At 48.0% G+C, this 127,028-nt stretch overlaps 4 protein-coding genes, 2 long non-coding RNA genes, 2 other non-coding genes and 1 pseudogene across 10 annotated transcripts; 3 read left to right on the top strand and 6 right to left on the bottom strand.

Moving 5' to 3' along the window:
- Positions 1–14,634: 14,634 nt before the first annotated feature.
- Positions 14,635–44,632, bottom strand: LOC120366756 (uncharacterized). Its single transcript, XR_005581322.2, has 3 exons — positions 44,590–44,632; positions 28,444–28,869; positions 14,635–15,243 (listed from the first exon to the last, which is right to left on the bottom strand). It is a non-coding gene; the product is annotated as an uncharacterized LOC120366756 (long non-coding RNA).
- On the top strand, positions 16,915–17,487 carry LOC141581715 (uncharacterized). The gene is made up of 2 exons (XR_012514471.1): positions 16,915–17,022; positions 17,257–17,487. It is a non-coding gene; the product is annotated as an uncharacterized LOC141581715 (long non-coding RNA).
- ATP5MC1 (ATP synthase membrane subunit c locus 1) lies at positions 28,928–32,215 on the top strand. Of its 2 annotated transcripts, none has more exons than XM_010341860.3 (5): positions 28,928–29,033; positions 29,599–29,646; positions 30,570–30,647; positions 31,503–31,681; positions 31,999–32,215. In XM_010341860.3, the coding sequence occupies exons 2-5, from the start codon at positions 29,608–29,610 to the stop codon at positions 32,111–32,113; spliced, it is 411 nt and encodes a 136-aa protein (XP_010340162.1). In that variant the 5' UTR covers positions 28,928–29,033; positions 29,599–29,607; the 3' UTR covers positions 32,114–32,215. The 2 variants fall into 2 exon arrangements, with proteins under 2 accessions (XP_010340162.1, XP_010340161.1); XM_010341859.3 differs by having other exon boundaries at positions 28,979–29,103.
- On the top strand, positions 44,053–65,947 carry UBE2Z (ubiquitin conjugating enzyme E2 Z). Its single transcript, XM_039475776.2, has 7 exons — positions 44,053–44,472; positions 46,462–46,534; positions 48,419–48,606; positions 51,597–51,708; positions 56,497–56,609; positions 58,835–58,925; positions 63,885–65,947. The coding sequence occupies exons 1-7, from the start codon at positions 44,156–44,158 to the stop codon at positions 64,053–64,055; spliced, it is 1,065 nt and encodes a 354-aa protein (XP_039331710.1). The 5' UTR covers positions 44,053–44,155; the 3' UTR covers positions 64,056–65,947.
- A 1,152-nt stretch (positions 65,948–67,099) lies between these two features.
- SNF8 (SNF8 subunit of ESCRT-II) lies at positions 67,100–85,304 on the bottom strand. The gene is made up of 8 exons (XM_003931237.4): positions 85,146–85,304; positions 84,711–84,761; positions 79,424–79,562; positions 75,461–75,565; positions 74,626–74,698; positions 70,716–70,857; positions 68,876–68,950; positions 67,100–67,481 (listed from the first exon to the last, which is right to left on the bottom strand). Exons 1-8 carry the CDS (start codon positions 85,299–85,301, stop codon positions 67,344–67,346), a joined length of 879 nt encoding a protein of 292 aa, XP_003931286.1. The 5' UTR covers positions 85,302–85,304; the 3' UTR covers positions 67,100–67,343.
- A 5,444-nt stretch (positions 85,305–90,748) lies between these two features.
- On the bottom strand, positions 90,749–91,222 carry LOC101042801 (putative uncharacterized protein C6orf52 pseudogene; annotated as a pseudogene). The gene has a single exon (XR_012514470.1). The product of XR_012514470.1 is annotated as a putative uncharacterized protein C6orf52 pseudogene (transcript).
- Positions 91,223–94,299: 3,077 nt separating this feature from the next.
- LOC120367077 (U1 spliceosomal RNA) lies at positions 94,300–94,457 on the bottom strand. The gene has a single exon (XR_005581569.1). It is a non-coding gene; the product is annotated as a U1 spliceosomal RNA (small nuclear RNA).
- A 6,377-nt stretch (positions 94,458–100,834) lies between these two features.
- Positions 100,835–100,938, bottom strand: LOC120367058 (small nucleolar RNA U13). The gene has a single exon (XR_005581558.1). It is a non-coding gene; the product is annotated as a small nucleolar RNA U13 (small nucleolar RNA).
- A 3,024-nt stretch (positions 100,939–103,962) lies between these two features.
- GIP (gastric inhibitory polypeptide) lies at positions 103,963–113,390 on the bottom strand. Its single transcript, XM_039476671.1, has 6 exons — positions 113,308–113,390; positions 110,785–110,891; positions 107,962–108,132; positions 106,599–106,691; positions 105,782–105,883; positions 103,963–104,130 (listed from the first exon to the last, which is right to left on the bottom strand). The coding sequence occupies exons 2-6, from the start codon at positions 110,868–110,870 to the stop codon at positions 104,121–104,123; spliced, it is 462 nt and encodes a 153-aa protein (XP_039332605.1). The 5' UTR covers positions 110,871–110,891; positions 113,308–113,390; the 3' UTR covers positions 103,963–104,120.
- Between the last annotated feature and the right edge of the window lie 13,638 nt (positions 113,391–127,028).

Here is a 127,028-nt window from a genome sequence, read left to right as displayed (position 1 = left end):
TCCATTTCCAACCTGGGCTGGTTCACCCCTCCTTAGGCAATCTGGTGGTCCCCTACTCCCAGGAGGTCACCATATTGATGCTGAACTTAGCGTGGACACCCGATCGGCATAGCTCACTACAGCCCAGAACTCCTGGGCTCAACTGATCGTCCCACCTCAGCCTCCCCAGTAGCTGGAACTACAGACATGCGCCACCGAGCCCAGCCCATGCATTTTTTTCCTAAAAGGAGCAATGTGGATTGGATTTTGGCACCCTTTGTGAACTAAGTTGAATGCCCTCTCTCCAAGTTTGCCTATAAGAAAGCAATAATTCCATTTTCTCTCTCCTCAGGGACTGAACAAATTGAAATGACTCCCAGGTAGTACAACTGCTCACTATAGAGACTTTTTTTTTTTTTTTTTAAAGATGGGGTTTCACCATATTGGCCAGGCTGGTCTGGAACTCCTGACCTCGGGTAATCCACCCACCTCGACACCCCAAAGTGCTAGGATTACAGGCGTGAGCCACTGCGCCCGGCCTCACTATAGACACTTCTACAAAAACTTCTGAATGATGTGAAACACAATGTCATGAATAAGGGTTGAGCCAACTATAGCTTGTGTTCCTACTGGGCTTTCCCTAATGTGGTTGGGAGTTATGCCCTAGACTATATATTGTCATAGTCACAGCTCCTTGCTTTGATTTCATCCTTGATAAAATGAAGATGAAACTTATACTACTTCTCCAAGCCTTTTGCCACCTTAAGAATGAGATGTGACATTAACACTAACCCTAGAATAGAAATATAATAGAGAGATGGCAATAAAAGAGTTTTTCTGGCACATACCCTCCCTGCAGAATTTCTGTTGCTCCCCAGATAGTTCCAGTGAAGAATCGCAGTTTCATTTATTTTGTACTAGTCAGCTTTTAATTAAGCACATGAATGGAGAAGAGCAGTGGTGCACATAATCCAAATCAGTGAATACCATTTTCTGGTGAATTACCCACCCCTTTGCCCCTGCTACCCCGAGGGTTACCATGATTATCAATAGCAGCAGGAGCCCTTCCACAGTGCTTGGTTAAAAAAAAAAAAAAAAAAGTTTAGGTGTTAATGACCCTTTTTGCTGGGTGTAAAACAAAGCGTCTTTAACCACTGTTCATTATCCCCAGCTGCTCTTACCAAGGCTTTGAAGGGGGAAATTATGCTCCAAGCAGCCACTAGTAGTAAACAATAGTTCTTGTATAACCACTGCCCACCCTGGCCTTCCTCCATCCCCCTTGCACCCACACATTATAAAGCTGTAAAATACCTGCAAAAAATAGGAAGTTATGGGAGCGAATAGTATATATCTGAATTGGATTTTTGAATCTTTGTACTCATTATGACAACAGGCTTTCCTTCCTAATTTGTTTTCTCTTGGTCTAATAGTAAAATGTTTCGCGTTACCTTAGCATGCTTACTGGATGGGCAGTAAAGAGAGAAAAAAGTCACCCTGACACACGTAGTGTGGAGAAAAAAGTCACCCTGACACACGTAGTGTGAAAGAAGCTAACTTAAAATCAAAAGGAGGCCAGGCATGGTGGCTCATGCCTGTAATCCCAGCATTTGAGAGGCTGAAGCGGGTGTATCACTAGGCCAGGAGTTCAAGACCAGCCTGGCCAAGATGGTGAAACCCCATCTCTGCTAAAAATACAAAAAATGAGCCGGTGTGGTGGTGGGCACCTGAATTCCCAGCTACTCAGGAGGCCAAGGCAGAGAATTGCTTGAACCCGGCATGAGGAGGTTGCAGTGAGCAGAGATCGTGGCACTGCACTCCAGCCTGGGCGACAGTGAGACTCCCTCTCAAAAATATAAATAAATAAATAAATAAGTAAGTAAAGATCAAAAAGGGGAGAGTTGACAAGATATTTGGTAAACTTAGGCCCTTAACACCTATAGCATCAGCCCTTTCCCTGGTCTTGCTAAAAATGGGGATAAAATATGTCTGCCTTGATGTTCAAATATAATTCTCCTATGATACGGTTTTCTGTGGTGGCAGTGTCTTACACTGAGCTAAGCATACTCTAACCTAGTCTCCTAGCAACAAATGTGGATGAAATATGGATGCAGTCCATTACCGAGGAGAAAAGCAAAATGGACTCTACATAGAGACGAGACCCAAAGAGATACTCACCTGATTGCCCTGAGTTAACCTACCATAGGCCATATAAGCTCCGGGTAGTTACACTGGCCTCAGTCCTCTCCTTAGTTAATCTCATACAAATAAAAAGTCTTTAGGGCCAGGCTCGGTGGCTCACATCTGTAATCCCATCACTTTGGGAGGCCAAGGTGGGCCGATCACCTGAGGTCAGGAGCTCAAGACCAGCCTGGCCAACATGGTGAAACCCCATCTCTACTAAAAATACAAAAGTTAGCTGGGTATGGTAGGGCATGCCTGTAATCCCAGCTACTTGGGAGGCTGAGGTTGCAGTCAGCCAAATTGTGCCACTGCACTCCAGTCTGGGCAATAGAGTGAGACTCTGTCTCAAAAAAAAAAAAAAGCCTTTAGGCCAGTGCAATGGCTCACACCTGTAATACCCTGTGCTGATATTGTTTGAAGCCAGGAGCTGGAGACCAGCAGCCTGGTCAGCATAGCAAGACCTTGTTTCTAAAAAAAAAAAAAAAAAAGAAAAGAAAAAAAGCTACTATCTGGAGATAGCATCAGATTAAAATTTTTTTTTTTTTTTTTTTTTTTTTTTTTTTTTTTTTTTTTGAGATGGAGTTTCGCTCTTGTTACCCAGGCTGGAGTACAATGGCGCGATCTCGGCTCACCGCAACCTCCGCCTCCTGGGTTCAGGCAATTCTCCTGCCTCAGCCTCCTGAGTAGCTGGGATTACAGGCATGCGCCACCATGCCCAGCTAATTTTTTGTATTTTTAGTAGAGACGGGGTTTCGCCATGTTGACCAGGATGGTCTCGATCTCTCGACCTCGTGATCCACCCGCCTCGGCCTCCCAAAGTGCTGGGATTATAGGCTTGAGCCACCGTGCCCGGCTAAATAATTTTTTAAAGCTAGGTATGGAGGCATGCCCCTGTAACCCCAGCTACAGGGGAGGCTTAGGCAAGAGGATCCCTTGAGCCCAGGAGGTTGAGGCTGCAGTGAGCCATGATTACACCACTGAACTCCAGCTTGGGCCACAGAGTGGAGGAGACCCTAGCTATTAAAAAAAATTGATAGAATATCTTTACATTCTTATACTGCTTTATAGTTTAGAATGCATTTCATATATTCCCTGTGTACCTCTCATAATCCTCCAAGACAAGGCAGCTGTTAACTCATTTTTATGAATGAATAAGTCGAAACATGCAGAAATAACTTGCTAAAAGTAGAAACAACCCAAATTTCTATCAGCTAATGAATGGATAAGTACAATATGGTATATCCATACGATGGAATATTATTCGTCAATAAATAAGAAGTAGTAATATATGTTGCAACATGGATGAGCCTTGAAATCATGCCAAGTGAATAAAACCAGTCACAAAAGACCACATTATTGTATGATTCCAGGTATATGAAATGTCCAGAATAGGTAAATTTGTAGTAACAAAATAGATTGATTTCCTAGGGCTGGGGGTTGGAGGGAAATGAAGAGTGACTGCTAATAGGTATGGAGTTTCTTTTGGGAGAATAAAGAAAATGTTCTAAACTTGTGGAGATGGTTGCACAACCAAATACACCAAAAACCATCGAATTATATACTTTCTCTTTTTTTGGAGGCGAAGTCTCACTGTCACCCAGGCTGGAGTGCTGTGGTGTGATCTGGGCTCACTGCAACCTCCACCTCCTGGGTTCAAGCGATTCTTCTGCCTCAGTCTCCCGAGTAGCTGGGATTACAGGTGTGTGCCACCACACCCAGTTAGTTTTTTTATTTTTAGTAGAAACCGGCTTCACCACATTGGCCAGGCTGATCTCCTGACCTCAAGTGATCTGCCGGCCTTGGCCTCCAAAAGTGCTGGGATTACAGGTAAGACCCACCACACCTGGTCGAGTTACATACTTTAAATGGATGCATTTTATGCATTGTGAATTCAATCTCAAATTATCTTTTGAGACATGAAGGATGTCTCAAATACAAACACAGAGCAAGTTAAACACTTGAACTTCGATAGATTATGCTGACCTCAGTACAACCACTGCCACAGCTGTGCTATGTTCTCCCCCTGCCGTGGACTGGAGGCAGCAGCTTCAATGTGATAGAATTAAGATTAACGGGGTCAAGAGAATTAGTGATAGCCCACCATTTGGCCAACAGCATTAGTGGTCTCTGGTAATATCTATTCTTTGGAGATGGATGTACCCAATAAAGTTGGGGGACAGAGTCACTGGCCCACAAATCCCAGGTAATCACATTAAGAGAGCCAGCCTGCTCTGCCTAATGTTATTACTTTCTCCCTGTGAAAAGGAGGAATATAACACTCCAGGGGACTACATTCATTGTTTACTCAGTCAATCAACATTTATTGAGCACCCACAGTGTGCAGAGCTAGTATCAGATCAGGATTTAAAAAGTAGAAGACAAGTTCTTCCCCTGAGGGATCTGCAAGATTAATGGAGACTCTCTCTGCCCTCAGGGAGCTCTGAAACTGCTGGGGGAGAAAGTCTTGGGTTCCAGGGCTCTCCCCATCAGATGGGGAAAGGGGAAAACCACCCAGAAAAGCAATTTAAAGGTACTTCCAGCACCACACTCTGACTAGCTGAGCTAACCAGCAACCCTAAAGACACTTACAAAGATAAGGAAAGTCATCCTGCAAATTAAGGACTTGGCGGCTGTGGGACCTCAGTGTTAATTAAAAGTGTTTTGAAAGCCCAAGTTAAGGATGTTGCAGAAGTGTGCTTTGGAAGAGGCAGAGGGCCAGAGATGGCAGACAGACATGGGGAATGTATTCTGAGGTTCTCTGCAAAGACAGAAGGAGAGGCAGGCCCGCAATGCAAAGGACTTTTAAGCAAAAAAAAAAAAAAAAAAAAACTAGAACATAAAAGAAATCAGTTTCTATCCTGAAAGAGACCACAACCTAGTTGAGCCACATTAACAAGCTTATTTGCGCTAACAAGGGGTAGGGTAAGGCTGGGGAAGGATTGTGTTATAAGGATATAGGAGTAGCTCAGAATCCCAGGAGGCAAGGCTCCCAGCACTGCGCTTGGCCGTATTTCTTAAACCACATGTGACTCTATAATTATTTCAAAAGCTTAATTTTGTTTTTTAAAGGAACAGCTTCTTGGGAGGCAGAGGCAGACAGATCACAAGGTCAGGAGATTGAGACCATCCTGGCTAACACAGTGAAACCTCATCTCTACTAAAAATACAAAAAATTAGCCAGATGTGGTGGTGCACACCTGTAGTCCCAGCTACTCCAGAGGCGGAGGCAGGAGAATTGCTGGAACCTGGGAGGCAGAAGTTGCAGTGAGCTGAGATCATGCCATTGCACTTCAGCCTGGGCAACAGCGAGACTCCATATCAAAAAAAAAAAAAAAAAAAAAAGAACAACAACAACAACCAAAAAAACACCAGCATCAAAGAGCATGTTGAGATGAGGGAATTGCAACCATGTGTGAGGTGAGGGTATAGTGTTCTAGTGGGGCAGAGTGGGAGACAAGGCTCTATCCCGAGTCTGTAGGGGACAGTCCACTCTTTCAGTAGCTGTTGGTATTCCTTGACTTGTGGCATCACTTCAAAACCTGCTTCCATGGCCACAGTGCCTCCTCCCTGTGTGTGCCCTGTGTGCCCTCTTATAAGGACATATGTCATTGGATTTAGGGCCCAGCTGGCTAATCCAGGATAAGTCTTTCCTTCAAGATCCTTAACTTAATCACATTTTAGCATATAAGGCAATACTGGTTCGCTAATACAAAGGGTATGATAAGTCTGTGCAACCTGGCAAGACCCCTATCTACAAAAAATAAAAAGCCAGGTTTGGTGGCATGTGTGGACATCTCTTTTTGGGTGGGAGGGCACCATTCAGAAAGGTAGGGGCAGACCACTACAACCCACTATAGAAAGGTAGGGGAAGACAGATCACTAATAGGGTTCTGGCCCAGGCAACCAAGGCAGAACACACAGAAGAAACAGCAGGCTCCGGAGAGGGAAGTTCAAGTTTTAACTGAATTTGAGGGTCTGGTGGGGATACTCAGTAGGCAATGGGATAAATGCTTCAGCAAAGAGCTGGGTTGGAGCTGCAGGTTATTCCTGACATGAATGACAAAGCTGAAGCCAAGGGAAAGATAGGGCAGGCTGAGGACAGACCCTGAATAACAGTAACTTCAGGACTCAGGCAGGGTCCCAGAAGCCATCCAGGAAGGGAAGAAAAATCAGGAGAAAATTGGCAGCCTGAAAGCCAAGAAAGAAAATCGTTTCAGAAAATGAGTTCAACAGTGTCAGATACTAGTAGCGTAGGACTGGGAAGAAACCTTTGACTTTAGGAACTAAATTAATGTTGACAGGCAGATTAGCTTTTTTCTCTCTTTAAAAAAATTATTCTCATTAAAGAACATTTGAAAAGCATAAAGTACAAATTTTAAGTATACTTAAACCAACCAAACACAATTATTAGCATTTCCATCCACTTTTAAAAGCACTGTTTTGAGTCAGAATCTTGCTCTGTCACCCAGACTAGCGTGCAGTGACCCGCTATTTCACTGTAGCCTTTGCCTCCTGGGCTCAAGCAGTCCTCAGCACCTCAGCCTCCAAGTAGCTGGGACTGTAGGCATATACCACCGCGTCCCACTATATCCATTGGTTTCTATGTATAGATAAGCTTGTGAGTCTTGGTTTGTTTTCTTTTTCAGACAATGTCTCACTCTGTCTCACCCAGTCAGGAGTGGTGTGATCATAGCTCACTGCAGCCCCAATCTCCTGGGTTCAAGGAGTCCTCCTGCCTCAGCCTCCTGAGTAGCTGGGACTACAGGTACACACCACCATACCTGGCTAATTTTTTTAAACAATTTTTTTTGTAAAGACAGGGTCTCAATATGTGGCCCAATCTGGGCTCGAACTGGCCTCAAGTGATCCTCCTGCCTCAGCTTTTTCATAGTGCTGGAATTGCAGGTATAAGCCATCATGCCTGGCCTAGGTGAGCTTTCTTTTTCTGTTTTTTTTTTTTGTTTTTTTTTGTTTTTTTTTTTTAAACACTAACAGAACTAGGTGAGGCTTCAAGTAAATTAAAGACTATGTGTGCATGTGTGCGTGCATGCCCATGAATGCCTGGCTTGATCTCCAACACAGGCATCCTTATTTATTTACTCCCTGAGCTGGAGACTGACTTGTGGCCCCTGGGAGAGTATGTGGGAGTGTGGAGAGTGACCTCCGGACCTGGGCGCCTTCCGGCCCCTCCTCCCATGGAAGCTGCAGCCCCAGTTTGGCCTGTGCAAACACCAGGCACTTTTTGCTCGCTGGGTCAATATTTCACATCCGTTGTCAGGGTCTAATCCATCTTCAACATCTGTTCCCTGGGATGTTGTTCTCTGCCCTGCCACCTATGACCCCTCATGGTCTTTGTCCCCAGAAGTGGATCTCTACAAGCTCCCCAGGGCTTTCTCCAGCTTGAGGCTGCAGGTGCTTCTCTTTTTTTCCTCTTTAAACCCTCTCACCTTTGCCTGAGGCAATAATCTCCCTCAAATTACAGGGAGAAGCCCCCTCTGTCTGGAAGCCTTCCCTGGCTCCACAACACAGAGGGACCCAGTAGCTGCTGTTGTATAGAATTCAGCAAACCTTGCCTCCCAGTGGGCCCAGAACATGTTCTGACCCTGTGTCCTGCTTGCCACCTCGTGTTTCCTGATTGCTAGTTCCTGCTGTCAGCCTGCTGAAGCCCTGGAGACACACATTTATTTCAACAACATCTCAAAATAGACTGGGAAGACAAAATGAGCGCCGTGGCTCACACCTGTAATCCAGCACTTTGGGAGGCTGAAGCAGGCAGATTGCCTGACCTCAGCAGTTCAAGACCAGCCTGGGCAACACGGTGAAACCCCGTCTCTATTAAAATACAAAAAATTAGCTGGGCATGGTAACACGCACCTGTAGTCTCAGCTACTCAGGAGGCTGAGGCAGGAGAATTGCTTGAACCAGAAGGCGGAGGTTGCAGTGAGGCAAGATCACGCCACTGCACTCCAGCCTGGGCAACAGAGCAAGACCCCATCTCCAAAAAAACCCCAAAATGTACTACAAATGGTAAATAGAAATTGTTTTCAAGATTGGTGCTTTTGCACCATTGGCTAGATGAGGCAACCAAGTGCATTTCTTTTGATGCATGCCCATCTTGTTCCTCTGATCAGCTCCCAAGAACAGGGGACAGGCCCGGCATGGTGGCTCCCGCCTGTAATCCCAGCACTTTGGGAGGCAGAAGCAGGCACATCACCTGAGGTCAGGGGTTCAAGACCAGCCTGGCCAACATGGTGAAATCTCTTCTCTACTAAAAATACAAAAATTAGCCAGGCATGGTGGCTGGCACCTGTAATCCCAGCTGCTTGGGAAGCGGAGGCACGAGAATCACTTGAACCCAGGAAGTGGAGGTTGCAGTGAACCGAGATTACACCACTGCACTCCAGCCTGGGTGACAGAGCAAGACTCATCTTAAAAACAAAAAAACAGGCCGGGCGCGGTGGCTCAAGCTTGTAATCCCAGCACTTTGGGAGGCCGAGGCGGGTGGATCACGAGGTCGAGAGATCGAGACCATCCTGGTCAACATGGTGAAACCCCGTCTCTACTAAAAATACAAAAAATTAGCTGGGCATGGTGGTGCGTGCCTGTAATCCCAGCTACTCAGGAGGCTGAGGCAGGAGAATTGCCTGAACCCAGGAGGCGGAGGTTGCAGTGAGCCGAGATCGCGCCATTGCGCTCCAGCCTGGGTAACAAGAGCGAAACTCCGTCTCAAAAAAAAAAAAAAAAAAAAAAACCAGGGACAGATTCTGTTCTCTATTCATCCCCTCAGTAAAAATCTCTGGACCCAGGTTCCTCATCATCATTCAAACCCAACATATATTTGGCATTAACTATAAGCAGATGCTGTTATTAAACCCATTATAGATGAGGGCACCAAGGCTTATCAAGGATAAAGACTTGAAGGCCGCACAGCTGCAGGAGGCCAGGCTGGACCAGGGTTTATGTTGTTAACACTAAATTGTTTAGAGAAATAGCAAACCCAGCTGTGGGGGAATGGGAGTGGTGGGTGTGGAGCCTGAGGCTAACTTCCTCCCACCCAGCCATTCTGTCCTTTCTGCAATAAAGTTCATAGTCCAGGAAATTCCTTGCAAGTGACAATGACTCTTAAACTTTCCTGAAGATAAGAATTACTGGGCCAGAGCCTCCCTCACTACTTGCCATCCCTTCAGCTGATGCTCAGTAACTCTTTCTTTGCCAGTAGCCTGCCTGCCCTTCCAGTTTACCAGAGAGGCCCTAGCGACAACCAGGCCCACCTGCCATCACCCGGAACCCATCCCTGCTGCCTCATCCAACCTCACCCCTCCCTTTCTTCTTTCACTCTGGGAGTTTTTTGTAGTTCATCTGCTCAGCCAAAGGGAAGCAACTGCTAAGGTTAAGCTGAGATTTGGGTTGGGCCAGGGGCCACCTTTAAAATAAAAATTTACTCAGGTCCAGGAAACAGCTACAAACGATCTTGGAAATGCAGGCACTCCATCTCCTGGTTACACACCCCAGGCAATGGCCAGCGCAGCATCTGAAGGGGCCTTGTTTATCAACTGTCATGGATTCAGGAACCAAACAGACCTGCCTGCTACCAGGGTGTCTCCTGCAGCCACTGCCTCCAGAAATGACCACCCCTGAGACGAAAGCTTCTCTTGGGAAGAAACTGAGGAGGAGGTTTTACAATTTGCTCAGGGCTTCCCACTCTTTGTTGCTGGGAAATTCTTCCTGTAGCCAGCTTCAGACCCTCTCAACACATACTGAACAACAGGATTATTTTTGTTGTGTTCGCATCTGCCGTATGTAATCTTTTTTTTTATTTTTTTTTTTTTATTTATTTTTTTTTTTTGAGACGGAGTTTCGCCCTTGTTACCCAGGCTGGAGTGCAATCTCGGCTCACCGCAACCTCCGCCTCCTGGGCTCAGGCAATTCTCCTGCCTCAGCCTCCTGAGTAGCTGGGATTACAGGCACGTGCCACCATGCCCAGCTAATTTTTTGCACTTTTAGTAGAGACGGGGTTTCACCATGTTGACCAGGATGGTCTCGATCTCTCGACCTCGTGATCCACCCGCCTCGGCCTCCCAAAGTGCTGGGATTACAGGCTTGAGCCACCGCGCCCGGCATCTTTTATTTTTTTCTGAGTTACTTTGTTTTCTTTTTTCTGCTGACTACCTACTCATCTGTTATAACTTTTTTATTGTGTAAGAACACAACATGAGATCTACCTTCTTAACAAAATTTTAAGTGTAACATCTCCTTTTAATTTGGATAAAATAGTAGGCATTGGGCTGGGCACAGTGGCTCATGCCTGTAATCCCAGCACTTTGGAAGGCCAAGACCCAAGGATCACCTGAGGTCAAGAGTTTGAGACCAGCCTGGCCAACCTGGTGAAATCCCATCTCTACTAAAAATACAAAATTAACTGGGTGTGGTGGTGCTTGCCTATAATTCCAGCTACTCGGGAGGCTGAGGCAGGAGAATCACTGGAACCCAGGAGGCCGAGGTTACAGTGAGCCGAGATGGTGCCATTGTACTCCAGCCTGGGTGACAAGAGCAAAACTCCATTTCAAAAAAAAAAAAAAAGTGGATATTGAGTGCTTATATGTTAAGCACTTTGTATTTGATCATTTTAACCCCCACAACAAAACATTAATCGTTAATATATGATAAATAACAATTAAAGGTATTAATAAACCCATTTCACAGGTAGGACATGGAGAGAGGATGAGTGAATAATGCATGGTCATACAGTTACAGAGTTGGGATTTTTTTTTTTTTTTTTTTTTTTTTTTTTTCCAAAACAGGGTCCTGCTTTGTCTCCCAAGCTGGAGTGTAGTGGCATGATCACAGCTCACTGCAGCTTCTACTTTCTGGGCTAAAGCCATCTTCTCACCTCAGCCTCCTGAGTAGGTGGGACTACAAGTGTGCACCACCATAGCCAGAGAATTTTTGTGGGGGTGTTTGTTTGTCTGTTTGTTTTGAGACAGAGTTGGGGTTTCATGTTTTGGCCAGGCTGGTCTCAAACTCCTAACCTCACGTCATCCACCCACCTCAACTGCCTAAAGTGCTGGGATTACAGGCATGAGCCATCAGGCACCACCAGAATTTCTGTATTTTTTGTAAAGACAGGGTTTCACCATGTTGCCCAGGCTGTTCTCAAACTCCAGGGCTCAAGCAATCTGCTGGCCTCAGCCTCCCAAAGTGCTGGGATTACAGGCGTGAACTACCATGCCCTGCCTACAGAGTTAGGATTTAAATTCAGGCAGTCCAACTTCAGAGCTCTTGCACTTCTTTAGAGACACTCTGTGTCTTGTTCCAGTTCTCCTTTCTCCAAATGGGATTATTCTATCTCCGTAAACCTGTCATTTCCCTTTGAGTCAGGAAACCTAGGACTGATGCCAAAGACCCTGAATAGATTTATAGTAGGGACCAGAGCCATGGAACATTCCCTTTCCATCATTTAATTCAATCTCTGATGAAGTCTATACCAGTAATTCCCCTGGACAGACATCTTGCTCATATCATTCTCAACAAGGTAGCTTCTAACCCTATCTGGAGGACTGGATAGCCATTCTGGCAGACCAGTGGCCCTAGTCACAAAGGAAAAAGAAACTGCTGTTTGCAAGCAGCTGTATTTGCTAAGACACAGTGACAGCCTGTAATCCCAGCACTTTGGGAGGCCAAGGTGGGCAGATCACTTAAGGTCAGGAGTTCAAGGCCAGCCTAGCCAACATGGTGAAACCCCAGCTCTACTAAAAACACAAAAATTATCTGGGAGTGGTGGCAGGTGCTTATAATCCCAGCTACTCAGGAAGCTGAGGCAGAATTGCTTGAACCTGGGAGGCTGAGGTTGCAGTGAGCCGAGATCATGATACTGCACTCCAGCCTGGGCAATAGAGTGAGACCTCATTTCTTAAAAAAAAAGAAAAAATAGCCGGGCGTGGTGGCTCAAGCCTGTAATCCCAGCACTTTGGGAGGCCGAGGCGGGTGGATCACAAGGTCGAGAGATCGAGACCATCCTGGTCAACATGGTGAAACCCCGTCTCTACTAGAAATACAAAAAAAACTAGCTGGGCATGGTGGCACGTGCCTGTAATCCCAGCTACTCAGGAGGCTGAGGCAGGAGAATTGCCTGAGCCCAGGAGGCGGAGGTTGCGGTGAGCCGAGGTCGCGCCATTGCACTCCAGCCTGGGTAACAAGAGCGAAACTCCGTCTCAAAAAAAAAAAAAAAAAGAAAGAAAAAGAAAAAATAGACACTGACAAAATGCCTTTTAAGGAAATGATATTTGGGGAGATAATGCTGTCAGTAGTTTTGATAGGAACTCGGCACTGAGTTCCTACTGAGGAAGGGCAGAGAACATCTGTAGACTTCTGTGGCTGGGTTCTCCTCCACGTTCCACCTCTTTCACATGCCTCACACACCCCTGCATCCCTCCTGCCCATCCTCTATTCCACTTGCCCTGTAATTTTTAACCTGAGGTTTTTTGTTTTTTGGGCGGTTTTTTTTTGAGACAGAGATTCACTCTTGTTGCCCAGGCTGGAGTGCAATGGCACAATCTCGGCTCACTGCAACCTCTGCCTCCTGGGTTCAAGCAGTTCTCCTGCCTCAGCCTCCTGAGCAGCTGGGATTAGAGGCATGCACCACCATGCCTGACTGAATGTGTATTTTTAGCTGAGACAAGGTTTCTCCATGTTGATCAGGCTGGTCTCAAACACCTGACCTCAGGTGATCCGCCCACCTCAGCCTCCCAAAGTGTTGGGATTAGAGGTGTGAGCCAGTGCACCTGGCCAACCCTGAGTTTTGACAACCCCAAACCTTGTCCCTTCATAGAGTAGACAGGCAGGTAGGTCATTGCAGTAAAGAACCCAGACTCTGGAACTAGACCATGTGGTGGCAACTTTAGACAAGTCACTCAACTGCTCTTGGCCTTGATTTCCCCATTTGTAAAATGGCATTGACAATTATAGGCTCTGCTTTAGCTAGATGAGTTAAAATGGGTAGAGCATTTAGAACAGCACCTGACACACACTGATTGTAAGCGCTCAATAAGTGTTTTGCCCTGCCACTTGATTAATGGCTTTGTGAAATGGGCAGGTCACTCTGAAAGAGGGCATGATTATGATGTAGTGATTAAGCGCACTATGTTTGACATCAGATGCCCCTGAATCTTTTTTGTTTTTTTTTTCTGGAGACAGGGTCTCATTCTGTCATCCAGGCTGGAGTACAGTGGTGCAATCTCAGCTCACTGCAGCCTCAATCTCCCAGGCTCAAATGATCCTCCCATGTCAGCCTTCTGAGTAGCCAGGACTACAGGCATTCCTGCATGCCATTTGGTTCTGTTCTCGTCTCCTGTCCCTTCCACCCACAAGCCGGCAGTCCCAGGAGACAGAGCCTCTTTCTTTTCTTTTCTTTTTTTCTTTTTTTTTTTTGAGACAGAGTTTCGCTCTTGTTACCCAGGCTGGAGTGCAATGGCGCGATCTCGGCTCACCGCAACCTCCGCCTCCTGGGTTCAGGCAATTCTCCTGCCTCAGCCTCCTGAGTAACTGGGATTACAGGCACGTACCACCGTGCCCAGCTAATTTTTTGTATTTTTAGTAGAGACGGGGTTTCACTATGTTGACCGGGATGGTCTCGATCTCTCGACCTCGTGATCCACCCGCCTCGGCCTCCCAAAGTGCTGGGATTACAGGCTTGAGCCACCGTGCCCGGCCTCAGAGCCTCTTTCTATTCAATATCTCCCCCTTGTAGGAATGTAAGTAAACAAAACACCCCTCTCCACCACCCCTCTCCCATCTTACCTTAAGATTAGGGAAGACTGTGGTTGAGGGCAGCCTGTATTCCTGAACGTTATCTCTGTGGGCTTGGCTCCAGAGCCCTCAGCAGGAAGAGGGAGTGGACCTGCCACCTGAGACTCTGGGCTTATAATGAGCAGCGTCCTGAGCCCTCTGCTGGGGAGTCTTGGGCTCCATTCTGCTTGCTCCTTGCAGGGCCTTTTCAGGAAGTCAAGGGCCCTTGACACTTTAAGGAGTGCCCACATCATGTCAAAAATATTAAAATGCACTCACACCCCACATGAAATGTAGGCTCTTTTTGGTTGTTGTTGTTTTTGTTTGTTTCCGAGACATAGTTTCATTCTTGTTGCCCACGCTGGAGTGCAATGGCGCAATCTCGGCTCACCGCAGCCTCCGCCTCCCTCCCAGGTTCAAGTGATTCTCCTGCCTCAGCCTTCCTCCGGAGTAGCTGGGATTACAGGCATGCACCACCACGCCTGGCTAATTTTTGTATTTTTAGTAGAGACAGGGTTTCACCATATTGGTCAGGCTGGTCTCAAACTCCCAACCTCAGGTGATGCGACCGCCTCAGCCTCCCAAAGTGCTAGGATTACAGGCGTGAGCCACCGCACCCAGCCTGAAATGTAGTTTATACATAAACTATATATACAAACTGAATTGAGTTGCAATTGATTGGTTGAGATTTTGTTTTGTAGTCATTTATTTCAATATTTATCCAATGCCATTTTGCAACTATCATATTTATTTTGGAAACAACAACCCTTTTTTTAAAGTTTCAATCATAGGCCCTAGCCCCTAAGCCATTGTGTCTAAGGGACAGGCCAGCAGTGCCTCCAGTGCCTAGGTTGACTTAGTTAGAGTCCCTGGTCCCAGAGCTTGTCAACTCCAGAGCCCATGTGGACCATGCTCACCCTATCCATTCATCCACCATCCATCCATTTGTTTGTTCATTTGTTCATCCGTCCATCCATCCATCCCTCCATCCACCCACGCACCCACCCATATCTATCTGAGCTGCCTATGGTAGGAAAAAAGCAACTTGGCCAGAGGGCTAGGGAAGACAAGCATGGTGTGAGACTGCCCTCTAGAGATTGCTCCAGGAAAGTGCAGGTGGGGAGCTCCCTCTTTCAGGCTAAGATCCCCCCACCACTCGCTCACTCACTCATATTTATTGAGCGAGTACCTACCAGTATCCAGCATCACGTACTTTTGTGCTCTGATAACAAAGGGCAAATACAAAGAGGCATAGAGCATGTCTCTGTTCTCCAGGAGGTCACCATGTTATAGCAGCGACTGCAAACATAAGTGATTACTGTTCTGTGCACTGACTACTGGAGTGGATGTGCACCAAGTTCTATGGGAGCACTGAGGACAAGGAAATAAGTCTGGGGCAATAGCAGAAGTCATCATAGGGAAGGTGACATTCAAGATGGGCCTTGAAGGATGTGTAGGAGTTCACTATGCAGTGCTGGGAAGGAAAGGCATCTGGGACAGAAGAAATGGCAGTGTAAAAATGCGGGCTTGTTGGGGGCCACTGAGAGGTGTGGCAAAGCTGGAGCATGCATAGGACTGAACAGTCAAGACTCAGCTGGAGAGGCAGGCAGGGCCAGATAGGGAGGAAACTCCCACTCAAAAGACAGGAGGTGAGTCAAGTGTGGTGCTCACCTATAGTCCCAGCTACTCGGGAGGCTGAGATGGAAGGATTGGTTGAGCCCAGAAGTTAGAGGCTGCAGTGAGCTATGATCACACCTGTGAATAGCCACTGAACTCCAACCTAAGCAACATAGTGAGACGCCCTCTCTTAACAAAAAAAAAAAAAAAAAGAGCCGGGCGCGGTGGCTCAAGCCTGTAATCCCAGCACTTTGGGAGGCTGAGGCGGGTGGATCACGAGGTCAAGAGATCGAGACCATCCTGGTCAACATGGTGAAACCCCGTCTCTACTAAAAATACAAAAAAAAAAAATTAGCTGGACATGGCGGCGCGTGCCTGTAATCCCAGCTACTCAGGAGGCTGAGGCAGGAGAATTGCCTGAACCCAGGAGGTGAAGGTTGCAGTGAGCCAAGATCGCGCCATTGCACTCCAGCCTGGGTAACAAGAGCGAAACTCCGTCTCAAAAAAAAAAAAAAAAAAAAAAAAAAAAAACAGAAAACAGGCCATGCACAGTGACTCATGCCTGTAATCCCAGCACTTTGGGAAGCTAAGGCAGGAGGATCACTTGAGGCTAGCAACTCCAGACCAGCCTGGGCAACATAACAACATGTATTTTTTTTTATCTTTGCAAAAAAATACAAACATTAGTAGAGCACGGTGGCACAAGCCTGTAGTCCCAGCTACTTGGGAGGCTGAGGTGTGAAGACCACTTGAACCAAGGACATCAAGGCTGCAGTGAGCCATGATCACACCACTGCACTCCAGCCTGGGTGAGAGAGAGAGAGACCCCATCTCAAAAATAAAACAAAGCCGGGTGCACAGTGGCTCACACCTATAATCCCAGTACTTTGGGAGGCCAAGACAGGAGGATGACTCGAGCCCAGGAGTTTGAGGCTGCAGTAAACTATGATTGTGTCATTACACTCCAGCCTGGGCAACAGAGAGAGACCCTGTCTTTAAAAAACAAAAACAAAAACAAAAGTAATGGAAGGCTCATCCTTAAGCTTTAGTAGGATACATGGTGGCCCAGCCAGAGACTGGATTTAACAGCCTTCCTTGCAGCTAGATGTGGCCCTGGGACTAAGTTCTGGCCAATGGGAGGCAAGCAGTAAGGACGTGTGCAACTTCTAGACCCCAAGCTTAGAGGAAGAAAGTTGCTTGCTCTTCACTTTTCTCCTTCTTGCTGATTGAGAAATGGTAACACCGGGAGCAGCTACCTTAGCCGCAGAGTTGAGGATAGCAGTCACTCTGAAAGCCCCAGGCTGCTCACCTCTTACTGCATGAAAAACAAATGATCGCTTTCACTTTCGGGAAGCGTCGGGCTTAGGTGAAGGCACGCAGTTGCCTTTTGTAAATTAAAATGATAATTGGGCCAAAACGTACAGCCTTACCTGAAAGGCAGCGCAGTCGGGACATTGGTAGGTCGGGGACAGCTTTGGAAACCCTTAGGTTTACAAGCATGCGCGGACGTGAGTGCTCATTAGGTCGCGGGGTGGCCAGGTGCAGCCCAGGACCCTGAACCCGGGCGCGCGTGGGCCGTGCACCCGGGGACTCTGGCGAAGCGTGTTTGGCCGTCGGTGTCATGTGGCCAACTTGAGTCTAGTCGCTCTTCGTGCCTTAGCACCTCGAGAACCGTCAGTTTGCACCAGATGGAAGCTGAACTGAACTCATTACGATGGATGATGGAAACAGACTCGAGAAATCAAAAGTGGTAGTGGGTGAAGTCTATTCGGCGTCCTGCAGTGGATTTATCTTAGTTGGGGAAACGGATGTTTCGAATGACGTTGTGGAAGTTATCAGGATGCCCATTTTCAATATAGGCCTGAATTGTTTAACGTTAATTTTTAAGGTGGTCCTTAAATAAAATGCATAATTTTTTTAAAAAAATGATCTTCTTTCGGATCTATCTTACCTAAGCCACTGGATTCTGGCACCTCTTTGTTATAGCAGGTTACCATGTACCTTTAATTAAAGCAGAATGTTTTTCTAAAATAATCCTTCCCTGTTAGAAAAGTGGGCAAAAGGCATGAGGTGATGGTTTACTCACACACAAAAAAGGCTACAAATGGCCTTTACTTATGTGAAAATATACTCAACTTCACTTAGAAGAGAATTGCAAATTGGTCAGGGGCAGTGGCTCATGCCTGTAATCCCAGCACTTTGGAGGCTGAGGTGGGCGGATCACCTGAGGTTGGGGGTTCAAGACCAGCCTGACCAACATGGAGAATCCCCATCTCTACTAAAAATACAAAAAAATTAGCCGGGCATGGTGGTGCATGCCTGTAATCCCAGCTACTCAGGAGGCTGAGGCAGAATTGCTTGACCCCGAGAGATGGAGTTTGCAGTGAGCCAAGGTCACACCATTGCACTCCAGCCTGGGCAATAAAAGCGAAACTCCGTCTCAAAAAAAAAAAACAGAAGAAAGAAAGAAAAAAGAAATGCAAATTACAACCACACTATGAGACTACTTCTCATTAATCAGATTGGCAGAAATTCAAAGGCTCGAACACACAGGCTGGGCAAGGCTGTGTGGGAAATAGGTATTCTCGGCTGGCTGGTGGGAGTGCAAAATGGACCAGGTACAGTGGATCATGCCTGTAGTCCCAACGCTTTGGGAGGCCAAAGTGGGAGGATCTCTTGAGGCCAGGAGTTCCAGGCTGCAGTGAGCTATGAATGCACCACTGCACTCTAGCCTGGGCAATAAAGTAAGACCCCAACTCTAAAAAAAATAAAACACAGAAGAAAAGAAACGTATCAAAATTGGCACTATCTTCCCCCAAGAGGGCAAAAGCTTGTCCCCTTACTCCATGAGAGGAGCAATTCATGTTCTGGAGCTCCCCATGGGCTCAGGCTGCATGTGATCACCAAATGAGATCAGATCCTTGCATCCCTTTCCCTGCTTCCCTTATGTCCTGTTCCAGAGAACAGTCTGTCCATCAGTCACTTGCACAAGCATCCCTGACTCAGGCTGTGCTCTAGAGAACCCAACCTAAGACACATGACCCTTACTAAACCAGTCAACGGCAAGAAAATGGAATGGCTGGCACTAACTCAGGCTCTGTCCCTGTGTGAGTAGCCAGCACACAGAATATCGCAGAGGAGGAACACCAGGCCCAAACTGGTGAATGATTAAGAAGTAAGAAGAGGCTGGGTGTGGTGGCTCACACCTGTAATCCCAGCACTTTGAGAGAACAAGGCAGGTGAATCACGAGGTCAGGAGTTCAAGACCAGCCTGGCCAATATGGTGAAACCCCGTCTCTACTAAAAATACAAAAAATAGCCAAGCGTGGTGGCATGTGCCTGTAATTCCAGCTATTCAAGAGGCTGAGGCAGAAGAATTGCTTGAATCCAGGAGGCAAAGGTTGCAGTGAGCCAAGAGGGTACCACTCCAGCTTAGGCAACAAAGCGAGATTCCATCTCAAAAAAAAAAGAAAAGAGAAAAGAAGAAGTAAGAAGAAAACATGGTTCTTGGTAAGGCAATCAAACTAACAGAGGTTCTCTAGCAAGTCACACTGTTGGGGAAAAAAAAGAAGTAACCCTTGACCAGGCACAGTGGCTCACACCTGTAATCCCAGTACTTTGGGAGGCTGAGGTGGGTGGATCACCTGAGGTCAGGAGTTCAAGACCAGCCTGGCCAACATGAGGAAACCCAGTCTGTACTAAAAATACAAAAACTAGCTGGGTGTGGTGGTGAGCGCCTATAATCTCAGCTACTTGGGAGACTGAGGCAGAAGAATTGCTTGAACCCAGGAGGTGGAGGTTACAGTGAGCTGAGATCGTGCCATTGCACTGCAGCCTGGGCAACACAAGCAAGATTTTGTCTCAAAAAAAAAAAAGAAAAGAAAAGAAAAGAAATCTGTAAGATCTTTTCTTTGTTTTTGTTTTCAGACAGGATCTCACTCCGACAGGGTCTCGCTCAGTTGCCCAGGCTGGAGTGCAGTGGCACAATAAGAGCTCACTGCAGCCTTGATCTCCTGGGCTCAAGCAATCCTCCCACCTCAGCCTCCCGAGGCCCAGCTATTTTTTTTTTTTATTTAAGTAGCAATGAGGTCTTGCTGTGTTTCCCAGACTGATCTCAAAATCCTGAGCTAAAGTGATCCTCCAGCTTTGACCTCCCAAAGTGATGGAATTACAGGCATGAACTACCACATCTGGCCAGATCTCAGCTGTTAGAATAAGAGTATTGATTCGTTAATTCAATAATTTACTAAGCAAGCACCTACTCCATGCCAGGTACTATCCTAAACACAGTGAACAAAACAGGCAAAGATCCCTGCCCTCAAGGATCTTAAATTATAGAAATAATTAAGAAAGCCGGGCCGGGCGTGGTGGCTCAAGCCTGTAATCCCAGCACTTTGGGAGGCTGAGGCGGGTGGATCACGAGGTCAAGAGATCGAGACCATCCTGGTCAACATGGTGAAACCCTGTCTCTACTAAAAATACAAAAATTAGCTGGGCATGGTGGCGCGTGCCTGTAATCCCAGCTACTCAGGAGGCTGAGGCAGGAGAATTGCCTGAACCCAGGAGGCGGAGGTTGCGGTGAGCCGAGATGGCGCCATTGCACTCCAGCCTGGGTAACAAGAGCGAAACTCCGTCTCAAAAAAAAAAAAAAAAAGAAAGAAAGCCGGGCGCGGTGGCTCAAGCCTGTAATCCCAGCACTTTGGGAGGCCGAGGCGGGTGGATCACGAGGTCGAGAGATCGAGACCATCCTGGTCAACATGGTGAAACCCCGTCTCTACTAAAGGTGCAAAAAATTAGCTGGGCATGGTGGCGCGTGCCTGTAATCCCAGCTACTTAGGAGGCTGAGGCAGGAGAATTGCCTGAACCCAGGAGGCAGAGGTTGCGGTGAGCCGAGATCGCGCCATTGCACTCCAGCCTGGGTAACAAGAGCGAAACTCCGTCTCAAAAAAAAAAAAAAAAAAAAGAAAGAATTAAGATGAAAAATATAATAGTAAACATAACAAATAATGATATTTGTTGGTTACCATTACAATAGAATGGTATGTTAGGAGGTGCTACGTACTCTGGAGGAAATAATAGAGCAGGGTAAGAAGTGCAGGGAAGCCGGGCGCAGTGGCTCAAGCCTGTAATCCCAGCACTTTGGGAGGCCGAGGCGGGTGGATCACGAGGTCAAGCGATCGAGACCATCCTGGTCAACATGGTGAAACCCCGTCTCTACTAAAAATACAAAAAATTAGCTGGGCATGGTGGTGCGTGCCTGTAATCCCAGCTACTCGGGAGGCTGAGGCAGGAGAATTGCCTGAACCCAGGAGGCGGAGGTTGCGGTGAGCCGAGACCGTGCCATTGCACTCCAGCCTGGGTAACAAGAGTGAAACTCTGTCTCAGGAAAAAAAAAAAAAAAAGAAGTGCAGGGAGACTTGGAAAAGGGGTGATTGCAATCTTAAATAGGGAGGTCAGGCAGGTCTCACCGAAAAGGCAAGATTTGAGCAAGACATGAAAGAAACCAGGGAGTGAGCACGTGGAAAATAGAGGGGCAGAGGAAGAACCTGCCTGGCGTTCAAGTCACAGCCAAAAGGCGAGGGGGGCTGCAGCAGAGGACCCTGGGGGAGAATTGAAGGAGAGGAGGTCAGGGGGGTCATGGGGCCACCGAGGGCTGTCAGGTTTAAGAACTTTGACTTTGACTCAGAGAAATATGAGAAGACTGCAGGATTTTGAGCAGAGTGACACAGTGTGCTTATATCTTAAAACGATCTCTTTGGCTGCTGGGTTGAGGGGAGATGAAAGCAGGGCAGGTATGAAGAGGTCTCTGCAGTAATCCCAGTGAGAAAATGAAGGGGGCCCTGGAGGTGTAGAGAGGCGGTCAGATGGCGGATGTAGCCTGAAGGCCGAACCAGCATGGTTTCCTGAGATTGAATGTTTGGTGGAAGAGAAGTGACCTGTTAGAAAAGAAAAACCCAGCTAGGCATGGTGGCTCATGCCTGTAATACCAGCATTTTGGGAGGCCGAAGCGGGCGGATCACCTGAGGTCAGGATTTTGAGACCAGCCTGAAGAAACCCTGTCTCTACTAAAAAATACAAAATTAGCTGGGCATGGTAGTAAGTGCCTGTAATCCTAGCTACTCGAGAGGCTGAGGCAGGAGAATCGCGTGAACCCTGGAGGCGTAGGTTGCGGTCAGCCGAGATAGTGCTATTGCACTCCAACCTGGGCAACAAGAGTGAAACTTCGTCTCAAAAAAAAAAAAACAACAAAAAAGAAAAACCCAAACCTCAGGTCTCTCCAAAGTTCTCCCATTGAGCTCCCTCTGCTGGATAAATGTGAAATTGCTTCCCCTTTTAAAAATCGTCTACCGGTAGTTACGGAATGCAACAAGTATATAAGGCTGACCTTCCAAAATGCATTAGAGGCCGGGTGTGGTACTTTGGGAAGCTGAGGCGGGCAAATCACTTGAGGTTGGGAGTTCAAAACCAGTCTGATCAACATGGTGAAGCCCCTTCTCTACTAAAAATATAAAACTCAGCCAGGTGTGGCGGTGCATACCTGTAATCCCAGCTACTCGGGAGGCTGAGGCCGGAGAATTACTTCAACCCAGGAGGCGCAGGTTGCAGTGTGCTGAGGGCGAGACACTCCTATCTCAAAACAAACAACAAACAAAAATGAATTAGAGGAGAAAGGCTCCCATGGGCCACCTCCATCCCCATTATTCACCATCCATACTCTGAGGCTAAGGCCCTTAACTAAGGAGGACTAGGGATGGATGAAAGGACCCCCCTGAGCTGGCCTCTGCCCTCCTGCCTGTAATCCCAGCACTTTGGGAGGCCAAGGGGCTAGTGGATTGCTAGAGGCCAGGAGTTTGAGACCAACATGGCAAACCCCCCACACCAAAGAAAGAAAGAACCCCCCTAAAGAAGTCTTGCTCTGAATCCTTACCAGGCCTGGAAATTCTCAAAGAAGACAAGCTTCCCGGTTTGAGATTTTTAGCAGTGACTCCCTCCCAAATGAAATACTCAAGACATCAGATTTTTTAGGAATTGTAGGACCAGGAAAAAACAATATATAGTGCAGGCCAACCGAGGCATGATAGTTTTTTTTTAAAGATGGAGTTTCACTCTTGCTGACTAGGCTGGAGTGCAACGTCGCGATCTCGACTCCATTTCAAAATAAAAGCCTCTACTACTTAACTTTTTGTTTTGTTTTTGCGACAGAGTCTAGCACTGTCACCAGGGCTGGTGTGCAGTGGTGCAATCTCATCTTGCTGCAACCTCCGCCTTCCAGGTTCAAGTGGTTCTCCTGCCTCAGCCTCCCAAGTACCTAGCATTACAGGCACCAGCCACCATGCCCAGATAATTTTTTTAATTTTTAGTAGAGACAGGGTTTTACTATGTTGGCCAGGCTGGGCTCAAACTCCTGACCTCATGATCTCCCTGCCTCGGCCTCCCAAAGCGTTGGGATTACAGGTGTGAGCCACTGTGCCCAGCTACATTGCTGTAATCCAGCACTTTGGGAGGTCAAGGCGGGTGGATCACAAGGTCAGGAGTTCAAGACTGACATCAGGTGATCTGCCTGCCTTGTGAGATGGAGTCTCTCTCTGTCACCCAGGCTGGAGTGCAGTGACGTAGTCTCGGCTCACTGCAACCTCTGCCTCCCGGGTTCAAGCAATTCTCCTGCCTCGGACTCCCAAGTACTGGGATTACAAGCGCCTGCCACCATGCCTGGCTAATTTTTTGTATTTTTGGTAGAGACAGGGTTTCACCACATTGGCCAGGTTGATCTCAAACTCCTGACCTTGTGATCCAAGGGGATTACACGAGTGAGTCACCATGCTGGGCCTAATTTTGTATTTTTAGTAGAGATGGGATTTCACCATGTTGGCCAGGATGGTCTCAAACTCCTGACCTCAGGTGATCCACCCACCTCGGCCTCCCAAAGTTCTGGGAACTACAGGCATGAGCCACTGTGCCCGGCCCCATTTGACTTTTTTTTTGGAGACCAAAAAAAAAAAAAAAAAAAAAAGATAACTATGTTATCCAGGCTTCAGTGCAATGGCAAGATCATAGTTCGCTGCACCCTTACACTCTTGGGCTCAAGCAATCCTCCCACCTCAGCCTACCAAGTAGCTGGCACCACAGGCATGTACCACCACGCCCAACTAATTTTTTCTTTATTTTGTAGAGATGGGGTCTCACTATGCTACCCAGGCTGGTCTCAAACTCCCAGCCTCAAGCAATCCTCCCACCTAGGCCTCCCAAAATGCTGGGACTACAGGTGTGAGCCATTGTGCTGGCCTGACATTTTTGTTTGTTTGTTTGTTTTTGTTTTATAGAGATGGGCCATACTGGCCAAGCTGGTCTCGAACTCCTGACCTCATGATCCATCTGACTTGGCCTCCCAAAGTGCTGGGATTGCAGGCATAATTCACCCTGCTCAGTCATAAATATATCGTTTTTAATGTTTTGATTGCCTATATAATTACGTTGTGGTCAGAGAATGTGGTCTGTGTGATATTGATCATTTGGTATTTACTGAAGCTTGTTTTGTGGCTAAGTGGTCAATTTTGATAAGTGTCCCGTGTGTGCTTGAAAAGAATACATACTTTCTAATTGTTGGGTGCATGGTTCTAAGTAAGTTCAATAGATATAGGTAGTTAATTAATTATATTGTTCAAATCTTCTACGTCTGGCCAAGTGCAGTGTCCACACCTGTAATCCCAGTGCCTCGGGAGACTGAGGCAGGAGGATTGCTCAAGGCCAAGCAAGACCACCCTGCGCAACACAGGGAGAGTCTGTCTCTACAAAAAAATCAAAAATTCGGGCTGATCATGTTGATTCATGCCTGTAACCCCTGCACTTTGGGAAGCCAAGGTGGGTGGATCTCCTGAGGTCAAGAGTTGGAGACCCAGCCTGGCAAACATGGTAAAACCCTGTCTCTACTGAAAAAAAAAAATACAAAAATTAGCCAGTCGTGGTGGTGCACACTTGTAGTTACAGCTACTCAGGGGGCTAAGGCAGGAGGATTGAGGCAGAGGTTAGAGTGAGCCAAGATCACACCACTGCACTCTAGCCTGAGTAATACAGTAAGACTCCATCTCAGCTGGGCACGGTGGCTCACGCCTATAATCCAAGCACTTTGGAAGCCAAGGCAGGCGGATCACCTGAGATCGGGAGTTCAAGACCAGCCTGACCAACATGGTGAAACCCCATCTTTAAAAAAAAAAAAAAAAAAAAAAAAGACTCCATCTCAAAACAAAAAAAAAAAGTTGGGGCCAGGTACGGTGGCCCACTCCCATAATCCCAGATTGAGAGGCTGAGGCAGGCAGATCACTTGAGGTAAAGAGTTTGAGAGAAGCCTAGCCAACATGGTGAAACCGCATCTCTATTAAAAATAGGAAAATTAGTTCGGTGTCCTGTTGCATGCCTGTAGACCCAGCTACTCAGGAGGCTGAGGCATGAGAATCACTTGAACCCAGGAGGTAGAGGTTGCAGTGAGCTGAGATCACGCCACTGCACTCCAGCCTGGGTGACCAAGCAAGACTCTGTCTTTTAATTAATTAATTAATTAATTAGTCTGGCAGGCCGGGTGCAGTGGCTCACGCTTGTAATCCAAGGCCGGGGCAGGAGGATCATCTGAGGTCAGGCGTTCAAGAGCAGCCTGGGCAACACAGTGAAACCTAATCTCTACTAAAAATACAAAAATCAGCCGGGTGTGGTGGGATTTGCCTATAATCCCAGCTACTCTGCAGGCTGAGGCAGGAGAACTGCTTGAACCCTCGAGGCCTCAGGTTGCAGCGAGCAGAGGTCATGCCATTGCACTCCAGCTGGGCAACAGGAGCTAAACTCCACCTCAAAAAGAAAAAAAAAATTAGTCTGGCATGGTGGCACATACCTGTAGTCCCCGCTACTTGGGAGGCAGAGGTGGTAGGATTACTTGAGCCCTAGAAGATTGAGGCTATAGTGAGCTATGATGGCACCACTGCACCACGGCACTCCAGCCTGGAAGTGAGACTGAGACCCTGTCTCAAAAAAAAAAAAAAAAAAAAAAGGCCAGGCACAGTGGCTCACGCTTGTAATCCCAGCACTTTGGGAGGCCAAGGCGGGCGGATCACGAGATCAGAAGTTCGAGCCCAGCCTGACCGACGTGGTGAAACCCCGTCTCTATTAAAAAATACAAAAATTAGCCAGGTGTGGTGGTACATGCCTGTAATCCCAGCTACTCGGGAGGCTGAGGAGGGAGAATTGCTTGAACTGGGAGACTGAGGCTGCAGTGAGCTGAGATCGTGCCACTGCACTCCAGCCTGGGCAACAGACAACAGAGCAGAACTCCATCTCAAAAAAAAATTAAAAAGGCTGGGTGCAGTGGCTGACGCCTGTAATCCCAGCACTTTGGGAGGCCGAGGCGGGTGGATCACGAGGTCAAGAGATCGAGACCATCCTGGTCAACATGGTGAAACCCCGTCTCTACTAAAAATACAAAAAAAATTAGCTGGGCATGTTGGCACGTGCCTGTAATCCCAGCTACTCAGGAGGCTGAGGCAGGAGAATTGCCTGAACCCAGGAGGCGGAGGTTGCGGTGAGCTGAGATCGCGCCATTGCACTCCAGCCTGGGTAACAAGAGCGAAACTCTGTCAAAAAAAAAAAAAAAGAGAGATCGAGACCATCCTGGTCAACATGGTGAAACCCCGACTCTACTAAAAATACAAAAATTGGAGAATTGCCTGAACCCAGGAGGCGGAGGTTGTGGTGAGCCAAGATCGTGCCATTGCACTCCAGCCTGGGTAACAAGAGTGAAACTCCGTCTCAAAAAAAAAAAAAAAGAAAAGAAAAAAGAAAATAATATAATAATAATAATCATAGCCAGGCGCCATGGCTCACGCCTGTAATCTCAACACTTTGGAAGTCCAGCGTGGGTGCATCACAAGGTCAGGAGTTCAAGATAAGCCTGGCCAATATGGTGAAACCCCAAGTCTACTAAAAATACAAAAATTAGCTAGTGTGGTGGTGGGCACCTGTAGTCCCAGCTACTCAGGAGGCTGAGGCAGGAGAATCGCTTGAACCCGGAAGGCAGAGGTTGAGCTGAGCCAACATCGCGTCACTGCACTCCAGCCTGGGCAACAAAGCAAGAAAAATAAATAAAAATATATAAAATAAAATTTAAAAATATAAAAAATATATATAATAAAAATCATAAATAATAAAATATTCTTCAGGGACACGATTTTATTTCATGCTTTATTTCTGCTTATATCATCAAGTAAAAAGATCATAACTTGTTTCACCTTTTACTGTTGGTGGAACATTTATTCGTTTCCAATTTTGACAAATTCTGCAAATACACATCTTTTTAAAAGAATCTTTGCTTTTTTTTTTTTTTTTCCGTTTTATTTTTCTTGTTTTGAGATGGAGTCTTGTTCTGTCACCCAGGCTGGAGTACAGTGGCACAATCTGGGCTCACTGCAACCTCCATCTCCCAGGTTCAAGCAATTCTCCTGCCTCAGACTCCAGAGTAGCTGGGATTACAGGCATGTGCCATCATGCCCAGCTAATTTTTTGTATTTTTGGTAGAGACAGGGGTTTCGCCATGTTGGCCAGGCTGGTCTCGAACTCCTCACCTTGTGATCCACCCACCTTGGCCACTCAAATGCTGGAATTACAGGTGTGAGCCGCCGCCCTCAGCCCGAATCTTTGCATTTCTGATTCTTCAAAATAAATTCCTAGAAGTGATATTACTGGGTGAAAGTGGATGGAGAGCTTAAAGGCTCTCAATTACTCAAGAATTACTGGGTCAAAGAGGATGGCCCATTCACAGCCGTTTAATAAAAATAAATATTGCCAAACTGCTTTCAAGGAAGGTTTTCTAATTCATCCTCTCACCAGCAATATAGGAGAGCATGCAGCTCACATTCATAAAAAGAACTCTGCTCTTTTGAGCAGTAGGAGGTGGTGTGTTTAAATTTCTATTTCTTTGATTAGGAAGGCTGACTGACATTCGTTTCTGCAATTCGTATTTCTTCCTTAGTGAATTGCCTGTTCCTATCCTTTGCTCGTTTTTCTATAGGGATATTTCATCCTTTCAGTGCTGTTTTTACAAAATAAACAATTACCCCGTCTTCACCCCCTCCCCCCCAGGCGAAGTCTTGCTCTGTCGCCCAGGCTGGAGGGCAGTGGCGCGACAACCTCCGCCTCCCGGGTTCAGGTGATTCTCCTGCCTCTGCCTCCCGAATAGTTGGGATTACAGGCATGAGCCACCATGGCCGGCTAATTTTTCTATTCTTAGCAGAGACGGGGTTTCACCATGTTGGCCAGGCTGGTCTTGAACTCGTAATCTACCTGCCTCGGCCTCCCAAAATGCTGGGATTACAGGCATAAGCCACCGCGTCTGGCCCAACAAATTTTTAAAAAAGCCATCTGCCCCTCGTTTAAATATATATATATAATTTAAGTTTGTTTTTTTTTTTTTGAGACAGAGTCTCGCTCTGTCGCCAGGTGCCAGGCTGGAGTGCAGTGGCGTGATCTCGGCTCACTGCAACCTCCACCTCCCGGGTTCAAGCACTTCTCCTGCCTCAGCCTCCCAAGCAGCTGGGACCAGAGGTGCGCGCCACCACGCCCAGCTAATTTTTGTATATTTTAGTAGAGACGGGGTTTCACCATGTTGGCCAGGATGGTCTCGATCTCTTGACCTCGTGATCTGCCCACCTCGGCCTCCCAAAGTGTTGGGATTACAGGCAGGAGCCACCGAGCCCTGACAAAATTTAAAAATTTTTTTTAAAAATGAAAAGAAAGTCCATAAGCCCCTACTTTAAAATATATTTAAAATTTTTTTTTATTTTAAACAAATAAAAAAGTCCATGACTGCTGGACACTGGCAGAGGCCCACAAAAGCGCGCTCACCGCCTGGGGACTTTCCACTCGGCCTTTATATTCCATGGCGAAAGCGGAGTTTCGCAAACCGCCACAGTGGGAATTACTGCAAAGGCTTCGGCTCTCTCGGCCTCGAATGTCTCGCGGGAATGTCCTTGGTGGGGACCCGCTGGTACAACTACAAATCCCAATATGCAACGCGCCCCGTGGCCCGGGCGCCCGAATGAAGGCTCAGGGCCAAAGTCATGTGTCTGGCTGCGTCACACGTCGCGTCATCTCTCCCACGCCCTTTTCTTCAGTTTCCACCTTGGTCGCCATCTTGTGCGCGAGGTTATGGAACCTCTGAGTCCCGGCAACTCTATGGTCGAGCGTTTCAGGGATGGACCAATCGTAATCCAGATCTCGTAGGAAAGCCCCGCCTCTATCCGCATGGAGGCGGGAATTGCCACGAAGCTCCTGTGGAGAGAGAGGAAGAAGCTGCGGAAAGCCAATATGAGTGGAGGAATTGATGACGCAAACCAATGAGGATGCGGGGATATTACGGCCAATGAGAATGAAGGAAGCCCAGGACACGTGGGTGGGGGAAGCTGAGCGCTGAGACCTAGGGCTAAAGCTGGGAGGTGAGTCTGTCACCTTGAGCCGGGCGAGCGCTGTGGGCCGAGCAGGGGCTGCAGGGCAGTGGGAGTGCAGGTGACTTGGGGCCGGGAGTCAGCGATCGGCAGGGTTGTGGGCTGGGCAATGTGGAGGTGTATTTCCCCCCTGTGCTGGGAGAGGCGATGGCAGTCTATACATGGCCTTATCAATTAATATTAGTTACCAACGGTAATGAACGATTAACTGCCTCGGCTGGGGCAGGTCGAGGACAGCTGTGTAAGATGGGCAGGACCTTGCGCGACACATGCCCAGTGTCCACCTCCAGTCTTCCCGGGAGACCATTCCCTTTCGCAACATTTCCCTCCTGGGGCTTGGGCCTCTTTCCTTACTTCCGATCTCCAGGACTTTTCCTTGAAAACCCGCTGTTCTGTCCCTCTGACCTCTGATGCCCTCTTCAGCTGGGGCATGGTGCAAGGAAGAGCGTGGTCTAGGGAGGACGGGCGGGGGTGAAGAGGACGACCAAAGGTCGTCACTGTAAGCCAAAAACCAGGCCGTCAATGGGATTATTATTACTTTTTCCCCCCTCTGCAGACTGAAAAAATGCAGACCACCAGGGCATTACTCATTTCTCCGGCTCTGGTAAGCTGCCGCGCCGCCGTGCTCTGTAGTACCAGGTGTGAGGTGTGGGCGCCATCCGCAGTTCTTAATGAATGAACCGAGAGGAGCTTGGCGTCCTGATGTTATAGGCTGGTTGAAGAGGCTGTAGAATATGACGACGGTAACCCGTTTACCTGGGCCTGTGAACCAAGCTATCTTGGCTTTGGAATGTGGTCAGAGATCCTGGATTTGATCTTTATCCCCAGTCTGGATTGACCATAGAGACAGCCCACTAAAACAGTGGTTATCAACGGTGGCTGCGCGTCAGAATTATTCAGGGAGCTTTTAAAAATCTAGACTGCATCTTAGACCATTTACATCAGACTTTGGGAACTGGGGTGCAACCCAGACATCTGTATTTTTTAGACTTCTTCAGATGATTCTGTTGTGCAGCCAAGTTTGAGAACCACCGAACTAAAAATTATTTCAAAAAAGCCATGTTACAGATGGCTCTCCTTGGATGGCTATTCCATTCGGTTTCCAGGGCTGAGTGGCCCACCCCATTTAGGGTGTGTAGGAGTGAGTGTATTTTAGCAGAATAAAATTTCCCCCATCTGATTACTTGGTGATCTGGGTATAAACCCTTCCTGTATCTGCTTTGGTATTAGTGTGGGTACTTGTTCCATTCTGGGAAACCAGTTAAGGCTGTGCCCAAAGAAAGTGAACTTTGGTATGGTTTTGAATGGTGAAGGCTGCCACTGCTGACTACATCAGGCTGTCAAGGGAGCTGTCTCTGGGGCAGGCCTATCCAATAGAAACAGGGATAAATTGACTTCTACATTGAACTTACTCTGTTTATAAAATCTGTAGTTTTTTTTTTTTTTTTTTTTTTTTTTTTACAGCTCAGCAATTAGGACTTTTTTTCCTTGACTGATTTGGTAGGATGTGGCTTTCTGATTTTACAGATCCGCTGTTGTACCAGGGGTCTAATCAGGCCTGTGTCTGCCTCCTTCTTGAATGGCCCAGAGAATTCATCTAAACAGGTAAAGAAGGAATGACCCTCTTAGGAATGTTCCCAAGGCCCAGTGTGGTGGCTTACACCTGTAATCACAGCTCTTTGAGAGCCTGGGGCAAGAGGATCACTTGCGCCCAGGAGTTCGAGACCAGCCTAGGCAACACAGTAAGACCCCATATCTACAAAAAAAAATTTTTTAATTAACCAAGCATGTGGCATGTGCCTGTAGTCCCAGCTACTCAGGGGCTGAGATGAAAGGATTACTTAATCCCAGAGGTCGAGACTGCAGTGAGCTGTGACTGTATCACTGCACTCCAGGCTGGGTGACAGAGCAAGACCCTGACTCAAAAAAACCCATTAATTAATTTATTTAATTTTTTTTTTTTTAAGACGGAGTTTCACCATGTTGGTCAGGCTGGTCTTGAACTCCCGACCTCAGGTGGTCCGCCCGCCTTGGCCTCCAAAGTGCTTGGATTACAGGCGTGAGCCACCATGCCCGGCCAATTTATTAATTTTTTTTTTAAATCAAGGAATGTCGCCAGACAGGGGTCCTTCAGGTTAAGTTGCTTTTAGACCAAAGTGGGAGGAGAGTTGGAGAATCTGTGTGCTTTAATAGTTCTAAGTCCCCCAAGGTAAGCCTTATAGGTTAGAAACTTCTAAAAGTGAAGTCTGTCTAACTCATGAAATTTTTCTAGTCCTGTCTGACAACAGACCCTAAGACTAGTTCCCAGCATACTCTGCAATCAGAGTATTCTGCATTTACCAGGCAGTTTGCCAACAGTTTCAGAGCTCAGGTGGGTGGGGTGAGGGAGGTGGAGTCAGCCACCTTTCCTTATGCCACGCTATCTTTATGCTATCTCTTCTGCCTTGCTTCTCTTTCTAGCCTTCCTACAGCAGCTCCCCACTCCAGGTGGCCCGACGGGAGTTCCAGACCAGTGTTGTCTCCCGGGACATTGACACAGCAGCCAAGTTTATTGGTGCTGGGGCAGCCACAGTTGGTGTGGCTGGTTCAGGGGCTGGCATTGGAACGGTGTTTGGCAGCTTGATCATTGGCTATGCCAGGTAAGTTTGGGCGGCCTTAGAGCATCTCCCACTGTAAATTCCACCCTGTCTGGGGAAGCCTCAGCTGGAGGAGCTCCCTTCAGGAGCCTTAAGGTTGACTTCATCTACATCATAGTTTCTCCAGAGAACACATGTGTCCAGCCTGGCTCACTTAAACTTACCAGCTTGGTCCCCTCTGCTTGTCCATCCAAATCCCCAGGATATGTGCAGGGTAGGCCCTCTCAGCTGTAGCACTCCCATTCACCTCATCCTCCTGTGTCCTCCCCTGCCCTCACCCTGCCTCTCCCTGAACTGGCAATGATCTCTGTCCCTGGCAGGAACCCGTCTCTCAAGCAGCAGCTCTTCTCCTACGCCATTCTGGGCTTTGCCCTGTCTGAGGCCATGGGGCTCTTCTGTTTGATGGTCGCCTTCCTCATCCTCTTCGCCATGTGAGGCTCTGTGGGGTCCCCTGCCTGTCCCTGCTGCAGCGACTCCATACCATTCCTGGTGCTGGGGTGTGCTAAGCTTTACCATTAAACAGAATGTTTCTCTAAACCCATGGCTGTGCCTCTGTCCTTTGACCTTTAGGAGGGCCTTTGTAGAAGGGTGAGGAGAGGGAATTTGGTCAGCCACTGGTGATTGGGACCCCTCAGGGCTGAGAAGTAGCACTCCCATGATTATAAGAATATGGGGAATCCCAGCCCTTTGGGAGGCTGAGGCGGGTGGATCGCGAGGTCGAGAGATCGAGACCATCCTGGTCAACATGGTGAAACCCCGTCTCTACTAAAAAAAATACAAAAAACTAGCTGGGCATGGTGGCACATGCCTGTAATCCCGGCTACTCAGGAGGCTGAGGCAGGAGAATTGCCTGAACCCAGGAGGTGGAGGTTGCGGTGAGCCGAGATCGCGCCATTGCACTCCAGCCTGGGTAACAAGACTGAAACTCCATCTCAAAAAAAAAAAAAAAAAAGAATATGGGGGCCAGGCGTGGTGGCTCACGCCTATAATCCCAGCACTTTGGGAGGCCGAGGTGGGTGGATCATGAGGTTAAGAGATCGAGACCATCCTAGTCAACAAGGTGAAACCCCATCTCTACTAAAAATACAAAAATTAGCTGGGCATGGTGGCACGCGCCTGTAGTCCCAGCTACTCGGGAGGCTGAGGTAGGAGAATTGCTTGAACTCAGGAGGCGGAGGTTGCGATGAGCCGAGATCGCGCCGTTGCACTCCAGCCTGGGTAACGAGCGAAACTCCCAGGACGGGTTTGCCTGAGTAATGAGATTTTTGGTTTTTTCTCTTCAAATTTAGTACAGTTGACCCTCTGTATCCGTAGATTCCATATTTGTGGATTCAACCAACAGTAGACAGAAAATATTCAGGAAAAAAAAGTGAATGGTTGTATGTGTACTGGACATGTATAGCCTTTTTTTTTCTTTTCATTATTCCCCAAACAATACATTTTAACAATTATTTATATAGCATTTACCTTGTATTAGGTATTATAAGTAATCTAGAGATGACTTAAAGTATATGAGAGGATGTGCATAGGTTATATGCAAAATATCATACCATTTTATATAAGGAACTTGAGCATCTGTGGATTTTGGTATCCACTGGGGTCCTGGAGCCAATTTGCAACAGATACCAAAGAACAACTGTATATTAATAGGTTACACTTTTGAAGGGCTTAATTTGCACCAAGGATTTTACAATGTTATCTCAACCACCCTGAGTTATAAGCACAACTTTAAGCCTGTTTTGCAAATGACAGACCCAGGGTTTGGGGAAGCAAAATAACTTACCCGGTATCACAGAGCTGGTAAGTGGCAGACTGGGGACTTTCCCCCCCAGGCCAGCTTAAACCTTACCTGCAGTGCTGTCCCATCTGTTTTTTTCTTTTTTCTTTTTTATCCCATCTAATTTCATTCTGGTCACACAACAATTCAGGTGGCGCAGAAAGTCACAAAGAACTTGTACAGCAGGTTAAAGGGTTAAAGGTAGAGGTAGGTTTCTATTTGCCTGTGTTTAGCCCCAGTTATATGGGTTTCATTTTCACTATCAATTAGCTTTTCTCAGAGATAAATGTCCTTAAATAAAGCAGATAAAGTACACAATTCTGGTTCTTGGAGAAGTAATAATCTTAGTTTTGCTAGGGATAAGAGTATTTGGGGGCATGTGCCGACTAATGAATTCCTTGGAGAACTTTGTGCAGCATCTTCCTTGGGTTCTCAAAGTCTGTGCCCACCAGTCTTGCCCCTCTTGGCTAAAGTGGGACTGATAACCCATGTAAAACATAGTTAAGTTGACATATCAACAGTTGCTCTTCTCTAAGCCCTTGCAGGAGCTAGCCATGGACAGAGAAATCATGCAGGGATGCTGGGAACGTGGTCTGTCTCAAATTGGATGGCTTCATGGCCGGGCGCGGTGGCTCAAGCCTGTAATCCCAGCACTTTGGGAGGCCGAGGCGGGTGGATCACGAGGTCGAGAGATCGAGACCAACCATGGTCAACATGGTGAAACCCCGTCTCTACTAAAAATACAAAAAATTAGCTGGGCATGGTGGCGCGTGCCTATAATCCCAGCTACTCAGGAGGCTGAGGCAGGAGAATTGCCTGAACCCAGGAGGCGGAGGTTGCGGTGAGCCGAGATCGCGCCATTGCACTCCAGCCTGGGTAACAAGAGCGAAACTCCGTCTCAAAAAAAAAAAAAAAAAAAAAGAATTGTTTCAAATTGGATGGCTTCAAAAGGAGTACTAACTTAAAAGTGGGATCCATCCTGTGAAAACCTCATACCTCAACCGTAAAATGTGAAATAGTGAAACCAAGAACATATCTGGTTGGTGTTTTTTAATGAAAGGGTTAAAACATACAGAAAATTTGGATTCTATTTACATGCAATTTAAAGACAGCCATATAGGTATTTAACCATCTTCCTAGGGACCTTAGGGGAAGCAAAGAAATCTAATTCTAACATCCTTGCTCTGAAGGAGTTTGAGGCACCAACAGAGTAGAAATAAGTACACCATGCCCTATATCATTGTATATGTGTGTACATGAGCTCTGTGCTATAGAAGTTCCAAGAGGAAAAAGGAGGCTGGTGTGAGCTCTAAGAATGTGGGCTAACATTTGAGCACCTGTGTGTCACACACAGTGCTAAGCACTTCCCATGATTAACTTCCAACATCCCTACAGAATAAGTCAGTTTACAGGTAAGTAAGCAAATGAAGAGGCTCAGAGAGAGGAGGCATTATTCTGCCTAAAGTTAAAACAGCTGGTTAGTAAAGCTGGGCTTCAAAGTCCAGAACCTGTGTTCTTAGCTTTATGCTGACTGATATCAGGTTTGCACAAGCGCGGTGACTTGCCCAAGGTCACAGAGGACGTCAGTGACACCAATCCCAGTCTGTCTGACATTTATACAATCATGGCCTTTCTACCCCAGGATTTCTTAACCTTGGCATATTTGGGGCCAGATAATTCACTGTTGTGGAGGGGCTTCCTTGCGTAGTGAATGTTTATAATCCCTAACCTCAACCTTTTCAATGCCAGTAGCAACTGACATCCCCACCTAAGTCGTGACAGCAAATTGCCAAATGTCAAGAATATTGACAAATGCCCCCTGGCTGCGGGGCAAAATCATGCCCAGTTGAGAGCTACTGGTCTACCGCAATCTGCTGCTTGTCCTCAGCCTTCTCACCTTAAGTAATTCCCTCAAGGTTGCCCACAGCAAGGCAGTGACAGAACCTGAAAAGCAGTGCCAAGGAATCTCACAGCCAAAGAGGAAATGGAGCTGAGGTTGAACTGGTGACTGATGTATCGCCAAGGGAGCAATGGATTAACTGGTCATGCTGTTAAACAAACAGAACGGCACACTCCCTGGGGATGCCATGCTGGCTTCCTACCAGGTCACTGCCCTCCAATAGTAATCAAGAAGCAAGCCCCCAAGGAATGTGTTTGCCCTATCTTTCCTGTGAAATTCCAGGAATCTAGTTTTTGCCAAGAGGCTGGTAAGAATTTCCTGCTCTTTGGTCTCGGCTACAGAGGCAAGATGACAAAGGGAATGTCATTGTTTGGCAAGCCTTGCAATAAGACTCACTGCCACTGTGGCTCTAAGGCAGGCGTCCCCAAACTACAGCCCACGGGCCGCATGCGGCCCCCTGAGGCCATTTATCCGGCCCCCCGCTGCACTTCAGGAAGGTGCACCTCTTTCATTGGTGGTCAGTGAGAGGAGCACAGTATGTGGTGGCCCTCCAACGGTCTGAGGCACAGTGAACTGGCCCTCTGTGTAAAAAGTCTGGGGATGCCTGCTCTAAGGCCTACCACCTTCAGAAGTCGACCTGTGGCAAATGTGGCTACCCTACCAAGCACAGGAGAAAGTATAACCAGAGTGCCAAGGCTCAAAGATGAAATGCCAATGGAACTGGTGGAATAAAGCACCTAAAAGTTGCATACGGCAGATTCAAGCATGGATTCTGTGAACCTAAACCCTAAGGGTATCTGTTGCAGCACCCAGGTCATCTTAAGAATTTCAACCATTAGCCTGGCGCGTGGCTCACGCCTGTAATCCCAACACTTTGGGAGGCTTAGGTGGGCAGATCACCTGAGGTCACAAGTTCGAGACCAGCCTGGCCAACATGGAGAAACCCCATCTCTTTTTAAAAATGAGTAAAATTTTTAAAAAATATTTTAAAAAAGAATTTCAACCATTAGTCACACAATAATGTTCTGGGATTTTTTGTTTTTTGATTTTTTTTTTTTTTTTGAGATGGAGTCTTGCTCTTTTGCCAGGCTGGAGTGCAGTGGCACGATCTTGGCTCACTGCAACCTCCATCTCCCGGATTCAAGCTATTCCCCTGCCTCAGCCTCCTGAGTAGCTGGGACTACAGGCGCGTGCCACCACACCCGGCTGATTTTTTGTATTTTAGTAGAGATGGGGTTTCACCATGGCCAGTATGGTCTCGATCTCCTGACATCATGATCTGCCCACTTCGGCCTCCCAAAGTGCTGGGATTACAGGCATGAGCCACTGCGCCCAGCCTGTTTTTTTTTTTATTATTATTATTATCTTTTGAGATAGAATCTCATTCTGTCAGTGAGTTCAGTGGAACAAAGCGATTCTCCTGCCTCAGCTTCCCGAGTTGCTAGGACTACAGGTGCCTACCACCACCCCCAGCCAATTTTTGTATGTTTAGTAGAGACAGGGTTTCACCATGTTGGCCGGGCTGGTCTCAAACTCCTGACCCTATGATCCCCCCCGCCTTGGCCTCCCAAAGTGCTGGGATTACAGGAGTGAGCCACTGCACCTGGCCTCTGTTTTTTAAAAAAATAATAATAATTTAAAAATAATTTCCTCTGGGCACGGTGGCTCAAGCCTGTAATCCCAGCACTTTGGGAGGCTGAGGCAGGTGGATCACGAGGTCAAGAGATCGAGACCATCCCGGTCAACATGGTGAAACCCCATCTCTACTAAAAATACAAAAAATTAGCTGGGCGTGGTGGCGCGTGCCTTTAATCCCAGCTACTCAGGAGGCTGAGGCAGGAGAATTGCCTGAACCCAGGAGGCGGAGGTTTTGGTGAGCCGAGATCGCGCCATTGCATTCCAGCCTGGGTAACAAGAGCGAAACTCCGTCTCAAAAAAAAAAAAAAAGCCGGGCGCGGTGGCTCAAGCCTGTAATCCCAGCACTTTGGGAGGCCAAGGCGGGTGGATCACGAGGTCGAGAGATCGAGACCATCTGGTGAACATGGTGAAACCCCGTCTCTACTAAAAATACAAAAAATTAGCTGGGCATGGTGGCACGTGCCTGTAATCCCAGCTACTCAGGAGGCTGAGGCAGGAGAATCGCCTGAACCCAGGAGGCGGAGGTTGCAGTGAGCCGAGATCGCGCCATTGCACTCCAGCCTGGGTAACAAGAGCGAAACTACGTCTCAAAAAAAAAAAAGAAAGAAAAGAAAAAGAAAAAAAAAAAAATTAGCCAGGCATGATGGTGGGCACCTGTAATCCCAGCTACTCGGGAGGTTGAAGCAAGAGAATCATTTGAATCTGGGATGCGAAGTTTGCAAAAAAAAAAAAAAAAAAAAAAAAAAAAAGATGTTATTAAGAAGAAGTTTCAAAACATCCAGTCCAAGTTCTGATTTTTCTCTTTAGCATAAGGTTTATGACCTGGTGGGAATTCTTTTTCATTTATTCCTGGCATTTAGCCAAGAAAAAAAGGCTAGGCCCTGGAGGTCTGCCCCAGAGGACCACAGAACCCAGGATTTTAGGGAAGAGAAGAACAAGGATCTTCTCAGAAGGTTGAGGCACAGCAGTGACTTGAACCCTAGGACATTTGCCAACACCTGTCAGGTGGAGGTCACTTGCCTAGGTGCCATGAGCAAGGTGCTACCAAACCTTCCTTGTTGCAGCAAGAGATAGCCCAGTGCAGGGTAGAGAGAGGCTTTGATCTAGGTCCCTGAAGGAGGCCCGCTCAACTACTTCTGAGGGCATGGGAGGGGCTCCAAGGACACGCATATTTGCCCTCTGCCTAAGCTGCCAGGGGAAAAGCAGCTAAGCGTTGGCCTTGAAAAGGTGAGCAGCACCAGCTTATGTTCTGCTGCCTCTGTCTGGCCCTTCCTCTCTCCCCCAGCTTAGCGGCCTCCCAGAGGTAGTTAACTGGTCCTTTAAGCAGCTGCCATCCCCTGCAGCCTTTCAGGTCCTGACTTGCAGGTTCTCTGTGCAAGCTTGGCTCAGCCTTTTTGGAAATATAATAGGTATAGTACTGTTAAAATGAGGGCACTGGGGGGAAAATGAAGAAAAAAATAGGCAAAGCAGAGGAGTAGGAGGAGGTAAATGCTAAAGATCTATGGCTGGCCGGGCGCGGTGGCTCAAGCCTGTAATCCCAGCACTTTGGGAGGCCGAGGCGCGTGGATCACAAGGTCAAGAGATCGAGACCATACTGGTCAACAAGGTGAAACCCCGTCTCTACCAAAAATACCAAAAAATTAGCTGGGCATGGTGGCACGTGCCTGTAATCCCAGCTACTCAGGAGGCTGAGGCAGGAGAATTGCCTGAACCCAGGACACAGAGGTTGCGGTGAGCCGAGATCGCGCCATTGCACTCCAGCCTGGGTAACAAGAGTGAAACTCCGTCTCAAAAAAAAAAAAAAAAAAAAAAAAAAAAAAAAAAAAAATCTATGGCTGCCAAGCATGGTGGCTCACGCATGTAATCCCAACACTTTGGGAGGCTGAGGCGGGACAGTCATTTGAGGCCGGGAGTTCAAGACCAGACTGGGTAACAAAGTGAAACTTTTTTCTTATTTTTTGAGACTCAGTCTCACTGTGTCTCCCAGGCTGAAGTGCAATGGCAGGATCTCTGCTCACTGCAACCTCTGCCTCCCAGGTTCAAGCAATTCTCCTGCCTCAGCCTCCCAAGTAGCTGGGACTACAGGCACATGCCACCACACCTGACTAATTTTTGTATTTTTAGTAGAGACACGGTTTCACCATGTTGGCCAGGCTGATCTCAAACTCCTGACCTCAAGTGATCTGCCCACCTTGACCTCCCAAAGTGCTGGGATGTCAAGCATAAGCCACCATGCCTGGCCTCTATACATATTTGTAGATAAATATATGGCCAGGGGAAGGGCAGCTGGCTACCATGTTCTGTTCGCCACTTAGGCAACACCCACTGAATGTCAGGTCCAAGTGATAGAAAGACAGGTGCCCCTATGCTTCTTGCCCAGAAGGAGGAGGTCATGTCTAGTGGCCAGAGGGATGGGTAAAAAACCATTAAAATAAAAACTAGTGTGTGCTGTAATAAAGGTATGATAATCAGCCATGATTAAAAATGAGGAGGGAGTAATTAAAAATGACTAATTAACAATAATTATATGACTGGAAGTATTAAGGTTTAGCAGAGAAAGTAATATTCCAGCCAGCCTTGAAGGAGTAACATAATAAGAGTTAATAATCATTGAACATTTCCAGTGACCAGGCATTGCGTACATTCATTATCACATGATCTCTTAGTAGCTACTATTATTTTCAGTTTTGCTGCTTTAAAGAGGTTCATAGAGGTTAAACAACTAGGATTTCCCATGGTACTGTAGAGATAAAGAGTATTCAAAGCAGAGAAAATGGGCAAAAGCCTAGAGGGGAAAAGGTATACTGGCAGGTGAGGTGGCAATTATTTGTACAGTCCTTGCCATTTTACAAAAGCTTCTGGAACTTTGTCACACTTAATCCTCAGGGAAACCTTGAGAGGTAGGAATTTTCACTATTCTATATTGCAAAATATGGGCTGCAAAAATAGGCTTCAAAGAAGGTAAAAGATGCAGATTAAAAACCTGAACCTCCATCTGAATCAAAGCTAAGAGTTTTCTGTTCATTGCCCCATCACTACCAGACCTTGTACTTGAAAATAATGGTCCAGTGGTGAGATACACTGAGGAACCCCTCACCCAGTGGGCTATCTCTGGGCCTCTGCATTCTGTAGCTATGGAGGAGCTATGGAAAAGTTTTTTTATTTTTGAGACAGAGTTTTGCTCTTGTTACCCAGGCTGGAGTACAATGGCGCAATCTCGGCTCACTGCAACCTCCGCCTCCTGGGTTCAGGCAATTCTCCTGCCTCAGCCTACTGAATAGCTGGGATTATAGGCACGCGCCACCATGCCCAGCTAATTTTTTGTATTTTTAGTAGAGACGGGGTTTCACCATGTTGACCAGGATGGTCTTGATCTCTTGACCTCGTGGTCCACCCACCTTGGCCTCCCAAAGTGCTGGGATTACAGGCTTGAGCCACCACGCCCGGCCAAAGTTTTTTCTTTGTATGAGGTTACCCATCAAACTGACCTTTGACCACCTTACTGAATAAATAATACTCATGCAAAATTCTGGAATCCCTTTTTTTTTTTTGAAATGGAGTCTCACTTTGTCACCCAGCCTGGACTGCAATGGCTCGATCCTTGCAACCTCCACCTCCCAGGCTCAAGCAATGCTCCTGCCTCAGCCTCACGAGTAGCTGGGATTACAGGTGCTCACCACCATGCCCGGCTAGTTTTTGGGTTTTGTTTATTTATTTATTTTTGAGACAGAGTCTTGCTCTGTTGCCCAGGCTGGAGTGCAGTAGCACTGTTTCGGCTCACTACAACCTCCACCTCCCGGGTTCAAGTGATTCTCCTGCCTCAGACTCCTGAGTAATTGGGATTACAGGTGCCTGCCACCATGCCCGGCTAATTTTTGTATTTTTAGTAGAGACAGGGTTTCACTATGTTGGTCAGACTGGTCTCCAACACCTGACCTTGTGATCCACCCACCTCAGTCTCTCAAAATGCTGGGATACAGGCATGAGCCACCACACCCAGCCTGGAATCCTTTTACAATGAATAAAACATAAAGTTTTAGAATAGGCAACAGATGTACAGCACAACATTCAAAATGTACAGGAAGGTATAGTTCCCTTGGCCAGCCCTGTCAGCAACCAGACCATTCAGAGGCAACCACTGTTAATGGTTTTTTGCGTATTCTTTTTTTTGAGATGGGAGTCTTGCCTCCCGGGTTCAAGCAAGTCTCCTGCCTCAGCCTCCTGAGTAATTGGGATTACAGGTGCCTGCCACCATGACCAGCTAATTTTTGTATTTTTAGTAGAGACGAGGTTTCATCATGTTGGCTAGGCTGGTCTTGAACTCCTAACCTCAGGTAATCCACCCATCTCAGCCTCCCAGAGTGCTGGGATTACAGGCATGAGCCATCGCGCCAGTTCTTGTATGTCCTTTTATAGATGTTCTGGCATCTTTATTATGCTGATAAAACACTATACCAACAAAACACAAAATCTGCATAAAATTCTGTATTGATTCTTTTTTTTTCTTCTTTTTTTTTTTGAGACGGAGTTTCGCTGTTGTCACCCAGGCTGGAGTGCAATGGCGCGATCTCGGCTCACCGCAACCTCCGCCTCCTGGGTTCAGGCAATTCTCCTGCCTCAGCCTCTGGAGTAGCTGGGATTACAGTCACATGCCACCATGCCCAGCTAATTTTTTGTATTTTTAGTAGAGACGGGGTTTCACCGTGTTGACCAGGATGGTCTCAATCTCTTAACCTTGTGATCCACCCGCCTCGGCCTCCCAAAGTGCTGGGATTACAGGCGTGAGCCACACGCCCGGCTCTTTTTTTTTTTTTTTTTTTTTTTTTTTTTGAGACGGAGTTTCGCTCTTGTTACCCAGGCTGGAGTGCAATGGCGCGATCTCGGCTCACCGCAACCTCCGCCTCCTGGGTTCAGGCAATTCTCCTGCCTCAGCCTCCTGAGTAGCTGGGATTACAGGCGTGCGCCACCATGCCCAGCTAATTTTTTGTATTTTTAGTAGAGACGGGGTTTCACCATGTTGGCCTGGATGATCTCGATCTCTTGACCTCGTGATCCACCCACCTCGGCCTCCCAAAGTGCTGGGATTACAGGCTTGAGCCACCGCGCCCGGCCTTTTTTTTTTTTATATAGTCGAGGTTTCACCATGTTGGTTAGGCTGGTCTTGAACTCCACCTGCCTTGGCCTCCAAAGTGCTTGGATTACAGGCGTGAGCCACCACGCCCGGCCATATTGATGCATTTTACTTCATGCTGTGCCTAAGCTGTGCCAAGCCCTGTGTTGGATTCACAGAAAATACATGGTCTAGAGCAAGGGTGTGCACAGTGTGTGCACATGTGTATTAAGCGCGTGTGAGGGTGGCTCACGCCTGTCATCCCAGTGGAGGCTAAGGCGGGTGGATCACCTAAGATCAGGAGTTGGAGACCTGCCTAGTCAACATGGTGAAACTCCGTCTCTATTAAAAATACAAAAATCGCGCCGGGCGCGGTGGCTCAAGCCTGTAATCCCAGCACTTTGGGAGGCCGAGGCGGGTGGATCACGAGGTCGAGAGTTCGAGACCATCCTGGTCGACATGGTGAAACCCCGTCTCTACTAAAAATACAAAAAATCAGCTGGGCATGGTGGCGTGTGCCTGTAATCCCAGCTACTCAGGAGGCTGAGGCAGGAGAATTGCCTGAACCCAGGAGGCAGAGGTTGCGGTGAGCCGAGATCGCGCCATTGCACTCCAGCCTGCAGCCTGGGTAACGAGAGCGAAACTCCGCCTCAAAAAAAAAAAAAATACAAAAATCAGCTGGGCATGGTGGCCCACGCCTGTACTCACAACTACTCAGTAGGCTGAAGCACGAGAATCACTTGAACCTGGGAGGCAGGGTTGCAATGAGCCGAGATCGGGCCACTGCACTCTAGTTTGGGTGACAGAGCAAGAATCCCTCTCAAAGGAAAAAAAAAAGAGAGACAGAGAGAGAGAGGATATAGGCAACAGGTATCAAGGGTTGATACCTTGATACTACAGCAGCTTGGGTGACAGAGTAAGACTCCCTCTAAAAAAAAAAAAAAAAAAAAAAAAAAAGTTCTAAAAGCCAGACTATTTTTTTTTTTTTTTTTTTTGAGATGGAGTCTTGTTCTGCCGCCCAGACTGGAGTGCAGTGGCACGATCTCGGCTTCTGCAACCTCCGCCTCGGGAGTTCAAGCAATTCTCTTGTCTCAGCGTCCTAAGTAGCTGGGACTACAGGCGCCCGCCACCACGCCTGGCTGATTTTTTTATTTTTAGTAGTGAGGGGGTTTGGTCAGGCTGGTCTCGAACTCCTGACCTCGTGATCCGCCTGCCTTGGCCTCCCATAGTGCTGGGATTACAGGCGTGAGCTACCACACCTGGCCAGTTATTTTTCACTTTAAACATCTCAGGAAAGACCTAAAGTATCCTCAGGGTTTACACTCACAGCCCCTTGATTCCTGTACATTCCCAGATTTGTGGGAGGGAAAAGTACTAAGTGGAGTCAGGAGGCCTGATTTTTCTTCCTTTCACCAAGTTTCTCTAGTTCAGTTTCATGATCCCTATGGCAACGACTAGCAACATTGTCTGGCATTCAGTAGGTAGCTTTTCATTCGCAGGTTGAGTCCTTTCTGGTCCTGTTGCAAGCAGGGGGTGATCCTGCCCTGGCTGGATAAGGATGCAGGGAAGATCAATCGCAGAGCCTTTTTAAGAAAAGCAAGTCAGTCAACTCCTCTACTGAGCTTCCCACGAGGAAGCCGGATCCCCTCCTAACCATGGACACGTCTGAGGGTCGCCGCTGTTAACCGGGAATGATATGGCCCTTCCTCTCCCACTTCCCTCTTTCTTCTCCTCTTTCAACACTTGAAAATAAACTATTTCATGGAATTGGGCTCTCCGATCCTCCCGCACAGCGCAGGACCCACGCGGAAACAGAACCGTCGCGGCTTGCTAGTTCCCACCCCTCCCGTCTTGGAGGACCGTAGGTGGACGCTCTTGCAGAGCGCCTCTCGCTGGTTGGGGCGGGGATGGGCGGAGCCAGCGCCTTCTGGGCTGTGGAAGCGGAGGGTGGGGACACTCTGGCCCGGCTCTCGGTGGTGCGGGAGCGGGCGGGAGCAGCGGCCGCTCTGGTCGGCGGACGTGCTGCCGAGTAGTCCCGGAAGCGAAGCAGCGATGGCGGAGAGTCCGACTGAGGAGGCGGCGACGGCGGGCGCCGGGGCGGCGGGCCCCGGGGCGAGCGGCGTTGCTGGTGTTGTTGGCGTTAGCGGCAGCGGTGGCGGGTTCGGGCCGCCTTTCCTGCCGGATGTATGGGCGGCGGCGGCGGCAGCGGGCGGGGCTGGGGGCCCGGGGAGCGGCCTGGCTCCGCTGCCCGGGCTCCCGCCCTCGGCCGCTGCCCACGGGGCCGCGCTGCTTAGCCACTGGGACCCCACGCTCAGCTCCGATTGGGACGGCGAGCGCACCGCGCCGCAGTGTCTACTCCGGATCAAGCGGTGAGCCGGGGTTTTTCCTCCCCCAGCCCCGAGCTCCGGGGCTCGACCTTCCCCGCCCCCACCCTCTTCCACTACAACTCACCCCCCTCCCGCTGCGCTGCCCTCGCGGCGGCCCACCTCTACGGCTCAAATCTTGCCAGCTCCGGGTGTCGGGATCCAAGCCCCTTCTCCCCCCACCCCTAGCCCCACTAGCACCAACCCCCGCCTCATGTGCCCAGATCCGACCCCGCCCCTCGACAACCTCCCGTGAGCCCTCCGTCTCCATTCCGGCCACCCTCCCCCACACCTCCCACCTCCCGGTCGAAACCTGACCCTGTCGCGCTTCAGTAACACCCCCTCCCGCCTTCGGCGCCGCCCCTATTTCCCCTTCCCCACCCAACCTTGCTAGATGCTGCCCGCAGGCCCCACCCATCGGTCCCCCTTCTCTTCTCCCCTGGAGCCCGGTTCCTAACACCGACACACTCAGCTTGCCTTGCCTGCCTCTGACTCGAGCCAGCCAGCCTTTTTATCCTCCCTTTTCCTCAGATTCCCTCCACATAGTCCTTTGGCCAGGTCTAGATTGTTTCCCTCACCCGAATCTTTCCTTGAACCCCTTTTCCAGTATCCCAAAGCTGTCCACTTTTACACCTCTTCCAGAAACACAAGCTACCTCACCCACTTCCCCAGTGCCACTCTGGATTGTAATATCCCACTCAGGACCTTCTTTCTTGTATTTTCCCTTCCTCCCTCGCCCGGGTCATCTGTTTTACTTTTACTGAAGCAAATGTACTCAATTCAAATATAGGAACAAAGGCCTAAGTCCTTTCTGTGCTTATTTCTTGGGTGACTGATCTTAGATCTTATCATTTAGTAGATAATGTTTTGCAAAAGCACATAGAATAGTACCTATCGCATAAGAAAAGGGCAGTGCTCTTTAGCTGCTTTTAATCTTGAAACCTGTTCCCTGATTAGCAGACTTCTCTCCATGCCCCCATCACAAGCATCTTCATTTAGTTCTTATCCCTCATGTTCCACGTACCTTCAGATGTCTCTCTACTTTTCAAGGTTGTAATAAAAATTAATACAATGTGTGTAAAGTACCTGGCACAGTGCCTGACACAGGAGGTCAACTCTGGAGGGATTGCCATCTCTCACTGAAACTCTGCATTCAACTCTTCCTCTTTCAACAGTCTCAGTCATCCAGTTCTGACATACCTTTTGAGTTTGGCCAATACTTCTTTTCTCTGCTCTGTCCCCTATTTGCCCTCTTTATGTCCCTACCCACCCTAGCAAGTCCCTAGACTTTTCCCCACCTAGAATGTTCTTAGCCCCTTGCTCTCAACTGATCCATTCCAGTTGGTGAGATATGACTCAGAAGTCCTCTCATCTCCTATAGAAATCCACGTGTCATCTTCCATATGGGATATTCTCCGCATTTCCGAGGGTCCCTCTCCAACCTGAAGAGATCTCTGCCCTTAGTCCCCCGGGCAAGAAGACCACCATGATAGTCTTACTCCCTGTTGGCTGGCTTGCTTCATACAATCCCCTTACCAACAAGGGTCCACTGTATAGTTGATAGAATTAATTTTTTAGTGGAGTTGACTATGCCTTTCCAGTTACTAAAAAGTCTTCATTTAGCATTCAGCCGTAGTACCTGGGAATCATGGAGGTGGGGAGTGAATGAACTGCCATGTGGGAGGAAGTGAGAGTAAGTGGAAAGTGGCTTTTCTAGGGTGACATTTGATGCCATTGGGAGCTCTTTTTTTCCCCCTCTCCCTCCCCTCCCCCTGAGGAAACAATGCCCTTTTGATAATAATTTGCTCTCTGCCTGCCTGACAAGTACTCAGCTGGGATTTCTCAGCCAACAAGACAGTACAAACACTTGTGGTACCAAGCACCACTTTCTCAAACCTTGGCCTCATTGAGGTGATAACAACTGTCCTGCTCAAGGGATTCCCCCTTCCCCCCTCTTCCTCACTCCTTCCCCCACCTCCTCTTGGTGTTATACAGGGATATCATGTCCATTTATAAGGAGCCTCCTCCAGGAATGTTCGTTGTTCCTGATACTGTTGACATGACTAAGGTATGTAATTTGATGGGGGCTTGGGGGTTTTTGGGAAATTGGGGGCCATAAAGGTGGAAGAGCCTAAAAGAGATTATTCAGCTCACCTCTCTGATTACACAGATGAAGAAATCAAGACCCCAGGACAGTAAGTGGCTTGTCCAAGGTCACATAGTGAGGTGGAGCGGTGCTTTGAAGAGGTGTCTGTTATTAGCGTACCCTGTAGGAACTGATTGGCTTGGAAAATCCCAAAGTGCTCCTGTTTGGATAATAAATTATACAGTTACCCTGTCCATTGTACTACCTATCGCCTCCCCCATCCCATTACTCTTGACCTAAACTGTGGTCCTATAAATCAGATGTAGGAAAGCATGGGGATAGGGCAAGCTTGACTGAAGTGTTTGTGGTTAAAGGACTTTGTTCAAATCCTGTCCTTATTAGTTGTGCTTAAATATCCCTTCCACCCCAAAAACTATACTTTTCTTGTCTTCCACACAAGGAGGAAGCTTAGTACATAATGTCACATTTCTCTGGCATAGATACCTAGGCTTTTCTGTCACTGAGTGCTCTAAGCACAGAAATGCAGTTGCAATTAAACTGATGTTATTAAGAAATCGGATTTCTTAAACCTAATGTTGCTTAAGTGAAACACATAGTTTTCTTACAGTTAATTTCTTACAGTAAAAATTCAGATTTTGTATTGTTGGTGTATTTTTGTTGTTGTTTGGAATAGATTTCCTTTCATATTTATTTTTTTCTTTTTATATGGTTGGAAATGTTTTTCCTAAGACATCAGTCTATTTACCAGTGTTAATAGCATAGGACCTGAGGTTCGAGGGTTGTGCCATGTTGAGACCAGTTGAGTTTACTCTTCCAAATGACCAAGAGCCAGAATATGACCTAGGGTCTTGCCAGGAGGGGAAGGTGGGAACTATAGACTTAGGCATTAGATCGCCATGTCCTTTTCCTCTTGCTGTTCAAATTCTTAGCAGACCTAAATGCTTAGGAGCTTTTGAGTCAGTTCAGGTTTTTTTCTCCCTTCAGAAAGGGAAATCCTGTTCAAGAAATACGGCTTGTGGGGGAAGAGAATTTAGTGTTGTTTTCAGGGTTGCTGATTTTTTTTTTTTTTTTTTTTTTTTTAAGCCAACAGTATTGGGGAAAGTTCTGGGATGGTCTGATGGTTCTGAGTGGACCTTGAGTCTTCCACATTTTCAGTCATGATGTGCTTCCTGAGCCACATCCTCCACAATAGGTTCGATCCTCTGCAGAGGAAGCCAGCAAATATCCTAGGCATCTATCACAACCCCTAACTCGGCTCTGTTACAGGCTCTGGGGCTGTGGCTTCCAATCCCTTTCCTCATTTCCTTTCATCATACTTTCCCTGCATGTCACATAAATGTAGGGTGGGGTTGCATCATATGCATGTTTGGCTTGGGCAAATCCAAACACATATATTCAGCCAAAATCTGTGTTGATTTCTTAAAATTAAAAATGCTAGGATTATATTTTATAGCTGTTTATTATATTTTTGCACAGTGGTATTTTATCTATTATATGTAACACTGATCTGGGAGGTCTGCAGCAAAAAAAAAAAAAAACATGCTTTAAGAGAGTTTTAGGGGCTATTCAGGGGTGATTTTGACTAGTTTCAGTTTTCACCTTGGGCTCTAACTTTGGAAGTAACCTGTGAGTAAGATATCATTCCACTCTAATGAGATTTCTTAAAATTCCAAACCTACGTATTAGTACAAGTGAGTACAGGATGTTCATTCTGCATGGTGAGGATATAGAACGTGTACCAGATTATGGGCCCTGCTTCTGGTGTGGGTAGCAGGTGGAGGGTAGCCAGGAGGGGTTGGGGTGGGTCGTCACCTCACAATTTTGAGATGGGGTTTTATTTTGCAGATTCATGCATTGATCACAGGCCCATTTGACACTCCTTATGAAGGGGGTTTCTTCCTGTTCGTGTTTCGGTGTCCGCCCGACTATCCCATCCACCCACCTCGGGTCAAACTGATGACAACGGGCAATAACACAGTGAGGTTTAACCCCAACTTCTACCGCAATGGGAAAGTCTGCTTGAGTATTCTAGGGTAAGAGGAGATTTTTAAGTAGTCTAGTCGCTTGTTAGCAGAAAATTTACTCTAGGCAAGCCTTTATAAACCAGAGTTCCTCATCTGAACCACAGAACACAGAAAGTGATTGAGTGACTCTTCTAAAATCTCCCCAGGAATGTATGTGACAGTATCATTGTAGATGCAGAGGGGAGAAGTTCATTTATTACAGAGGAAACCTTTGTGAAGTGGTTCTCAGAGTGTGGCCCTGAGTGTCTGGGAACTTGTAGCTGAGCACTTTCTGGGGCCCTACCTTAGACCTACATCAGAAACTCTGGGTTTGGGGCCAGAAATCTGTTTTGTTTTGTTTTGTTTGAGACAGGGTCTCGCTCTGTTGCCAGGCTGGAGTGCAATGGCATGATTTTGGCTCACTGCAACCTCCACCTCCCAGGTTCAAGCGATTCTCCTGCCTCAGCCTCTCCAGTAGCTGGGACTACAGGTGCGCACCACCACACCCAGCTAATTTTTGTATTTTTAGTAGAGACGGTTTTACCATGTTGGCTAAGATGATCTCAATCTCTTGACCTTGTGATCCACCCGCCTTGGACTCCCAAAGTGCTGCGATTACAGGCATGAGCCACCACGCCTCATCCAGAAATCTGTTTTTTACAAGCTCTCCAGATAATTTTGGTGCATTCTGCAGTTTGAGAACCACTCTCTTGGGGTGCTGAGGCCTTGTTTTCTCTCCTGAACAGGTTGAGGAAGGCCACAGGTCTGTGCCATTCACGATTTTGGGTGTCTTGAGTCTCGCAAGAAGTTGCTTTGAAGGTGGTGGTGGTGATGATTATGGTTTTGTTTATTGTTTTTTGACAGAGGCAGGTGTCTCACTGTGTTGCCCAGGCTGGTCTTGAATTCTTGGCCTCAAACAGTCTTCCTGTTGTGGCTCCAAAGCACTGGGGTTACAGGCATGAGCCTCCATGCCTGGCCTGATTATAATATTTTAACAATGATAAATGTCTGAGATTAGAAATCACATCAGATACGAAATTAGTTTCTAGTGCATCTTCTTTCTGGATGCTCCTGACTCTAGTTCCCATTTTAGTTGCCTTTGGGGGCTGAAAACTCAGTGTGGACATGTCTTCTAGCATATTTTAGACTGGTCTTTTTATTGTGGTCTGAACTTCTTTGGGGCAGAAAAGATTTGCAGGTTGAAGCTAAGAAAGTACCCCCAAACTGATGATTCTGTTTTCCTGCTGTCCAACATGTTTCCAGGTTTATGTGAGGGAATAGTAGCTGAAAATAAGCTAGAGACATGATTCATTTTTCTAGAACTTACTCAGACCCAGGGATATGTTCTGCTGTGATTTTGGCTGTGAATAAGTCCTTTAAAGGATGTCCTTAAAGAAGTATTTCATCTCATTAGGGTACTTAATTATTTGTCTTTGCTGATAGGCTGAAACCCATGAAGGTAAAGAAATTTAGTCATTGCTTCTGTGTGAAATTTGTTCATCAAAGTGAGTAGGTTCTCCCTCATTGGGTCAGTATAAAACTCTTTTGAGCTACCAATCACAGGAACAGAGAAATAAGACAGTGGGGTAAAAGTAGTAGAAATGTGTTGAGTAGAAAAGGAGAAGTTACCCTGAAATTCAAAATTTGCCATAAACAATCACAGAGTAGAAAATTCTTGGCTGGGTACGGTAGCTCACACCTGTAATCCCAGCACTTTGGGAGGCCGAGGTGGGTGGATCACTTGAGGTTAGGAGTTTGAGACCAGCCCGATGTGGGAAAACCCCGTCTCTACTAAAAATACAAAAATTAGCTGGGCATGGTAGCGTGTGCCTGGAGTCCCAGCTACTTGGAAGGCTGAGACACGAGAATCGCTTGAATCTGGGAGGCGGAGGTTGCAGTGAGCCAGGATCACGCCACTGCACGCCAGCCTGGGTGACAGAGAGAAACTCTTCTCTCAAAAAAAAAAAAAAAAAATTTTTCAGGTGTTAGTTGACTGTATTTGCTTTATCAGCCTCATTTTTTTCCCTCTCTACCTAAAAAATAACATTGGGCTGACTCACTGGCAAAATGAATTTGATGAGAGTTGACTCTTGTAAAGAGGTTCAGAGAGCAGTAGGTCTCTTGTTCCTGGGGGAGCAAAGCTGAAAAAAGAGCAGATTGAGAAGCACTTGAGAGCAGCCCCCAGTGAAGTTACTATTAGACATTACTCACTTAGGCTTTCCTTAAGTACCGCGGGGAAAGGGAAGTGGGCGGTCAACTCGAACAAGCCAGTCCTGGCTCAGGTTGTGTTTGGCTTCTAGCTCCGGTGCCATCTCTTCAATTAATTGAGCTAAAAATAAATGTATTAACATCTAAGCTGCCCCCTCCCACTAATATTTAGTTAGGTTTATGAAAGAGAGGAGCAATTTTGGTATTTTGATGTTTTCTATAACATTATTTTCAGATCTTCTACTGTCTGGAAGCACCCCTTATTCTCTTCCTGTCCTTTGGCAGAGTTGTGGAGTCTTAAAAGAATTTGACACTCCTTGGGGGTTTGATACAGAACTAGATCTCTGATCATCAGCCCCACCACATGGCCTCTAACCAGATGGCTTCAGTCACCCATGTGCCTCTATGCTCAACTTCTCTCTCCCCTAACTCCATCGCCACCCATAATGAGCTCTTTGAGATCCACAGAGGTTAACATTTGTACAACTTTTGGAGCTAATTACTTACCTAATTTCTTTTGTTTTGATTGTTGTAACTCTTTGTAGTACAAAGAAAGTCCCTTCAAAGTTACATAGCTTACTTTTACATGTTCTTTTGCTCCCCTCCCTTGATATGAGGATTAGGCAATTGACTGATTTCTGGTGAAATCAGAACATGAGCATGAGACAGAGGCTGGGAAATTCCAGAGTATTAATAGTGAAAGAGAAACTTACGGTGAATCACTTATGGCGGTGATGCCGGGCCCCAGGGTACTTATTCCCTCCCTGATCTTTCTGCCTTACCATCCTCCCTTCCTTCTGATGTGTTTACAGTACATGGACTGGACCTGCCTGGAGCCCGGCCCAGAGCATCTCCTCCGTGCTCATCTCTATCCAGTCCCTGATGACTGAGAACCCCTATCACAATGAGCCCGGCTTTGAACAGGTAAGGCTGGGTGGGCCTGGCTCTGGGGTATAGAATAGTGTTTTAAGAGATCTGCATAGGAGTCTTTTTTCTTTTTTTTTTTTGGCCTAGCACAGCCCCATGTACTGCAGTTGTTGCTATAGGAAAAAAAGGGAACTGACTTGTGTTTGTTTCTTTTTTTTTTTTTGAGACGGAGTTTCGCTCTTCTTACCCAGGCTGGAGTGCAATGGCGCGATCTCGGCTCACCGCAACCTCTGCCTCCTGAGTTCAGGCAATTCTCCTGCCTCAGCCTCCTGAGTAATTGGGATTACAGGCACGCGCCACCATGCCCAGCTAATTTTTTGTATTTTTTTAGTAGAGACGGGGTTTCACCATGTTGACCAGGATGGTCTCGATCTCTTGACCTTGTGATCCACCTGCCTCGGCCTCCCTAAGTGCTGAGATTACAGGCTTGAGCCACCGCGCCCAGCCTGTTTGTTTGTTTTTTAAGAGACAGTCTTGCTCTGTCACCCAGGCTAGAGTACAGTGGTGTAATCTCAGTTTACTACAACCTCTGCCTCCGAGGTTCAAGTGGTTTCTTGTGCATCAGCCTCCCAAGTATCTGGGAGTACAGTCACATACCATGATGCGTAGCTAATTTTTGTATTTTTAGTAGAGATGGGATTTCACCATGTTGACCAGGCTTGTCTTGAACTTCTGGCCTCAAGCAGTCTGCCCGTCTCAGCCTCCCAAAGTGTTGGGATTACTGGCATGAGTCACCATGACCAGCCTTGTGATTTTTTTTTTTTTTTTTTTTAAAGATGGGGTTTCACCATATGGGTCAGGCTGGTCTCGAACTCCTGACCTCAGGTGATCCACCCACCTCAGCCTCCCAAAGTGCTGGGATTATAGGTGTGAGCCACCGCGCCCGGCTGTGTTTTTATTTTTTACTTCCACAATGACTTAGAATTGTTTTTATTTTTTATTTATTTATTTATTTATTTTGAGACAGTCTCGCTCAGTCGTCAGTCGCCAGTCGCCAGGCTGGAGTGCAGTGGCACAATCTTGGCTCACTGCAACCTACACCCCCCGGTTTCAAGTAGTTCTCTTGCCTCAGCCTCCTGAGTAGCTGGAACTACAGATGCACACCACCAAGCCCAGCTAATTTTTGTATTTTTTTAGTAGAGACGGGGTTTCACCATGTTGACCAGGATGGTCTCAATCTCTTGAACTTGTGATCCTCCCGCCTCAGCCTCCCAAAGTGCTGTAACTTCAGGCGTGAGCCACCATACCTGGCCTATTTTATTTATTTTTGAGGTAGGAGTCTCACTCTGTTGCCCAGGCTGGAGTACAGTGGCGCTATCTCGGCTCACTGCAGCCTCCACCTCCTGGGTTCAAGCAGTTATCTGCCTCACCATGCCCAGCTAGTTTTTTTTGTTTTTTTTTTTTTTTTTTTTTTTTTAGACGGAGTTTCGCTCTTATTACCCAGGCTGGAGTGCAATGGTGCGATCTTGGCTCACTGCAACCTCCGCCTCCCGGGTTCAGGCAATTGGCTCCCGCCTCAACCTCTTGAGTAGCTGGGATTACAGGCACGCACCACCATGCCCAGCTAATTTTTTGTATTTTTAGTAGAGACAGGGTTTCACCATATTGACCAGGATGGTCTCGATCTCTTGACCTCGTGATCCACCCGCCTCGGCCTCCCAAAGTGCTGGGATTATAGGCTTGAGCCACTGCACCTGACCTTTTTTAGTATTTTTTAGTAGAGACGGGGTTTTACCGTCTTGGCCAGGCTGGGCTTGAACTCCCGACCTCATGATCCACTCACCTCAGCCTCCCAAAGTGCTGGGATTACAGGTGTGAGCCACCGCGCCCAGCCCTCTTTTTTTGTTTTGAAATGGAGATTTACTCTTGTTGCCATGCTGGAGTACAATGGTATGATCTCGGCTTACTGCAACCTCCGTCTCCTCAGTTCAAGCGATTCTCCTGCCTCAGCCTCCCAAGTAGCTGGGATTACCAGAGGCCAAGGCTCTAATTGACTGGGGTTGGTGGTAAGAGGAGAGGAACACAAGAAGAATTAAAGGAGAGGAGGCTGTAGTCCCCTTCCATTCACACCATAGTGAGACCCTGTTTATACTGGCTTTCTAAACCAAAGTCAAAGTTTTATCTTCTGAAAATTTTAGCTTTTGCTTCTGATAGATGTATTTCTAATTTTACTATTTCTTTGAGACAAAGTGTTGCTCTGCCACCTAGGCTGGAGTACAGTGGCGCAGCCATAGTTCACTGAAGCCTTGAACTCCTGGGCTCTAGCCATCCTCTCTCCTCAGCCTCCTCAGTAGCTGGGACGACAGGTGTACACCACCAACGCCCAGCTAATTTTTGTATTTTTTGTAGAGACAGGATCTCACCATGTTGCCAAGGCTGATCCCAAACTCTTGAACTCAAGCAATCCCCTGCACCAGTTTCCCAAGGTGTCAGGAGTATAGGCATAAGCCATCAGGCCCAGCCCTTCTTCTGATTTATAGTAATTGGTTCAATGCTGGTGGGATCCAAGAGACATATAATAGGTAAAGGAGTTAACCAGGAAGCCTCCTTTACTTGTTGATGCCTAAAGGTTTTCTTTTTTATTTTGAGACGGAGTTTCGCTCTTGTTACCCAGGCTGGAGTGCAATGGCACGATCTCGGCTCACCGCAGCCTCCGCCTCCTGAGTTCAGGCAATTCTCCTGCCTCAGCCTCCTGAGTAGCTGGGATTATAGGCACGCGCCACCATGCCCAGCTAATTTTTTGTATTTTTTTTTTAGTAGAGACGGGGTTTCACCGTGTTGACCAGGATGGTCTCGATCTCTTGACCTCGTGATCCACCCGCCTCGGCCTCCCAAAGTGCTGGGATTACAGGCTTGAGCCACCGCGCCCGGCCAACCTAAAGGTTTTCTATACTGAGACTCTTAACTTCACTTATACTTCTTTTTTTTTTTTGGAGATGATGGAGTTTCACTCTTGTTACCCAGGCTGGAGTACAATGGCGCGATCTTGGCTCACTGCATCCTCTGCCTCCTGGGTTCAGGCAATTCTCCTGCCTCAGCCTCCTGAGTAGCTGGGATTACAGGCACGAGCAACCATGCCCAGCTAATTTTTTTTTTTTTTTTTGAGACGGAGTTTTATTCTTGTTACCCAGGCTGGAGTACAATGGCGCAATCTCGGCTCACTGCAACCTCCGCCTCCTGGGTTCAGGCAATTCTCCTGCCTCAGCCTCCTGAGTAGCTGGGATTATAGGCACGTGCCACCATGCCCAGCTAATTTTTTGTATTTTTAGTAGAAACGGAGTTTCACTGTGTTGACCAGGATGGTCTCGATTTCTTGACCTCGTGATCCACCCGCCTCGGCCTCCCAAAGTGCTGGGATTACAGGCTTGAGCCACTGCGCCCGGCCCATTTATACCTTTTTGTCCCACTATCATTCTTTCTTTTTTTTCTCCCCCTAAAGAGACGGTGCTTCCCAGCCTGGGCAATGTAATGAGACCTTGTCTCTACCAAAAAATCAAAAACTAGCTGGACATTGTGACATGCGCCTGGAGTCCCAGCTACTCAAGAGACTGAGGCAGGAGCATTGCTTGATCCCAGGAATTTGAAGCAGCAGTAACCTATGCTTGTGTTACCACTCTCCAGCCTGGATGACAAAGCAAGAGCCCACCTCTTAAAAGAAAAATTTTTTAAATAAAAAGCCAGGCACAGTGGCTCATGCCTATAATCCCAGCACTCTGCAAGGCTGAGGCAGGCGGATTACCTGAGGTCAGGAGTTTACAACCAACCTGGCTAACACGGTAAAACCACGTCTCTACTAAAAAATATAAAAATTAGCGAGGTGTGGTGGTAGGCGCCTGTAATCTTAGCTATTCAGGAGGCTGAGATAGGAGAATTGCTTGAACCCTGGAGGCAGAGGTTGCAGTGAGCCAAGATTGCACTATTGCACTCCAGCAAGGGCGACGAGTAAAACTCAAACAAAAAACAAAAAGTTGAGGTCGGGCGCTGTGGCTCATGCCTGTAACCTCAGTACTTTGGGAAGCTGAGGTAGGCAGATCGTGAGGTCAGAGGATCGATACCAGCCTGGTCAATATGTTGAAACCCCATCTGTATTAAAAATATAAAAATGAGGCAGGCATGGTGGTGCGAGCCTGTAATCCCAGCTGCTTGAGAGACTGAGGCAGAAAAATTGCTTGAACCCGGGAGGCGGAGGTTGCAGTGAGCCGAGATCATGCCATAACACTCTAGCCTAGGTGGCAGAGCAAGACTCCATCTCAAAAAAAAAAAAAAAAGCTGGGGCCTGCTATCATGACTGAAGCCTTGAGAGAGAGAGAGAGAGAGAGAGAGAAAGAAAGAGACAGAGAGAGAGACCCAGATCTTACTTCATTGTCTAAGCTGGACCCAAACTTCTGGGCTCAAGTGATCCTCACAGCTTGGCTACCTGAGTAACTGGGACTATTGCTGCATATCACCAGGATTAGCAACCCTACCATCATTCTTATGTTTGGTTATTTCTCACATAATCTTTACCTGATAGGGGCCTTTCACTTCACATTCAGGAAAATATGATGGATCTAGTTTGCTGGTTATGGGCCAAATGACCTGATGGTACATTTGGAGGGTGATAGGGGTGAATGGTCTCAAAAATAAAAGGTGTAGTTGCTGTTCATGGATCTGCCATACAGTGAGAAAGGTGTCTTCTTAGTTTGTGTGACTGGCTCACATACCCCATACTAATCTTGAAGTCTCTTCCCATTGCGTTTCTTTTTCCTTAAATTTTGGAGTATTCTGGCATCTGTTATATTACAGGAGAGACATCCAGGAGACAGCAAAAACTATAATGAATGTATCCGGCACGAGACCATCAGAGTTGCAGTCTGTGACATGATGGAAGGAAAGTGTCCCTGTCCGGAACCCCTACGGTATGTGTCAAGAGGGCTTAAGTAGTTTTCATTCCTTTTGAGCATTTGGGTATTTGGCACTTCTGAGGACCTTTAGGGGAGAGCCCAGTGTTGCCAGAGGGAGGAAGAGAAGGAAAATGTGGTTCCTGCTTTTAAAGAACAGGTGACTGAAGATTACCCAAGAGGAAGTTCAGAGAGCTGCTTTGTTGTTGGCGAATGTCACACCTTTGGGAGAGGCACTCCACATCCTCAGAGAGCTCCCAGTTTGATGAAGGCTTAGACGTAATATTTTACAGCCAAATGTGTAGAGCACTTCATAATAAACTCCTTTCTTAGTGCTGAAGTTTATTTTTAAGTTCCAAAACTGGATGAACAATGTCAGGGTTAGTTAAAACTTCCAGGAGAGTGGCCGGGCGCGGTGGCTCAAGCCTGTAATCCCAGCACTTTGGGAGGCCGAGGCGGGTGGTTCACGAGGTCGAGAGATCGAGACCATCCTGGTCAACATGGTGAAACCCCGTCTCTACTAAAAATACAAAAAACTAGCAGGGCGTGGTGGCGCGTGCCTGTAATCCCAGCTACTTAGGAGGCTGAGGCAGGAGAATTGCCTGAACCCAGGAGGCGGAGGTTGCGGTGAGCCGAGATCGCGCCATTGCACTCCAGCCTGGGTAACAAGAGCGAAACTCCGTCTCAAAAAAAAAAACTTCCAGGAGAATTTTGAGTAAGGTTTGGGATTAGGGATGGCCTATTGAAAACAATTGAGGTGGAGCAAGTCATGAGTTGAAGTTGGGATTCAAATGGTGAGTATTGGCCAGATGGCAGCTCGTGTCCTATAATCCTAGCACTTTGGGAAGCTGAGATGGAAGGATCACTTAAGCCCAGGAGTTTGAAACCAGCCTGGGCAATATAGGGAGACCCCATCTCTACAAAAATTTTTAAATTAGCCAGGTGTGGTGGCACGCTCCTGCAGTCGCAACCTCTCAGGAGGCTGAGGTGGGAGGATTGCTTGAGCCTAAGAGGTTTGAGGCTGCAGTGAGGTATGATCACACCACTGCACTCCAGCCTGGGTAACTGAGCAAGACCCTGCCTCAAAAGAAAAACAGATAGTGAGTATTACAGTCACTCTCATAATTCCGAAGGTGTAGGGGAAGTCAACCACGGGCAGTTAGGTGTTCCTTTTTCCATTTAAAGATTTTTGTAGAGGCCAGGAATGGTGGCTCACGCCTGTAATCCCAACACTTTTGGAGGCCGAGGAGGGCAGATCACAAGGTTAGAAGTTTGAGACCAGCCTGGCCAACATAGTGAAACCCCGTCTCTGCTAAAAATACAAAAATTAGGCTGGGCATGATGGCTCATGCCTGTAATCCCAACACTTTGGGAGGCCGAGGCAGGCGGATCATGAGGTCAGGAGTTTGAGACCAGCCTGGCCAACATGGTAAAACCCTGTCTCTACTAAAAATACAAAAATTACTTGGGCGTGATGGTGCACACCTATAATCCTAGCTACTACTCAGAAGGCTGAGGCAGGAGAATTGTTTGAACACAGGAGAATTGTTTGAACCCAGGAGGCGGAGGTTGCGGTGAGCTGAAATGGCACCATTGCATTCCAACCTGGGCGACAGAGTGAGACTATGTCTCAGAAGGAAAAAAAAATACAAAAATTAGCTAGGCATGGTGCTGTGTGCCCGTAACCCCAGCTATTCAGGAGGCTGAGGCATGAGAATCGCTTGAACCCGGGAGGCAGAGGTAGCAGAGAGCCAGGATCCTGCCACTGCTCTCCAGCCTGGGTGACAGAGTGAGACTCCATCTCAAAAAAAAAAGATCTTTGTAGAAAACCTAATCTGGAATTGGGAATGCTAGGTGTTTAACTTGACATTAAGGCTAGGTGAGAAGGCCAGGCATGGTGGCTCACACCTGTAATCACAGCACTTTGGGAGGCCGAGGCAGGCGGATCACTTGAGGTCAAGAGTTTGTGACCAGCCTGGCCAACGTGGTAAAACCACATCTCTATTAAAAACACAAAAATTAGCCAGGCGTGGTGGAACACACCTGTAATCGCAGCTACTCTGGAGGCTGAGGAAGGAGAATTGTTTGAACGCAGGAGGCAGAGGTTGCAGTGAGCTGAGATAATACCTCTGTACTTCAGCCTGGGGGACAGAGCGAGACTCCCATCTCAAAAAAAAAAGGTTAAGGAAGGGGTGACCTGTACCTCTAGGTTTCTGACTTACACTTTTCTGCTTGTTTTCCAGAGGAGTGATGGAAAAGTCTTTTCTGGAGTACTATGACTTCTATGAGGTGGCCTGCAAAGATCGCCTGCACCTTCAAGGCCAAACTATGCAGGTAATGCATACAGCTCCTGCCGGTAATTCCAGAAGCCCTACAGCTAGCTGGCCATGTAAAATCCTACCATAAGTGAGGCATGTACAGCTCTCATAGAATGTCACAGCTAAAAGCAACCTGTGTCATTTGAGGGACTAGAGCCAGAGAGGAGATTGATTTGCATAAAGTCATAGGGAACTCTTTCCTTTTCTCTTCTTGGTCAGTAGGTTTTTGGTTTTTTTTTTTTTTTTGGTTTTTTTTGTTTGTTTGTTTTTGTTTTTGTTTGAGACAGAGTTTCACTCTTGTTACCCAGGCTGGAGTGCAATGGCGTGATCCTCGGCTCACCGCAACCTCCGCCTCCTGGGTTCAGGCAATTCTCCTGCCTCAGCCTCCTGAGTAGCTGGGATTACAGGCACACGCCACCATGCCCAGCTAATTTTTTTGTATTTTTAGTAGAGACGGGGTTTCACCATGTTGACCAGGATGGTCTCGATCTCTTAACCTCATGATCCACCCGCCTCGGCCTCCCAAAGTGCTGGGATTACAGGCTTGAGTCACCACGCCCGGCCCGGTTTTTGTTTTTATTTATTTATTTATTTATTTATTTATTATTGAGACAGAGTTTCGTTCTTGTTACCCAGGCTGGAGTGCAATGGCGCGATCTCGGCTCACTGCAACCTCCACCTCCTGGGTTCAGGCAATTCTCCTGCCTCAGCCTCCTGAGTAGCTGGGATTACAGGCACACGCCACCATGCCCAGCTGATTTTTTGTATTTTTATTAGAGACGGGGTTTCACTATGTCGACCAGGATGGACTCGAACTCTCGACCTCGTGATCCACCCGCCTCGGCCTCCCAAAGTGCTGGGATTACAGGCTTGAGCCACCGCACCCGGCGTTTATTTATTTTTTAAGAGGCAGGGTATCACCATGTTGGTTAGGCTGGTCTCGAACTCCTGACCTCAGGTGATCCACCTGCCTCTGCCTGCCAAAGTGCTGGGATTACGGGTGTGAGCCACCATGCCCGACCTGTTTTTGGTTTTTTGGTTTTTTGGGTTTTTTTTTTAAGACGGGGTTTCACCATGTTGGTCAGGCTGGTCTTGAATTCCTACCTCAGGTGATCCACCCGCCTTGGCCTCCAAAGTGCTTGGATTACAGGCGTGAGCCACCACACCCGGCCTTTTTCTTTTTTTTTTAAGACAGGGTCTCACTCTGTCTGTCAGTCAGGCTGGTGTGCAGTAGCTCAGTCACAGTTCACTGCAGCCCCAAACTCCCAGGCTCAAGCAGCTCTCCCACCTTAGCCTCCCAAGCTAGGACTTACAGGTGTATACCACCACAGTTAGTATTTTTGTTTATTTGTTTTTGAGATGGAGTCTCACTCTGTCATCCAGGCTAGAGTGCAGTGGCACAATCGTTGCAACCTCTGCCTCCCAGGTTCAAGCAGTTCTCCTGCCTTAGCCTCCTGAGTAGCTGGGATTACAGGTGTGTGACACCATGTCCGGTTATTTTATGTATTTTTAGTAGAGATGGGGATTTCACCATGTTGGTCAGGCTGTTCTCAAACTCCTGACCTCATGGTTTGCCTGCGTCAGCCTCCTAAAGTGCTGGAATTTTACAGGTGTGAACTACCACGCCCAGCCCTTTTGTTTGTTTTTTTTTAGACAGAGTCTTGCTGTCTTGGCCAGACTGGAGAACAGTGGTGCGATCTCAGCTCACTGCAACTTCAGCCTGCCAAGTGGTTGGGATTACAGGCACACACACAACTAATTTTTTGTATTTTTATTACAGATGGGGTTTTACCATATTGGCCAGGCTGGTCTCAAACTCCTCACCTCAAGTGATCCACCCGCCTCAGCTTCCCGAAGTGCTGAGATTACAGGCATGAGCCACTGTGCCTGGCCTTGTTTTGTTTTGTTGTAGAGATAGGGTCCCACTCATTGCCCAGGCAACTCCTGGGATCAGGTGATCTTCCTCCCTTGGCCTCCAAACTGGGAGGCTGAGATTACAGGCATGAGCCACTGCACCCAGCCAATAGTGTTCAAGCTTAAGTGTGTTCAGTCCTTCCAGAAACTTAGGGATTATAAGAATCCTATTGGAATTCTGTTCCTGTCCCTGAGGGGTGCTCACAGAAACTGTAGCTTAGAGAAACAACATATGTGCAGTGTCACATGTTGAATGATTCCTATTCTAAGATGATAACCATTGTTCATTTGTTCATTTTTTGCCTCTATTGGGAAAAGCATGCTTTTCCTTCCAATAACAATGCAGAATTTAGGTTTGTTTTAAGAAAAGAGGTTCTCATTGACCCAAATTGTAGCTAGACAGCCAGGTGCAGTGGCTCATGCCTATAATCCCAGCACTTTAGGAGGCAGAGGTGGGCAGATCACTTGAGGCCAGGAGTTCAAGACAAGCCTGGCCAACATGGCAAAACCCTGTCTCTACTAAAAATACAAAAATTAGCCAGGCATGGTGGCTCATGCCTGTAATCCCAGCTACCTAGGAAGTTGAGGCATGAAAAACACTTGAACCTAGGAGCAAGAGGTTGCAATAAACTGAAATTGAACTATACATTCCAACCTGGGCAACAGAGCAAGATTCGATCTCAAAAAAAAAAAAAAAAAAATTTTAGATAGACTAATGTAAACCACTAATTGATAAATTGATAATTGGTAAGAGGATGAGAATTCTGGAGAATCAGTTCTTGTGTGTTTGGATCATCTTACTAGTGGTCTTTCGTAGAAATGAGTGACTTGGGCCAGGTGCGGTGGCTTACGCTTATAATCCCAGCACTTTGGGAGGCAGAGGCAGGTGGATCATGAGGTCAGGAGATTGACACCATTCTGGCCAACATGATGAAACTCTGTCTCTACTAAAAATACAAAAAAATTAGCTGGGCATGGTGGCATGTGCCTATAATTGCAGCTTCTTGGGAGGCTGAGGCAGGAGAATTGCTTGAACCAGGGAGTCAGAGGTTGCAGTGAGCCAAGATGGCGCCACTGCACTCTAGCCGGCAACAGAGCAAGACTCCATCTCAAAAAAAACCAAAAGGTGGGGAGAAATGGGTGACTCGTGGGGGCTACATGCAGTGGCTCATGCTTGTAATCCCAGCACTTTGAGAGGCCAAGGCAGGAGGATCACTTGAGGTCAGGTGTTCAAGACTAGCCTGGCCAACATGGTAAAGTCCTGCCTCTACTAAAAATACAAAAGTTAGCCGGCCGTGGTGGCACATTCCTATAGTCCCAGCTATTTGGGAGGCTGAGGCAGGAGAATCGCTTGAACCCTGGAGAGGCAGAGGTTGCAATGAGCCAAGATCATGTCGCTGCACACCAGCCTGGGCAACAGAGCCAGACTGCACCTCAAGAAAAGAAATGGGTGACTTGGATAATTGACTTAAGTTTTTTAAGGCTCTCTCCAGCTCTCGTACTATGTCTATTCACCCATCCAACACCAATAGCAGTGGGAGGAGATGACGTCATTTCCTCCAGTGCTACGTAGTAGTTTCCCCTTCCTTCCTTCAAGGACTTTCTACCCACCTGTCTAATTTAAGCACAAAGAGCAAGGCTTGCTCAGGGCTAAGTTGTCTCCTAAACCCTTTCTGAGAGTATGTAGATAACATATGTCCTACTTTGTTCCCCATCAGGAATTCTCCTCTTGGTATCCAACAGCATTAGCAGTATCAGTCCGAAAAGGAAAAACAAGTGGTGATGAGGGATGGGAAGGAAGGCAGCATCTGGGCAGGAGGAGAATGAGAGGCAATGGAACCATGAGTGAAAGATTCGTAGAATTGACAGCTCTATAGTAAGTGTGGAGTTGTCTTGAGGGAGTATAACTCTCGTGAATGAGAAGTGCAGGCTTTAGTCCCAGTGACTGTGACTAGCACCCACTGGCGTCCCACATAGGATAAGGGTAATGTGTGGGCAGAAGTGTGGAAGGAGTTTTTGTGAGAGAAGCAAACAGAATGTGAGAGGGAAAGTTGTGTGCCTTTTGGGGACTGTCACACTACTTTGCGGCCTAAGTCCCTGTATAGTATTTTAAACTCTTTTTTTAATACCATCCACTCAACTAGTTGTTTTTGAGCCTTTGGGGACAATTAAACCTTTCTATAAAATGTTTAGGGATCTTTGATCTAGAACGACAAGGACTAAGATCAAGGCTTGGTGGCCCTGGAGCAATGCCCAGAAACCTGAACAGGAATGTAGTGACGAGTCCCGGGGGAGGAGTACAGGTGCTTATCTGAAAGTCAGAACTCGAGTTCCAGACCTGCCTGTGACCTTAGAAAAGCACATTGCCATTTTTGAGTACAGAGAATGAAGGACAACTTTTCCTTCTGTGGGTTTTATGAGGTTAATGAAAAATACAGGCATGCTTAATAATTACAGTTCTGATCTTGAATTTCTCTTCTCTGTCTCACCCTTACTGTCCTTCTTCCGGATATTGGCTTGCTTTTGAGAAATACATACAACATTTTCACTCTAGCTCAAGCTAGACTTACTTGGGGTGGTAAGGGTGTCATTTATTTTATTTTGTATGTTTATTTTGAGATGGAGTTTTGCTCTTGTTGTCCAGGCTAGAGTGCAATGGTGCAGTCTTGGCTCACTGCAACTTCCACCTCCGGGATTCAGGCGATTCTCCTGCCTCAGCCTTCCAAGTAGCTGAGATTACAGACATGTGCCACCATGCCCGGCTAATATTTGTATTTTTAGTAGAGACAGGGTTTCTCCATGTTGGCTAGGCTGGTTTTGAACTCCCGACCTCAGGTGATCTGTCCGCCTCAGGCTCCCAAAGTGCTGGGATTACAGGTGTGAGCCACCACGCCTGCCCCAGGTATCGTATTTTTAAGCAAAGGTTATTTTGCCTGCTGTTCAGGACTGGCTGTGCTGTTGGGCCTTCCTGCTCCCGTGGCTCAAAAGTTGAGCTTGCATTTTACATGCATTTTACCCAGACTCGAATCTTCCATCCCCCTTGTCTCCTTTCCCCCTACAGGACCCTTTTGGAGAGAAGCGGGGCCACTTTGACTACCAGTCCCTCTTGATGCGCCTGGGACTGATTCGTCAGAAAGTGCTAGAAAGGCTCCATAATGAGAATGCAGAAATGGACTCTGATAGCAGCTCATCTGGGACAGAGACAGACCTTCATGGGAGCCTGAGGGTTTAGACCCTGCTCCCCTCTTCCCTTTCCCCTACTCGAGAGTCCCAGCAGAATCCCTTCCCCCAACCCCAGGGATGGAGAGGCACCGTGTATCTCCCTCCAGACTCGAAGTCATCCTGCAAGATGGCAAGAACCAAGCAAGCTCGGATCCCAGGGTGTGGGAGTGGGGGCCTGTTCCCGGTCTGACCTCCTTGGCACTGGAGCATCTGGGGCTGTGTTCATCCGTTCATCCCATATCGGGGGCCAAGGTACCTTTACAGGAGCACCTCGTGGAAGGGCCTCTGGCAAAAATGAAACAGCCAACACACCTCTCCACAGGACCAGCTCCTTAGGGATAGGTGGAAGATGGAAACTGCAATTCCAAGAGGGAGTGTGCCCAAATGATTTATGGGGATACCTGGAAGGGAACTTGGGGTGAGGGACTGTCTGTGACACTTAAGCAGTCTGGGTGGTTGTCTGTCTGTCTGTCTGCAGTCTTGAAGCAGGGCTTCCCAATGCCCTTTTCCTCCTTGCCTCCCTTCCCCCATTAGTTCCCACAGGCCAGCATAATTTTGTTTTTCCTAATTTATAGTCACTGTTCTAGACAGACCAAAGAGAAGGAACAGTGGTGGAGTCTAGGCTGCTGATCAGTAAGCTTTACCTAGCACCTGAGCACCTTTCTCCCCTGCCCCCTTTCCTCACCCTTTCTAGATGTAAGACAAAAGGTAAATGTGGGCCTGAACCAAGGTCTTGGTAAAGCCTGCACAGGCACCGTAAGAAGCTGAAAATACTGTTTGTTCCCACAATCACTGATTTGAAAAAAGTTCCCGGCACAGGCAGCTGCTGTGTATATGGGATTAGAGTCACTACATAGAATAGTCTCTTACAGATTTTCATAAATACTAGTCACAATGAGGGTATTTCTCTTGGGGATGGAGTACAGGGAGAGACTGATGCTAGTCCTTATTTTGTTGGGCTGTCCTTGTGTATTTTCACCCCAGCCTGTAGTTGTCCTCCTCACTTCAACCCCAGGGATTTGTGGGGAGCAAGGGTAGCCAATGCAGAGGGAATTGGGGCTGGACTCCGGAGGCCCCTCCCGTCTTTCTCCTTCACCACCCCCACCCTGATCCCCCAGCTGCTCTTGTCACTGGCTCTGATGGGTGTTTGCCTGGCTGTGTTGCTTCTCTATCTGTATTTAGCTGCAGTGATCCTTTAGCTGGTTGGCTCAGAAAAAATGTGCTTTAGGTGCCCTGTAATCCTGGGCATCAAGGGAATCATCCTTCCCCGTTTTGATATGTTCTCCCCATACTTCCAGATTTATTGTTACGGATCCCAGTGGGGTATTGGCAATTGTTACGATGCAGGGCCTCAGTCAGGGTCCAGCCATGCGTAAGGGAGAGGATCGTATGTACCTGCCCTGCCCGCTGCTATGAAGTCTCTGCCTTGTGGATCATGGGACTCCTCTTGGAGGATCTGGGTTGGGCAGAAAGGAAAATGTCCTACTTGGGAGGGCAGGAAGAAAAGGAACTGGACAGGGAGTGGTGGGCTTGGGGAACGGAAGTTTACCTTGGATACCCTTGAAGAGGCTGGATCTCTCACATGAAGATTCAGAAGGGACCCTGCTTCCAAATTCCCTCTTCCATTCCTTGAGTGATTCCAGGGCTTAGAAGAATGCCCTTGGTCTGTGGGTCCAGTGTTGTCTGTCATCCATTTAAGTGTTCCCACTTTCAAGTGACAATCCTCTCCTTGGCCCTGCCATAGGGCAGAGCATGTCTGGCATAGCAGCCTGACTTTTATGCCCTAATCTTGAGTTGAGGAAATATATGCACAGGAGTCAAAGAGATGTCTTTATATCTGACTGTACATAAATGAAGTTTTTTTTTTTTCTTTTTGGTGCAATAAAATTTGTTTTGGCAGAAGAGGAAGTGCCTGTGGGTGTGGGTGGGTTTGTGTAAAGGAGAAATGGGATCATCTTGTCAACCACACCTCACCTAGGTCTGGAACTGTTAGGGAGAAGGAAAGTGCTGTGAATTGTCTGAGGCCAAAGACTTGCATAACATGATGGGAGGCCAGGGCTGGGTGGGGAGAGCAGGACAAATTTTCTCATTGGAGATGGGGTCCACTTTTTAAGGCTCTAGCAGTCAGTGACATCTTAAGTTTCAGTAGCTTCCAAAGAACTATTGCGGAGCTTGGGAGAGGGAGCATGTCCTACAGGGACAGGCAGAGGTAGAGCTGGGTCCAGACTATGTATCCTGCTAAAGAAAGGGTCTCAGTATGGAGAAACCACTGGGTTTTCAGAGTTCCAGTACTGAACTAGCACTTAGGGTCTTAGCCTTTAGACCATAAGGGGTTTAGAAGCCTTAAACTACTCTGGCCTCTTCCCTCATCAACACTTCCACTTGCTATAGGAGATTTTCTTGCTTTCTGGTACAGAGGCTTTTCCTCTTGGCTGACCATGTGTATACAAAGAAATGTCTCTGCACAGTCTGTGCTGCCATTCTGTACTGTGCAGTGATACATGAAGGCATGGGCTTGGGTTAATAGGCCTAGGCTCCAGCTTTGGGTCAGCTGAAGCTGGCAGCACCTAGCAAATTACTTTGATTCAATCACCTGTGACGTTGAAGGCTGCCTACTTGGTAAAACTGAAGTGAGCTGTATATAAAATGGCACAGGGTAGGCATTCAATAAATGACTCCCTTTCCCATCACTGAGGCTAGAACAGGTAATCAGTATAAGAAGGTGAGAAGGCTAGTAGGGAATTTGAGGAAATAGAACATTCCTTAACTATTGTTTGATTCCCCTCAGATTCCATTATTTTCTTTCCTCCAAATTAGCCACAATTGAACATTGACTTGTTTCCTTCACACTCACGCACACCTGAGTGTCATAACCTAGAGCTTCTACAGAGGAAGCCAGAAGAGACTGAAAGAGTGAATATTACTTACTGGTCCATTAGGACCAGCTAGTTTAATGAGATAAGGAATATTTTATTTAAAAGTTTTAAATTAGCAGAGGCTGTAATTTATGTCTCGCAGCTACGACTAGAAAGGCCAAGAAACGCAACTTGCTGATGACTCGCACAAATCATTTTATATGTGCTTGCTGTTCTCTGTTAATCAGATTATCCTTACTGGATGATCGAGGTTTTTCCAATAAAGATGCAATGTGAAGGCACTTTTCAAAAATAAAAGAATGGGGGAAGAAAGAAAAACTTGGAACTTTTTCTATTTTTTTATAAACAAAACTGCCCAGGTTTATTCGCCAGTAGGCCCTCCTTCCTTCTCCCGGCCTGTTGCTGGGTGCCCTTCCACACAGTCAGGGAAGGGCTTCTCTGGCCTCCTCAGCTGTAATCTCCTGGGAATAGAGGTCAGTGAAGAGAGCTGGCAGCCAGTAGTGGGCCTCCCCTGGTGCCTGCAAGTCCAGCCACGCCAGCCCTTCCTTCAGCAGGTGTTCCTGGAGGGGAAAAGGAAGAACAGTTTGACAACAGGGAGGTCCCATAGATGAAGGGTAAGTAAGCAACCCCCAAACCTATTTTGGCTTCAGTGAGGTTTTCAAACTAAATCTACCAAGTGCCTTCAAACATTTACACAACCAACTAAATGAGCTGTTTGGCCCTGTCCTTTGCCTGAATGTGAAAAACGCTACGAAGTCATCTAACCTGTGCTGCTGAGGAAGAGGGGTAAAGCCTAGCATAGTGGGATATAGTGGAAAGAACGCATGGCTACAGAAATATTTGCTGTATGGCCTTGAGCAAATCACTGCCTCCATTTTCCCAGAAACAATACCTCTCAGTTTAGCTACCTCTCAGTTAACTTATACTGTGTAGCAGACATGATTGTGCAAGAATAGACTCAGTTTCTAGACCTGGAAATGTACTCAAAATGGGTTGGTTCTGTCCAATACAGGTAGGTAGATAATTACATTATCCCCATTTTACAGATGAAAGGTTTAGACCAGGCGTCCCCAAACTACAGCCCACGGGCCACATGGGGCCCCCTGAGGCCATTTATCTGACCCCCGCCGCACTTCAGGAAGGGGCACCTCTTTCATTGGTGGTCAGTGAGAGGAGCACAGTATGTGGCGGCCCTCCAACGGACTGAGGGACAGTGAACTGGCCCCCTGTGTAAAAAGTTTAGGGACGCCTGGTTTAGACAGTGGAATTGCTTGGATAAGGAAAAAGGGTAGGGCCGGGAGTGGTGGCTCACGTCTGTAATCCTAGCACTTTGGGAGGCCAAGGTGGGTGGATCACCTGAGGTCAGGAGTTCAAGACCAGCCTGGCCATAATGTGAAACCCCATCTTTAAAAAAAAAAAGGAAAAAGGGTACTGAAGCCGGAGTTCTTACATTATTACATTATGTTACTCCCTCTTCACATCATTCATTCTTCAGTACCATGAAATTTGTATATATAAAGCTATAGAGTATATTCTGTGCAATATAATGCTAAGTGGATAATTAATTAAAATAAGTAATAATTCCCATCACTGTATTAACAGTGTTACTTCCAGTACAAACTACATTAATCTGACCAGTAACTCCAGGCTCAGCATGTTCAGGAGAGAAAGTGGGTGTTGGTTCCCCAATTAGCAGGGGCAGCCTGGCATTGTGTGCACGCCAGAGTTAGGAACCTGCCTTTCTGAGTTCTACCTTCTTGGTGCCATCTTCAGAAAAGTGCTGGGCTTCCTTTTAGCATGGCAGCAGTAGCCTTCAAGGCAGAAGGCCAGCAAAGCAAGGCTGAAGCTCCTGCCTTAGTGAAACCCACATCCTCCTAACTGGGGCCTGCCTCTGTGGAACCCACATCCTCCCAACTTGGGCCTGTCTTTTCTGGGCGATTCCAAAGTCGCATACCAGCACTTGCCGCGCTCGCTCGGTCTCCCATTTAAGACTGGCTTTGATCTCACTGACAGTCACGTAGCCATTTTTCTGAAGAAAGGAGGAATGGGGATTCATCATCAGTTAAGAGTGCACCTTCCCTTAGAACCCAGCATCTGCCCAGGAACAATAGACTTATCCAGACAGGAGGAAAAGCTGTCAAGCCCAAGAGAACACATAAAATGTTTAAAGATTCCAGCGAAGAGAGAGGTGACTTTCAGCATGACAGAGGTAGGTTGGTGGGTTCAATCTTAAAAGTGGGGTCCTGGCCGGGCATGGTGGCTCATGCCTGTAATCCCAACACTTTGGGAGGCCGAGGTGGGTGGATCACCTGAGGTCAGGAGTTCGAGACCAGCCCGGCCAACATGGTGAAACCCCATCTCTACTAAAAATGCAAAGCCTGTAATCACAGCTCCCCAGGAGGCTGAGGCAAGAGAATCGCTGGAACATGGGAGGCAGAGGCTGCAGTGACCCGGAGATGACGCCGCCGCACTCCACCCTGGGCAACAGAGCGAGACTCCATCTCAAAAAAAAAAAGTAGAATTTTAGACTTCTGCAAAGAACTCTAGAGGGGCCGGGCGCGGTGGCTCAAGCCTGTAATCCCAGCACTTTGGGAGGCCGAGGCAGGTGGATCACGAGGTCGAGAGATCGAGACCATCCTGGTCAACATGGTGAAACCCCGTCTCTACTAAAAATACAAAAAATTAGCTGGGCATGGTGGCACATGCCTGTAATCCCAGCTACTCAGGAGGCTGAGGCAGGAGAATTGCCTGAACCCAGGAAGCGGAGGTTGCAGTGAGCCGAGACCGCGCCATTGCACTCCAGCCTGGGTAACAAGAGCGAAACTCCGTCTCCAAAAAAAAAAAAACAAAAAAACCCCAAAAAACTCTAGAGCATGACAAGGGAAGATTCTGAACAATTAGCTGATAGGAAGAAATGGTGATAGTCATAAACTGCTAATAATCTCCATTATTTGAATATTCAGCCCTTGCCCTGCCTTATTCTACCCAACCCCCAATACAGACAGAAAAGCCCCTTCCTTATTTAGTTTTGTTTTATATTAAGAAAACTGGGCAGGGTGCAGTGGCTCATGCCTGTAATCCCAGCACTTTGGGAGGCTGAAGCAGGTGGATCACCTGAGGTCAGGAGTCCAAGACCAGCCTGACCAACACGGAAAAGCCCTGTCTCTACTAAAAACACAAAATTAGCTGGGTGTGTGGCCTGCTCCTATAATCCTAGCTACTCAGGAGGCCAAGGCAGGAGAATCACTTGACCCTGGGAGGCAGAAGTTGCAAGTGAGCCGAGATTGCACCATTGCACTCCAGCCTGGGCAACAAAAGTGAAACTCAGTCTCAAAAAAATAAATAAATAAATCTGAGTATGTCTACCCTAAATACCTGATGGGAAAGACAGCATATGCTTAAGGCATGCTGACAGATGGGGGCATGTCAAACAAGATTTTTTTAAATCTGTTTTTGAAGAATCCATAAAGTAGTTTCAGAAGACATTCAAGTCTGGCTACCCAAACAAATCTAGTTAGTTGTCTGCATGTCTGTCTGCCTGACTAGACTATAAGCTCCTTGAGGGCAGGAATGTTATCATACCCATCTTTATATGCCCCACAGCTTGGCCCAGTGCTTTGCACTGTAGCTGCTCAATAAATGTCTGCTGAACAAGCACAGGCCTGAGTAGTTCATCCATTAGATAGCCTCAGCAAAAGACCTGCATTAACAGGGAGCAGGAGCTCAGAACTGCTCCAGACTCGAATCCCAGACAGTCCCTTGCACACACACATACTCAGAAGGTGCACCAGTACCTCTGCCAGCTGCAGCACCACGGTGTGATCCATATTAAGCTCAGCTGGAACAGACTGAATGAGGTAAGTGCCGCCCACAGGGATGATGCAGAAGCCAGTCCCAAGTGCCTTTAGTTTCTTGATGGCCCTGATCAGGTCGTCTCTGAGGTGAGGAAGAGTTGCTTAAAGACCCTTGACAGATCAGGTCTAATCACACAGTTTCAGCTCTGCCCTGGGCAGGATACTGACAGAAGATTTAAAAGACTGCACAACTAGGCCGGGCCCGGTGGCTCAAGCCTGTAATCCCAGCACTTTGGGAGGCCGAGGCGGGTAGATCACGAGGTCGAGAGATCGAGACCATCCTGGTCAACATGGTGAAACCCCGTCTCTACTAAAAATACAAAAAACTAGCTGGGCATGGTGGTGCGTGCCTGTAATCCCAGCTACTCGGGAGGCTGAGGCAGGAGAATTGTCTGAACCCAGGAAGCGGAGGTTGCAGTGAGCCGAGATCGTGCCATTGCACTCCAGCCTGGGTAACAAGAGCAAAACTCTGTCTCAAAGAAAAAAAAGACTGCACAACTGACATACTGTGGTTCACACCCATAATCCCAACACTTTGGGATGCCCACGGGAGAGGACTGCTTGAGCCCAGGGGTTAGACACCAGCCTGGGCAACACAGCAAGACCTTGTTTTTACTAAAAATAATTAAAAAAAAAAAAAACTATCAGGGCATGGTGGCAATCGGCTATAGTCCTTGGGAGGCTGAGGTGGGAGGATCACTTGAGCTCAGGAGTTCAAGGCTGCAGTGAGCTATGATTGTGCACCACTGTATTCCAGCCCGGGTGACAGAGCAAGACCCTGCCTCTAAAATAATGAAAGGCTGCACCACACTCAACTCAGTAAAAAGACAGGGTCAAGGAGCAATAGGTGATGCTTGGACAATCAAGGGAGATATACAGGAGTCAGGCTCTCCACTCAGCAAACCACTCACTCCAACACCCAGACAGAGATCAAAGACACACCTGCAGAAGCCCATCAGGAAATGTGAATGAGTGAGCCAAAGAGGCAACGGGGTAGTGTGACCTGTGGCAAACTACAGAATGCTTATCTTTTTAAAAGGGGATAAAGCAGCTGATTATCACCATCTGGAAATTCAGGCCCAACACTGCCAAGTTTTCTGATTCTAACTGAAATCAGAGAAAAAACCCACAAAACAGTGTGTAGATCACATATCCAGCCCACACACAGAGTTTAAAACCTCTGCCAAAGCTCAAAAATGTATCACCCAAACAACAAGGAAAAGGGCACTTTTAGGTAGATTGGAATGCATTCTCCAGCCTCCAAAAACAGCAAACTGAAATGCTTCAAATGCTCACCCTCTTCATGAGAATAATTTGCGATGAGTATGGCTAGTAATCTTTTGTTATCACTTTTCTTTTCTTTTTTTTAAGAGATGAGGTCTTGGCTGGGCGAGGTGGCTCACACCTGTAATCCTAGCACTTTGGGAGGCCAAGAGTTCGAGACCAGTCTGGCCAACATGGTGAAACCCCATCTCTACTAAAAATAAAAGAACTAGCAGGGCATGGTGGCAGGTACTTGTAATTCCAGCTACTCGGGAGGCTGAGGCAAGAGAGTCACTTGAACCCAGGAGACGGAGGTTGCAGTGAGCCAAAATCATGCCACTGCACTCCAGCTTGGGCGACAAAGCAAGACTCGGTCTCAAACAAACAAACAAAAAGAAGTAGAGATCTTGCTCTGTGTCTCAGGCTGGAGTGCAGTGGTGCAATCATAGTTCACCGCAGCCTACAACTATGAGTGCATGCCTCAACACCCAACTAATTTTATTTTTTGTAGAGACAAGATCTCACTACATTGCCCAGGCTGGTCCTGTCCTCAAGAGATAGTCCCACCTCAGCCTCCCAAAGGGCTGGAATTACAGGTGTAAGCTGCTGTGCCCAGCTTCATTATTTCTCTTTGAATATTCTAGTCTTTACGATCTCATAGTAGGCTGACTCCTTGGAAGTTACATCAAAAACAGCTTTTTATCTTTTCTCAAACTGGACTGACACACAGAGGTTGGAGAACTAGATCCATTTATATTCCATCATCTCACCACCACCTCCTTCCCCAACCTTTCCAGGCACCTACTGTAGTCTCCTTGGCCTCAAGTCTCAAGACTACATGCAGCCATAGCCAGGCATGATGACTCACAACTGTAATCCCAGCACTTTGGGAAGCTGAGGTGGGCAGATCACTTGAGGCCAGGAGTTCAAAACAGCCTGGCCAACATGGTGAAACCCCATCTCTACTAAAGATACAAAAATTAGCTGGACGTGGTGGCACATGCCTGTAATCACAGTTACTGCAGAGGCTGAGGCACGAGAATTGCTCGAACCTGAAAGGCAGAGGTTGGAGTGAGCTGAGAGCGGGTCACTGCACTCCAGCCTGGGCGACAGCGAGACTCCGTCTCAAAAAAAAGACTATATATAGCCCCAAATTTGTTAAAAATAATACATAAAAAAATGCTTAGTCGGTTCGGATCCGAGTCACTGCACCAAAAGAAAAAAAAAAAAAGAAAAAATGCTTAGAAGGAACTGTATTAGCCGGGCGCGGTGGCTCAAGCCTGTAATCCCAGCACTTTGGGAGGCCGAGGCGGGTGGATCACGAGGTCGAGAGATTGAGACCATCCCGGTCAACATGGTGAAACCCCGTCTCTACTAAAAAATATAAAAAATTAGCTGGGCATGGTGGCACATGCCTGTAATCCCAGCTACTCAGGAGGCTGAGGCAGGAGAATTGCTTGAACCCAGGAGGTGGAGGTTGCGGTGAGCCGAGATCACGCCATTGCACTCCAGCCTGGGTAACAAGAGCAAAACTCCGTCTCAAAAAAAAAAAAGAAGGAACTATATTAAAATGTATAGCAGTAGGCCGGGCACGGTGGCTCATGCCTATAATCCCAACACTTTGGGAGGCTGAGATGGGTGGATCACGACGTCAGGAGATCGAGACCATCCTGGTCAACATGGTGAAACCCCGTCTCTACTAAAAATACAAAAATTAGCTGGGCATGGTGGCGCAGGCCTGTAGTCCCAGCTACTCGGGAGGCTGAGGCAGGAGAATTGCTTGAACCCAGGAGACAGGTTGCGGTGAGCCGAGATCGTGCCATTGCACTCCAAGCCTGGGTAACAAGAGCAAAACTCCATCTCAAAAAAAAGAAAAAAAAAATGTATAGCAGTTGCAATCTCTTAGTAGAAAAATAATGGTTTTTGTTTTCTTATCTCTATTTATTTTCTGTTTTCTAAAAGTAGCCAGGCATACCAGTCCATGCCTATAATCCCAGATACTTGGGAGGCTGAGATGGGAGGATTACTTGAGCCCGAGAGTTCGAAGTTACAGTAAGCTACAATCACGGCAGCAGTAAGCTATGATCGTGCCACCATACTCTAGCCCAGTCAACAGTGAGACCCTGCCTCTTAAACATATATATATATTTTGTTTGCTTGGTTTTTTTCTCACTCTGTCACCAGACTGGAGTGCAGTGGCACAATCTCAGCTTACTGCAACCTCCATCTCCCAGGTTCAAGCAATTCTCCTGCCTCAGCCTCCCACGTAGCTGGGACTACAGGCATGCGCCACCATGCCCAATTAATTTTTTTTTTTTCACTAGTTTTAGTAGAGATGGGGTTTCACCATGTTGGCCAGGAGGGTCTTGATCTCTTGACCTTGTGATCCACCTGCCTCAGCCTCCCTAAGTGCTGGGATCACAGGTGTGAGCCACCACGCCCAGCCTGTTTGTTTTTTTTCCTGTATGATATGGAGACCATACAGATTTCTAAGCTAGCCTAGACATGAGGAATAGGGAGAAAAGAGTTACATCTGAATTATAAAGACCTCTTTCTATACTCCAAGGGATTGGAAGACAAGACCTACTGACTGACATCCTGGGCGAACTTGCCCCTTCCCTTCAACACCTGTTGATGTAGTTCCTCCAGAGTTATGAGACCTATTGGAGATGGGGAACAGAAATCAGACAAAGAGATTACCCACTTTAAATAAGTGGACAGTCATTACATTCCAGTGGCCTATGACTAGCAAATAACATTGTAGTTCCTAATTTTTTTTAACTCTTTCCTTTGAAATGACTGGCCATATGATAAATGGATTCTGAGACCTTGCTAGGCCTGTCGAGAGTGAGAGTTTTGGAAATCTAAAAGCAAAAGCAGTATGATCTTTGAAAAACTGTAAATGTCCTCTTGACATCAAGGCCGTGTCTATTTATAGTGGATGACTTATAAGTGGTTTTAAGTTTTCTTTCTGTAACTTCAATCCACACCATTTAATGTGCTTATAAGAAAGATGGCATCACCAGATGATCTTTTTTAATTTTAGGGAACACAGAGACTCAGCTGCATTCCCATACGTCAGAGAGGCAGTGCAGGCCTATCGTTACTAATGAGAAAATCACTCCAGACACATCAGACATCAGGGGAAAGGCCTATTTCCTACCTCCCTACTATTTTCTGTACAGACTAGAGACTAGACCTTCCTGGCCAAAGATCTTTGGAAAACACAGACAATCATTCAGGTAATTCTATTTACCCTTGGCCATGGAGACTTGCCATGGATTCAACTGCATGAAACAGCTAAGATGTTTCTCAAGTCCTTAGAGGCCTGTAGACTGCAGGATGGAAACGATAATCTTTTATGGTTTTCTCCCTCTCAGAGAAGTTCCAGAGTCCAGTTCACAGGACCTAGCCACCCTCACCTCCATTCCGATGCTTCAGCGCCAGGCACACTTCGATAATTTGGACACCTAGTTCATAATAGAAGTCCCCCACGCCCAGCATCTCAGACCAAAATCCTTTTCCAGCTACAAGACAGAAAAACAAAATCTTGGTTATTGATTAATTTACATCCTTTCTTTTCTCTCAAAGCTGGTTTAAAACATCTATCATATGGGAAGTCTTCCCTGCATGCCCTGAAGTTCTTCTGCTCCATCTGCTACTCAGAAAACAATCAGACTCAGCGGGGCGCAGGGCGCAGGGGCTCATGCCTGTAATCCCAGCACTTTGAGAGGCCAAGGTGGGTGGATCATGAGGTCAAGAGATCAAGACCATCCTGGCCAACACGGTGAAATCCCGTTTCTACTGAAAATACAAAAATTATTTGGGCATGTTGGTGCATGCCTATAGTCCCAGCTACTCAGGAGGCTGAGGCAGGAGAATCGCTTGAACCTGGGAGGTGGAAGTTGCAGTGAGCAGAGATTGTGCCACTGGACTCCAGCCTGAATAACAGAATGAGACTCCATTTCAAAAAAAAAAAAGAAAGAAAACAATCAGACTCATGGTTAACTCTTGCTGAAGAACAGGGTCAGAAAGTTACAGAGGGTGGGCAATCTAAAAGTCCTTTCTGGCCGGGCTTGATGGCTCACACCTGTAATCCCCAGCTCTTTTCGAGGCTGAGGCGGGCAGGTCACTTGAGACCAAGAGTTCAAGACTAGCCTGTCCAACATGGCAAAACCCCATCTCTACTAAAAATATGAAAAATTAGCCAGTTTTTCTGTGGTGGTGCGTGCCTGTAATCCCGCCTACTCAGGAGGGTGAGGCAGGAGAATCATTGGAACCCAGGAGGCAGAGGTTGCAGTGAGCCAAGATCGCGCCACTATACTCCAGCCTGGGCAACCAGGGCGCAACTCTGTCTCAAAAAATAAATAAAGCGCCGGGCACGGTGGCTCAACCCTGTAATCCCAGCACTTTGGGAGGCTGAGGCGGGTGGATCACGAGGTCAAGAGATCGAGACCATCCTGGTCAACATGGTGAAACCCCGTCTCTACTAAAAAATACAAAAAATTAGCTGGGCATGGTGGCGCGTGCCTGTAATCCCAGCTACTCAGGAGGCTGAGGCAGGAGAATTGCCTGAACCCAGGAGGCGGAGGTTGCGGTGAGCCGAGATCGCGCCATTGCACTCCAGCCTGGGTAACGAACGAAACTCTGTCTCAGAAAAAAAATAAAAATAAAAAAAATAAATAAAGCAAAACAAAAGTCATTCCTACTTGGCTAATTCTGGCTCAGGATACTGAAAAAATCAAGTTTCCATTCACAAAGCATCTAGTGAAATATAATGGAATATATGGTCTAGACAAGACTAAGAGAAATAATATGCAGATTCGGCATTTAAAAATCCACTGAATGTTCTGCAAGTTACCAGGAGTGTAGAAATAAAAAATAAATAACCCACTAAAGACAATATTCTATTCAGTGAAAAATGCGGGCTGGGCGAAGTGGCTCACGCAGGAGTTCAAGACCAGCCTGACCAACCTGGAGAAACTCATATCTAATAAAAATACAAAATTAGCCGGGCATGGTGGCAGGCACCTGTAATCCTGGCTACTCAAGAGTCCAGGGGAGGAGAATCACTTGAACCCGGGTAGTGAAGCTTGTAGTGAGCTGAGATCTTGCCATTGCACTCTAGCCTGCGCACCAAAAGCTATACTCCATCCCCCCCGCAAAAAGAAAAAGATAGGAAAAATGCAAGTTGTAGATTAGTGGTTATATTATAATCCCATATATGTTTAAAAAATTGGGGCCAGGCACAGTGGTTCACGCCTCTACTTCTAGCGCCACTTGGGAGGTTGAGACAAGAAAATAACTTGAACCCTGGAGTTGAGGGCTGTAGCGGGCTGATTGCACCAATGCACTCCTCCCTGGGTGACAGACATCTCAACACTAAAAAATAATGAATTAATGATTTTTTTTTTTTTTTTTTTTTTTGAGACAGAGTTTCACTCTTGTTACCCAGGCTGGAGTGCAATGGCACGATCTTGGCTCACTGCAACCTCTGCCTCCTGGGTTCAGGCAATTCTCCTGCCTCTGCCTCCTAAGTAGCTGGGATTACAGGTACGCGCCACCATGCCCAGCTAATTTTTTATATTTTTAGTAGAGACGGGGTTTCACCATGTTGACCGGGATGGTCTCGATCTCTCGACCTCGTGATCCACCCGCCTCGGCCTCCCAAAGTGCTGGGATTACAGGCTTGAGCCACCGCGCCCGGCCTTTGATTTTTTTTTTTTGAGATGAATTCTTGCTCTGTCACCCAGGCTGGATTGCAATGGCACAATCTTGGTTCACTGCAACCTCCGCCTCCTGGGTTCAAGCAATTCTCCTGCCTAAGCCTCCCTAGTGGCTGGGATTACATGCCCATGCCACCATGCCCGGGTAAGTTTTTGTATTTTTAGTAGAGACGCGGGGTTCACTGTGTTAGCCAGGATGGTCTTGATCTCCTGACCTCATGATCCACCGCACCTGGCCAATAATATTTTTCTTTCTTTTTTTTTTTTTTTTTTTTTTTTTGAGACGGAGTTTCGCTCTTGTTACCCAGGCTGGAGTGCAATGGCACGATCTCGGCTCACCGCAACCTCCGCCTCCTGGGTTCAGGCAATTCTCCTGCCTCAGCCTCCCAAGTAGCTGGGATTATAGGCACACGCCACCATGCCCAGCTAATTTTTTGTATTTTTAGTAGAGACGGGGTTTCACCATGTTGACCAGGTTGGTCTCGATCTCTCGACCTTGTGATCCACCCGCCTCGGCCTCCCAAAGTGCTGGGATTACAGGCTTGAGCCACTGCGCCCGGCCCTAATATTTTTCAAAGTTTATAAATATGAGGGCTCAGTGCAGTGGCTCACGCCCATAATCCCAGCACTTTGGGAGGACAAGAAAGGCCAATCACTTGAGCCCAAAAGTTTGAGACCAAGCCGGGCGCGGTGGCTCAAGCCTGTAATCCCAGCACTTTGGGAGGCCGAGGCGGGTGGATCACGAGGTCGAGAGATCGAGACCATCCTGGTCAACATGGTGAAACCCCATCTCTACTAAAAATACAAAAAACTAGCTGGGCATGGTGGCGCGTGCCTGTAATCCCAGCTACTTAGGAGGCTGAGGCAGGAGAATTGCCTTAGCCCAGGAGGCGGAGGTTGCGGTGAGCCGAGATCGCGCCATTGCACTCCAGCCTGGGCAACAAGAACGAAACTCTGTCTCCAAAAAAAAAAAAAAAAAAAAAAAAAAAAGTTTGAGACCAAACTGGGCAACATGGTGAAACCTCCTCTCTACAAAAAATACAAAAATTAGCCAGGTGTGGCAGCACAGGCCTGTAATCCCAGCTACTTGAAAGGCTGAGAGACAAGAATCGCTTGAACCCAGGAGACGGAGGCTGCAGTGAGCCAAGATGGCGCCACTGCACTCCAGCCTGGGCGAGAGTCTTGCTGCAGCCTTGACTTCCCAGGCTCAAGCAATCCTCTGACCTCAGGTTCCTAAGTAGCTGGATGATGGACACATGCCACCACACCTGGCAAATTTTTATAGTTTTTGTAGAGATGGAGTCTCGACATGTTGCCCAGGCTGATCTAAAATCCCTGGGTTCAGGTGAGCCACCTGCCTCGGCCTCCCAAAGTGCTGGGATAACAGGCATGAACCACTGTGCCTGGCCAAAATTAAACATTTTTTTAAAAAGAAGGAAAATGCCATAAAAAATTCTACTGTAGATCATACAAGGAAAGATCATGAATAATGGGAACTCAGCGTATAGTCAGACTAGGAAGTAGCCATTCTGCCAGGCACTCCCCTCTGGGTCTTCCTGCAGGCCTTTTTAGTGAATGCTGAATAGTGGTGACAAGAACTCTAGAAGCTTCTGTCCCTCAGGTACTCTGTAAGAACACTGGACCCCTACAACTTCTTACAGGCCAGAGGATCCACGCCAATGGTTGCACACATGTCCTGGAACTGCACGCGGAACTCAGGATTCTTCCGGATCTCCTGCTTGTGCTTGCTGGCAAATTCTTCCAGGTTTGTCTTGAACATGTCCAACTGCTTTGACATCTGTTATATAGACAGGGAGTGGTTAAGGGCAGCCCAGCCAGATAATAATCAGATGCCAAAAATAGGTCCCTAGCCCTGCAGCATGGCAATGGCCGAAATAACCAGGCTGCCTCAGCCTACCATTATGCTGTTTACCGTCTCTCTCTCTTTTTATCCCTGCCTCTCCTTCATAGTTCTATTGTCAGCAGAAATGGGATGCTGTACTGTTTTCTCACTTTCAAAATATACATTTCTCATATGTTCCTGTTCTAAAATCAGGATGCATTTAATAATCAAGGTGTACATATATACAACCAAATACATGCACAAAAAAAGAAAACAGTGTATATATAATGTGGTATTCCTTTTTTTCTCAGAAAAGCTGTTATTAATTTGAAGGTGTACCTAATAATTCATTTTATCTTAGAAATGAGGAAATGCGTGGCCGGGCGCGGTGGCTCAAGCCTGTAATCCCAGCACTTTGGGAGGCTGAGGCGGGTGGATCACGAGGTCAAGAGATCAAGACCATCCTGGTCAACATGGTGAAACCCTGTCTCTACTAAAAATACAAAAAAATTAGCTGGGCATGGTGGCACGTGCCTGTAATCCCAGCTACTCAGGAGGCTGAGGCAGGAGAATTGCCTGAACCCAGGAGGCGGAGGTTATGGTGAGCCGAGATCGTGCCATTGCACTCCAGCCTGGGTAACAAGAGGGAAACTCCGTCTCAAAAAAAAAAAAGAAATGAGAGGGCCGGGCGCGGTGGCTCAAGCCTGTAATCCCAGCACTTTGGGAGGCCGAGGCGGGTGGATCACGAGGTCAAGAGATCGAGACCATCCTGGTCAACATGGTGAAACCCCGTCTCTACTAAAAATACAAAAAAAAATTAGCTGGGCATGGTGGCTCATGCCTGTAATCCCAGCTACTCAGGAGGCTGAGGCAGGAGAATTGCCTGAGCCCAGGAGGCGGAGGTTGCGGTGAGCCGAGATTGCGCCATTGCACTCCAGCCTGGGTGACAAGAGCGAAACTCCGTCTCAAAAAAAAAAATAAAAAATAAAAATAAATAAAGTGTTAAAAAAAAAAAAAAAAAAAAAAGAAATGAGGAAATGCAGCCGGGCGCGGTGGCTCAAGCCTGTATGTAACCCCAGCACTTTGGGAGGCCGAGGCGGGTGGATCACGAGGTCAAGAGATAGAGACCATCCTGGTCAACATGGTGAAACCCCATCTCTACTAAAAATACAAAAAATTAGGTGGGCATGGTGGCGCGTGCCTGTAATTCCAGTTCCTCAGGAGGCTGAGGCAGGAGAATTGCCTGAACCCAGGAGGCGGAGGTTGCGGTGAGCCGAGATCGTGCCATTGCACTCCAGCCTGGGTAACAAGAGTGAAACTCTCTCTCAAAAAAAAAAAAAAAAAAAATGAGGAAATGCAGTATTCACCCATTACAAAATCTTTACCCCCTGACAAAAAGGCTAGATAGGAAAAAAATGAAGTGTAGCATGAATCTGTTTAACCTTTTGGGTCTGACGGGGAATGGAGTCTCATCCCACAATGAGATCACTTGACCCCAGGAGATCCAGATCAGCCTGGGCAACATAGCAAGACTCTATCTCAATCAATCAATCAATATATTTTATTTATTTTTTTTTTTTTGAGACAGTTTCACTTTGTTGCCCAGGCTAGAGTGCACTGGCATGATCTCAGCTCACTGCAACCTTCACCTCCCAGTTCAAGTGATTCTCTTATCTCAGCCTCCCAAGTAGCTGGGACTACAGGCACGTGCCACCACACCAGGCTAATTTTTGTATTTTTTTTGAGACAGAGTTTCACTCTTGTTACCCAGGCTGGAGTGCAATGGCGTGATCTCGGCTCACCGCAACCTCCGCCTCCTGGGTTCAGGCAATTCTCCTGCCTCAGCCTCTTGAGTAGCTAGGATTCCAGGCATGCGCCACCATGCCAAGCTAATTTTTTATATTTTTAGTACAGACGGGGTTTCACCATGTTGACCAGGATGGTTTCGATCTCTTGACCTCGTGATCCACCCACCTCGGCCTCCCAAAGTGCTGGGATTACAGGCTTCAGCCACCGCGCCCAGCTTTTTTTTTTTTTTTTTTTTTTTTTGAGACGGAGTTTCGCTCTTGTTACCCAGGCTGGAATGCAATGGTGCGATCTCGGCTCACCGCAGCCTCCGCCTCCTGGGTTCAGGCAATTCTCCTGCCTCAGCCTCAACAGTAGCTGGGATTACAGGCACGAGCCACCACACCCAGCTAATTATGTATTTTTAGGTGAGATGGGGTTTCTCCATGTTGGTCAGCCTGGTCTCAAACTCGCGACCTCAGGTGATCCGCCCACCTTGGCCTCCCAAAGTACTGGAAATACAGGTGTGAGCCACCTCACCTCGCCGCCCCCACCCTTTTTTTTTTTTTTTTTTTTGATTTGGCGTCTTGCTCTGTCTCCCAAGCTGGAGTACAGTGGCACAATCCCAGCTCACTACAACCTCCAACTCCAGGATTCATGCAATTCTCCTGCCTCAGCCTCCCGAGTAGCTGGGACTACAGGTGCCCGCCACCACGCCGGCTAATTTTGTATTTTTAGTAGAGACAGGGCTTCACCATGTTGGCCAGGCTGATCTCGAACTCCTGACCTCCAGTGATCAGCCCTCCTCAGCTTCCTAAAGTGCTCAGATTACAGGCATAAACTACCAAGCCCAGCTCTCAATTTTAAACTCAGAATACAGCTGCACATGATGGCTCACGCCTGTCATCCCAACACTTTGGGAGGCCGAGGTGGGTGGATCACCTGAGGTCAGGAGTTCAAGAGCAGACTGGCCAAGATGGCAAAACCCTGCCTCTACAAAAAAAAAAAAATAATAAAATAATACAAGGCCGGGTGCGGTGGCTCAAGCCTGTAATCCCAGCACTTTGGGAGTCCGAGGCAGGTGGATCACGAGGTCAAGAGATCGAGACCATCCTGGTCAACATGGTGAAACCCCGTCTCTACTAAAAATATAAAAAATTAGCTGGGCATGGTGGCGCATGCCTGTAATCCCAGCTACTCGGGAGGCTGAGGCAGGAGAATTGCCTGAACCCAGGAGGCGGAGGTTGTGGTGAGCCGAGATCGCACCATTGCACTCCAGCCTGGGTAACAAGAGTGAAACTCCGTCTCGGGAGGAAAAAAAAAAAAAAAGCTACAGGCTGGGCGTGGTAGCTCACGCCTATAATCCAAGCACTTTGGAGGCCAAGGCAGGTGGATCACCTGAGGTTGGGAGTTCAAGACCAGCCTGACCAACACGGTGAAACCCCGTCGCTAAAAAAAATAAAAAATAAAAAATAAAAATACAAAAATTAGGGCCAGGCATGGTGACTCACATCTGTAATTCCAGCACTTTGGGAAGCCGAGGTGGGTGGATCATGAGGTCAGGAGTTTGAGACCAGCCTGACAAACAGGGTGAAACCCCATCTCTACTAAAAATATAAAAATTAGCCAGGCCTGGGGGCGCACACCTATAATCCCGTCTACTCAGGAGGCTAAGGCAAGAGAATCACTTGAACCCAGGAGGCGGAGGTTACAATAAACTGGGATTGCGCCATTGCACTCCAGCCTGAGCAACAAGAGCAGAAACACTCACCCTACAGGAAAAGAAAAAAAAAAAAAGAGCCAGGCACAAGGGTGCATACCTGCAGTTCCAGCTACTTGGGAGGCTGAGGTGGGAGGATCGCTTGAGCCCAGGAGTACTGGGCTGTAGCGCGCTATGCTGATCAGGTGTCCGCACAAATTTCAGCATCAATATGGTGACTTCCCAGAAGCAGGGGACCACCAGGTTGCCTTAGGAGCGGTGAACCGGTCCAGGTCGGGAACCAGCCCAGGTCGGAAACCGAGCAGATCAAAACTCCCGTGCTGTTCAGTAGTGGAATCGCCCCTGTGAATAGCCACTGCACTCCAGCCTGGGCAACACAGCGAGACCCCATTTCTTTTTTTTTTTTGAAACGGAGTTTCGCTCTTGTTACCCAGGCTGGAGTGCAATGGCGCGATCTCGGCTCACCGCAACCTCCGCCTCCTGGGTTCAGGCAATTCTCCTGCCTCAGCCTCCTGAGTAGCTGGGATTACAGGCACGCACCACCATGTCCAGCTAATTTTTTTGTATTTTTAGTAGAGACGGGGTTTCACCATGTTGACCGGGATGGTCTCGATCTCTCGACCTCGTGATCCACCCGCCTCAGCCTCCCAAAGTACTGGGATTACAGGCTTGAGCCACCGCGCCCGGCCAGACCCCATTTCTTAAAAAAAAAAAAAAAAAAAAAAAAAATCGGCCGGGCGCGGTGGCTCAAGCCTGTAATCCCAGTACTTTGGGAGGCTGAGGCGGGTGGATTACAAGGTCAAGAGATCGAGACCATCCCGGTCAACATGGTGAAACCCCGTCTCCACTAAAAATACAAAAAAATTAGCTGGACATGGTGGTGCGTGCCTGTAATCCCAGCTACTCAGGAGGCTGAGGCAGGAGAATTACCTGAGCCCAGGAGGCGGAGGTTGCGGTGAGCCGAGATCGCGCCATTGCACTCCAGCCTGGGTAACAAGAGCGAAACTCTGTTTCAAAAAAAAAAAAAAAATCAGCTGGACGTGGCTGAGCATGCCTGTGATCCCAGCTACTTAGGATGCTGAGGCACGAGAATCGCTTGAACCAGGGAGGAGGAAGCTGCAGTGAGCCGAGATCAGGACACTGCATGCCAACCTGAGTGTCCGAGACACTCTCAAAAAAAAAAAAAAACTCAGAATAATACTGTTCCTTCGTTATGGGATTGTAATGAGGATTGAACGAGACAATCTATGTAAGGAAAACAGACAAATGCCTGGGACGTTACAAGCATGTAATCACTCAAAGATGTTAATCATTATTGTTATTAGCAAGTCACCTAAAGGATCTCAGCAGCTCACAAATCCAAATTTGCCAAACACCCTATTTCTAATTTAATCTACACAATCAGGTTCCTATGTAATGACTCAAAGATGTTAATCATTATTGTTATTAGCAAATCACCTAAAGGATCTCAGCAGCTCACAAATCCAAATTTGCCAAACACCCTATTTCTAATTCAATCTACACAATCAGGTTCCTATCAAAGGTGTCTTGGCCAGCCCTGTTCTCCTTTTCTGCCTGGAGTCCCCCAACCGACTCACCTGGGCTAGTTGGTCCTCGGCCAAGACCGTCCCTCGCTCCTTATACTTGGCCTGTCAGACAAAGAGAACAGCATGAGTTAAGAGAGTGGGCGCTGGGGTCCCCCACTTGTGTTGCCACAGCTTTAGGCTGAAAAGAGGAGGGTCTCCCTTTAATGGTTTTCTTAGGGAGAAGGATAGGATTCAAGGAGTAGAAACGACGACTGTAGATTTGGGAGTGGAATCCCATTTGTAGTTAAACTTGGGGAAGTGGGAGAAAAGGCTAGCATCTGGGAACGCTGCCAATCCAGCGGCAACTGGAGAAATCCGGTGTCCCAGGGCCGAGAAGCCCTTCTTGGATTCTGTTGGGAGGTGATTAACTGGTAGGGCTCTGCTCCAGGAGAATCCAATCACTCACGGGTCAGGGGCAGGCTGTGGATCGGCCCTCTTCCTGCTCACCTCTGCAAGTTTTTTCTTGGCGATGGCGCCAGCTCCCACCCCGCGGCGGTGCATCCCCGCCCCGGGCCCGCGGCCGCCCAGCTGCCCGGGCCCCTGGTCTCGCCGTCCCGGACTCCGCCGCCGGCTCCCCAAAGCGGAAGCCAGAGCGCGCGTCATCTGAGCGCGCCGGAAACCACACGCCGTATTTCCTGCCGCGGGGCTCGGTGTCTACGGTCGTTACTGGTCCGGCGGCCCCGCCTTCTACTAGTGGCCAAGATCCGCGAAGCCTGGAGACGAGGAAGGCACCAGGACTTGCCCGCGGCCGGGCCCCTTGTTGGCTACTGTGGGGACGTGGAACACCGGTCGCCAAGGCCCGACCTTGTGCATCCTGCCCATGTAGGGGCCTGGAGCCCTGGTCTTCCTCGACTGCCCCTCCACTGCCTAGAGGTCATCAAATGCCCCAGGACCACCTCCTGCGTGCCAGGCACTGTGTTGGCCATCGAGGGTTCCATGATGAGCATAAAATAGCTACCCTATCGGAGTTAGAATCACATGCAGAGGGCCGGGTGCGGTGGCTCAGCCTGTAATCCCAGCACTCTGGAAGGCCGAGGTGGGTGGATCACCTGAGGTCAGGAGTTCAAGACCAGCCTGGCCATCATGGTGAAACCCCATCTTTATAAAGAATAAAAAACAATTTAAAAAAAAAGAAAAAACAAAAAAAGAATCAAATGCAGAGGATTCTAACCAGGAGAAGGGCCTTGGAGTTAAGTTGAACTCTTAAGTCAGATTGCCTGGCTCTAAAGCTCGGTTCCACTACATGTGGTCCAGGAACTTAAGGCAAATTATTTTAATCTTTTATGTTTCACTATTGGCAGTTGTGAAGTAGAAAATACCTACCCGGCCGGGCGCGGTGGCTCACGCCTATAATCCCAGCACTTTGGGAGGCCGAGACGGGCAGATCACGAGGTCAAGAGATCGAGACCATCCTGGTCAACATAGTGAAACCCCGTCTCTACTAAAAATACAAAAATTAGCTGGGCATGGTGGCGCGTGCCTGTAATCCCAGCCACTCAGGAGGCTGAGGCAGGAGAATTGCCTGAACCCAGGAAGCGGAGGTTGCGGTGAGCCGAGATCGCGCCATTGCACTCCAGCCTGGGTAACGAGTGAAACTCCGTCTCAAAAAAAATAAATAATAATAATAATAATAATAATAATAATACCTACTCATGGGTCGAGAGATCGAGACCATCCTGGTCAACATGGTGAAACCCCGTCTCTACTAAAAATACAAAAAATCAGCTGGGCATGGTGGCACGTGCCTGTAATCCCAGCTACTCGGGAGGCTGAGGCAGGAGAACTGCTTGAACCCAGGAGGCAGAAGTTGCGGTGAGCCATTGCACTCCAGCCTGGGTAACCAGCGAAACTCCGTCTCAAAAAAAAAAAAAGAAAAGAAAAGAAAAAAAGAAAATACCTACTCATGAAGTTGTGAGGAGGTAGTTAAAAAATATGTAATAGGTCAGGTGCGATGGTTCATGCCTGTAATCCCAGCACTTTGGGAGACCTAAGTGTATCACCTGAGGTCAGGAATTCAGCACCATCCTGGCCAACATGGTGAAACCCCGTCTCTACTAAAAATGCAAATAATTAGCTGGGTGTGGTGGCCAGCGCCTGTAATCCCAGCTACTCCAGAGGCTGAGGCAGGAGAATCTCTTGAACCCGGGAGGCAGAGGTTGCGTTGAGTCGGTATCAGGTCACTGCACTCCAGCCTGGGCAACGTAAGAAAAACTCCATCTCAGAAAAACAAACAAAAAAAAAGAATAGAAAGCATCATAGGTGATTTTGATAGCACTAATGAATCTATCAAGGAGCTAATGGAGGACTCTTTTTTTCTTTTCTTTTCTTTTCTTTTTTTTTTTTTGAGACAGACTTTCGCTCTTGTTACCCAGGCTGGAGTGCAATGGCGCAATCTCGGCTCACTGCAACCTCCGCCTCCTGGGTTCAGGCAATTCTCCTGCCTCAGCCTCCCGAGAAGCTGGGACTACAGGCACGCGCCACCATACCCAGATAATTTTTGTATTTTTAGTAGAGACGGGGTTTCACCTGGTTGACCAGGATGGTCTCGATCTCTTGACCTCATGATCCACCCGCCTCGGCCTCGTAAAGTGCTGGGATTACAGGCGTGAGCCACTGCGCCCAGCTCTTTTTTCTTTTGATAAGGAATCTTCCTCTGTCCTCCAGACTGGAGTGCAGTGGCGCAATCTCGGCTCACCGCAACCTCCGCCTCCTGGGTTCAGGCAATTCTCCTGCCTCAGCCTCCTGAGTAGCTGGGATTACAGGCACGCGCCACCATGCCCAGCTAATTTTTTGTATTTTTAGTAGAGACGAGGTTTCACCATGTTGACCAGGATGGTCTCAATCTCTTGACCTCGTGATCCACCCGCCTCAGCCTCCCAAAATGCTGGGATTACAGGCTTGTGCCACCACGCCCAGCCCTGTATTTTTACTAGAGATCAGATTTTGACATATTGGCCGGGGTGGTCTAGAACTCCAGACCTCAGGTGATACTCCCGCCTTGGCCTCCCAAAGTGCTGGAATTAGAGATGTGAGCCACCACGCCTGACCGTAACCTTTTCCTTCTTTTTTTTTTTTCTCTTTTTTTATAGAGATGGGGTTTCTCCATGTTGGTCAGGCTGGTCTTGAACTCCGAACCTCAGGTGATCTGCCCACCTCAGCCTCCCAAAGTACTGGGATTACAGGCGTGAACCACCGCACCCATCCACCATAACCCTTTCTTAATTGGAAATGATCCAGATATTAAATGAGCATTAAAAATAACTTTAAGGCCTGATGCCTGGCTCATGCTTGTAATCCCAGCACTTTGGGAGGCTAAAGTGGGTGGGCCACCTGAGGTGAGTTCAAGACCATCCTGGACAACACGGCTAAACCCCATCTCTACTAAAAATTTAAAAAATTAGCCGGTTGTGGTGGCATGCACCTGTAATCCCAGCTACTCAAGCGGCTGCAGCAGAATTGCTTGAAAACCGAAGGTAGAGGATGCAGTGAGCCGAGATTGTCCCACTGCACTCCAGCTTGGGCGACAGAGCAAGAATCCATCTCAAAAAAAAAAAAAAGTAAAATAACTTAAAGCTTTTTTTTTTTTTTTAACTTTAAGCTTTTAATTTACACAAGAAGTTTACCTAAAACATTTATTCCATTCACTGTACTGAGTTTTTTACTTTTAAAAAGGGAGACATGCTGGACACGGTGGCTCACACCTGTAATCCCAGCACTTTGGGAGGCTGAGGCAGGCAGATCACAAGGTCAGGAGTTCGAGACCAGCCCGAACAACATGGTGAAACCCCAGCACTTTGGGAGGCTAAAGTGGGTGGGCCACCTGAGGTGAGTTGAAGACCAGCCTGGACAACATGGCTAAATCCCATCTCTACTAAAAATACAAAAATTAGCCAGTCATGATGGTGGGCACCTATAATCCCAGCTACTCGGGACGCTGAGGCAATAGAATTGCTTGAACCTGGAGGCAGAGGTTGTAGTGAGCCAACATCGTGCCACCGCACTCCAGCTGGCGACAGAGTTAGACTCTCAAAAAAAAAAGTGGGGAGAGACATGAGACATCAATCAACATATGTAAAATGAACATTGGTTAGTCAAGAAAGGCAGGCCAACTGGAAGCAGGGATAGGGGTTGGGGCTGCCAGGTCACAGGTAGGTGTGAGAAGAGGTTACTTTTTTTTTTTTTTTTTTTTTGAGACAGAGTTTCACTCTTGTTACCCAGGCTGGAGTGCAATGGCGGGATCTCGGTTCACCGCAACCTCCGCCTCCTGGGTTCAGGCAATTCTCCTGCCTCAGCCTCCTGAGTAGCTGGGATTACAGGCATGCGCCACCATGCCCAGCTAATTTTTTGTATGTTTAGTAGAGACGGGGTTTCACCATGTTGACCAGGATGGTCTCGTTCTCTTGACCTCATGATCCACCCACCTTGGCCCCGCAAAGTGCTGGGATTACAGGCTTGAGCCACCACGCCCGGCCGAGGTTACATTATTATTTATTTATTTATTTTGTGTGTGTGTGACAGAGTCTCACTCTATCTCCAGTCTTGGCTTACTGCAACCTCTGCCTCCGGGTTCAAGCAATTCTCCTGTGCCAGTCTCCCGAGTAGCTTGGGCTACAGACACCTGCCACCACGCCCTGCTAATTTTTTTGTGTTTTTTGTAGAGATGGTGTTTCACCACATTAGCCAGGATGGTCGCGACTTTCTGACGTTGTGATCTGCCTGCCTCAGCCTCTCAAAGTGCTGGGATTACAGGCATGAGCCACAGGGCTGGCCATTGCATTCTTCTGAGTTTCCTATTAGCCTTTCCAAAGGAAGCAATCAGATATGCATTTATCTCAGTGAGACTTTGAATAGAATGGAAGGCAGGCTCACCTCAAGCAGCTCCCAGCTTGAATTAACACTGACAACTAAAAATATCTAACCGGCTGGGGGACGGTGGCTCCCACCTGTAATCCCAGCACTTTGGGAGGCTGAGGCAGGTGGATCACCTGAGGTCTAGAGTTCAAGACTAGCCTCACCAACATAGAGAAATCCGGTCTCTACTAAAAATACAAAATCAGCCAGGCGTGGTGGTGCATTCTTGTAATCCCAGCTACTTGTGAGGCTGAGGCAGGAGAATCGCTTGAACCCGGGAGGCAGAGGTTGCAGTGAGCCGAGATCACACCATTGCACTCCAGCCTGGGCAACAAGAGTGAAACTCCGTCTCAAATAATAATAATAATAATAATAATAATATCTAGCAGGCCCAGGCGAGTGAAGTGGTTCACACCTGTAATTCTGGTACTTTGGGAGGCCAAGTCGAGCAGATCACGCTAGGTTAGGAGTCCGAGAGCAGCTTGGCCAACATGGTGAAACCCCATTACTACTAAAAATACAAAAGTTAGCTGGGCGTGGTGGTGCATGCCTGTAATCCCAGCTACTTGGCTGAGACAGAATCGCTTGAACCCGGGAGGCGGAGGTTGCAGTCTGAGATCGTGCCACTGCACTCCAGCCTGAGTGACAGAGCAAGACTCAGTCTCAAAAAAAAAAAAAAAAAAAAAAGCCTAATGAAGACAAATATAAAATTCAGACAAAATGTATGCTGACAATTCTGAAGGCATTTCTATTTTTCTTCTACCAATAATTTTAAAGCTAGCTTGTTTAGTAAAGTTTTACTTTAAGTTTCGTGAACTTGAAAATTGCTTAAACTTAATTTATGAGTGCTCTTTTACTTACTAGCCAATTTTGGTACAACATATAACAATAAGTGTACATATAAATAAACACACCTAGATGTGTATACACACACAAACGAAGATCTAATAGCTTGGAACCTTAGCCATGAGGGAGCAGTACAACTTTGCCCCAGTAGGTAATCCAATGAAGGTTGTGAACCAAAATTTTGGGTAAAGCAGTCTTTTTTTGTGTGTGTGTGTGCTGGTGAAGTTTATTTACATTAATGTTCTCTTATGTCAATCACATGTAAGCCCTGGACACTAGCTTTTATATACAGAATCCAGTACCTTCCTGGGAGAACTACTTTTTTCCCCGAAACAAAAGAAGACACAATTAGCATGATAACTGGGGATCTTAATGAACATCTTGCTTCACTTTGGGGTCTTATCTGGAATTTCTGAGTAAACTATATCCAGTGGCTGCCAGTGGCAATTCATGAGGGAGTCGTAGAGTTCTTCACTTTTCACTATAAACTCTTGGTTTGATTCCTCAATATTCACATGAAGATGTGGATCTTCTAGTGGGTCTTCATCTTGGTTTTCAGCTAGAGCTGTGGTTTCCTTAGGCATAACCAAAGTTCCAGCTGTGTGTTGAGGGATCTCACGCGCAGAAAAACAGTCCTGTCCATTTCCCTCCACCGCACAGCCGTAGCTGTAGCCAGAAAGAAGGTAAGAGCTGGGCTGTTGCATGTACCAGTTGCCACAGTGGTAACCCTGGATGGGCTGGAACTCCTGCTTCACTCTTTGCCAGAAGCAGTAATAGTCATTTTGTTGAGCTGTGCCAAAACCTGCAAAACTCTCCTGTTCTGCCATTTATCCAGAATGGCAGTTTTATTTCTTCTTTTTTTTTTTTTTTTTTTTTTTTTTGAGACGGAGTTTCACTCTTGTTACCCAGGCTGGAGTGCAATGGCACGATCTCGGCTCACCGCAACCTCCACCTCCTGGGTTCAAGCAATTCTCCTGCCTCAGCCTCCTGAGTAGCTGGGATTACAGGCACGAGCCACCGCGCCCGGCTATTTCTTTTTTATTTTTGAGACAAAGTCTCACTCTGTCACCCAGGCTGGAGTACAGTGAGGCAACCTCGTCTCACTGCAAACTCTGCCTCCCGGGTTCAATCAATTCTGCCTCAGCCTTGAGAGTAGCTGGGATTACAGGTGCGCACCATCATGTCTGGCTAATTTTTGTATTTGTAGTAGAGATGGGGTTTCACCATGTTGCCCAGGCTGGTCTTGAACTCTTGATGTCAGGTTATCTGCCCACCTGGGCCTCCCAAAGTGCTGGGATTACAGGCATGAGCCACCACGCCCGACCTAATTTTCATATTTTTAGTAGAGATGGGTTTCACCATGTTGGCCAGGTTAGTCTCGAGCTCCTGACCTCAGGCAACTCACCTGCCTTGGCCTCCCAAAGTGCTGGAATTACAGGCATGAGCAACCATGCTGGCAAGCAGTTTGATTTTTTTTTGAAACGGAGTCTCACTCTGTCACCCACACTGGTGGGCAATGGCACAGTCTCAGCTTACTGCAACCTCTGCCTCCCGGGTTCAAGCGATTCTCCTGCCTCAGCCTCCCAAGTAGCTGGGACTGTAGGTGTGTGCCACCACACCTAACTAATTTTTGTATTTTTAGTAGACATGGGGGTTTCACTATGTTGGCTAGGCTGGTCTCGAACTCCTGGCCTTGTCATCTGCCCACCTTGGCCTCCCAAAGTGCTGGGATTACAGGCATGAGCCGCTGGGCCCAGCCAGCAGTTTGCTTTTTAAGGGCCAAATCTCAGACCGGGTGTGGTGGCTGACGCCTTTAATCCCAGAACTTTGGGAGGCCAAGGCAGGTGGATCACCTGAGGTCAGGAGTTGGAGACCAGCCTGACCAATATGGTGAAACCCCAGCTCTACTAAAATACAAAATTAGGCAGGTGTGGGTGGTGGCGGGCACCTGTAATCCCAGCTACTTGGGAGGCTGAGGCAGGAAAATCGCTTGAACCCAGGAGACGGAGGTTGCAGTGAGCCGAGATCCTGCCACTGCACTCCAGCCTGGGCAACAGAGCAAGACTGTCTCAAAAAGAAAAAGAAAGAAAAAAGGGCCAAAGCTTCCCATACTCCACAGAGCCCTGGAGCCAAACACTACCAAAGGAGGGCATCACACGTTAACCAGGCTCCCTGCATATAACTGCAGCACAAAAGCCCGGGTGCATGCAATGCTATTCCATTTTCCCATTCAGCTGCAAACTCCAGATTCCAAACAATGTTGGGGCCAAACAGCTTTGCAAGTGCAAGAGAAAATTCTAAGGAGGGCTTAGTACTAAGATCTCAGAACCTCTGAGGAGAGTGTCCCCTTTGGGCAGGATGAAGTCAGCAGGACTCCAGGAGCGCCCTCCTGTGGGGTCCAATCTTAGAGTATCAGATGTCGCTGACCTTAGGTGGCCGCCACATGCAGGTTTTCACTTCCAGAGCATACTGTGAGCTTTATAAGAATAGCCACGCCAGCTGGGCGAGGTGGCTCACGCCTATAATCCCAGCACTTTGGGAGGCCGAGGCGCGTGGGTCACAAGGTCAAGAGATCGGAACCATCCTGGCCAACATGGTGAAGCCCCGTCTCTACTAAAAATACAAAAACTAGCTGGGTGTGGTGGCACACACCTGTAGTCCCAGCTACTCAGGAGTGTTAGGCAGGAGAATTGCTTGAACCCGAGAGGCAGAGGTTGCAGTGAGCTGAGGTCGCGTCACTGCACTCCAGCCTGGCGCCTGGCGACGAAACAAGACTCTGCCTCAAAAAAAAAAAAAGGTTTAAGTGCCCTGAAACATGTGGGCATTTGCACCAAGCTGATCCCACACCTAGGGATCAGGAACCACATGCGGAAAAGATTAAAAAAAAAAAAAAATACTCCTTCCCCCTTCAGGGAAGGGCAATTATAAACAGTCACTGAGTCCAGGCACAGTGGATCACACTTGTAATACCAGCACTTTGGGAGGCCAAGGTGGGCAGATCAACTGAGGTCCGGGGTTTGAGACCAGCACACGGAGAAACCCTGTCTCTACTGAAAATACACAAAATTAGCCGGGCATCATGGTGCATTCCTGTTGTCCCAGCCACTCGGGAGGCTGAGGCAGGAGAATCGCTTGAACCTGGGAGGCGGAAGTTGCGGTGAGCCGAGATGGCGCCACTGCACTCCACTCTGCAAGAAGATAGAAACTCTGTCTTAAAACAAACAAACAAACAAACAAATGCCCAGGCGTAGTGGCTCCTGCCTGTAATTCCAGCACTTTGGGAGGCTGAAGCAGGTGGATCACTTGACGCCAGGAGCTGGAGACAAGCCTGGCCAACATGGTGAAACCTGTCTTTATTAAAAATAGAAAAAAATTAGCTGGGCGTGGTGGTAAGTGCCTGTAGTCCCAGCTACTCAGGAGGCTGAGGCAGGAGAATTGCTTGAACCCAGGAGGCAGAGGTTGCAGTGAGCTGAGATCCTGCCATGGCCATTGCACTCCAGCCTGGGCAACAAGTGCGAAACTCCGTCTCAAAAAAAAAAAAAAAAAAAAGAAAGCTGGACTGGGAGGATCTCTTGGGGCTAGGAATTCAAGACCAACCTGGAGAATATAGCAAGACCCTGCTTCAAGAAAAATAAAAATAAAAAGAGCTGGACTGAGTTACAGATTTGGAATCAACACAGCAAAATCATGAATGTGAATTTTACTAGGAAGGTTTCAAGTAAAATGATGAAAAAAGGATGACAGCATTGATGGCAGGACATTTAGCTGCCATTTTGGACCTTAGAGGAATGGTGGAACCATAAGTCCAATGAGCCTGGATCCCTAAGGATTTTATGGAGCAGAGCTGTCATACCAGGCCTAGGCCACCAGTCTCTGAGTGCTTTTTTTTTTTTTTTTTATTTTAATAGAGCACGAACAGTCCCCCACTACCACAAACTATCCAGTTGAGTTTCCCACATTAGGGGAAATCACAGGAGTCAGCAAATCCAGAGTGCAATGGATGAGCCTTGCCCTGAGAAAACCACCTTCAGGATCATGGTATCCCCCCTGCCAGGTAAGTACTGAGAGTTTATGAGAAAGAGAAATAATGTACCGTCTTATTAAAGCCACTATTGTTTTGTGTTTTCCTGTTATTTGAAGCCAAATCTATTTTTTTTTTTTTTTGAGAGGGAGTTTCGCTCTTGTTACCCAGGCTGGAGTGCAATGGCATGATCTCGGTTCACCGCAGCCTCCGCCTCCTGGGTTCAGGCAATTCTCCTGCCTCCGCCTCCTGAGTAGCTGGGATTACAGGCACGTGCCACCATGCCCAGCTACTTTTTTGTATTTTTAGTAGAGACGGGGTTTCACCATGTTGACCAGGATGGTCTCGATCTCTTGACCTCGTGATCCACCCGCCTCAGCCTCCCAAAGTGATGGGATTACAGGCTTGAGCCACCGCGCCCGGCCTTTTTTTTTCTTTCTTTTTTTTTTAATAGAGATGGGGTGTCACCATGTTGGCCAGGCTGGTCTCGAACTCCTGATCTCAGGTGATCCACCCACCTTGGCCTCCCAAAGTGCTGTGAGCCACTGTGCCTGGCCTCTTTTTTTTTTTCTTTCTTTTTTTTTTTTTTTTTGAGACGGAGTATCGCTCTTGTTACCCAGGCTGGAGTGCAATGGCGCGATCTCGGCTCACCGCAACCTCCGCCTCCTGGGTTCAGGCAATTCTCCTGCCTCAGCCTCCTGAGTAGCTGGGATTATAGGCACGCACCACCATGCCCAGCTAATTTTTTGTATTTTTAGTAGAGACGGGGTTTCACCATGTTGACCATGGTTGGTCTCGATCTCTCGACCTCGTGATCCACCCGCCTCGGCCTCCCAAAGTGCTGGGATTACAGGCTTGAGCCACCGCGCCCGGCTCTTTTTTTTTTAAAGGTGGGGTTTCACCGTGTTGGTCAGGCTGGTCTTGAACTCCCAACCTCAGGTGATCTGCCCACCTTGGCCTCCAAAATGCTTGGATTACAGGCTTGAGCCACCACATCCGGCCTCTTTTTTTTTTGTTTTTTTGTTTTGTTTTGTTTTGTTTTGTTTTGTTTTGAGACGGAGTTTCGCTCTTGTTACCCAGGCTGGAGTGCAATGGCACGATCTCGGCTCACCGCAACCTCCGCCTCCTGGGTTCAGGCAATTCTCCTGCCTCAGCCTCCTAAGTAGCTCGGATTACAGGCATGTGCCACCATGCCCAGCTACTTTTTTTTGTATTTTTAGTAGAGACGGGGTTTCACCATATTGACCAGGACGGTCTCGATCTCTTGACCTCGTAATCCACTCGCCTCGGCCTCCCAAAGTGCTGGGATTACAGGCTTGAGCCACTGCGCCCGGCCCCTGTTTTTTGTTTTTTTTTTAAGACGATATAAGCGATTCTCCTGCCTCAGCCACGCAAGCAGCTGAGACTACAGGTGCTCGCCACCAGCCCAGGTCTTTTTATTAGAGAAGAGGTTTCACCATGTTGGCCAGGCTGGTCTTGAACTCCTAACCTCAGGTGGTCCACTTGCCTTGGCCTCTCAAAGTGCTGGGATTATAGGTGTGAGCCGCCACACCTTGCTTGCCACCCTGACCAGCTAAGCCTAGTCCCTTAGATACACAAAGTGGATCTCAACTCGTAGCCATACTCAAGCAGACATGCTCATCCTCTTATGCAGATACATTTGTACCCTTTTATAATTTTAGAGAAAATATGCTGACCAGTCATATCCTGGTGTTTAACAACTACCTAGCCAATTTGGGAAAAGGGAAGCCTGATTTGTAGCATTTGCCTATGTCCACGGTGTAAATACTCTGATCATGGCCTTGATATGTTGCCCAGAATGGTGTATGGTGGCTATTCACAGGTGCCATCACAGGGTACTACAGCCTTGAACAACTGGGCTTAAGTGATCCTCCTACCTCGGTCTCTCGAGTAGATGGGCCAAAGTCATGCGCCACTGTGCCTGCTTCCAGCACATCACTGAATGCTAACCATTATGGAATCCCTCATTTGCTTTAAGTGACTCATTGGCTTTGTGGCAAGATGGCTAAGAACATGGTCTTTTAATTTTCCTTCCTTTTTTTCTTTCTTTTTTTTTTTTTTTTTTTTTGAGACAGAATTTCACTCTTGTTACCCAGGCTGGAGTGCAATGGCGCGATCTCGGCTCACCGCAACCTCCGCCTCCTGGGCTCAGGCAATTCTCCTGCCTCAGCCTCCTGAGTAGCTGGGATTACAGGCACGCGCCACCATGTCCAGCTAATTTTTGTATTTTTAGTAGAGACGGGGTTTCACCATGTTGATCAGGATGGTCTCGATCTCTCGACCTCGTGATCCACCCGCCTCGGCCTCCCAAAGTGCTGGGATTACAGGCTTGAGCCACGAAGCCCGGCTTTTTTTTTTTTTTTTTTTTTTTTTTTTTTTTTGAGACAGAGTTTCACTCTTGTTACCCAGGCTGGAGTGCAATGGCGCAATCTCGGCTCACCGCAACCTCCACCTTCTGGGTTCAGGCAATTCTCCTGCCTCACCCTCCTGAGTAGCTGGGATTACAGGCACGCACCTAATTTGTTGTATTTTTTAGTAGAGACGGGGTTTCACCATGTTGACCAGGATGGTCTCGATATCTTGACCTTGTGACCCACCTGCCTTGGCCTCCCAAAGTGCTGGGATTACAGGCTTGAGCCACCGTGCCCAGCTCTTTTTTTTTTTTTTTTTTTTTTTCCAGACAGAATTTTGCTCTTGTTGCCCAGGCTGGAGTGCAGTGGCATGATCTCGGCTCACCGAAACCTCCACTTTGAGGGTTCAAGCAATTCTCCTGCTTCAGCCTCCTGAGTAGCTGGGATCACAGGCATGTGCCACCATGCCTGGCTAATTTTGTATTTTTAGTAGAGATGGGTTTCTCCATGTTGGTCAGGCTGATCTTGAACTCCCAACCTCAGGTGATCCGCCAGCCTCAGCTTCCCAAAGTGCTGGGATTACAGACATGAGCCACTGCACCCAGTCTTAATATTCTTTTTTTTTTTTTTTTTTTTTTTGAGATGGAGTTTTGCTCTTGTTACCCAGGCTGGAGTGCAATGGCGCGATCTCGGCTCACCACAACCTCCGCCTCCTGGGTTCAGGCAATTCTCCTGCCTCAGCCTCCTGAGTAGCTGGGATTACAGGCACGCGCCACCATGCCCAGCTAATGTTTTGTATTTTTAGTAGAGACGGGGTTTCACCGTGTTGACCAGGATGGTCTCGATCTCTTGACCTCGTGATCCACCCGCCTCAGCCTCCTAAAGTGCTGGGATTACAGGCTTGAGCCACCGCGCCCGGCAATTTTCTTTTGTTTTTTTTTAGACAGGGTCTTGCTATGTCACCCAGGCTGGAATGTAGTAGTGCCATCATAGCTCACTGCAACCTTGAACTCCTGAGCTTAAGGGATCCTCTGACTGCAGCCTTTCAGATAGCTGAGACTACAGATGCATGGCACCGTCCCTGGCTAATTTTTTTAAATTGTCATAGAGACAAGGTCTGGCTTTCTTTCCCAGGCTGGTCTTGATCTCCTGGGCTCAAGCGATCCTCTCACCTTGGCCTCCCTAAGTACTGGGATTACAGGTGTGAGCTGCGGCACTCCGCCTCCAGTTGATTTCTAAGGTTTCTTTCAGCTCTGACATCCTTGGTTTCTATTCCTTTAAATTCCTGGAGCTTTTGGAGTCTGTACACACAATTTAGAGCAAGCCTTTGTTCAGAGGGTGTGTTTTAGTGATTCTCCATGATAGAACTGATTGTCTTGGGGAGAAATTTGAATCTACATTTCTGGGGTCTTGGATGTCTTTGGAGGATGTTGGTGAATCAAAAAAAGTTAGTTTTGAGCTGAACATGGTGGCTCACACCTATTAATATAATCTCAGCCACAGAGCAGAAGTGGGTGGAGTACTGAGGCAGGAAGATCTCAAGCCCAGGAGTTTGAGGCTGCTCTGAGCCATGATCACACCACTGCACTTGTAGCCTAGGCAACAGAGGGAAACCCCCAACTCTAAAAAAAGACATTAGCTTTTTTCCATTTGTACAATGTTCTTACTGTGGGCTTTGTATTGTGCTAGGCATTTTGTAAACATTATCTTCCTTTTTTCATCATGGTGATCTCATTTAAAGCCTTATCATAACCCTTTAAGATAACGATAATATAATAATTGCTATTAACCATGCACTGCACTGCTTTCATGAGGTAGAAAATTAAAAGGCTAAAAAAGCCTACAAGCCGGGCACGGTGGTTCAAGCCTGTAATCCCAGCACTTTGGGAGGCCGAGGCGGGTGGATCACGAGGTCGAGAGATCGAGACCATCCTGGTCAACATGGTGAAACCCCGTCTCTACTAAAAATGCAAAAAATTAGCTGGGCATGGTGGCGCGTGCCTGTAATCCCAGCTACTCCGGAGGCTGAGGCAGGAGAATTGCCTGAACCCAGGAGGCGGAGGTTGCGGTGAGCCGAGATCGCGCCATTGCACTCCAGCCTGGGTAACAAGGGCGAAACTCCGTCTCAAAAAAAAAAAAAAAAAAAAAAAAAAAAAAAAAAAGAGATCGAGACCATCCTGGTCAACACAGTGAAACCCCGTCTCTACTAAAAATACAAAAAATTAGCTGGGCATGGTGGCACATGCCTGTAGTCCCAGCTACTCAGGAGGCTGAGGCAGGAGAATTGCCTGAACCCAGGAGGCGGAGGTTGCGGTGAGCCGAGATTGCGCCATTGCACTCCAGCCTGGGTAACAAGACCGAAACTCCGTCTCAAAAAAAAAAAAAGAAAGAAAGAAAAGAAAATTTAAAATAGGCTGGGTGGCAGGGCAAGACTGTCTCAAAAAAAAAAAAAAAAAAAAAAAAAAACCAGGAATTTGGTTTGGTTAGTAGAATGCCTTGAGCCACAGTCCCACCCCTCCCATGGTCTTACACTCTGCATTTTGCTCACTGCCAGCCCTTGGGCAAATCTCCTTGCCACTCTCTCCCTGATTTGATTTGATTTCTTAATTTTGGTTTTAGGTAATTTAGTAGGATAACTTACAGACAGAAGGGTGGTCTTAGGCAGCCGCAAGATGGGTAGCTCTCCACACAACAACCCCCTGGACTCAGGGCTTGTATGCTGGGGAAAATATAAGTGCTCTGGAAAGAATGTGTGGATGTTTACAAGCTTCACGGTCTGTGATTTCTGCAACAGCATCAAGGGTTGTTTTGGAGGAAACTTGCAGTGAATAAGTGTTCCTACAGAAAGCGTAGTACATCAGATAGACACTTTGGAGGCACTTCTGGGTAAATCAGAAATCACAGGTCAGATTAGGATTTAAAATAGCCGGGCGCGGTGGCTCAAGCCTGTAATCCCAGCACTTTGGGAGGCCGAGGCGGGTGGATCACAAGGTCAAGAGATCGAGACCATCCTGGTCAACATGGTGAAACCCCGTCTCTACTAAAAATACAAAAAATTAGCTGGGCATGGTGGCAGGTGCCTGTAATCCCAGCTGCTCGGGAGGCTGAGGCAGGAGAATTGCCTGAACCCAGGAGGCGGAGGTTGCGGTGAGCCGAGATCATGCCATTGCACTCCAGCCTGGGTAACAAGAGTGAAACTCCGTCTCAAAAAAAAAAAAAAAAAAGGATTTAAAATAAAGTCCCTCTTGTGACCACACACCACTCATCTAATCCAGCTCATACAATCTCATGCATGCACCTCTTCCACGATGGTCCCTCAGCCTGCAGAGAAGGGAGTGCTGCAGTCATTCCCACGGCATGAGTGGACGGGTTGCATTAACTTGTTTTATACCTGTTAGCAGAGGCCATACCACCAATACACACAATGAAACCTGGCCAAGTGACTTTAGGAGCTTTACAGCTGGTCCTGCACCTTGTGTCTTTTGTGGGTTGATGGCCCATCCTGTGGATTAGAGAAGAGTACACAAGGGATCAAGGTGTTACTTTCCCGGCTTCTGGGGTGTCCTGCTGTCTTAGCTATGGATCTCCCAGTATATGCAGGTCACTGGGTGACAGAAGCTGCAGCACAGTTACCTGGGCCTCCCAGAGCAGAGGACAAGAAGCAGGACCGTGCTCTGACAGGGGCAAGAAACCCACTCCCTGATTTTTTTTTTTTTTTTTTTTTTTTTTTTTTTTTTTTGGAGAGGGAGTCTTGCTCTGTTGCCCAGGCTGGAGTACAATGGTGCAATCTCAGCTCACTGCAACGTCTGCCTCCCAGGTTCAGGCAATTCTCCCACCTCAGCCTCCAGAGTAGCTGGGATTACAGGCACTCCCCATCACGCCTGGCTAATTTTTTTTTAACTTTTGTACGAGGTTTCACCATGTTGGCCCAGCTGGTCTCAAACTCCTGACCTCAGGAATTTGATCCACCTGCCTTGGCCTCCCAAAGTGCTGGGATTATAGGCGTGAGCCACTGCACCTGGCTGAGACCTTTTTTTTTTTTTTCATCTCAGAATGGTAATGTAGCAACACTGTAAGAAGGCTCAAGGGTGGCACATCTCTCACATGCCCGTGAATACCCAGTCTTCCCACTCATGCACTACAAAAGGATCAGATCTTTTCTCTACACACAATTTTTTTTTTTTTTTTTATTAGCTAGGTGTGGTGGCACATGCTTGTAGTCCCAACTACTCCCAGCTTCTCGGGAGGGTGAAGTGGCAAGACTGCTTGAGCCCAGGAGCTGGGGGTTGCAGTGAGTTATGACTGCAGCACTGTACTCCAGCATGGGGATCACAGCAAGACTCTGTCCTAGAAAAACTAACAAACAAAACCACAAAAAAACTAGAAGTCTTTGTCACCAGACTTTAAGCTCTTTGGAGGCAAGGATTGTGTCTACTTTCTTATTTATTTATTTATTTATTTATTTTGAGATGGAGTTTCGCTCTTGTTACCCAGGCTGGAGTGCAATGGCGCGATCTCGGCTCACCGCAACCTCCGCCTCCTGGGTTCAGGCAATTCTGCCTCAGCCTCCTGAGTAGCTGGGATTATAGGCACGTGCCACCATGCCCAGCTAATTTTTTTTGTATTTTTAGTAGAGACAGGGTTTCACCATGTTGACCAGGATGGTCCTGATCTCTTGACCTTGTGATCCACCCGCCTCGGCCTCCCAAAGTGCTGGGATTACAGGCTTGAGCCACCGCACCCGGCCTCTTTCTCTTTTTATCATACTTTAAGTTCTGGGGAACATGCGCAGAGCGCGCAGGTCTGTTACGCAGGTTTACATGTGCATTGGTAGTTTGCCGCATCCATCACCGAACCACCTACATTAGGTATCTCTAATGCTATCCCTCCTCTATCTTCCCACCCCCTGCTATTTCTCCCCAGCCCCCCACCCCCTGACAGGCCCCAATGTGTGATGTTCCCCTCCCTGTGTCCATGTGTTTTCATTGTTCAACATCCACTTATGAGTGAGAACACGCAGTGTTTGGTTTTCTGTTCTTGTATCAGTTTGCTGAGAATGATGGTTTCCAGCTTTATCCATGTCCCTGCAAAGGACATGAACTCATCCTTTTTTATGGCTGCATAGTATTCCATGGTGTATATGTGCCACCTTTTCTTTCTTTCTTTTTGAGATAGAGTCTTGCTCTGTCACCCAGGCTGGAATGCAATGGCACAATCTCGGCTCACTCACTGCAACCTCTGCCTCCCGGGTTCAAGCCATTCTCCTGCCTCAGCCTCTCCAGTAGCTGGGACTATAGGCATGTGACATCATGCCGAGCTAATTTGGTATTTTTAGTGGAGATGGTGTTTCTCCATGTTGGTTAGGCTGGTCTTGAACTCCTGACCTTATGATCTGCCTGCCTCTGCCTCCCAAAGTGCTGGGATTACAGGCATGAACCACCTCGCCCAGCCTACATTTTCTTTATCTGGTCTATCATTAACGGGCATTTGGGTTGCTTCCAAGTCTTTGCTATTGTGAATAGTGCTGCAATAAACATATGTGTGCATGTGTCTTTATAGTAGAATGATTTATAATCCTTTGGGTATATATCCAGTAATGGGTTGCTGGGTCCAATGGTGTTTCTAGTTCTAGATCCTTGAGGAATCACCACACTGTCTTCCACAGTGATTGAACTAATTCACACTCCCACCAACAGAGTGAAAGCGTTCCTATTTCTCCACATCCCCTCCAGCATCTGTTGTCTCCTGATTTTTTAATGATGGCCATTTGAACTGGCAGACTGTGTCCGTTTTCTTCACTGCTGAGTATACCGTGTTGAACACAGCTCTGCCAATATCTACTTTCCAATAAGTGTTGGTAGAGTAAGTAGATGAGTTAACAGATGCAAATAAAAACCATGTTTCCTTTTTTTTTTTTTTTTGAAAACAAAGTCTCACTCTGCCGCCGGGCGCGGTGGCTCAAGCCTGTAATCCCAGCACTTTGGGAGGCCGAGGCGGGTGGATCACGAGGTTGAGAGATCGAGACCATCCTGGTCAACATGGTGAAACCCCGTCTCTACTAAAAAAATACAAAAAATTAGCTGGGCATGGTGGCGCGTACCTGTAATCCCAGCTACTCAGGAGGCTGAGGCAGGAGAATTGCCTGAACCCAGGAGGCAGAGGTTGCAGTGAGCCGAGATTGCACCATTGCACTCCAGCCTGGGTAACAAGAGCGAAACTCCGTCTCAAAAAAAAAAAAAAGTCTCACTCTGTCACCAGGCTAGATAGAGCACAGTGGTGCAATCTTGGCTCACTACAACCTTTGCCTCCTAGGTTCAAGCAATTCTTGCGCTTCAGCCTCCTGAGTAGCTGGGATTACAGGTGTGTGCCAACATGCCTGACTTTTTTTTTTTTTTTTTTTTTTTTGGTATTTTTAGTAGGGACAGGGTTTCATCACATTGGCCAGGATGGTCTCGAACTCCTGACCTCAAATGATCCACCCACCTCAGCCTTCCAAAGTGCTGGGATTACAGGCGGTGAGTCACCCCGCCCGGCCATATTTTCTTTTTCTTTTCCTTTCTTTTTTGACAGAGTCTTACTCTGTTACCTAGGCTAGAGTGCAGTGGCGCAATCTCAGCTCACTGCGACCTCCGCCTCCTGGGTCAAAGTGATGCCTCCTGGGTCAAAGTGATTTTTCTGCCTCAGCCTCTGGAGTAGCGGGGACTACAAGTGCCTGCCATCATGACCAGTTAATTTTTGTACATTTAGTAGAGATGGGATTTTGCCATGTTGGCCATGCTGGTCTCAAACTCCTGACCTCAGATGATCCGCCTACCTCGGCCTCCCAAAGCGCTGGTATGACAGGCTAGCACTACCGAACTCATTCCTTTTTTTTATTTTATTCTAAAAATGGGGTCTCAGGCTGGCACGATGGATCATGCCTGAGATCATGCCATTGCACTCCAGCCTGGACAACAGAGTGAGACTCCATTTCAAAAAAAAAAAAAAAAAAAAAAAGACGAGGGTCTCACTATGTTACCCAGCTGGTCTTGAACCCCTAGGGTTAAGCAATCCTCCAGCCTCAGCCTCCCAGAGTACTGGGATTACAGGCATATGCCACCATGCCTAGACCATATTTCTTTTCCATTGGGTGGTGCCAGCACATACAGAGATACACAAAGACAAACGTGCCCTGTTAGTGCTCAGTAGTCATTTGAATAAATTTTCACAATGGGCTCAACTTGTCTCAGCATAGACTTTATTGGTTTGGCTTTTCTTAGCTACTCCGGAGTGGGGCTGAGGCAGGAGCTAAGTGAAGGGCAGAATCCATTCCTGAGCTGGGTGTGGTCAGAGTCACCGAGACCTGGGAGAGTGGGGAAAGGAGAAGTGGTAGAAAGGAAGGTTGTTATGGCCTTGGAGTCAGCCAAGCACATTTCTCCTGGTACTCAGCCATTGTTGAATCCCTCCTACCTTTAAATCACCTTTTAAAAAATTTTTATTTTTATCATTTTACTTAGGTTTTTTTGTTTGTTTTTTTTCTTTTTTTTTTTTTTTTTTTTGCATTTTCACCATGTTGGCCAGGCTGGTCTTGAACTCTTTACCTCAAGTGATCCGCCCACCTCAGCCTCCCAAAGTACTGGGATCACAGGCGTGAGTCACCATGCCCAGCCAGTTTACTTAGTTTTGTTTTTTTTTTTTTTTTTTTTGAGACGGAGTTTTGCTCCTGTTACCCAGGCTGGAGTGCAATGGCGTGATCTCGGCTCACCGCAACCTCCGCCTCCTGGGTTCAGGCAATTCTCCTGCCTCAGCCTCCTGAGTAGCTGGGATTACAGGCACGTGCCACCATGCCCAGCTACTTTTTTGTATTTTTAGTAGAGACGGGGTTTCACCATGTTGAACAGGATGGTCTCGATCTCTTGACCTCGTGATCCACCCGCCTCGGCCTCCCAAAGTGCTGGGATTACAGGCTTGAGCCACCGCGCCCGGCTACTTAGTTTTTAAGAGACAGTCTCACTGTGGTGCCCAAGCTGGAGTGCAGTGACTATTTACAGGTGTAATCATAGATCACTGCAGTCTAGAACTCCTGGCCTCAAGCAAATGCTCCCATCTCTGCCCTGTCAAATTACCATTTTAATGATAAGTAATCAAAATAATTTACAAAAGTACAGAGACTGTTATCTACCTCCCTAAAGAGATTTTTGCACACTGTCTCCTCGCTGATTTGCTCACACTCCTGTCCCTTCTTCCCTTCCTGAGATTCCTGTCCCAGATTTGCCCCCTCAGTTTCTCCCCAGCTGCTCAGCATCAAAGTCTAAAGTGTTTTGGCTTCCATGCCTCCTGTCTGCATCATGAGATTCCTGTCTCACCCTTTAGTTGGACAGGTCTCTTCAAAACATTTAGTCCCTCAATTCTGGGACATAAGGAATGGACTGAAGAATTTTCTAGCTGGTGAGGTAGATTCAAGAGACCACTGAAGCCAGCAGTGGCTACAGAGAAAGGCAACATGGCTCCCACCACCAGGAAGGTGCCATGGCCCAATAGTACAGAGAAAGAACAGGATGGGGCTCGCTCGGTGGATAGGGACAGGCAGAACACAGGATGGGCTCACTCGCTGGGTAGGGACGGGCAGAACACAGGATGGGCTTGCTCACTGGGTAGGGACAGGCAGGGGAGAAGAGAGCAGCACCTCGCAGGAAGAGTGAGGAAGAACAAATAGTCATCAGAGCTGCTAACCTTGCTGAACTCTTACTACTCCTCAAATGTGGCCCTCAGGTCTCCGCTTGACTTGTCTTTTTTGTTGTTGTTTTTTTTCTTCTTTGTATTTTTCCACTTGCATTCTCTTATTTAAAGCTCACAACAATCCCTTGAAATGATTCTATACCTCTGATTTTAATGAAAACACTGGGGTTCAGAAAGACTAGTAATCAGCCAGCACATGGAGGGGCAAAGATCTGAAGCCATGTCTATTACCGAAGCTCAAGTTAGAACCGCTGTACGGCACCACGCTCCCCTACCTGAGCCTGCAGAGGTTTGTCTGATCCACCAAGCAGGCCAACAGCTCTTGAATCAGCAAGTCCCGAAGCAAATCTTCATTGCTGGGGTTCTTGGGTGTGGACCTGCAAAGGATCAGCCTCTGGCTGACTATTTTAGCCTGGGCCTCACCCAGAGAGAGTAAACATGGGGCTGGAGACACCGAGGGGCAGCCACGGATTGTGGAGGAGCTGACAGCTGCCTCTCCATTGGCTCAGCTATGAGATCTGGAGCCTTCTTTCTGCCAGCCCCATCCAGCGTGGCCTGCCTGGGGAATATGGACCCCTCACGCAGGAAGAGTCAAATAGCCTTCTGGTGTGAAATATTCCACCCATCTACCTCTGCAAGTGCTGCAGAACGCAGAGAGTACTTTGGGCACACTCACTCTTTGAAATGACCTGTGCCATTCAGAGAGGGGATAACTGGTTTCAGGGGAGTGAGCCAGGGAAGATCCCCCTTTCTTTCACAAACAGCCTTCTCAAGGTGGCAAGGCCAGGACCTGAGTCTCTTCTTTCCCGGCCTTCTCCTGACAGGGACTCTGCTATGCATGAAGTCATCAATCTTAGAAACCCTGTCCCTGAAACTCCTCCTAGCACCCCTCCCCTGTTCCTCCAAGGCTTCTTCCTTAAGCTCCGGCTGACCTCCAGGAGTTTGCTCAATGAAGACCCCTCTTTGAACTCTGAGAGGAAGAGGATGCTTATCACAGGTCCTTGCCCTGCTCTGGGGTCAGGGAGAGGGAACATCGAGGTGGGGGTGGGGTGGGAGGCTTGGCTCCTTCCCCTCCTCTGTGCCCTGACTCACCTCTGTGGCTCCACTGCCTCCTCCTCCTTCTTATTAGCTTGACTGGCCAGCTCCAGTGCCTCTGCCTCCCTCTGGGTGATGTTGTGCTTCCAGCTGGGAAGGTACAGATTAGAGAGTGGGTGGGCTGCAGAGACTCCAGTCTAGGGACACTTGAATTTTTTTTTTTTTTTTTTTTTTAAGATGGAGTCTCGCTCTTGTCACCCAGGCTGGAGTGCAATGGCACAATCTCGGCTCACCGCAACCTCCGCCTCCTGGGCTCAGGCAATTCTCCTGCCTCAGCCTCCTGAGTAGCTGGGATTACAGGCACGTGCCACCATGCCCAGCTAATTTTTTGTATTTTTAGTAGAGACGGGGTTTCACCATGTTGACCAGGATGGTCTCGATCTCTTGACCTCGTGATCCACCCGCCTCAGCCTCCCAAAGTGCTGGGATTACAGGAGTGAGCCACCGCGCCCGGCCATCACTTGAATTTTTTAGTACCTCAACCCCAAAAGCAGAGGATACCTTTCTCCACTCAACCCCCACACTGCTGGCCTTCAGCTGCCTCTACCAGTGAACAGCTTTTCAAAATCTACCATGCTGATAAGAGACGGCAGGGAAAGAGACTTGGCATAGAGCGGGAAGAAGGATGAGGGCAGTTGATCTTCATTTTTTATTTTATTTATTTATTTATTTTTGTGAGACAGGGTCTGACTGTATTGCCCAGGCTGGAGTGCAGTGGCACCATCTTGGCTTACTGCAACCTCTACCTCCCAGATTCAAGCCATCCTCCCATCTCAGCCTCCTGAGTACCTGAAACTATAATCACCACACCCAGCTAACTTTTGTACTTTTCGTTTACCATGTTGCCCAGGCTGGTCTCGAATTTGTGAGCTCAAACAATTCACCTACCACTGAGGCAGGTGGATCAGTTGAGGTCGGGAGTTAGATACCAGCCTGATCAACATGGAGAAACCCTGTCTTTACTAAAAATACAAAATTAGCCAGGCATGGTGGCTCATGCCTGTAATCCCAGCTACTTGGGAGGCTGAGGCAGGAGAATCACTTGAAATTGGGAGGCAGAGGTTGCGGTGAGCCGAGATCACGCCATTGCACACTCCAGCCTGGGCAACAAGAGCAAAACTCCGTCTAAAAAAAAAAAAAGAAGTAAAGGATTGGGAATAGTCCTGGTTCTACCCCTAGTCTGGACTGCTGCCCAAGTGAGGGTCCAGCTACCATGTCTAACTCCCATCCTTGCCTGGTGAAAGGTGCCACCTGGGGTTGTGCATCACGTGGCCTGTGTGGCCACAGCTGGTAGCCTCCTCTGAACTTACAAAGGTAGAGCCTGGCACAGGGAACAGGAGGAGTGCAATTAACGACTCACTCATTCTTCTTCCCCTTTTGGGCCAGCAGCCAGTTCACAAAGTCTTGTTGGTGAATCTTGTCCATGGCAATACTGTAGTCACTGATGAAAGTCCCCTCGGCGTACCTGGGGCTTCGAGGTTGAGGGCTGCTCACCTTAGCATGAGATCCAAGAGGCAGGGAGGGGAGAAGACTGGAATCAAGGGTGCAGAGAAGGGGCAGAAATGGGGGGGAAAATCACAATGCCAGGGTGAATGACTGTCACTCACTCGAAAACAAACCAGTCTGTTTCTATGGAGACTCTCTGTAGTCAATGCGTCCACTCCCCCACCCCACCCCAGGCTTTATCCTCAGCTCCAGGGTGCACTTCCTATAGCCTCAGTGTATATGGCTCTGGATTCTGGGCAAAAAGGGATCAGAGGGCTAGGTGAGGTGGCTCACGCCTATAATCCCAGCACTTTGGGATGCTGAGGCAGGTGGATCACCTGAGGTCAGGAGTTCGAGATCAGCCTGACCAACATGGAGAAACCCCGTCTCTACTAAAAATACAAAAATCAGCCGGGCATAGTAGCACATGCCTGTAATACCAGCTACTCCGGAGGTTGAGACAGGAGAATTGCTTGGACCTGGGAGGCAGAGGTTGCAGTGAGCTGACATAACACCATTGCACACCAGCCTGGGCAACAAGAGCAAAGAGCAGCCGGGCGCGGTGACTCAAGCCTGTAATCCCAGCACTTTGGGAGGCCGAGGCGGGTGGATCACGAGGTTGAGAGATCGAGACCATCCTGGTCAACATGGTGAAACCCCGTCTCTACTAAAAATACAAAAAATTAGCTGGGCATGGTGGCGCGTGCCTGTAATCCCAGCTACTCAGGAGGCTGAGGCAGGAGAATTGCCTGAACCCAGGAGGCGGAGGTTGCGGTGAGCCGAGATCGCGCCATTGCACTCCAGCCTGGGTAACAAGAGCGAAACTCCGTCTCAAAAAAAAAAAAAAAAAAAAAAAAGAGCAAAGAGCAGAACTCCATCTCAAAAAAAAAAAAGGGTTGTGCACCATGGCTCATGCCTGTCATCCCAGCACTTTGGGAAGCCGAGGCAGGTGGATCAGGAGTTTGAGACCAGCCTGACCAACATGGTGAAATGCTGTCTCTACTAAAAATATAAAAATTAGCCGGGTGTGATGGCGCATGCCTGTAAATCCTAGCTACTCAGGAGGCTGAGGCAGGAGAAGCCTCTCAGAAAAAAAAAAAATAATAATAATAACTGGCCGGGTGTGGTGGCTCATGCCTGTAATCCAAGCACTTTGGAGGCAAAGGTGGGTGGATCACCTGAGGTTGGGAATTCAAGACCAGCCTGACCAACATGGTGAAATCCCATCTTTAAAAATAATAATAATGCCGGGCGCGGTGGCTCAAGCCTGTAATCCCAGCACTTTGGGAGGCCGAGGCGGGTGGATCACGAGGTCGAGAGATCGAGACCATCCTGGTCAACATGGTGAAACCCCGTCTCTACTAAAAATACAAAAAATTAGCTGGGCATGGTGGCTCGTGCCTGTAATCCCAGCTACTCAGGAGGCTGAGACAGGAGAATTGCCTGAACCCAGGAGGCGGAGGTTGCGGTGAGCCGAGATCGCGCCATTGCACTCCAGCCTGGGTAACAAGAGCGAAACTCTGTCTCAGAAAAAAAAAAAATAATAATAATAATAATAATAATAATAACAATAAGCCGGGCGCAGTGGCTCAAGCCTGTAATCCCAGCACTTTGGGAGGCCGAGGCGGGTGGATCACGAGGTCGAGAGATCAAGACCATCCTGGTCAACATGGTGAAACCCCGTCTCTACTGAAAATGCAAAAAATTAGCTGGGCATGGTGGTGCGTGCCTATAATCCCAGCTACTCAGGAGGCTGAGGCAGGAGAATTGCCTGAACCCAGGAGGCGGAGGTTGCGGTGAGCCGAGATCGCGCCATTGCACTCCAGCCTGGGTAACAAGAGCGAGACTCCGTCTCAAAAAAAAAAAAAAAAACAAAAACAAAAAAAACAAAAAATTAGCAGGGCATGGTGGCGCGTGCCTGTAGTCCCAGCTACTCCGGAGGCTGAGGCAGGAGAATTGCTTGAACCTGGGAGGCGAAGGTTGCAGTGAGCCAAGATCATGCCGCTGCACTCCAGCCTGGGAGACGGAGAGACTCCATCTCAAAAAATAATAATAAGAAATCATTAATTAAAAAAGAAAAGAAGCAAACATGCATAAATAAATAGTTAAAGCATTCATTGGGAAGGGAGATTCTGTCATCTTCAGACAATTAGCCACGAGCAAGTCCCTCCTGAGAATGACCCACAGTTCTCTCACTGTAACAGTGGCACACAGTAAAGCCTTTCTGGCTCAGTGCTCACTTTGCACTCACACCTCCAGCAGGTATTTCCCTGGAGCTTCCTACCTCTTTTTTTTTTTGAGACGGAGTTTCGCTCTTGTTACCCAGGCTGGAGTGCAATGGCGCGAGATCGGCTCACCACAACCTCCGCCTCCTGGGTTCAGGCAATTCTCCTGCTTCAGCCTCCTGAGTAGCTGGGATTACAGGCACGTGCCACCATGCCCAGCTAATTTTTTGTATTTTTAGTAGAGATGGGGTTTCACCATGTTGACTGGGATGGTCTCGATCTCTTGACCTCGTGATCCACCTGCCTCAGCCTCCCAAAGTGCTCGGATTACAGGCTCAAGCCACTGCACCCGGCTGCTTCCTACCTCTTAGTCTAGATTCCCTCCCTTTCTCACCTCCCCCTTGAAACAAATCTGGAATCTGTCATCCCCCAGCCCCTCCTCTGCCCCATCCCTTCCCTCTCACCACTCCTACCGGGAATGACCCTCTTTCTTCTCTCCTAGTCCCACTGCCAGGAACAGGGACAGCAGCATTGGAGTGAAGGTCTTCATGGCCACCATCTTCCAGGGTTATTTCCTGAGCTAAGACAGAAAAGGGCCAGGTTGTGCTGAGAGAGCAACCAGTGGGGGCTCTGAAAGCTGAGGAGGAGCCAAACCCTGAGGTTTGAACCTTTTCTTTTTTATTTTTTGAGATGGAGTCTCGCTCTGTCACCCAGGCTTGAGTGCAGTGGTGCTATCTTGGCTCACTGCAACCTCCCCCTGCCAGGTTCAAGCAATTCTTCTGCCTCAGCCTCTCGAGTAGCTGGGACTACAGGTGTGTGCCACCACGCCAGGCTATTTATTTTTGTATTTTTAGTGGAGACGGGATTTCACCATGTTGGCCAGGCTGGTCTCGAACTCTTGACCTCATGATCCACCCACTTCGGCCTCCCAGAGTGCTGGGATTACAGGTATGAGCCACTGTGCCCAGCTAGTTTGGAACTTTTCTAAGTGGTTGGGGCAACACCTTGGGGGAAGGTGAGGGGTACTATGCACTGAAGTTAGTGACTAGAAGGGACACGAAACCTAAGAGGTGGACTAGGCTGGGTGCCATGGGTATGCCTATAATCCCAGCACTTAGGGAAGCCAAGGTGAGAGGATTCCTAAAAGTTCAAGAACAGCCTGGGAAACATGGTGAGACTCTATCTCTACAAAAATGTTACAAATTAGCCTGGGTGAGGCCTGGCGAGGTGACTCACACCTGTAATCCCAACACTTTGGGAGGCTGAGGCAGGTGAATCGCAAGGTCAGGAGATCGAGACCATCCAGGCTAACTTGGGGAAACCCCGTCTGTACTAAAAATACAAAAAATGGCCGGGCACGGTGGCTCAAGCCTGTAATCCCAGCACTTTGGGAGGCCGAGGCAGGTGGATCACGAGGTCGAGAGATCGAGACCATCCTGGTCAACATGGTGAAACCCCATCTCTACTAAAAATACAAAAAATTAGCTGGGCATGGTGGCGCTAATCCCAGCTACTCAGGAGGCTGAGGCAGGAGAATTGCTTGAACCCAGGAGGCGGAGGTTGTGGTGAGCCAAGATTGCGCCATTGCACTCCAGCGTGGGTAACAAGAGCTAAACTCCGTCTCAAAAAATAATAATAATAATAATACAAAAAAATACAAAAAATTAGCCTTAGCCAGGCATGGTGGTGCGCACCTGTAGTCCCAGCTACTCGGGTGGCTGAGGCAGGGGAATCATTTGAATCGAAGGCAGAGGTTGCAGTGAGCCGAGATCATGCCACTGTACTCCAGCCTGGGTGACAGAGTGAGACTCTGTCTCAAAAAAAGAAAAAAAAGGCCGGGCACGGTGGCTCAAGCCTGTAATCCCAGCACTTTGGGAGGCTGAGGCGGGTGGATCACGAGGTCAAGAGATCGAGACCATCCTGGTCAACATGGTGAAACCCCGTCTCTACTAAAAATCTAAAAAATTAGCTGGGCATGGTGGCACGTGCCTGTAATCCCAGCTACTCAGGAGGCTGAGGCAGGAGAATTGCCTGAACCCAGGAGGCGGAGGTTGCGGTGAGCCGAGATCGCGCCATTGCACTCCAGCCTGGGTAACAAGAGCGAAACTCTGTCTCAAAAAAAAAAAAAAAAAAAAAAAAAAAAGAACAGTGAGGAACCTTCCTCCCAAGCTCTGGAAAACAAAGCTAAACCTAGAGATAAGTGGGAGGCAGGAGCTGATCTCCTGCTTTGGTCACATGGGTGTTAAAGGAACCATTAGGGCTCACACCTGTAATCTCAGCAATTTGGAAGACCCAGGTGGGTGGATCACTTGAGATCAGGAGTTCAACAGCAGCCTGGCCAACATGGTAAAACGCTGTTTCTACATAAAAGACAAAAATTGGCCAGGTGTGGTGGTGCGTGCCTGTAATCTCAGCTATTCAGGAGGCTGAGAGACAAGAATCGCTTGAACCTGAGAGGCAGAGGTTGCAGTGAGCTGATATTGTGCCAGTGCACTCCAGCCTGGGTGACAGAGCGAGACTCCATCTCAAATAAATAAAATAAATAAAGGAACCATCAGCACTACCTTCTCATCTCTCTTTCTCTTTTTTTGAGACGGGCTTTTGTTCTGTCGCCCAGGCTGGAGTATAGTGGCACAATCGTGGCTCACTATAGCCTTGACCTCCTGGGCTCAGGCAATCCTCTCACTTCACCCTCTTGAGTACCTAGTACCACAGGCATGTACCACCATGCCCAGCTAATTTTTAAAATCATTTGTAGAGATCAAGTCTCAATCCATTGCCCAGGCTGGTCTAGAACTCCTGTGCTCAAGTGATCCTCCTATCTCAGCTTCCCAAAGTGTTGGGATTACAGGTGTGAGCCACCGCACCTGAGGATCTTCTCATTTCTCACATAGAGGAAGAGAAAGTAAGATGCCAGGGCTGCTGAGCATCTCAGAGTTGCCAAGAGCCACCTCCCCTCAGGTCATCTCATCCATCCCCGTCTCCACCTCTCTTACCAGACTTCCTTTCCAGCTCTTCCAGAAGAAGGACAGATAGGGGTGTCCTTCCCCTGCCTTCTGGACCTTCTTCTTAGCCTGCTGAAGAAATCAGGCCCCAGCTCCTTTATATCAGGCATAGACCTGCTAATTAGCCTAAAAGCATCTTATCTCAAGAAATTAAGCCCACAGCTCCTGCCACATTAAGTCCATTTTACACATAATAGAGTTGCCCTTTCCACCTGAACTCTGCTAATTGGTGATTAACATTTGGCTATCTCCAGCTGCTGTCTGGGGCCTGCCTGTGGGCAGGGTACCCTAAGTACCCCCTTTTTCTCCCTCCTCCTCCCTTCTGGGAACAGGGCCCACTACTATTCTTCTAACGCCCTACTTCCTTTATAGTTGCCCTCAGTTAGAAAGGGTACTTGTGGGGCAAGCACAATAACTGGTGCCTGTAAACCCAGCACTTAGGAGGCCAAGGCGGGCAGATCACCTGAGGTCAGGGGTTTAAGGCCAGCCTGGCCAACATGATGAAACATCGTCTCTACTAAAAATACAAAAATTGCCGGGCGCGGTGGCTCAAGCCTGTAATCCCAGCACTTTGAGAGGCCGAGGCGGGTGGATCACGAGGTCGAGAGATCGAGACCATCCTGGTCAACATGGTGAAACCCCGTCTCTACTAAAAATACAAAAAATTAGCTGGGCATGGTGGCACGTGCCTGTAATCCCAGCTACTCAGGAGGCTGAGGCAGGAGAATTGCCTGAACCCAGGAGGCGGAGGTCGTGGTGAGCCGAGATCGTGCCATTGCACTCCAGCCTGGGTAACAAGAGCGAAACTCCGTCTCAAAAAAAAAAAATAATAATAATAAAAAAAAATACAAATACAAAAATTGCTGGGCGCGGTGGCTCAAGCCTGTAATCCCAGCACTTTGGGAGGCCGAGGCGGGTGGATCACGAGGTCAAGAGATCGAGACCATCCTGGTCAACATGGTGAAACCCCGTCTCTACTAAAAATACAAAAAAAAAAAATTAGCTGGGCATGGCGGCGCGTGCCTGTAATCCCAGCTACTCAGGAGGCTGAGGCAGGAGAATTGCTTGAACCCAGGAGGCGGAGGCTGCGGTGAGCCGAGGTCGCGCCATTGCACTCCAGCCTGGGTAACAGGAGCGAAACTCCACCTCAAAAAAAAAAAAACCAAAAAACAAAAATTAACCAGGCATAGTGGTGCACGCCTGTAATCCCAGCTATTTGGGAGGCTGAGGCAAGAGAATCGCTTGAAGCTGGGCAGCGGAGGTTGCAGTGTGCCAAGATCGAGCTCACTGCACTCCAGGATGGGCGACAAAGCCAAGACTGGGGGCCAGGCGCCGTGGCTCATGCCTGTAATCACAGCACTTTGGGAGGCCAAGGTGGGTGGATCACCTGAGATCAGGAGTTCAAGACCAGCCTGGTCAACATAGTGAAAGCCCATCTCTACTAAAAATACAAAAACGCCGGGCGCGGTGGCTCAAGCCTGTAATCCCAGCACTTTGGGAGGCCGAGGCGGGTGGATCACGAGGTCAAGAGATCGAGACCATCCTGGTCAACATGGTGAAACCCCGTCTCTACTAAAAATACAAAAAATTAGCTGGGCATGGTGGCGCGTGCCTGTAATCCCAGCTACTCAGGAGGCTGAGGCAGGAGAATTGCCTGAACCCAGGAGACGGAGGTTGCAGTGAGCCGAGATCGCGCCATTGCACTCCAGCCTGGGTAACAAGAGCGAAACTCCGTCTCAAAAAAAAAAAAAAAAAAAAATACAAAAATTAACCAGATGTAGTGGCGCACACTTGTAACCTCAGCTACTCAGAAGGCTGAGGCAGGAGAATGGCTCGAACCTGGGAGGCAGAGGTTGCGGTGAAGCAAGATCATTTCATTGCACTCCAGCCTGGGTGGCAGAGCAAGATTCTGTCTCAAAAAAAAAAAAAAAAAAAAAGAAAAGAAAAGAAAAAAGAAAGGGCACTTGTATGGAGGATAGACATGGGGTAGGGTGGCACTAACTGGCAGGGGAACACTATCACAAGGCAATAGGCTACTTCTGGATGGGAGAGAGTAGGGCTATAGTCATCTGCACCCCAGCTCTGGACAGTGGCCCATGGCTTTGGTGATGTGGCAATGCCCCCATCACATTATCTGGAGAGGTGTCCCAAGGGCTCAAGAATGTTGAGGGAGCATGAAGGATGGGGGTTTCCTCGTGACATCTGGATAAACTGAGAACATATACTCCAGCTGTCTTCCTGCTCAGGGGCAGGATAGAGTGGGAGAAAGAGACATATTTGTATGTTGGGGCTCCGAGGAGGATGGGGTAGCTACTACTATATCTATAGAAAGTTAGGAGCCCCTCTCCTCAAATGTACTACTCTCTTGTACAATAAAAGTATGTCATCCTGTCCCTTCTATCAGAGTGAGGACCCTGGAGTTATGCTGTGCCTCTCTGTTACACTGGAGCCCCTCCAAGCCAGGGGCTTTTTGTCCCTGATCTGCCTGGGGGCTCTCTGAGAAGATGAGAGCTGGAGGCGATGTCCCCCCAGCACACTGAGGCTTTCTGAGGCTAAGGGCTGCGTTTCCCCCAGAGGCTGGAGACTCCCTGGGATGTTCCCTTTGCCTTTCTCCAAATACTTAGCACATGGCTCTGTCCACAGGGGCTCTCAGTCTAGAAGGGTAGGGCACAGATTGCATTTTTGGCAGATCTCCAAGGCCTTCTTTCCAGGCTCCTCCTCTGCTACCACCATGGGCACTTGGAACCATAAACAGCCAAGTTCATGCTCTGCCTATTAGCTCCAGGTCCTAATAAAGGCCACTTTCCTTTCCAGGTGATCTAGGAGCAGATCCAGCATGAAATTAAGTGTGTGTGTGGGATGAGAGGTACCTGGACTAGGAGGGTCACTTACCTCTGCCTCCTGGAAACGTCCTCTGCAGACCCATCCATTCTTCACTATCTAGAAAAACGCCTCCCCTAGCAAGCTCTCCAAATTCCATCTCCCAGCGACCACGGGGCAGAGATTAGACATTGATTCAGATGTGACCTCCAAGGGAGATGTGGGGGCCGCTTGTGATCTTGTTTCCTGCTAAGCAACACAGTTAATGAGCTCAGAAGGGCTTGTGTCCAAACCTGCCTCCTGCCTGGAGGCAACGGTATCCAAGAAAAATGGACAGTATTCCCTGGGAACCCTGAGTCTGGAGCCAAACTAGAGTCAAGGTAGATTTATTTATTTTATTTTTAAAGACAGGGTTTCACCATGTTGGTCAGGCTGGTCTTGAACTCCCAACTTCAGGTGATCCACCCGCCTTGGCCTCCAAAGTGCTTGGATTACAGGCGTGAGCCACCATGGCCGGCCAAGGAAGGTTCTGTGATGGGTTCCAGGAGCCATGAGCCCCTGCCTTGTACTCTGTGGATTTGTTTTGGGGGTGGGCTGCTCTGAAGGCCAGTGTACTTTATTTATATTTATTTATTTAGAGACAGAGTCTCACTCTGTCTCCCAGGCTGGGGTGCAGTGACATGGTCTTGGGTCACTGCAACCTCTGCCTCCTAGGTTCAAGCAATTCTCCTCCCTCAGGCTCCCAAGTAGCTGAGATTACAGGCAAGCACCACCACGCCCAGGTAATTTTTGTGTTTTTAGTACAGACACTGTTTCACCATGTTGGCCAGGCTGGGTTTGAACTCCCAACTTTAAGTGATCCACCCGTTTTTGGTCTCCCAAAGTGTTGGGATTATGGGTATGAGCCACCACGTCCAGTCCAAGCCAGTGTACTTTAAATCCCCATCCCACCCCCTCTCTGCGGCACCATCCCAATTTCCCTTTGATCTTTGGTCCTCATGTTCTGCAGTGGACAGACAAGAAAGAATATGGCCTGGACCCTGTAGGCAGGGCAGGGCAGGGCAGGGCAGGCAGGAACAGGGATTGTGGGGAGCCCCCAAGCCCAGAGTTCCTGCTCAAGTCTGCAAGTTCCACACTCCCCAGAAGCAATAGAACATGTGGGGAGGACCAGGGGAGATCAGACATGAAGCCAAACTCCTAGGGAGTTCCACCGCTCCCCCAAAAGGCATATTGGGAGGCAGGACATTGAAAAGATGACCCTCAGAAGTTTCTTTTTTCTTTTTTTGAGATGAAGTCTCTCTCTGTCACCCAGGCTGGAGTGCAGTGGTGTGATCTCGGCTCACTGCAACAAATCGTTCAATAAATCCAACTGGCAGTGCAGCCAGCCTGTCCACAGCATAAAAAGAAGTGCCCTGGTGTGCAGAGTTCTGTGCAGGTTTGGGGCTGGGGGTGTGGAGGAGGAGGCTTTGGAATTAGCAGAGCCTCTCTCTCCCCATTTCACTATGGAGAATTCCTAGCATACGAGGGGTCAGAAAGAACACAGGGGAGGGGGGCCCGGAGGACGCCCCAACTGGCCCAATGCCCACACAGGTAGAAAGAGTGTGTGGGGTTGGAGGTTTCTGAGGCAATCAGCAGAGTGAGATTCAGAGAAGGGGTGATGGGCAGTACCATGGCAAGAGGAACCCAGGTCCCATTTCCCAGCCCCTCCTGGGTTCTGAGTTGTGACCTCAGGAATGAGAACTGTAACAGCAGAAGAGCTTTTGGGGTTTGCTGGCTCTGCCCATCCCCACTGGTGACTCACCGCCACCCCCACCACCATACCCATCCTCCTCAACAGCACAGACATTCCAGCCCAGCTCTGCAGCCAGGTCAGGGTGACTCAGAGGGCTGGCTGCTGCCTCCCTGCCGGGGACCCTGCTTTTGAAGTTCTTAGTCTTCAAACTCACGAGCTGACTGAGAAAGCTGACTTCCCTCTGACTCCTCTCACACCAGTCAACACATTTCTTCTTCTTAGGTAGAGGAGGCGGCAAGAGGTGACTTAATACCCAACAACTTTGCCAAATCCTCTGGTCGATCCTGACGCCTAGAGGGGCTGTCTCCATCTTTTCCCTGCAGTCACTTCATACAAACAGTCATGCTCCCAAACGTTTTTGCGGACACCATTTCCCTTAGGTCATGACAGATACTTTCCAGAGGGATCTTCAAGAAGAATATACAGCTGGGCGCAGTGGCTCCCGCCTGTAATCCCAACACTTTGGGAGGCCAAGGCGAGCAGATCACTTGAGGTCATGAATTGGAGACCAGCCTAGCCAACACCGTGAAACCGTGTCTCCACTAAAAACACAAAAATATGCCAGGCATGGTGGCGGGTCCCTATAATCCCAGCTACTTGGGAGGCTGAGGCAGGAGAATTGCTTGAACCCAGTGGGCAGAGGAGGTTGCAGTGAGCTGAGATTGTGCCACTGCACTCCAGCCTGGGCAACAGAGTAAAACTCTGTTCCTGTCTCCCCCAAAAAGAATATACTGTCTATAGCCTTTTCTGGCCATCGGCTACAAGAAGCAGTTTGAAGCAGATTGGAAGTCCTCTCTCAGTTCTAACCCCAATCCCTCTTGCTCTTTTCAGAGGCTTTTGTTTGTTGGGTAAACAGCTCAAGCCCTTAGTAGTTGCTGCCTAATCCAAGGGAGGAGGGCTGCAGTGAAGAGCTGGAATGGGAGAGGGTGGCCAGGAGGTTCTCACTTCCAAGGCGTCCTGCTGGAGGGAAGAAATTGGTGGTGCATTTAAGATAAAAGGCCAAAGGGGCTGGGCCTCCCTGAAAGAGCCGAATTCCTGAGCTCCTTTGTTTTTCTGGCAGGAGCACATCCCAGGGAAAGGCAGACCTGTGAGAAGGGAGGGTTTTCTTCCAGAGTCCCCAGAGGAACCTCCCCAACCCTTGCGCCCCCTCCTGCCCCGGTACCCTAGTCCTGTAATGGGTGAGTGGGTGAGTGGGTCTTCTGCAACTTCAGAAAACATATAACTCCTTAATTAGATTAAGGAGCAGCTTGGTGGGGCAGAGAGAGAGGATTAGATTGGGGTTCAAGCCCCATGTCCACCTGTACCCCACTACCAGGGTTATATTTGGCTTTGGGCAAAGCTCTTTTTTTTTAATTTTTTTTTTTTTGAGACAGAGTTTCGCTTTTGTTACCCAGGCTGGAGTGCAATGACGCAATCCCGGCTCACCGCAACCTCTGCCTCCTGGGTTCAGGCAATTCTCCTGCCTCAGCCTCCTGAGTAGCTGGGATTACAGGCACGTGCCACCATGCCCAGCTAATTTTTTGTATTTTTAGTAGAGATGGGGTTTCACCATGTTGACCAGGATGGTCTCGATCTCTTGACCTCGTGATCCACCCGCCTTGGCCTCCCAAAGTGCTGGGATTATAGGCGTGAGCCACCGCGCCCAGCTTTTTAAATTTTTTTAAGATGGGGTTTCACCTTGTTGGTCAGACTGGTCTTGAACTCCTGACCTCAGGTGATCTGCCCGCCTTGGCCTCCAAAGTGCTTGGATTACAGGTGTGAGCCACTAAGCCCACCCTGGGCAAAGCTCTTAACCACTCCAAGACTTAGCTCACACGGCCATTTTTTTTTTTTTTTTTTTTTTGTCTTTTTGTTGTTTTCCTTTTTGTGGAGAACGGGGTTTCAAACTCCTGGGCTCAAGCTATCCTCCCGCCTCTGCCTCCCTAAGAGCTGGGATTACAGGCGTGAGCCACAGCGCCTGGCCTCACACAGCCATTTCTAAACCGGACATAAGACAACAAAACCAGCCCAGCCTACCTTACTGTTAACTTGAAGGCAACCTGCTAGTGTTGGCTGAAGGTATTCTCTGGAATGATCTCCCCTGCCTCACTCTATGGTGAAAATTATTATTATTTTTAAAATTATTTATTTTTATTTTTGTTTTTGAGACATGGTCTCACTCTGCCGCCCAGGCCAGAGTGCAGTGGTACAATCACAGCTTACTGGCTGAGCTCAGTAGCTCACACCTGTAATCCTAGCACTTTGGGAGGCCAAGGAGGGGTGGATCACTTGAGGTCAGGAGTTCAAGACCAGCCTGGCTAATCTGGTGAAACCTTTTCTCTACTAAAAATACAAAAACTAGCTGGGCGTGGTGAAGCAAAACTCTTGTCTCAAAAAAAAGAGCTCACTGTAGCCTGACCTCCTCTGACTCCTGAGTAGATGGGACTACAGGTACGCACCACCGTGCCTGGCTAATGTTATTTTATTTTTTTGAGACAGAATCTTGCTCTGTCACCAGGCTGGAGTGTAGTGGCACACTCTTGGCTGACTACAACCTCCACCTCCCGGGTTCAAGCAAATCTCCTGTCCCAACCTCCTGAGTAGCTGGGACTACAGGTGGGACTACAGGTACATGCCACTATACCCAGCTAATTTTTTTTTTTTTTTTTTTTTTTTTTTGAGACGGAGTTTCGCTCTTGTTACCCAGGCTGGAGTGCAATGGCGCGATCTCGGCTCACCGCAACCTCCGCCTCCTGGGTTCAGGCAATTCTCCTGCCTCAGCCTCCTGAGTAGCTGGGATTACAGGCACGCACCACCATGCCCAGCTATTTTTTTTGTATTTTTAGTAGAGACGGGGTTTCACCATGTTGACCAAGATGGTCTCGATCTCTTGACCTTGTGATCCACCCGCCTCGGCCTCCCAAAGTGCTGGGATTACAGGCTTGAGCCACCGCGCCCGGCCGGCTTTTTTTTTTTTTTTTTTTTTTTTTTTTTGAGACAGAGTTTCGTTCTTGTTACCCAGGCTGGAGTGCAATGGCGCGATCTCGGCTCACCGCAACCTCCGCCTCCTGGGTTCAGGCAATTCTCCTGCCTCCACCTCCTGAGTAGCTGGGATTACAGGCACGTGCCACCATGCCCAGCTAATTTTTTGTATTTTTAGTAGAGACGAGGTTTCACTATGTTGACCGGGATGGTCTCGATCTCTTGACCTCGTGATCCACTCGCCTCGGCCTCCCAAAGTGCTGGGATTACAGGCTTGAGCCACCGCGCCCGGCTACCCAGCTAATTTTTGTTTTTGTTTTGTTTTGTCTTTGAGACAGAGTCTTAGGCTGGAGTGCAGTGGTGCAATCTTGGCTCACTGCAACCTCTGCCTCCCAGGTTCAAGCAATTCTCCTGCCTCAGCCTCCCAAGTACCTGGGATTACAGGCACACACCACCATGCCAGCTAATTTTTGTTTTTTGTTTTTTGTTTTTGAGACAGAGTTTTGCTCTTGTTACCCAGGCTGGAGTGCAATGGCGCGATCTCAGCTCACCGCAACCCCGCCTCCTGGGTTCAGGCAATTCTCCTGCCTCAGCCTCCTGAGTAGCTGGGATTACAGGCACGCGCCACCATGCCCAGCTAATTTTCTGTATTTTTAGTAGAGACGGGGTTTCACCATGTTGACCAGGATGGTCTCAATCTCTTGACCTCGTGATCCACCCGCCTCAGCCTCCCAAAGTGCTGGGATTACAGGTGTGAGCCACTGCGCCCAGCCTCTAATTTTTGTATTTTTTTAATAGAGATGGGGTTACATCATGTTAGTCAGGCTGGTCTTGAACTCCTGACCTCATGATCCACCCAACTCAGCCTCCCAAAGTGCTGGTATTGAAGGCATGAGCAAGCACGCCCCATGTGCCTGGCCAATTTTTGCATTTTTAGTAGAGACTGGGTTTCAACATGTTGGCCAAGATAGTCTCAATCTTTTGATCTCGTGATCCGCCCACCTTAGCCTCCCATAGTGCTGGTATTACAGGCGTGAGGCACAGCACCCGGCCATTTTATTTTTTAAGTACAGGTCTTGCTATGTTCCCCAAGCTGGTCTTGAACTCCTAGGCTCAAATAATCCTCTTCCATGGCCTCCCAAAGTTCTGAGATTAGAGATGTGAGCCACTATGCTTGGGCTATGGTGAAAATTAAATACAATGAATTAAGAAAGCCAGGCTGGGCCAGGCGAAGTGGCTCCCACCTGTAATCTCAGCATTTTGGGAGGCTGAGGCGGGCAGATCACTTGGGGTCAGGAGTTCGAGACCAGCTTGGCCAATATGGTGAAACTTTGTTTCTACTAAAAATACAAAAAAGATTAGCTGGGCACAGTGGCTGGCACCTGTAGTCCCAGTTACTCAGAAGGCTGAGGCAAGAGAATCACCTGAACCTGGGAGGTGGAGGTTGCAATGAGCCAAGATCGTGCCACTGCACTCCAGACTAGTGACAGAGTGAGACTCTGTCTCAAAAAAAAAAAAAAGAAAAAAAAAGAAAAGAAAAAAGAAAACTTGTCTAAGTCTATGGAATTACCTTCCAAGTTTATTCCCATGACTGTTGGCTGAAGGCTTCAGTTCCTCACTATGTGGACCTCTTCATAGGGCTTCCTAGAGTGAAGGCATACACCTAAGATGAAAGCCACAATTAGATGTTTTGTTTTGTTTGTTTTTGTGACAGGGTCTTACTCTGTCACCTAGGCTGGAGTACAGTGGCAAAATCTCAGTTCACTGCAACCTCCGTCTCCCAGGCTCAAGTGATCCTCCCACCTCAGCCTCCCAAGTAGCTGGGAATACAGGTGCGTATCACCACATCTAGCTAGTTTTCTGTATTTTGGGTAGAGACAGGGTTTTGCCATGTTCAAGCTCAGGTCTTGAACTCCTGAGCTCAGATGATCCACAGCCTCTCAAAGTGCTGGGATTACAGAGGTGAGCCACTGCTCCTGGCTCTTCTGCTGTACTTTATATAAATAATCAGGCCAAGTATAATAAAGCAAATGAGTCCTACTATGATTTGTCTTTAGTAAAAATGAGGCCTGGAGAGAGAAATATTATGCTTCAAGAACTAATGTATACCTGTTATTAGATTCTAGTCTTATAAGTTTTTTTTTTGAGACAAAGTTTCACTCTTGTTACCCAGGCTGGAGTGCAATGGTGCGATCTTGGCTCACCGCAACCTCTGCCTCCTGGGTTCAGGCAATTCTCCTGCCTCAGCCTCCTGAGTAGCTGGGACTACAAGCATGCGCCACCATGCCCAGCTAATTTTTTGTATTTTTAGTAGAGACGGGGTTTCACCTTGTTGACCAGAATGGTCTCGACGTCTTGACCTCGTGATCCACCCGCCTTGGCCTCCCAAAGTGCTGGGATTACAGGCTTGAGCCACCGCGCCCGGCCCTTATCAGTTTTTTTAAAGTTTTTTTGAGAGGAGTCTCTCTCTGTTACCCAGGCTAGAGTGCAGTGGCACGATCTTGGCTCACCGAAACCTTTGCCTTCCACGTTCAAATGATTCTCCTGCATCCTCCTCCCGAGTAGCTGGGATTACAGGCACCCACCACCATGCCTGGCTAATTTTTCTAATTTAGTAGAGACAGGGTTTCACCATGTTAACCAGGTTGGTCTCGAACTCCTCACCTCAGGTGATCCACCCACCACAGCCTCTTTAAGTGCTGGGATTACAGGCGTGAGTCACCATGCCCCGCCTGTTTTTAAGTTTTTTTTTCCTGCAGTTTAGACTAATCCCTGCTTATTTCTGTGAACTAACCAGTAATTTCTGGCTGGTGCTCAGAAGGACAAGAGGGATGGCTAATATAAAAGTCTGGATCAGCTGGCCGCGGTGGCTTATGCCTGTAATCCCAGCGCTTTGGGAGGCCAAGGCAGGCAGATTATGAGATCAGGAGTTTGAGACCAGCCTGGCCAATATGGTGAAACCCTGTCTCTTTAAAAATACAAAAGTTAGCCAGGCATGGTGGCACACACCTGTAGTCCCAGCTACTTGGGAGGCTGAGGCAGAAGAATTGCTTGAACCTGTGAGTTGGAGGTTGCAGTTAGCTGAGATCAAACCACTGCACTCCAGCCTAGGCAACAGAGCAAGACTCTGTCACACAAAAATAAAAAAAAATCTGGATTAATATTCTAATTTTGGGCATTGAAATCAGCTAGCAATCCCATATAAGGTTGACTCCGATAGTTGCCCAGTTCATAGAAAGCCTTCTTATTTAGTTTACTTGGGATAATTTTGCTTATTTTGCTTGAATATTGTGGAATATATTGCTGTTGTACTCTTCGTGTACAAGATAAGCTTACTGAATGTTTTTTTTTTTTCTTTTCCTTTCTTTTTTTTTTTTTTGAGATGGAGTTTTGCTCTTGTTACCCAGGCTGGAGTGCAATGGCGCGATCTCAGCTCACTGCAACCTCCGCCTCCCAGGTTCAGGCAATTCTCCTGCCTCAGCCTCCTGAGGAGCTGGGATTACAGGCACGTGCCACCATGCCCAGCTAAATTTTTGTATTTTTAGTAGAGACGGGGTTTCACCATGTTGACCAGGATGGTCTCGATCTCTCGACCTTGTGATCCCATCCGCCTTGGCCTCCCAAAGTGCTGGGATTACAGGCTTGAGCCACCGCGCCTGGCCTTTCTTTTTTTTTTTTTTTTTGAGACGGAGTTTCCCTCTTGTTACCCAGGCTGGAGTGCAATGGTGCGATCTCAGCTCACTGCAACCTCCGCCTCCTGGGTTCAGGCAATTCTCCTGCCTCAGCCTCCTGAGTAACTGGGATTACAGGCACGAACCACCATGCTCAGCTAATTTTTTGTATTTTTAGTAGAGACGGGGTTTCATCATGTTGACCAGGATGGTCTCGATCTCTTGACCTCATGATCCACCCGCCTCAGCCTCCCAAAGTGCTGCGATTACAGGCTTGAGCCACCGCGCCCGGCTTTTTTTTTTTTTTTTTTTTTTAAGACGGGGGTTTCACCATGTTGGTCAGGCTGGTCTTGAACTCCCAACCTCAGGTGATCCGCCCACCTTGGCCTCCAAAGTGCTTGGATTACAGGCGTGAGCCACCACACCCGGCCTGAATGTTTTCTTTTTTTTTTTTTTTTTTTTTTTTTTTTGAGACGGAGTTTCGCTCTTGTTACCCAGGCTGGAGTGCAATGGCGCGATCTCGGCTCACCGCAACCTCCGCCTCCTGGGTTCAGGCAATTCTCCTGCCTCAGCCTCCTGAGTAGCTGGGATTACAGGCACGCACCACCATGCCCAGCTACTTTTTTGTGTTTTTAGTAGAGACGGGGTTTCACCATGTTGACCAGGATGGTCTCGATCTTTCGACCTCGTGATCCACCCGCCTCGGCCTCCCAAAGTGCTGGGATTACAGGCTTGAGGAATGTTTTCTTAACTTGAACACTTATTGATCTTCCAGATATCACACTGTCAGAACTCAAGGGTTATGAATGGCTGGCCCTTGGTATACTGATGCTTTCTGACTGAGCTCCTCTCTACCTGGAATACAAGAGACCCTAAAAGTTAGGCAGGAATACCATTACCGGTATTCAGCCTGAAGAAGTTACAGAAGATGGATCTTTGTCCCTCTACAGCCTTAGAATTAAGGGTTCCGGACAGGCGTGGCGGCTCATGCCTCTAATCCCAGCACTTTGGGAGGCCGAGGCAGGTGGATCACCTGATGTGTTTATCTGGGCCTGTGAATCAAGCTATCTTGGCTTTGGAATGTGGTCAGAGAGTGCGGATTTGATCTTTGTCCCCAGTCTGCCTTGGCCATAGCGACAGCTCACTAAAACAGTGGTTCTCAACAGTGGCTGCATGTTAGACTCACCGGGGAGCTTTAAAAAATCCTGACCAGGCCGGGCGCGGTGGCTCAAGCCTGTAATCCCAGCACTTTGGGAGGCTGAGGCGGGTGGATCACAAGGTCAAGAGATCCAGACCATCCTGGTCAACATGGTGAAACCCCGTCTCTACTAAAAATACAAAAAATTAGCTGGGCATGGTGGTGCGTGCCTGTAATCCCAGCTACTCAGGAGGCTGAGGCAGGAGAATTGCCTGAACCCAGGAGGCGGAGGCTGCGGTGAGCCGAGATCGTGCCATTGCACTCCAGCCTGGGTAACAAGAGCGAAACTCCGTCTCAAAAAAAAAAAAAACACGGCCGGGCGCGGTGGCTCAAGCCTGTAACCCAGCACTTTGGGAGGCCGAGACGGGTGGATCACAAGGTCAAGAGATCGAGACCATCCTGGTCAACATGGTGAAACCCCGTCTCTACTAAAAATACAAAAAATTAGCTGGGCATGGTGGCGCGTGCCTGTAATCCCAGCTACTCAGGAGGCTGAGGCAGGAGAATTGCCTGAACCCAGGAGGCGGAGGTTGCGGTGAGCCGAGATCGCGCCATTGCACTCCAGTCTGGGTAACGAGAGCGAAACTCAGTCTCAAAAAAAAAAAAAAAAAAAAAAAAAAAAAACAAAAACAAAAACAAAAACAAAATAAATAAAAAATCCTGACCTAGGCTGGGGGTGGTAGCTCATACTTGTAATCCTAGTACTTTTGGTAGGCTGAGGCGGGTGGATCACTTGAGGTCAGGAGTTCAAGACCAACCTGTCCAATATGGTGAAACCCCATCTCTACTAAAAAAAAAACAAAAATTAGCCAGGCATGGTGGCACGCTCCTGTAAACCCAGCTACCTGAGAAGCTGAGGCAGGAGAATGGATTGAACCCAGGAGGCAGAGATTGCAGTGGGCCAAAATCACATCACTGTACTCTAGCCTGGGCAACAGAGTGAGACTGTGTCTCAAAAAAAAAAAAAAAAAAAAAAAAAAAAATCCCTGATGTAGCTGGGTGTGGGCAGTGGCTCATGCTTGTAATCCCAGCACTTTTGGAGACCAAGGTGGGCAGATCACTTGAGGTCAGGAGTTTGAGACTACCCTGGCCAACATGGTGAAACCCCATCTCTACTAAAAATATTTAAAAACTGCCGGGCGCGGTGGCTCAAGCCTGTAATCCCAGCACTTTGGGAGGCCGAGGCGGGTGGATCACGAGGTCGAGAGATCGAGACCATCCTGGTCAACATGGTGAAACCCCGTCTCTACTAAAAATACAAAAAACTAGC

Source organism: Saimiri boliviensis, chromosome 17 (genome assembly GCF_048565385.1).
Source record: "Saimiri boliviensis isolate mSaiBol1 chromosome 17, mSaiBol1.pri, whole genome shotgun sequence".
Classification (NCBI taxonomy): domain Eukaryota; kingdom Metazoa; phylum Chordata; class Mammalia; order Primates; family Cebidae; genus Saimiri; species Saimiri boliviensis.
Note: the sequence above shows the minus strand (reverse complement) of the source record. Positions and strands in the feature narration are given on the sequence as shown.

Bases quoted from the DNA above. Each gene is read 5' to 3' on its own strand.
- SNF8 (XM_003931237.4), bottom strand. From the start codon at position 85,301: ATGACGCGCGCTCTGGCTTCCGCTTTGGGGAGCCGGCGGCGGAGTCCG. The intron at 75,566-79,423 runs GTAAGAAGTTGT...TCTGTCTTGTAG, and splicing joins TGGCGTGGATCCTCTGGCCT to CTGGAAAAGGATTTTGGTCT. The intron at 74,699-75,460 runs GTGAGGGTGGCT...CATCTCCAATAG, and splicing joins GCTGAAGCATCGGAATGGAG to GTCTCATAACTCTGGAGGAA.
- UBE2Z (XM_039475776.2), top strand. From the start codon at position 44,156: ATGGCGGAGAGTCCGACTGAGGAGGCGGCGACGGCGGGCGCCGGGGCG. The intron at 48,607-51,596 runs GTAAGAGGAGAT...ATGTGTTTACAG, and splicing joins GTCTGCTTGAGTATTCTAGG to TACATGGACTGGACCTGCCT. The intron at 51,709-56,496 runs GTAAGGCTGGGT...GTTATATTACAG, and splicing joins ATGAGCCCGGCTTTGAACAG to GAGAGACATCCAGGAGACAG.
- ATP5MC1 (XM_010341860.3), top strand. From the start codon at position 29,608: ATGCAGACCACCAGGGCATTACTCATTTCTCCGGCTCTG. The intron at 29,647-30,569 runs GTAAGCTGCCGC...CTGATTTTACAG, and splicing joins TACTCATTTCTCCGGCTCTG to ATCCGCTGTTGTACCAGGGG. The intron at 30,648-31,502 runs GTAAAGAAGGAA...TTCTCTTTCTAG, and splicing joins CAGAGAATTCATCTAAACAG to CCTTCCTACAGCAGCTCCCC.
- GIP (XM_039476671.1), bottom strand. From the start codon at position 110,870: ATGGTGGCCATGAAGACCTTCACTCCAATGCTGCTGTCCCTGTTCCTG. The intron at 106,692-107,961 runs GTGAGTCGTTAA...GTACCTTCCCAG, and splicing joins CAAAAGGGGAAGAAGAATGA to CTGGAAGCACAACATCACCC. The intron at 105,884-106,598 runs GTGAGTCAGGGC...GATCCTTTGCAG, and splicing joins GAGGCAGTGGAGCCACAGAG to GTCCACACCCAAGAACCCCA.